This window comes from Bidens hawaiensis, unplaced genomic scaffold, assembly GCF_021521415.1.
Source record: "Bidens hawaiensis isolate Kalapana, Puna unplaced genomic scaffold, B.hawaiensis_p1.1 tig00021500_1, whole genome shotgun sequence".
Lineage (NCBI taxonomy): Eukaryota > Viridiplantae > Streptophyta > Magnoliopsida > Asterales > Asteraceae > Bidens > Bidens hawaiensis.
In genome coordinates this window covers 3,080-147,258 of record NW_027493337.1, presented here as the reverse complement: position 1 = coordinate 147,258, position 144,179 = coordinate 3,080, and the positions used below count along the sequence as shown (strand labels likewise).

Below are 144,179 nucleotides of genomic sequence, written 5' to 3'. Positions count from 1 at the left end.
ACATTTGATTGAACAAAACATATTTTTAATACTTATGCAACATAATTTGAAAACATAAAAACCTCAATGGGGACACTAAGGCTTAAATATTTCAATGCTTCTGCATATGGTCATAGCACTTTGAGTCAAAAGTTGACCTGATACATGCATTTCATGTTAAAGGCAAGTTGGTTAATTTGATTTCATATTATTCATTCTACAAATCAACCCATATTTTTATTTTAATCTTATGTAGATAATGTGGTGTAAGCAAGCAATGCATGATCATGAATTCATGATCATGCTGATGCTTGGCCTTTAATGGACTGTGTTGATGTTCATAATGTACCATATTATTGCAATATCATCAGAGATTCCACGGGTAATTAAATAAATATATACACACAGTAATGGAACAAACATGTATTAAATTCCTAATCTAAGTTTATATCAAACTAAGTATTAGATGTTTACATCAATGTAAACATTGTTCATATATTATTGTTTGGAATTTCATTTTTTTAATTCATTAGTGATGGAGCTCTAGATCAGCTAACAAACGGAGTTTTTATTTCATAAAGAATAGATGTGTGGTTGGCTACTTGGCTCTTTGAATCTTGGTCAGTTAGTAATGCCCTTAATGGCATAAACAATTGACACGACTATGCGTTTATTTCAGCACAAATTATGGTCTGCCAGCCTAGAAACGTAAACTGAAAAATGGGAACTTGGATTAGGCTGTTAGACCTGTTCATTTAATTTTTTCTGTTCAATCATTTGTTCGGTTAAAGTTAAACTAACAAACATGAACATGCTTTATTTGTGTTCATTCGTTTATTTATTTTTTTAAACAGCCATAACTAAAAGTATATCTTTTTTATGACATTTGCTCGCAAAAAAATATATTTTTTTTGGTTTTATTAATAGTTTCTTAAATAGCTAAATTTTTCCAAAGGCTCGATCAACTAATCATCAGCTAATTATTACAACTTTGAATATAAGAGCAGGTATAAAAGCTTTTATATTATTTTCTTTATTTAATTTCATGTAATCCAATTAAAAATATACATTCAGGTATGATTGATTTCTCTTGCTGGTATATGATGGTGGATGAAAATAACTTGAAGACAGGTGATAGCTGCAGGCTGTTGACTACCATCTTCTAAATTCCTGCTTCTCACCAACTTGATGATGATGATAACTGAAACTAGTTGTTTGTGTATTATATAAGACCGGACAAATAGCTTGCCATGCCTTTGCCTTTTTGATCTATACTTCCGGTTTTTTTTTTTTTTTTTATTTTATCACTCCATATAACTTGGTAAATAATAAAACAAATTATTTGCAACTTTGTAATATAACCCTTTTGATGAAACATTCCACGCATCTAGGTTTAAATGAAAATACAGTTTTGTTTAAAGTGTAAAGAAAAAAAAAATGCTTTTGTCAATATGACATTAAAATGTAAAGAAAAAGATACGATACTGATTTTAGTTTCATAAGGGCATATTCAAATTATTTAGTGTAGTTTCATTGTTTTTATGGGCTCTTTTGGAAAACGTATGATCTCTTTAAGTGCGTTTGTTTTGTAAGTTTCCTCATTCAGAGTTAATTCATTAATGAATTAATGTAGTCGTCACCTTCCTGCGTTGATGTTCCAGTCCACAGAACGGGTAAAGTACTGGTTATTATAGTACTTAGGATGGCCATAGATGAAAATGTAGGGGAGGCATGATAATGTTTTCAGATCCATACTAAACACCGAACTGACCGTCTTATTGGCTCACATATAGGACCGGATTAAAGACCCAAACGACGTTTTCATTATTTTGATCAGTTTAAATATAGAAATCAATTTATATTGTATGAAGGAAAAAAAAAACCACAAACTAACCAAGTATGACGAACAAAAACACAACTAAATAATAGAATGATAATAAACTTAAGTTGATTCCCGATGGACTGGTTTGACCGACAGCCCAGTTTTAAGAACATCGAGGCATGGAGATGTTTTGGTTGGGGGCAATTGCTTAATATGGGATGGGTGTCACACAAGGCCGAATAAGAATCCATATGTACACTATGATAATGCTAATCGTATCTATTGGTTGATAATAATAATCCATAATCACACTTTGACCGGTAAGACCATCTGCTATGGGGCGTGGTCAAGTTTAATGGCGGGCACCCTTGGGCGCGAAACACCACCAAGGGGCGCCCTTGGTGGTGGGGCGCAGATCCAAGGGTCGTCCAAACGATGGGCGCGCTCCAAGGTGAATGCCCCCCCCCCCACACCACGGTCCCCTAACAGAAACATTAAAAAAGATTAATTTATTTATTTTCTATATATATACAAACCATTTTTTCAATTTTTACTCAAACAAATATCAAATTTCACTCAAAGAAATATCAAATTTCACTCTAAAAATCTCTCAACTATCTACCATGGATCCACTCTCAAATTTCACAAGCTCGAGCTCAAACCCGAACCCAAACCCAAACACAAGCTCGAGCTCAAAGCCGAACCCAAACCCATGGGATCCGTCTCAAACTTGTGCGTTTTTTAGTTGAAAGCTTTGAACGTTTTCTATTTTTTATGTTCTTTTTATTTATATGTTTTTTAATTTAATTTAGTTTGATTTTTATTATTATTGTATTTTAAGTTTAATAAATTTGTTGGTTTGTTGGCTAAAAAAATAATAAATAAAATAAAGGGGCTTCGAAGCCCCCTCACCATAGAGGAGCATCTTTGGGTGGGGCTTTGAAGCCCCCAATGCCCACGTGGCACTGTGGAGGGGCTTCGAAGCCCTTCACCATAATGGATAGTTTAATAGTCCTAACTTTCATTTTGATTGGCAAGAGCAACATCCGTAGCATAATAATCATAGATTTATACTTTATTTTCACTCGATTTCTCTCACGATAACGATTATGAAAGAAATAGGAAAAGGTTTAGCGAAATCGAATATAAATCATATGTAAATTTAGTGAAAAGTCTATGATGATTAAGCTATTGGGATTGTGTTCTTGGCAATAAAAGTAAAAGTTATGATTATCATTGGTTAAAGTGTAAATATAGTTTATTATCGGTCAGTAAGTGATAGTTTAGATTATTAAAATCCAAATTTCTTAACTTGTTTACATAATAAATAAACTATTTGCTTCCAGTCGACGCATTTTCAAAAATAGGTAAAATAACACATTGTATCTTTAATGTTAGACTTAACTTGTAACTCTTTCTTTACTGCATGTCAAAGAATTTTTGAGGGAAACGTTAAAATATAGGGCGACAAAAGCGCGAGACGGATTAGTGTCCTAAAAAGACCTCTAAAAATCAAGAAAAGTATGTTGGTTATGAAGGCCTTTGGGCTGGTTTTATTAGGGCCCGGTTTTGGTTCTAATTGTGTTTAACCCTAATCTTATATATTATATATACCCATCATGTAATTGTAATATTTGTTTATGAGCTAATAAGAAAATCTAGTTGCAGCCCGTAGATAGACCGAACTACTTTAAATTCTTGTGTCGTTTATATTTTTGTTTCCGCGTGTTATATCGTTTGTGTGTTGTTTCGCTTCTGCGTGCCGCTTTGTTCCTAACAAGTGGTATCAAAGCTTTGGCTCGTTGAACATACAATTGCACTGAGAGGATTTAGATGTGGATTTTACTAACATCAAGGGGCGACTAAAGTTCTAGATTTGTCGTCTGGTTATGCCAAGTAGTTTTCTTTTTAAATCGCCGGGTAATCTTTGAACGAAAAGAAATTTGTAGCTGTTGCTGTTTGGATTTGCGCTGAAAGTTTATTTTGAGGTTTAGGGGGTGTTTGGGATTCCTTATTTACACCAACTTATAACTTATAAACTTTTTGAAAAGTTAATAATGTTTAAAAGGTGTTTGGCAAACCATAAGGACTTATGGTTTTTAACTTATGGTCAAGGCAAAATAAGAGGGTTTTGAAAAGTTATGATTCTCTAACTTATTAACTTAAAGGGTATAATATTCCCACACATTCCTTAAAATACAACTTATTAACATAAGTTAATCCAAACACTTTTATACAAACTCCTTCTCAAAAATTATAAGTTTATAATTCATTTTCATATAAAGTCCTTGGACTTAAATAAGGAATCCCAAATACACCCTTATTCTTTTTTACCTCGCCCTCCCAACAAGAAATATAGGTAATTTGATGTTCCTTGAAGTTCATGCATTCAAATTAATCATTTCTTGTGGTTTTGTGGATTGAAGAAAACGAGAAGTTAAAAGATGTTAGTTTTTTTACTCTTTCTTTGTAGCCACATGAAACCATGGAAGATATAATTACTTTTTTGTTTTGTTTGTTTCGTTGATCGAGGAACACTCGAGTTTAAATTTTTTGGTTTTGATATGTGGGACTAAGTGATCGAGGTAGATCTAGTGGTGATTTAGAGTCTATGGATGTCGTTTGTTTTAGTCGGCTGAATTCGGGTGAACTCTTGAAAATCACGGGGTTTGATCGAAGGTCGTGAAGTCAGTTTGAATTGCCAAGATCAACGGGTTCGTTTTTCGATTATGATTAGTTATCTCATCGGTTGTCAAGTTCGACTGTGGCCGTGAAACTTCTTTGGAGTCGCGAATAATCGAATATGTGGTCGGGTAAGGTGGGTGGTTATGTGACTGGGGAGCGTAATTTGATTGAGAGTTTGGATTTGTGAAATTTCAAGTTCGGTTTTGGCTATTTATTATCAGCCGTAAATTAGGGAATCGTGTTATGTGAAAATTCAACACTTCGGGATAGATTTGGCTGCAGAAGATAGTCTGAGGTGACTACTTATAGTTTAGTTACAGTGTTCACTAGAACAGCCGTCAAGTTAAATCATGTGTCATTGTTGTGTTTGTTCATTGTTTTCGATTTGTTCTCGTTTGTTACTGTCATAACTGAAGACACATTTGTTGTGATCGGAATGTTTAACGATTTGGATATTTTGGGTTGATTGGTTTGTCAAATGGACCTTGGATGGGTACTATTGATGGATAAACCTGGTGAAAATGGAACTAGCGGGTGTGCTGGTGACGACATAAGTGAAAAAAAAGGTTAGTGGCAAGTCATGTAAACTATTGCTCATTTAGATGATCTTTTGGTTAAGGTTTGCTTAGCTGGTCGTGTGTACGATCATAGAACCCTTGGTACCACTTGATTTCATAAAAGCTCTACTGTTGTTATAATTGTGTGTCTGCTAGCTAGTTCAGAATTGTGATTATTACTTCTTGTTCGTATAGAATTATAAAGTTATTTATGTTTGGTAGTGATATAGTGGTACAACATATGAGAGGATCAGGATCTTGTGACGGGAAAATGTATTTGCCAGGAAAGTACGAGTGGGGTTCATCTCATGGAGTATTTATGTGGCATGGGTTAGGATAACAGAGAAAGTGGGATCTGGGCATAGTCAACTTGGTAGGCTGCGTAGAGGTGAGACATTTTAAGAGTCTATGTAGAAAGGTTTGGAATTCTGCTTTTGAGAATGTATATGGGGTTGATGCATTGGGTCTCAATGAAGGCGGTGAAGACTCTTCGGTATCAAAATTCTAGTATGCTTTATTTCTTGTTACTCACTTCAATAAAGCATTGGTGATTTTTTTTTATTAAAGACTATTGGAAGATACGAGTTTTCTTTTGTATTGTCGTAAGAATTGAACTGATGGTCGGTTAATTTGTATATATTTTAGTTCGTTTATTATTTAGTTTTAATCGTTTATTCTAGAACATTCGATACTTCATACATGTATTATTGGTTTTCAGGTCACAGATGCTAAAGTACTCGATTTGGACCTGTTGTGACATAGTATGAAGACCCGGGATGTACAGCACGCGAAACAAGGAAGTTTAATGAAGTTTGTCGGTGACAAGACCCATCGCGATACGCGATGGACTTGCTTGAGGACCCATCGCGTATCACGATGGGGTTTAAAAAAGAGTTGACTTTCTGGTCCATCGGATACGCGATGGACCATTGAAGACCCCATCGCGTATCGCGATGGGGGGTGCAGACGGGAATTTTAGGTTTATATCTCATTCTTCATAAACAAGAACCCTAACTCCGTTTTGACGACCAAGAGGCGATTCCAGCAGCTACAAGAGGCTATTTTCACCACCATAGCTTGTGCCAAGACCCTACATATGATTCATATCATCCGTATTGAAGATCCAATGATGTCAAGGCTCGGCTAATCTCCTAGAATCGCACCCGGATGTATAGTTTGTAATCTTTACAGTTTTTCTCATGTGACTAAGAATATTATTTTATTATTATTGATGATTGATATATGATTATTGATGTTTGGTATTTCTGAGTGTTCGGTCGGTTTAGGTTTACGTTAGTCTGAACGATTTGTTACCACTTGCTAGATAATTGATCATATGACTGTTTGGTTAGATTGAATACAATAAAACATACAATTACCCTTAACTGAGTCACACTGGCAATGACTGTTTGATAACCAGTGCCGTGTGTAAAGTGATTGTTGATGTCTAAGGTTTTGTCTGATTGATCAGTCTTTAGTTAATCGTTAATAATTAATCTGTTAGGTTGCATGAGATAACTGTAGGTTGCTTACTTGAATTCCCGGGTGTGATTCGTTTGTTAATTGCTTGAACTCGTTTACTTGCGTGTTACTTAGTTCTCTGAATTCACTTTAATTGCTTCTGTGATCAGCACTAAAAACCAGTTACTTCATAATAGTAAATCTGTACACGAATTGCATTGACCACACACTCCTCGTGGATACGATACCTTACTTATCCTATCTATGTAGTTTAATTAGGTTTTTTATTGACTTGAACGACGGTCATCAAAATGGCGCCGCTGCCGGGGAGTTAGTGCGCTTAGTGTTTTTCGTGTTATTTGATTTTTGTGTTTAACTTTAATTTTAGTCTTAATTTTTGTTTTCAATTTTTAGTTTAAATTTTATTTTTCTTTATTTTGCGCGGGTTGTGTTAGTTGTGCAGATAACAAGTTTATGTGCACCCGCCACTCGGGTCGACAATCACCGTTAATTTTTGAACCAGAACCAAAACCACGACCCACTCCCATAAAATAATGTGTTTCACCCCGATAACATACCTCCACCACCAAATTTCAATAACCAAAACGAACAAAATAACCAAAACGCCCAAATTAACTCAGCTCGTGCTTCCAGAACCCGACATCGAAACCGAAACCGAAACCTAAACTTAAACTTTGACCAAGTCGGAACATCAGCTCCAAATAATAACCCCAATCGCAGAGTTCAGATAAATATTGATAATGTTCAACCGAGTATTCCGACAGAAGATGAAGAATAGGGTGAAAATAATAATGATGGGAACAAGGGTTTTGAAGTTGAGGATGAGGTTGATCAGTGGGTTATAAGGAATCGGGATGTTGAGCCCGAGAATGAGGGGTACGAGAGGGAAAATGAAAGGAGTGAGAATTTGGAGGCAGAGGTAGAAGAACCAGTAGTTCGAAGACGGGCTGAAGCAGTTAACAAAAACGGAAGGGATCGAGACAGGGTGAATCGGGCGGAACGACCCTAAAGAGTTCGTGATATTTAGGTTAACCAGGGCGGTTTGGCGAACCCTGGGGGGGCTCAGGAGGAATTATATGGCCCCGGTTCATGGTGTTAACAGTCGGTTCAGACCGGCTATCTCAGATGGAGCATCCCCGTTGGTCCCACAGGAACGAGTGCCGGGACAACAAACTTTTAAGTCCCGACCATCTTCATCAACATCGTTCCTCATTTTCACGGGATGGCTTCGGAGGACCCGTATTCTCACTTGACCGATTTTTCGGCTATTTGCGGGTCTATTGGTGATGGTATGTTTGATCAGGATGAGGTCCGATTGCGATTATTCCAGTTTTCCCTGAAAGACAAAGCTAAATTCTGGTTTAACTCGCTACCGATGCACAGTATCAGAAATTGGGTCGAGATGCAGCAAGTGTTTCTAAACGAGTTTTATTCACAGTCGAAGACTAGCGAGGCCCGTTCCGGAATTCGCAACTTTTCATAGTTTTCTGGCGAATTATTCCATGAAGCCTTTACCAGGTATAAAGATATGATCAGAAAATGCCCACATCACCAAATCGAACTGTGGGAACTAGTAAAGTGTTTTGTTGATGGTTTGACATACGAGGACCAAAAGCATCTTAAGGCCTCGTGTAATGGTCGCTGATGAATCAGCCTGAGGAGGATGATTGGGATTTTTTGGAGCTTATGTGCAAAGATTCCAAGGCAGAAGCAGCAGCTGAAATACAAAGACGTGGTAATTCCTCCAGGTCAGTAAAGCCAGTCACGAGTGAGTTTGAAAGAATTGTTGAGTTAGAACGTGAGCTGGCTGGGTACAGAAAGGGTAAGAAGAAAGAAGTCGGGAAAGTTGGAGCGAAATTCCCGTTTTGTGAAGATTGTGGTAAGCTCGGGCATAAGGCAGAAAATTGCCCCGAGTTTTATGATGACGAGGAGGATGAACCCGAGGAAGTTAATTATGCTTACGAGGATTCCAATGGTCAAGTGTTGAATTCAAACACCTATCACCCGGGCCTGAGGAATCACCTAAACTTTCTTTACGGGAATGCGTCTACACGATTGAACCCGAACTTTCAAGGATCGAGCCAGAACATGTCGTAGGGTAATTACCACCAGGGCGGTAATCAGCAACAGCAAGGTTCGTATGATCAGAATCGGGGGTATAACAGAGACGGTAACCGGGGTGGAAATTCATCGAGTAATCAGAATCAGCAGAGGGGGTCCTCGGGAGATGCGGATGAGTCGGTGCACTCAAATTTGGATGCATTGATGAAGTTTATGACAGATCATAAGGCTGAGACGAAGAAACAGTTTGGGTTACATGATAAGTCAGCAAAGGCAATGTCAAAGCAGATTGGTCAGCTCGCAGCAGACATGGCAAAGTTGCAAAAGAGTGAAGGTCAACTCCCGAGCGATACTACAGTCAACCCGAACCATTACTGCTCAAGCTCCAAGAAGGGAAACAATGTGCGCATCAATGTTGTAAGTCTTTTACCTCATTTTGAAATTTCTGTTGTTGAATTTGATTCACCACCACAGTTTGTTGAGGATGTGGTGGAAGATGTTAGTGGTAAGAGTGATTGTGTCGTTCAAAATGAATCAATTTTCCAAAATGAATCAGAACCAAAAACATATGAAATGTCTTTTTGTGAAAATTGCACAAGTGAAAAATTTTTAAATGGTAAATTGACCAACATGGAGATGAGGAGGTGGAGAATAATACCACCTCGAGTAAACTCCAAGACCTAGGAGTGCCGCTTTTATCAATTCAAATTGGGAAATTTAATACTGATCGGGCACTTCTAGATCTTGGAGCATGTGTGAGTATCATGCCGGGTAGTTTATATGATCAGTATGAAGAAAGGGTAAACTCCACCGTGGTGTTGGCGGACCAAACGCATACACTTCCCCGGGGCATGGTGACTAATGTAATGGTTCAGGTGGAGGAATTTTCTACCCAGTTGACTTTCTTGTACTTGACTATGCTAAACGTGTGAATAATACACAACCACAAGTCATATTGGGTAGGCCATTCCTTTCCACAGCACATGTGGTAATTGATTGTGCTAAGGGGATATTGGAAATTAAGTGTGGAGATCGTGATAAACGGTTACCATTGTTTGAAAATGCTACTAACCATGTTGTTGACAAGCGTGAATCCTTGAGAATGGATCACACAAAAGAGAAATGTTTTGTGACTGACAGGAATGAGCTAAGGAGTAGCATGAAGGAGAAAGGATGGAATGAGATGTTGCATGGAGTTAGAGATGGTGAGGAAGCAACTACAAAAAAAGGAAAGAAGACGAAAAAGAAAGAGGTAATGAAACCGCTAGAAGTAAATGAAAAATGGCAGGATCATGGCGTGCCAAAAGGTTGGGAGAAATCTCTTGAGGAGTGTGCTTATAACGAGAAGGCTGCACGGGAGCAGGCCAGACGCCCACCTTGAATGTCATAAAATTTTCAAATGGGTGGTATTTGTACATTTTTAGTTTGCATTTAATTTCAGTTTTTATATTACTAATTGTATTTTAAGCGTACCATCATAGCAAAAGCTAAGTGTGGGGATACTGCATGGGAAAAGCTGGGATTTTGATACGTTCGGTAAGTTTTTTTTTCAGAAAACGAAGTTTCAGTTAAGCTATCCATAGTGCCTTCATGTTTTTGCTATGGTTAATCCAGGTATGTGTTTATTATGTTGTAACCGAACTTTGTGGGTGTAGTTCGCTATAAACCCTCACGAGACCCCACTCGTCCTCCCGGGCTACCGGGAGGTTTACAGGGCTTGTTGCATATGTTAAATGCAATCGTGATTCCTACGAAAGTGAGTTAGGTCTTTTGACGTTTTAACTTGTTCAACAAAATTTATTATGAAACGACTTAATTTGGCTCGGTAATTATTTTAATAAAATTAACAGAAAATCATTTTTATAACTCTTAAAAGACCTATGTCTTACACTTGTGGGAAACTTGCTTCTACACGTCTCGAGATTTTGCAGGTTCGGTTGTTAGTTTGGTACTTGGAAGAGACGAGAGTATACGAGTGTTTATGAGAGTTCGTGAGCCGACGGGTCCTTTTCCAGTCTCATTGATATCTGTTGATTTCAGTTTCACAATATATTTGTTTTTATTAGTTTAAATGTTAAAAGTGTAATTGTATAATTGCTAGTAGAACCATCACATTTGAGCCCCGAGTTTTAAATTGCTTAACAGTCAAAAAGTCAATTTCAACCACGTCCCTCAAATGTTCGTTAATTGTTTAAATATTTTAACATTGAGGACAATGTAAACCTCAAGTATGGGGATGGGGAAAATTTGAAAATTTTAACCCGATAGTACCTCGAAGAGTGTTCAGAAACCAAAGTTGTTAACTGTTAATTAATGCCATTAATACCAAGTTATAGGTTTCTGGTCATGGTTGGTTTTTCAGCTTCTCAATAGTCTTACTCACAAATGTTTCATAACGAGAAGTTGAAAATGGGGTCCTTTAGGCGGGGATAACGAGTTATGGGGACAGGTACACATGTTTATATCGGCAACCTTATTCCTCCGGTACATGTGTGACTTAACCACATATATATAATACACATATAATATATAGTACACACATCTCATTTGAGTGCTTTCATCGATGTTCATGGATTACGGGATCTAGTTGGAAAAATGCAAAAGTGATAGAGGCAATTAGGTTAAGCCTCGTCTGGATGAGCGAGAGTTTGGGTACTATGGGGTTCGGCCTCATACATTATACATATGAGCGTGGGTAATGTGAGGAGCGGGGGGTTGGGTCCCTTAGAAAACCTTTCTTGGACTTATTTTTCATTTGTTTAACCCCGACATTATGTTACGAGACGATTGTCACACCCCAACCTCCGGCGGAAATGTCGGGACGTGGACTGATTGTCACAGCTCGCAAGGTTACTATCACGCACAATTATAAATTTAAATATCTATTTATTTAATTCAAATAACATAATTATTCATTACAAAAGAAATCCAAGTAAACAAAACATCAATAATTCAAATAAACATTCCTAGTCTCAAAATAAACTCTTTTATCATAAGTCCTTAAACAAATCTTCTAAGTCCACACTTCACATCAAACGGTGACCTGCATATGCGTGAAAATAATATAGTTAGTCAACACGAGGTTGAGTGAGTAACACACCAGTTCAGTTATACATATATACTAAAATACGTAGCTGCAACGTGTCAAATGAGATTAACAAATCAACCAATGAGCAAATAAAATGAGATGTCGAAAAGCACAAGGCTATAACGACTAGCGTATGATCATACTATTTTCTGAGATTATGCTGGACCTCTCCGAATTCGGTTCACATTGAGCACATAAACATATAGCAAATATGGCATGAGATTAGTTTACACATAAGACAACAATTGCAGTTTTGTGTATAGATAAAGTGTGAAAATAATAAGTTACGCATATGTCACCAAAACGTGATAAAACGAGTAAAAAGGGGGAATGTGGTACTCACCTCAAAGATGAACGAGGATGGTTAAGATGATGAGGACGAGGAAACGAATCACACGCGAACGTTAAAGCCTAAGAGAATAAAGAATAATCGGGCATGCTAAGTACGAGATCTAACTAGATAATTAATAACAAAGAAATATTATTTTAATATTTTATTTATAAAGATCTATTATTAAACTATATTTTTGATTAAAGAAAACATAATAAAATATTTTTTTTAGTTTTATAACGAAAATTAGTTGATTTATATATTTGTCAACACGTTGGTTGTTAAGTTATAATCTCCTTTATTTATATATAAATCTATATCTCTATACGAAAAACGTGCATTAGTAATAAGTATATTTGAACGAAAACGAATATTAAAATGTCGGTTTTTAGTTAAACAACTTTGTTTAATCATTAATATTAATAACATAATTAGTTTTCTTAAAAAAATAATAATAAAACCCTTAAAAAGAAAACGGGTCTAGCATGGTTCGAACCCGCGACCTGAGTCTAAAACACACATAACCCAACCATCTGATCTGTGAGTTCTGTTTGTTTAAAACTCAGACTTAAAACAATTTAACCAGTATGTAAAAACGCATCAAGAACCCTAGATTCACAATCGCGATATAGGGTCCATGTGCGATCGATTAAAGTTAGGGCTTTTATTCCCCACTGAAAACCGATCTCAAAGGTATATTTTAATTACCTTAAAGCTTCTGATTTGTTGTTGAACGAGACTCAAGAACTAGCGGCCTAACTTTGAATCAAAACACTGATGGGTTGTTTACGAAAATGAAATTGGTGATAGGGGTTTAGTAGGCGCTGGCTTAGTGAAGATGTGAACGAGTTGAATTGGAAAATAACAATCTTTTATATAGATCATTGAAATTAGGGTTTCATTAAGTTATTTTTGGGCGAATTGATTGATTGGCTATTAATTCCTAATTGAAATCGTCGGTGGTTAGCATAATATCCGAATATTCCACTCCCATAATCAATTTTCGTTTAAGATGATTCTAGAATTGTGAATTGGAACCGGGTTTTGGTTAGGTGCGTTCGGGTCGGGTTTAGAGGGTTGGTTGAACCATATTTATAATATAATTAACAATAATAATCAAATTAACCTCAATGAACGCGGATATTATTAAAGAACGAGCCTGAACCCGTAAATGGGTCGGGTAACGGTTACAAATGATAAAACGAAAAACCCGAATTGTTACAACGATCCGGCTTACTAGGTTTATTTTTAAGTGTATTTGTTTTTGTTTTTGTTTTTGTTTTTTTATTTGTATTTGTTCCATTATTAAGCATCACGTTATTATGCAAAAAAGTTGAGGAAAAAGCCAAAAAGATGTCTGTTTATATTCAGTTATGTATTCAGTAGTTCGTTTATGTAAAAAAAATAAGAAATCAGTATGTACGTTAGTTTGCTTAATTAGAGGTTTTATAATAAGTCAGTCAGTTTGTATAGTAGTTTCGTTTATTTAGACGTTTTGTAATAAGCCGGGTCGGGTCGTTTGAGCTACTTAAAAATTTTCCTTCCATACCCTTACACCTAGCCTCGTTACAACCCTTTTTAAGTCCTCTTGATTTGCATTTGTGTCAAAGCAGTTTTATGGATGGATACTTGTTTCTGAGTGATACTGAGAGCAGGGTGATACTAGCACATCTTTTGCTAGTCCATATATTAAACCGAGATGAGAGTTATTATATTATGAGGGGTATGAGCAAGTGTACCTTAACCGAAAACAAAGTACACTTGTCTGGGCGGCTCTATTGTTTTTATTATAGCACTTAACCTTAATTGTGGGATGTCAATCTAGAAAGTGGCAGTCTGGGAAACTGGGTATGACTTTAAACCTTACTAGTATTAATAGCGATAATTTACATACCGATGATGGAGGTCGATGTTTGCTTTAGAGTTTGCTTGAAGGTAAGCAAAGGATAAGTGTGGGGATGTAATGGTCGGTTAATTTGTATATGTTTTAGTTCGTTTATTATTTAGTTTTAATCGTTTATTCTAGAACTTTCGATACTTCATACATGTATTATTGGTTTTCAGGTCACAGATGCTAAAGTACTCGATTTGGACCTGTTGTGACATAGTATGAAAACCCGGGATGTCCAGCACGCGAAACAAGGAAGTTTAATGAAGTTTGCTGGTGACAAGACCCATTGCGATACGCGATGGGCTTGCTTGAGGACCCATCGCGTATCACGATGGGGTTTAAAAAAGAGTTGACTTTCTGGTCCATCGCGATACGCGATTGACCATTGAAGACCCCATCGCGTATTGCAATGGGGGGTGCAGACGGGAATTTTAGGTTTATATCTTATTCTTCATAAACAAGAACCCTAACTCTGTTTTGACGACCAAGAGGCGATTCCAGCAGCTACAAGAGGCGATTTTCACCACCATAGCTTGTGCCAATACCCTACATATGATTCATATCATCCGTAACTCCGTTTACGTTAGTCTGAACGATTTGTTACCACTTGCTAGATAATTGATCATATGACTGTTTGGTTAGATTGAATACAATAAAACATACAATTACCCTTAACTGAGTCACACTGGCAAGGACTGTTTGATAACCAGTGTCGTGTGTAAAGTGATTGTTGATGTCTAAGGTTTTGTCTGATTGATCAGTCTTTAGTTAATCGTTAATAATTAATCTGTTAGGTTGTATGAGATAACTGTAGGTTGCTTACTTGAATTCCCGGGTGTGATTTGTTTGTTAATTGCTTGAACTCGTTTACTTGCGTGTTACTTAGTTCTCTGAATTCACTTTAATTGCTTCTGTGATCAGCACTAAAAACCAGTTACTTCATAATAGTAAATCTGTACACGAATTGCATTGACCACATACTCCTGTTGGATACGATACCTTATTTATCCTATCTAGGTATTTTAATTAGGTTTTCGATTGACTTGAACGACAGTCATCATGAACCAACTTTCGAGTTATAAAGTCTTGGCTCACTGAATTGGGTAGATCTAAGGGGATTCAGTTTGTATACATGAAGCCTAGAGCCACAGATAAGTCAACTTGATCGTATTCGGAGGTCTGAACATGTTCGGGGTTTTGGTAACATTGGGAGCATGCATTGTGTTCTAGGTTCATTTCCAAAGGGACGTTGGGTTCGGAAGACCGGGAAATCCGAATGTGAAATTCTCTCCTAGTATGGTCTACTGATTTGGAGAGTAATCTCATATGGGTAAAAACACATGTGTAATCTTTGATGTGTGGGTAAAAACACGTGTTTATGGTGTGTAATCTCGTGTGTTTTAGTTGGTTATTTTGAATGTTTTTGTGTTTATAGGTTTGCAAAGCTTAATGGAGTTTATTTGGAACTAATTTGGAGTGTTTAAGGATGGATGAATCGAGGTTATACGAAAAGAGGTGATCAGGAGCTTAGTCAGGCGATCAAGAGTTAAAATAAATAAGAAAACGGAATTTTGGAGCAGGGCAAGTCGTAGGCTACGCCTCCCAGGCCGTAGCTTATGGCCTGATATGCGGCGTAGGGCATACAAGAGAAGTCGTAGCCTATGGCCCAGCCGTAGGCTACGACAGTTTGGCCGTAGGGTACAGCGACCCAGCCATAGGCTACGGCGGTCTGGCCGTAGCCTATGGTCAGGTTTGACGAAAATGCGACTTTTGGTGATTAAATTCCATATTTAAGATATAAAAACCCTAAGGTCAAACATTATTCATTATGCATCAGTTTTGGGGCATCTTGGAGGCTACTTTTTCATCACCATAACACATGCTAATCACAAGATTCATCCATGCTATCCTTCTCCAACATCATAATCAAAAGAAAGAAGATCGAGATGCAAGGCTAAAGGCTTCATAACCATCTCCGGGTGTAGGGCTAAGTTGTATGTTAGGTTTTTTGATTCTTTATACTAACTTTGGATTTGGATTTGATTAATCATTCGGTTGATCAATTCTTCATGCTTGTTTGTGTGCTTAAACGGTTTTATAGTAATTGATTGCTTAATCTTTTGTCAGTTAATCGATTTATGGTCATCAACAATTAGGATTGAGTTCTTTCGTCATTGACCGGTTTATCATTAACCATATTATTAATTTTGTGTTTCAAAACTTAAAGCCGATAATCAAATAGATTTTCATTAACTTGTGTCAATTGTTCGGATTTAATTCTGATGTTCAACATAGCCAATCGTTAAGTCTTTTGGTTACATATTTTAACAATAAATCGTCCAAATAAGTTTATCATTTTTCTAACGTGCTTCGAAACCCTAACCTTGGAGTTTGGTTATTTTCATATTACTGCTTTACAAACTACTTATTTAAACCGCTTGACACCGTCTGTCCACTTTAATTACTTCATAATAAAATTTGAGTTTCACTTGCACTTTCCACTAATACCATGTGGATTCGACACCTTACTTGCCCTTGCTAGTAAAGGTATTTTATAAATATTTTTGATTGACCTTTCGACTTCGATTAGTCTTTAGAATCGTTAGTGTGAGTAAGTGAAGGCCGGCTAAGATTGAGGACGAGTCATTGGCGGGTTTTGTCATGGTTGGGTCTGTAATGACCAGATTGGAGCTCTCGGGAGCTTCAAAGGGCCTTTCAGGTAACCGATGAGAAGGGCAGCTGCAACTAGGGTGTGGATTGGTGAAAATATTAGGTTGTTCCTGAGGAACTAGAGGCTTGAAGTATTTCTGTTGTTGAAGTATTAGCTTGTTCTTGAAACTAGATGCTTAGTAGATTTCTGAAACTGAAGACAACTTGAGTTACTAGATGACTGGCTTATTGTTATATGCTCGGATGGCGGGCTGAAGTTTATCGTAGGGCCTTTAAGTGGGAGATTGTTGGGTTATGAAGGCCTTTGGGCCGGTTTTATTAGGGCCCGGTTTTGGTTCTTAATTGTGTTTAACTGTAACATTTGTCATTTTTCGGTTTAACTTGCATTTGTGTTTGTATCAAAAACATGACCCGTTTTGATCTTTCGGGTTCGTCATTATTAATAAAATTTTGGATTTTATGTTTGTTTATGTTTCACAAATGTCGGGTCAAGAAAACATCCTTTTCGGTACGTTAAAACACCTCTTTATGATGAAGAATGACTTAAAGCAAACTTTAGGGACTGTTATTGTCAATTATCAAAAGCTTGTTTGGCCATTTTAACCGTCACATGCATTTTTACCCTATTTGAATGAACCATACTCTTACGATTATAAAAGAAACGTTCTATACACCACTTTGGTTGTTCATCTTCTCCAAACTCTCTCTCATATCCAAGTATTCATCTTCAACCTCTTGTTAGTTTGATTACATAAGGTCAAACAAATACTAATCTTGTTTCTAACTAAATCTTATTACTTAAAGATTGATGTTGCATCATATATATATATAATATACACCCCTTGTTTTCTTCGGCTTTCACTTCTCCGATCACGGTCGGTTGAAGTGTTGTGCTATAAGGCAAGGCTACATGAAAGACTATTATAGTCCTTGATATATACCTTAACTTATGCTTTAACTTATACTTTAATTTATGCAAGTTTACTAGTGTTGTTAGTTTCTAATTACTTTTAGTTTCCATATCATTTTTTAATAGTTCAATGGTATTGGGTATGTGGCCACGATTTTCGGTTTCATCCTGAGTCAAGAGCCGAACCAAAACGAACTTTTGTTTAATACTTTATTGTTAACATATTGTATGAAAGATTTGAGTATTATTATTTTTAAGTTTATTTTAATGAGTTCTATGGTATTGGATATGTGGCCACCAATTTCGGTTTCATTCCGAGTCAAGAGCCGAACCAAAACCGAACTTTTGTTTAATACTTTATTGTTAACATACTGTATGAAAGATTTATGTATTATTGTTTTTAAATTTATTTTAATGAGTTCTATGGTATTGGATATGTGGCCACCAGTTTCGGTTTCATTCCGAGTCAAGAGCCGAACCAAAACCGAACTCTTGTTTAAATACTTTGTATTTAAAATGATTTATATGTTACAAGTATGAATTGTGTATTATAATTTCTAAGTTCATTTTAATAGGTTCTATGGTATTGGGTATGTGGCAACCATCCTCGGTCTTATTCCGAGTCAAGGACTGAACCAAGATCGAACTAAACCGAGTTCACTCGCTTAAGACACACTAGTGTGTTTTGAGCCACCGAATCTCATATTTTCTCAAAAACTATTTTATAAACTAATTTTAAATTTTTTTTCTCAAAACACTTGGTATGTTGGATCTAAATTGATCTTATAACAAGTTTGGACCGACAAATACAAACACTCGCTTAACGGACGTCGAGGTTTTTCTTAATAGAACTACACACTTGGTTAAGCTTCTTTTGATTTCACTGAGTTATCTCATAACATTTTGGAACCTAGGATTCGAGCTTGACTAATTATCAAGACTCGAACCGACAAATCCGAACACTCGTAAATTCTCGTTTTGGTATCTATTTAACTTTGCAATAAATTGTACCCAAATATTTACTTAACAAAGGTTAAGTAAAAACTAATAAATAGAATACTGAGACCCGACTTCGAGTAAACTTACTTTTCAAAAATCAATACTTTAATTCCTCATGTGTTTATATTTTAGCCTTCAAACTTTAATTATTTATGTTACTTGTCAAGTTATTTTACTTTAAAGCTTTCAAAACCATTTACTAACTCAAGACTCTTTTTAATCTAGGTCTTGCCCGTTGAACTTACCCATTCCCCGTTTTATCGCAAACTATCCTTCAAGTTACTTATTTCATGTGAGTACATTTCATCTCCCGTTTTCACTTTTATACTTTGAGAGTAACATGCATACTTATCCAAAACAAGAACGATTTATAATACTCTATCTTCAAATCACAAATTTTAGGGTGTAAGATACTTAGAATACTTGCTCTATTGTGTGTTATATGTTTCATATGCTTTACGTGCACGGGTGTTTATTTTATGTTGTTGTGGAACGCAATAAGTATGATCATACGCACCCTTAACTACTTAGCCTTGTGCAAATAGCATTGGGCATCATTATCCGAGTATCTCGGTTGCTACCGATTAGAAAGGATCCTCATTTACATATGTTTTATATACCACGATTGATGCTTTTATTTATAGTCTCATATTCGTTTGTGGATTTTGCCTCATATTATATATACTCAAAACTATGAAATTGGTCACCAACATACGTGTTGACAAATATTATTTTATGCATTGTTACATGTTTGATTATTGGTTGATTGGAGTTCGAGGATGCTATTTTATTTTGAGACCGTTTAAGTTATTAGAAGAATGAACAATTTATTTCTTATGTTTTGATGTTATTTTGTATGAACAAGTTGTGTTATTTGGTTGATTGAATGAAATGAATGGGTTGTTTAAATATTGTCACTTTAATAGTGTCTTGGTTCTTGAGCAATCCGTTGCACTCCGTCATGTTCCGTCGCCTTTGGTCGGGGTGTGACATTAACCCTAATCTTATATATTATATATGCCCATCATGTAATTGTAATGTAATTGTAATCTTTGGTCTGAGCTAATAAGAAAATCTAGTTGCAGCTCGTGGATGTAGGTCCCCTTGCGGGGACCGGACCACACTATTCTTGTGTTGTTTATATTTTTGTTTATGTGTGATATCGTTTGTGCTCGTTTGTGTGTGTTGCTTCGCTTCCGCGTGCCGCATTGTTCCTAACAAAATAATTAATAAATCATAACTCAAAATATAATTAAAAAATGAAAAAAAGTACACGATATTGAGGAAAAAATACACAACGACGAAAATAGGCAAAAAAACACAATGATAAAAACACAATATATCGCAAAATATAACACAATGCCGAGCATAATATAACACAATGTTGAGTAATATAACACAATATTAAAGAAAAAAGACACAATGTCAAGTAGGGATGAGATCGGTTTTTGATACTGGTACCCGTATCAAAAATCCGATCCCGAAAATCATATTTTCTTAGTATCGGTATCGGTACCAGTACCGAAATTTTCGATCCGATATAGGTATTTCATGTAAAATTCAGGAAATACCAGTCTCGTACCGTAATGATACCTAAACTCAAAACGTTGGTACCGATTTGGTATCGACGGGTGCAAATCGGTACCGATACCGAATTTGCTCATCTCTAATGTCAAGGAAAAAAGACACAATCAATTACAAAAATAAACAAAAAACAAAAAGTTAAATAAAAAGACACAATGATCTTTTAGCCTTATCATTGTGTCTTTTTTTTAACAAGGAAGACTGGGGAACATTTTATTTATTTATTTTATTTATATTTTGAGCTATGATTTTTTTAATTAACTTTTTTATTACTTTTTAGGGGTTTTTTTGTGTGACCACAAATCATTCTTATTTTTGTAATTCTTTATTGAATAACTTGACTCATTATTATAAATTAGTTATGATGTAACTATTAAGAAGGGTGGTGCAGTCTGTACTAGTTTAATAGCGGGAAGGGTTAAGTGTATGCACTGGTGAATTTTGGATGAAAACGCAAAGGGAAGACTCAGTATGTATAAAACTTTCATAAACGGAAGAGGAGGGGGGATGGATGGCTCAAAATTTTCAGATAAAAGAGAATAAATTTATACTACGAATCAAAATTTTTGTATGAAAACGGTTAAATTACACTACTAAGCAAACAAAATGCTGACTTTGGTGGTGTGGGGTGTGTTTGTGAGGGGGGGGGGGCTTGTCCCCCATTGTATGTATGCTACTAACTGTTGCTCAATTAGGCTATCCAGTGTGGATCTCGGTTTGCCGCTCAACGGCTGACATGGCGAGCGGTGTCAGCGGCAAACACCGCCCCAGTGTTGTTGGTGCCGCCCAGTGGTGAACTTATTGTTGATATTTCACCGCTTATGTTTTAGATCTTGTTTCTTTCTCTTTTTTTTTAATAAATCATAGCAAACTTAAAGTTGGGGGGTTTGGTGAATTGTAAGATCCAAAGGAGTTTGAGAAGAAGAAAGAAGAAGAAGATGGGGGAAGAGAGTTATAGAGAAGATGATGAGTTAGGTATATTTATATATTTGTTATTGATCTGTATCTGTAGCTATATTAATATATTATGTTTTTATTTAATATTTAAATGTATATATTTTGTAATATAATTATTAAATTTGATGTTTTTTAATTTAATTTATTAAATGTAATTTAATATTTTTAAATATATCAAAATATTTTGTTTTTTAAAAATAAATTAAAATTAATTTTAGTTATATTAAACTAGTCTTATATATATATATATATATATATATATATATATATATTATTTTAATTATTTAAAAAGGTATGAAAGTGGTAAAATGGTGACCATTTCCATGATATTATGAAAGGGAGTTGAGTGAAGTGAGGTATGATGTGGGCTTGACGTGTCACTGTTAAGTGGGAGGTAAAATGTCATCCATACCATATAGTTATATGTTATTGATTGTACATAAAATTATACATCTTTTTAGCATCAAAAAATCTCTAAAAACTGCAATTTCTATCAAATAGCATAGCTCAGAAGGCTACTTATCGTAATAAAATGCAAATTCAGGTAAACCCAAGCCTCAAACGAAGAAACAAGCGAAAAGACAAAGAGAAATGGAAGAAAACACAAGAAAAACAAGAATCACGCCCCCATGCTTCTGAACACAATAAAAGACAAAAATCTACAAGAAAAGACAAACAATGAAGGCAAAAGCATGGGCCGTTGTCACCCTCAGATAAGACAAAAAGGATTTAGGCACATGTCAATAAAAAGCACAGGGGCGTGCCTCAGAAGCACACCCACGTGGTGAGTCATCATGTACGATCTGACAACATGCAACTAGGACACGGGGCCGTGCCTCATAAAGCACGGGGCCTGATCTTTCTTCCAGACAGCCTATAAATAGGGAGCAGTTGCACTCATTTGGTGTGCTTGAAGAAGGTTTCTAACCGGGTTTCTCTTATAAAAACCCCCCACATTACACACATATTGAATATCTTGTGAGGAGTTTGAAGGGTTGGAGGTTATCATCATCATCCATCATCATCAACATCATCATAATCCATCATCATCATTAAGGAGGGAGATTCAACCACATTTGGTTAGATTGTTTTAGTTTAATCATGTATTTTTTATTATTATCTCTTTTAATGTTTACAACAATGCTCATTATGAGCTAAACTTCATTCACCATCTAAAATCTATGAAGAAGCTTTGTTTTACTTGATGATTATGTGAAACATGTGGTTTAGTTTGATAAAGTACATGGTTATTTTGGAATTATCCATTGATGAAGAAATGTTTTATCACTTTAATCCAATACATCAAGGTTGATGATTTATAATCATTCATGGTAATTCATGTTCTTGGGAACTAGAAATGGTAAAAAGAATACTTTGATACTTTAATTAAGATAAAACATGGATCCTTATGTTGTACTTAGAAATGATGAGATATAAGTTATGATATATTTCTCTAGTTTTGATAATTCTGAAATAACATTGTTAACACGATTGCTCAGGTTATCATGCTAGTTAAAGAATGCATATGTTAATGGAATGTGCAATTATAATCTAATCTAATCAATCAAGGGGAGGTTGTGTGAGTTAACTACAACCACTCGAAATTGTTAGGATTGGTATTTGAGAAATCGAAGTCAATCCTAATCATTCTACTTTACCAACTGCTTGTCTATTTAAATTGACATTCTCGGGGTAGTATGCTATTAAGCATAGGATGGACTTGACAATATGCATGCTATTTACCATTATGTCATAGAATATGTTCACTTAAAAATTAGGAGCATAGTCTATCATATGTTATTAGGGCAAGTTTATCACATGTTTAACTAATAACCATCAAGGAGTAATGGAGTGAATTCTTGATCTTAGATGGTAACCTTCATATAATCGAACTACTCGTTAGAAATTCTCTTCTTGTCACCTATATATTATACATAAGTATTTATATTTTATAAAAAGTTCAAAAATTAACCCAAAGATGTTAAAACTCTCCTATTGCATTAAAACAAGGATCACTATTGGAAGCATTTGTGTCCACGGATCGATATTTGGTTCTTACCGATACTATTCTACATATACGATAGGTTATACTTGCCTATTTTGTGTGTGTTTAGTCTTAGTAGAAATCACTTTTATAAATTTAAAACATGATCTTGTGTAAAGCGAAAACCCCAATCAGTTATCAATTTTACCAACACCATCACTAGCATACCGCACGCACACATCAGTTATCAATTCAACAACGAAATGAGCTAACGGAATTGTTAACCCGTATATATTTTCTTCTATGTCCAAATCTTCTTCCCTATCAATCAGTAACTAACCGATATGAAGAGCACTAAACTACAAATACAAGTTGTTGAGTAGAGCCATGTTAAATCTATACTAGTTTAAAGAGTCACGTTAAATCTATACTATATATATATATAATAGAAGTATTGACAAATTAAGACGGTGGATTTTTAAAGGATTTATAATTGTTTAAGTACATGGTATAACTCTAAAGAGGGGCAAAGTGGTCATTCTTAAATATAATGTGTCTTACATGTTTCTCTATGATAATTATGTAATCCCTCTATTTTAATCAAGTTTTTGTGAATTTAGCGAATAGTTACAAATGTAACCTCTATCTTTTGCCTATTTACTCCTTTTAATTTCACTTTTAACTTAACTTTCCTCACGATTTTCAAACGGTCATAATGCTTTCGTACGATAAGTTTTTTTTAACTGTACTATAAAAACGAGCGTTTTATTCTCTTTAATTTGAGTATGATATTGCCATAGTTTGTTTAAGTTATAGAAACATTTTATATATAGCTTTTGTGATCCAGTTTTGATAGTTTTGAATAAAACCAAGAGCAAAATCATTAGTAATGGGTATTTTTTGGTTGAAAACTGAAACCGGAACTTTAAAAATTGAAACCAACCAAACTTAATCATTACCAACGATTTGGTTCCGATATGTAGTGTACTTTGATAATAAATTGAGTTATAAAATAAGAATGATTAATCTGAATATGCCAACAAACGGTTTCATGGTTTCAAATAAACAATAAGCACCCATAAATCTATACGTGATTACCAATGTCTGTACTTCCCGCTGCATCGTGTGGACACCTGGCTAGTTACACGTAAAAGACGTAGTGAGAGCCAAGCCATGAAGTCATTTTTATATATGGATTCTGACTATTAAGATACATTTCATACTAAGTTACTATGCCAAATACTATTCATGTCAAATAGTTACTTGATGCTTTTTAATTCAACATTCAATGCGCTTAAGCTGAAATTCACTCTAAAACATGTAAGCTTACGCTAATGAGCATTGACGAAGCTTATTGAGGGTCGGGGCCACCGCCTGTTTTTTTACACATTAGTGTAACTTAACCCCTTTTTGTCCGAAAATTTGTATACGTAGTGTAAATTCACACGTTTTCGGCTGAAAATTTGCCACCCCACCCCCGCGTTCTGTCACACCCCAACCTACGGCGGAACATGCCGGGGCGCGACATTGATTGTATCATAGCTCAGAAGACACTAAGTAAAATACACGTGTAAATATCTAAATTATTCATTCATATATCAAAGTTCAAAAGCACAAACATTGTCTCAAAAGAAATACCATTACAATTAAATATTCAAACATAAATAACTTAAAATACATGTTTTCTTCAATCATCAAAGCACCCTAAGGTATCATCTAACTTCCATACTTGATTCATCTAATAAAGCTACCTGCGTCATACATGAAAATATATATTTTTGTCAACATAAAGTTGAGCAAGTAAACCACAGTTTTTGAGCATATATAATAATAAAAGGACAATTCCATGTAATAATCGTACATTACTACAACCAGTAAACAATAAATAAAAGTTGTCTTTTCAACCATTTCGAATTGATAACGGTTTACTTCAACGGCGTATGATCATACTAATGAGAATGAGGATGAGGAGCTTTGTCACTACTAATGAGCTCTATATTAACAATTCTAAAAAACATTCGTAGTAGGTTTCGTAAATGTTTGCAAATCATCATGTCACTGAGTCCCTAGTTCAAACTTCAAACATAGTTTAGAACATGTAAGTACATGCCATGTCTTAAACACCGTCAAAAGGTCTCACTTGAAGTCCTTTTTTTTTCAAATAAACAGGCAAGAAGTATGAGGTTTAAGTTTCTAATCAAATTGTTCAGTAACAAATAATGGGAACTGAATAAAAGTCAAGCTACAGTTAAAGAATAATACAAAAAAAGTCCTGAAATTATAAAAACTGAATAATGGTTAATCATTATTTGATTCATCTTATAAAAATGAAATTGATATTGACAATTGAACCTTATCATCGCATGAGCAGGCATAATCGAACTAGTTATATATGAATCAACGCATGTTAGGCAACACAAGATCGACTAGGGCATCATCGAATTAGGTATGAATCAACATCTTTGATCATCGATTTAGGTATGAATCAAAATGTCTGATAATCAAAGGTGAATATTGAATCCAACTCTTCATCTTTGTTTCAATCTATATCTAAACGTAGGATGGAAAATTTTGTCAGAGCTATATGTTTTTTAATATAAATAATAATAAATCAAAATAAAAAAAAAACTATTTATATATTTACATTTTCGTCTTAATCTGTGCATATACTGTTGTACTCTGCGCTTCTACCATCACACATTTCTTTTGTCATCTGGATTGTTTGCTTTACTGCCAGGTGTCCTGCTGTGGCTACGTGTGTCCTTTCTGTTTAACCCTTGGTTGTGTGGTGTTTTGCTGATTGTATATCACAAGATTTGGTGTCTGTTGGCTTTCCCAACGCCTATCGCCCCGCCACCGTGATTTGCCTTTCCACCGTCTTCCTTGCTATCGCCATTGTTGCCGGGTTCTATTTCCGAACTCTTGGTGGCGGTGGCGGACGTTGACGATGGTTACGGCGCTTTATGGTAGACTGTGGGCATGGTGGTAGCCAGAGATGGCTACGACACCGTCTTCATGGTCCTGTTTCAATGATTTCGGTCGGATTTCCTTTTTTCTGCGTGTTCTCTTAAGGGTTTCTTTTAAAACCCCCAAATGGGGGGATGATAGTAGTGGTTTGATTATGGGCTTCTCTTGCTGTTCGAATCTTCATGTTTTCCACCGTCCATGGTCGTTAGCGGCCGTGTGTGACTGTTGCCACTTGCCGGGTTCCATTTAGAAACCCTTGGCGACAGTGGTCTTTGCTTGCTGTCCACTTCAAGGGTAACTCGATTTTCCGATGACTTTTGCTAGAATATGGCGGGGTCTATCTTGGGTGTCCAATGGCGATGTTCGTTGTGAATCTGTCATTGTTCTCTATGGTTTATGGTTGTGATTATGTTTCGGTTTCTGGCGCGACAACCTATGTTGCAGCTGTGTAGTGAATCCGAGCCTTGGTTAACACAACCCCGCTTCAAGTTTTTTAGTTATTGCAGGCAATGACTTGGACCAAACCGTAATCTGGTACGGCTTAAAAGGCACTTTGAATAATACAAGGTATATATATCATGGTTGTGCATCTCTGTGTGTGTGTGTGTGTGTTAAGAAAGAGTAATGGAGTAATTTAAGTTATTTGTTAGGTGCAGAACAAAAATCATGGCTAGAAAATGCTATTGCAAATGGACTATTTGGGTTGGAAGAAAGGTCATGTGCTCCGGCACTAATGGGTTAGTCTCATTTGCTATCTTATTGCACCCATATAATAATCTTATTTGGCCATTTTACTTCACGAATACACTAAGTCACTTTTTTGAGTTTACAATTCATTTTTGGCCTTTGTGCAGATTAGTGATTGGTAAAACCATATTTGGCTATGTCATGCGTGTGAGCTGTTTCGTGGCGGTTATCATTCGGCAATTGGAAAGTTATGGCTTTTAGATTTTCCAAAAGAGGGTTGTTGTATTTTGTCTTGATCAATACGATGTAGAAATGCAAAAAATGTATTTTTATTGACCTTTTAAAATAGAATAAATGGTTGTATTTTGTGACAAAGAAGTCCCTTACCTGCATTTTGAATTTTAAAATAGAATAAATTGTTGTGTATTTTGTGACAAAGAAGTCCCTTACCTGCATTTTGAATGCTATACCCTGGTGTAATATTTGACCAATACTTGGTCTACTTATCCAAGTACCTAACCTATCAAATAGAAGACAAGCCTATAAGAAAAGAAGAAAACGATGCAATTAGGAACTTGGATAAGCATTTTTTGGGAATGACATGACTACCCAAACTGAACATAAATGGTAAGTTGGGTATTAGCATGTAGAATAACTCTTTTGGGTATTGTCTAGCTCCTTCCATCATGTAAGACTCAAAACATGCAAGGTATATTAGCAACAAGAATGCGGACTAAACCTAATATATGTGCCTAACATCCGGTCGGCAGGCCACGTACGCCTCAACGCGCATAAAAAAAATTGGTCTATGGCAACCTTTATTTCACAAAAAAAGTTGCATTAGGTGAAGTTGCATTAAATCTAATGCAACCTTTTTCTTAGATAACGCAACTGTTTTCTTAAAATGCAACACTTTTAAAGGGTTGCATTTGAAAGAAACAGTTGCATTATCTAACAAAAAGGTTGCACCAGGTCTAATGCAACTTCACCTAATATAATTTTTTTTGTGAAATAAAGGTTGCCATAGACCAATTTTTTGATAGTGGCGACGGGTGAGCTAACTAGTTCTAATCTATTAGTATATAGCAGTATTAATCCAAAATAATATTAAATGCTTTTTATATTTGATTAACAAAGACATAAATTAATAAAATAGTAAAATTGTAACTTCCAAAAACGTAAATACTCACCAAAATATAAAAATTGCAAAATTTACTAAAACATCCCAACATTTGATTAAATAAAAAACAACAAAAATGTTTGATCGGTTGGAATGACTTCTCGCATTAACAAATGAACTTACACACACACATACATACATACACACACACACACACACACACACACACACACACACATATATATGAAGTACGGGTAAAATGACACAATTTAACGTTAAAAAATGGATGGAGTTAGCGAAGTGAATGAAAATAGCAAGAACCTATAAACCTCATGGGTCAAGAAAAAAAAATTTAGATGAAATAGCACATTTAGCAGTTTGCTCTTAAAACTACAAGCTTCATGAAAATGTAGGTAAGTGATAGAGTTTATTATATATATAGGGTTTGGATCAAATATAAATTAAATTAACATGCTAACTGTAAAAAATAAAGTAATGTAATTATATATACAACATAGTGTAATTATAATTACAACATAGTATAATTACACTACGATATAATTACATAATTAAACTACTTGTATAAATAATTACACTACTTGATTCTCATCGTTAGCACGTTAATCTTATTCTTACATTAATTTTCCCCTATATATATAATGGTGTTCTTTGTTTCAAACAACGGAAAAATAATCTATCTTAAATTGTTTCATTTAAGAAGCCACATGAAATGTTATTCTCCATGAATCTCTTAGCCTGACTTGTTCTTTCATCATTTCTCTCTATGTACAATAAGTTATCTTAAATGGTTTTCAATATCTTCCAAAACACAAAAACTTTCCACCATCTCCATGGAAGCTTCCGATAATCGGAAACCTTCATCAAGTTGGCAAGAATTACCATCGATCCTTCAGAAAATTAGCCATAAAACATGGCCCCCTCATGTGTAATAACCCGGTTTTTCTCGTTTTGATTTACGAACTAGAACCCGACCCGTTTTGTTATTCGGATTATTTTAATCAATAAAGTTAGTGCATGTTTATTACTTAATCGTTATTTATTAAATAAATGTTTGGTATATTATTATCTATTTTATTCATCTAACCCGTTTATATTTGGATCCAAACCCAACCCGAATCCGAATTGATTTAATTATCAACCCTAACTTGCTCTTGAGCCCAGATCCATCAACCAACGCCTAATTAGGTGAACACTAAACCCTAATTCGCATCTAGCCGGCCCTAATCCCTCATTCGATTACGTTTAGAAGGTTCTAAAACTTGGGTCATAGCTTATTATCCACGTTATAAACCCTAATCTCGTTTTCTATATAAACGATGATAATTTTACAATTAAACTCACACCTAGCTTCCTTAAGCCGTCGCCTTCATTAGCCCTACATATTAAAATTGCCGTTTTCCAGCCTGTTCGTAAGCATTTGTGGACGGAAACTGTGGGCTCTCGTTCACCTTCAATTATAACGCGTTAAAGTAACATTATTATATGGTTTTGGTCGGATTTAAATGGGGATTTAAAGCCTTAAACTTAATCAGTCGTACCTAAACCCGATTTCCCAATTTCAAAATTAGGGTTCATGTTCAACTTTGTTCAATCTGTTCTGTTTATTAAGTTTTGGTTCTGGTTTATATATGCAGATGCTGGTTAGCCCAGCTGGGTAGTTCACTTGAGTCATGGGGGGGGGGGGGGGGGGCAGGTCGCGGGTTTGATCCCCTGCCACCCCAAATCTTTATTGATTTTTGTTATTTTTCCTTTCTAAAACCTTAAATAAGTATATTATTAATATTAATAATCAAATAAAACTATTTTATTGAGAACCGACTTTATGATACTTGTTTTCTCTCGTTTACGTTCGTGTATATATGTATAAGTAAGCATATATGGTTATATATATAATAACATAAAAACTAATATTTTGATATATAAATATATGTAACAAGTAAATTATATATATAAATATATTTATATAATTTAAATTGACAAACTAATAATATTTTTTTAGATGTATTTTACTTTTATATTTTATATACTTTATATATTTATACTTTATAAAACTAACAATATCTTAAGATGTGTTTTACTTTTATTTAAACAAACTAATGATTTTGTATACAATATCTTTATATATATATATATATATATTATGATTAAAAAAGAATATATATTAACTTAATTATCGAGCTTTCGTATTTGATCTAGTTCGTTAACTTAGCATATTCGTATTCTATTTTACTTTATAGGCTTTATCGTCAACGCTTGATTTTCCGCACTCTTATTATCTCAATCACCGTTGTTTGCCTATCGAGGTGAGTACCACATTCCCCTATTTTACTTCTTTTAACTGTTTTGGGGACATATGCGTAAATATATTTCTCATTTATACTTATACACAAAACTGCAACTTTGTCTTATGTGTTAACAACTTATACCTTACTTGTTTATGTGCTTATTTGCTTTGTATGCTTTCGCATTCGGAGAGGTCTAACATAATCTCAGTCTAGTATGATCATACGCCAGTCGTTATAGCTTTATGCTTCTCGACATCTCAGTTATACTTGCTCATTTGGTTATTTTGTTATTCTCATATGACTTGTTGCAAATACATATTTTTATTTATACTTTGAACTGGCGTGTTGCTCACTCAAACTTGTGTTGACAAAACTATATTATTTTCAACGCATATGCAGGTATTCGTTCGATGTGAAGTACAAGATCACTTAAGGATTTATGCTAGGAGAAAAACTTAATGAGACATGTTGTAATTGATTGACATATGTACTTGTGTATTTGAATTTGTATGGATAATTGTTATTTGGAAATTTAATTAATAGATATCGACACTTTTAATAATGCATGATAGTAACCTTGAGAGCTGTGACAATCAATTCGCGCCCCGATATTTCTGCCGTAGGTTAGGGTGTGACGTCATGCTTATGCATCTAGGAAGCGTTCCAGTCGTCGTTGTCTCTAATGCTCATGTAGCCCAAGAAATTTTGAAAACCTACGAGTCAGCATTCTTAGACAGAGGGGAACCAGATATCATTTGGAAAATTACCGATGGGGGAAAGGATATTGTATTTTCTAATTATGGAGAATATTGGAGGCAACTTAGAAGTATTGTTGTCCTCCACCTTCTCAATAATAAAAGTGTCCAGTCATTTCAACAAGTAAGAGAAGAAGAGATGAGTATTATGATGGGAAAACTCGAAGAAACAAGCGGTTCGGTAGTTAATTTCAGAAACTTGATGGTTTCGCTCAATAAAGATGTATTGTGTCGGCTAGCTTTAGGCAGGAAATACAACGAAGAAAAGTTTAATATCATGGTTCAACAGTTTAAAGAACTGGTGGGTTTTTTTAGTCTTGGACAATATATACGCTATTTGTCGTGGGTGGATACATTAAGAGGCTTAAATGCCAGAACCCGGAAAATTGCCAAAGAATTTGATGAGTTTCTTGACGGTCTCATTGAAAAGAATTTGATGAGTTTCTTGACGGTCTCATTGAAGAACGCTCACGTAGAACCGCAGAAGAATCCTTTAATCATCAAGCTCGATCTTTAATTGATATACTGCTTGAACAACAAAATGAAGATGAAAGCGGCTTTCAGTTTAGAAGAGATGCTATTAAAGCTGTCATATTGGTAACTAATGCATGCGTCTTTTTTTATTATAAATTACTAGTGCATTTTATGGAGATTTTATCACTTGCTAGGCTTACTTTTTTTTATTTTATCACTTGTTAGGCTTACCTAAATAACTTCCATTTTTAGAAAATGTTTACAATAAAGTGGCAGACAAACGGGCAACAAGCTGCGCCGCTACCCCCTTTTGAATAGCAAAGCCAATTCTAATAAAAACGAAGCTTTGAGACCTAGGAGTTGAAGAGGTTCCGTGTACGACACGCTGAACCATACTCAAAAAAATTTACAGCTTCTGGGGCCAGGAAACCAAATGTATCAAAAGCAAATGGGAGAAAGACATGTTGATTCTCTAAACAAGTTTTCTCGTGTTTAACAACTTTGCCTGATTCAGCCTTCAACGCAGCCTGACCCACAACAAACCCACGGTCTCTGAGCCCAACAAGAGGAGACACTCCTGTAAGATCCACACAAGCGTGTTTCCCCCCTGCCCACCTGAACACAAGTATATCAACTGGTCGTAAAGTAGACCTCTCTTCAAGAGGGTCCGTGAGAAAGTTAACAGGGGCCTCATTTTTAGCAGAAATCCATGCCCGTTTAAGAACATCACACAAAACATCCATAACCAAATCATGTCTGTACTTAAAGCCAAACAATTCTTTGCAATGCACGCATGGTCTTCAAAAGAATCCAAACAGACCTTGCGACAAATTGGGCAAGACTCAATCAGTCGGGAACATAGGTATCATTAACCGGTACTTAAGGATAGCCCGATACTCCAAACCCGACATATGTCGTCCTAATCCTTTAATGGGAATGGCCGTTAGAAAATACTGAGCTCGAGGAGCCCGAAGGCATTCAAATATAGGGGGTGTAATTGTTTTTTTTAATCACCTTTAGCAGCGGCGATTAAGCTTGTAATTGATTGTATCAGATTTTGTGTATATAATTGTATCAGATTAAGTCCAAATTGGTAGTTATAAAAACCCCATTAAATGCGCTACTTATATAAAAAAGAATTCTTGTTTTCATCCTCTATCTTTCTAGCATTATAAAAACATGAACCGAATTACACTTTAAACCTTCATGTTGTTTCTTACAGGATATTTTTACTGCTGCAACTGATACAATTTTGTAGGTTCCCAGCCGGATCTACACGAGATATCACGTACTACGCAGGTGCGGAATCCCTACGTAAGACGTTACGAGTATAGAAAGCAATACGATTAACACACGATAATCAAACACGTTGTATACCAACCTTAAACACGTGATACGTAGATCACTTGATTACAGACTCTCTCTGACTCGAATACACGAAAACTGTAAAACTGAATCAATTTTAATAAGCCGTAACAGATGGCTTATATAATCACGACAACTTCGCCTGGCATGTTCAGGCGAAGTTGTCACTAACTTCGCTTGTCTAACAAGTTCGCCCATATCAGCGAACTTGTTAGCAACTTCGCTTATACAAAACATAAAACATTACAAACGCAATTACAGACACTAGACACTGAACTACTGACATTATGCACCAACAGACTCCCCCTTGGCAGTAGCTTCATCTCTTTAGCTTCAAACACGTGTCTTGTAATCTTCAATCTTGTATCTTCACGCATGCACTCCTTCTCTAACACAAACCGACACAACTCTTTGATATTTCCTCGCTTCGTCTTTCCAAGCAGGAATATAAAAGATTTTCTTCTCATTGAGCACCTGTAGATCAGCTTGCGATAAGTTTACCAAATGCATCAGATCGTAAACTCTTAGAAGCTCTTGTTCATCCTCGTCTTCCATCACTGCCTCAGCTGTCTCACAATCTACAAACCACCACTTTAGGTCTTTAAGCACATCCTTGGGCATAAGCTTCATCGGTACTTCTTTCAAACACCGGATCGGTTTATACTTCATGACCATCCAAGGCTTTCCATCAGCTCTCAAACCTCTATCCTTGTCTTCAACAAGTTTTCCCTTCTGTGGTTTTAACAGCTCAAATTTCTTCTCTTTTATACTTTCTTTCCATACAATTTTTCCAATAACTCTAGCCATATTATCGTCACTTCGATTGATTAACCCCAATCTGGCTAAGTCTTTCACTTCACATTCCGGCAGTGTATTCAACGATCTTAACAGTCTTTTAAAATACTGAACACCGTCATACCTTTTAATCACGAAGAGCCTCAACTGCTCATCATAGATCCAGCAAATAATCCATTTCTTCGCTTCAGCATAGCCTTTAATATTGTAACTCTTCTTAAACATTGTAGGGACCGCCGGTTTCTTCGTTTTGACGAACCACTGAGCATAGTCTTCCTTCCACCTAGGCTGCTCTTCCCATTCAGTCTCATCATTTGCCATCTCATTACCCATATCGGCTTTCTCAACATCTGGAATGTCATGCTCCACATTCTCTTCTACTATCTCTCCCTCTTCAATCTCATAATCAATCACAATATCTTCTCCAATCTTTTCTATCACATCACTTGGCAATACATCATCATCACCAACCAAGCTATCATCCATCTCTTCTACGTCCACCACCACCACATCATCACCACCAACTGCAGATGTCGACTCCCCCTGAGTTGTGGAAGTTCCAAGAGCTTGAGTAGTTCTTGGTAGCTCACCACCTGCATCTTTCGACGAATTGGGATCATCGTCTCTATCATTCCTTCTCTTCATCCTCAACTCATCGCCTTTACAGCTCGTCTCCCCCTGAGATGACAAGAACTCCTTCAGAGCATCTATGATCTTTCCATGTTCTACCAGCAGGGACGACTACATCTGATTCTCTGCAACTAGGCGTTGAATAGCCTGGGTCTGGATAAGATTCACCCTTGATTGTTCTACCACGACCCGTTCAAGTGCAGCTATTCGTTATGAGTCTGAGAGGGTTGCATCGAAATCGAACCTCATATGTGAAATGTCTTGAGTGTACTGAGGAGGGATTTCCGATGTCACCGGGACCTCAGAAGTAGAAATAGACGTAACCGCAGGTGGTATCGTCACCGATAGCCCTGCAGTGGCCACAACAGTCGACTTAATAAAGCGTGCCACGACCTCCGATGGAGTAACAGTCGGAGGCGGCAACGAAACGATCACGGGAGTCGAAAGTTGGAAAGTAGTGGGTGGGAGGCCAAATGTAGACGATGTAGCAACTACGGGAACACCCGTAGCGCTTGGCCTAGTAACCTGTAGAGATGAGGGAACCATTGTCATATCGGATAGTGCTGGTGGAGTGAAACGTACCACCCTAGAGCTCTCACCGGCTCCTGATCCTGCACCTATCCGTTCCCTTCTTGACCTTCTTATCAACTGTTGTACCTCTTCCTCAAAGTCTGACTCGTCATCATCATCTGTTCTCTTTCTTTTCCCATGTAGTCTTTCTCGAGTCACCATAATCCTTCTCGCCTCTGCCACTTCATCTTCAGAATCTGAGCCAGCCACCGTTGTAGCTGCCCTAGTAACATGCACAGTCGAGGCACGTTCAACTGGGACCTGAACGTTCTCCTCTGGATCCACCCGATCCATATCAAAGAATCCTTGACCACCAAATTCTGCATCAAGGTCCACTTCCTCCTCCGGTGACACAACAGGAGCAGCATGTATAGCTTGAGGTGCTCCTGCCTGTTGTGGTGCCGGGTCCCTAAACTCATCCCCACGAGCAGGCACATACTTCGGGTTGATTAAGTACCCAAAGAGTGGAGTATGGCGAGGACGAAGCTCAGGTTTGCTCCTCGCACTGGAGGATCGACACTGGGCGAAGATCCGTTTGTTCACACTCTCTAAATATCGGATCGGACGACGCTGAGGAAGTGTTGGAGCAACATGATTCAAGATCATTTGAAGGAATCTTGGATACATGATGAACCGCTCAAGCGCCATCGCTCTTCGTTGACGATCAATCTCGTAAAAGACCATCTGACTAAAGCTGAATCGCTTGTTGTATGTCAGAGCAGTCATCGCTTACTGCATGGTCGCGCCCATGCCATCAGTGCCCGCCTTTCTCCCTGACATGCATACTATCATAACATGCATGAGAAAGCGCCACTGGTCAAGCAGAAATCCCTTCCTTCTCTGCGAATCCCCCAAGGGACCAGAATAACCCATCTTCAAAAATGCCCCATCGCGGAAAGGAGCTACAAACTCCGTCGGGTCATCCCTTGTTTCGTTTCCAAACCGCAGAGCCGCCCGTATATGTTCAGAAGAGAACTGAACAATTTGATTGTTGACGGTTGCGCGCATCACCGGGGGCTCGACTCTACAGTCGTATTCCACGGTCTGCCAGAAATCCTCAATGTTGGGTAAGGATATCGGCAGAGTTGTTGTAATGGCATGGAATATCCTCGAGCGTAAAAGGAATGTGATGATTTCGCGGAAATCATCAACTCCGCTCGCTTCCGGGTCTAAGGTGATATACATGTTGTGACCCGGGAAGAACTGTCTTTGTTGATCACCTCCGTCATCACCGCCTGCACCACCTGCTCCAGCAATAGCAGCCATATCTGCAACAAACAGATTAAGTTAGATAAACGTCAAAGCGAATCACAAGTTCGCCTGTTACCATGAGCGAAGTTGTGATCAATTCTGTATAGGCGAAGTTAAAGGTGAGGCGAAGTTGGGAAACAACTTCGCTTCAACTTGAACTTCGTCTGAAAATAGTTAAGTAAAATGGTCCAGGCGAAGTTACGGATAACTTCGCCTAATCACAACATCGCCTCATAAACTGTTTCAAAATCAATAATCAGGCGAAGTTAAACCTCAGGCGAAGTTACGGATAACTTCGCCTAAACTGTAACTTCGCCGAATTCGAATCGGCAACAGTTAAGGTTGTTGAACGACGTGTAGATGATGATTTCGGAGATCGAGGACTCCGAAATACATGATTTTATGAAGGTTTATACGTTCAAGTGGTTTACTATCACGTAAAAACAAGTTTTAAAATCGGGTTTTTAGGTTTCAAATAATCGAGGTCACGAAACGGGTCATATCGACCTGTGATAATCATTAACGACAATGATTATACGAATATGGACCCCTACACACCTTTAATCGACAATGAAATCGAAAAAGAAACACAGAATGATTGATGACAAAAGAATCGATAAGTTCGCCGAGGTTTCTGTGAGTATAAGTTCGCTGGATTTTGAAATAAATGAACAGTTTGACCTTTAGAGTCCTTTATATAGGGTCACAGATGTATCGGCGAAGTTGTGGATGAAGTTATGCAGAACTTCGCTGAAATTAAAAATTTTTCAAAACAAACCCCATAATTTGAACAATTTGCAATTAAGTTTTAAAAACATCCTTTAAAGTGTTAAATGAAACGATCAAGACCAAGTAACCAGGTATAAAATCATACAACTCCAAAAATAGAAAAACTTTTAAAATAAAGGTACGCGGGATCAAATTTCAGTCTCGACAGGGACTACCATGTTTTAGAAAAGATCCGAACAGAAATCATACTAATTTCGTGACTGTCACACAGATCCGTGTTCAGCTGTATTATGACATAAAGAAACAGGTTGTAAGCAGGTAATCTACTTAGAATGGTTTTCATCGTTTCTGTGATACGAGTTAGGTTCAATTAAACTCAAAACTTAAGTGGGCAACAACTCAGAGATTATGATGCCTCCTATCTATTCTCAAAGCGTATTTGGCTTTCCCCAAGTCACCCCGAATTGACCTTGACCCGTAGTGTCTGATTAAGTAGGAATTACTCTTCGATCTTAGACTCTGCTTCCAGTTCACCTTCTTGTGTCTTGATTGATAATCATTATCATTATGAACTCTAAATTTTTTTTTTTTTAATCTAACATGTATATACACAACTTCAAGTAGAAAATAACTGCAAGTCCCGAATCTGGATCACTGCAGTGTCTTGACACGCTAACTTCACGGGAATCAGAGCACTCACGGGCTGGTGTATGACTGGGTAATCGCTTTTCTGCCTATCATTCGGAAAGATATGTATGAAGACAGGCACAACTCTTAAGGAGTTTCCACAAAAAATCGAGTAGATTTAGTTAGTATCACTTCTACTTTTACGCACCACAAAAAGCTACCATGACATACAATGACTGTTCTAAAGACTTTTAAGCCTAATAACTTCATAGTTAAGCACACAGAATCAGTATATCTATCACTTTCCAAGGTTGGATCAATTTTCTGTTAAACATAGTAAAGTGACTTCTTACGAAGTAGTAGACTTGAAAAATAATTTCATCTCCCGAAAAGAAAAATATAACTTCTATCGCCCCGACCAAATCAAAGTCTTCAGGTTAACGGCTATCCCGAAGATCCAATGGATCAGCTGGACCGACCACATACTAGTATGTGTCCTTCTAACTAAGTATGATCGACTAATTTTAAGCGAAAGAATGAAAACTCATCATAAACCGCCCCGGTCACTTTCAGTCATCTGGTTAATGGCTATCCTCATATTCTACAAGTGGAAATGAGGACCAAACATATCCTAAGACATGTCCTTCAAACTGAGGCAACCGACATAATTCTAAGCGATAGTGACGTTTTTTTTTTTTAATCAAACACAAAGCATGGTTACTCAGGATTGATCATCCCATTCAGCTCAACAAGGTTTTGAAATCTAGTTTTGTCAAACGCTTTCGTGAATAAGTCAGCGAAATTATCTAACGTATCAACCTTTTCGAGCTCAATCAGCTTCTTCTCATCACAATCCCGTATAAAATGATGACGTATGTCAATATTTTTAGTTTTACTGTGCTTCACGGGATTGTTAGTTACTGAGATAGCAGCAGTGTTATCAATGCAAATAGGAGTAAGTGAGAAATTCAGACCATAGTCGCGCAACTGTTGTTGAATCCAAAGAACCTGGGAGCAGCTAGTTGGATGCTGCCGTGTATTCTGCTTCACAGGTTGAAATTGCGACTGAAGTCTGCTTCTTGCATTGCCACGACACCAATCTGCCACCAAGAAACTGACATCCACCAGTTGTAGATTTCCGACTCTGATTGCACCCTCCATAATCAGAATCTGTGTAAGCGACTAGCTCCAAGTCTCCTCCTCTCGGGTACCACAACCCCAGCTTCGGCTTGCCCTTGAGATACCGCAGTATCCTCTTTGCACCCTTCAAATGAGATTCTTTTGGGTTTGCCTGAAAGCGTGCACAAAGATAAACAGCAAACATTATATCAGGCCTAGAAGCAGTTAAGTACATTAAAGAACCTATTATAGCCCGATATTGGGTTGGGTCCACGTCTGCATCGTTATCTGAATCAGCACCCAATTTGTGATTGACGCAGACTGGAGTATCATATGGAGTGCTATCCTCCATCTTGAAGCGTTTGAGAACATCATGGACATACTTTGTCTGATGAATGAACATCCCGTCTTTCTTCTGATCAACCTGCAATCCAAAAAAGAAAGTTAGTTCACCCATAGCGCTCATTTCAAATCTCTTCTTCATGACGGCCTCAAACTCCTGACACATGGTGACCTTTGATGCAGCAAAGATAATGTCATCCACGTAGACTTGCACCAGCAGAAAGTCGCTTCCCTTTCTCTTGAAGAACAACGTGCTATCAATCTTACCTCTTTCAAACTCATTCTCAAGCAAGTAATTGGATAACGTTAAGTACCAGGCAGAGGTGCCTGATGTAGTCCATACAGCGCTTTACTTAGCTTGTACACGTGATCGGGAAAGTCAGGGTCAGGAAAACCCGGAGGTTGCTCAACATACACAACCTCATCGACTTTACCGTTTAGGAACGCGCTCTTCACATCCAACTGAAAAACTTTCATCTCCTTATGAGCAGCAAATGCCAAAAACAGTCGAATGGCTTCCAATCTTGCCACAGGAGCAAACACCTCATTGTAATCAATCCCCTCTTGTTGATTAAAGCCTTTAACAACCAGCCTCGCCTTATTCCTGATAACAACCCCTTTCTCATCTCTCTTACATTTAAAGACCCATTTTGTGCCAATCGCATGCACATTTCTTGGTTTTGCGACCAAGTTCCATACTTCCATTTTCTTAAACTGAGCTAACTCTTCTTGCATGGCTTCGACCCACGAGCTGTCCTTAAGAGCCATTTGATAGTTCTTTGGTTAAATCTGGCTGATAAAGCAGGTGTACAAGCATTCGTTGATAATGCCCGTGTCTTTAATGCTTGTGTAAACACAGGTGGCTCATTCAAGCTTTGTCTTGTTTGTACACCGGCGGACAGATCACCTATCACATTCTTCAACGGGTGATTTTTGTGAATTCTCGTAGTCGGAACCGAACTGACATTTAGATTATCTTCCAAGTTCGAAGATAGCTCATCCATGGTTGATTGATGTTGAGAGTGAAACGGATTGATGAATTTCTCTTCAGTAGAGGCAGCAGGGGTATTGACAGCATTTGACGAGGAAGGCTGACATTCATCATACTGTGGTCTTTGCACCAAAGTGTCTTCCTCATCGCATATCATCTTCGTAGCAATTCGTTCCTCATCTTCTGCAAAATCCAAATAAGGCATGTTAAAAGATTTAAAAAGTCTATTATTGTCAAAAACCCCTGCGGGTCCCGTGCTTGGTTTTGGTGATTTGTAACTTGTGATATCAGTGTTACACACCACCTCAACCTTGCTGGTCGATGTATTAAAGACCCGTCTGTTGGAAGTCCCAACAACGTATCCGACTAAGATTCCTTCGTCGGCTACTTCACCAGATTTTGAATTGGTCTTTAATATCGAACATGGGGACCCGAATGGTTCAAGACCACTCAAGTTGGGCTTTATCCCATGCATTAGTTCATAGCAGGTTTTATTTAATCTTTTAACAGTTAACACTCTATTAAGGATATAACAGGCTGTAGCAACAGCTTCAGCCCAGAACACCACGGGAAGTTTCGAATCAGCCAGCATGGTCCTGGCTCCTTCAATCAAAGTCCTGTTCTTCCTCTCAGCCACTCCATTTTGTTGCGGAGTATACGGTGCGCTGTATTGGTGTTCAATCCCCTTCTGTAGGCAGAAGATCTCCATCTGATAGTTCTTGAACTTAGTCCCATTGTCACTCCTGATGTATTTAACTCTTTTTCCCATAATGTTCTCAACTTTGGTAATCAAATTTATTACCATCTGAACAGTTTCATCCTTCGACTTCAGGAAATATACCCACGAGTATCGAGAAAAATCATCAGTAATCACCAAGCAGTACGATGTTCCTCCTAGACTTTTTACATTCACGGGACCGAAGAGATCCATGTGAAGTAATTCTAGGGTACTGACAATTGAATTGACCTTCTTGGTGAGATGGGATTTCTTGTGTTGCTTTCCCTTCTTGCATGATAAGCATTTGTCTTCGAAGTTGAAATTCTTCAAGGGAACCCCCAACACAAGCCCATTTTTGACAAGGTAGTTCATCTTACGAAGATGAATGTGCCCCATTCTCCTATGCCATAATTCGGACTCTGATTCAGTCGCTTTCGACAAAAGACACGATTCTTCAGTGGCCATTTCAGTAGACCTCATATCCATGATATACGTATTCTTCACTCTCGGAGCCTTCATAACAATCCAGTCCTCTGGTATCTTAAAAGCAGGATACAACACTATCGCCTCATTCTTCGTGAAATGCACGGTATAATCCTTGTCACAGATCTGCGAAACACTCAGCAGATTGTGCTTCAGTTCTTCAACAAAGTTAACTTTCTCTAGCGTCATCTTCCCTTTAGTCACAGTCCCAATTCCTGTGATCTTTCCACCGCTCTCTCCTGCGAAACTCACTCTCCCACCTTGAACATGTTTCCAGTCTTGTAACAATTTCTTGTTACCCGTCATGTGCCGGGAACAGCCGCTATCCACAACCCATTGATTGTTGGCAGCCCTGTTCAACTGTTCCTGCACGATTAAAGCAAATTATTAGAATCTTGGGACCCAAGACCTCTTGGTCTTGGGTCGATACATCCCGTACCTTGGCTGTCCAAAGTTAGTATTATAATCATTTCTGTGAGTCCTAACAGGATACCTTCTTGTGGCTTGTCTATGAGGCCATCCCAACCGTCTTGAATTAAATGAATTATTAGTTATGGTTTGGGTGTTACCAGTGAAAAACTGAGATCTATTTCTTTGAAAACCTGGATTAGTCCATTTTCTGAAATTCGATGGGTTTTCAGTTTTATCATTAAATTGATTACTGTTAGCTCTTTTTTCAGATTTTAAAGGCCTCACACATCTGAATTTTTGCTTCAGAGGGCAATCAGCAACAAGATGTCCTTGTTGATTACATCTAAAACAACACCTGTTTTCAACTTTCTTATCAAAAGTTGTCTTAGATGTTGAGGCTGTATTACTGCCCGTTTGTCTCACATATGGTGGGACATACGGGTTTAGTGGAGACTTCTTTTCAGATGTTTTCTTTTTCTCTCCACTTTTTGGTAACACTTCCTCTTGATTTGTCTCACTCGACTCAGAAGACTTGTCCGAGTTAGATGAGACAGGACTCGGAGCAGAGATTTTAACACTTGCAACAGGCTTACTAACTTCTGGTTCTTTAGCAGTAACTGGAACTGTAACTGTCTGACCATAGTCAACATCGACAGATTTCTGATTACAAGGGTTAAAAGTGTAATTATGATTGAAAGGTGGTGGAACTTCATGATAACCAATTCCTCCCCTTTTTGGAGAACCTTGATCACTAACAAGGTGATCAAGTATAGCGGAGGAATTTCTGAATTGTTCCAGTTTCCTGTTAAGTTCCACCACTTTTACCTGGTGATCAGCTATCTGTTTTTCTCTTTCAGCTATTAGTTTGGTTTTTTCTTCTAGAACCTCATAGCTAAGAACAATCATATTAATTTTTTCAGCAAACTTTGCTTTAAGACTTTTAATATCTATTTCACTAGCTTTAATTTTTACTTTGTAACTATTTTCTCTAGCTTTAGTGAAGTGATGATATTCTTTTAAAGTTTTATATTGCGCATCCAAACTAACAAACTGATCAGTTAGAGTTGTCAGTTGTTCAGACAGAAGTTCACACTTAGCACAAGGGAGTTCGGTACTTACCTCGGAGAGCTGGTCTGCTACATCTGCCATGTACGCTTCATCTTCGCCAGTTCCCTTCTCACTATCTGCATTTTCGATGTTTGCCAAGTTGGCCTGTTCAAATACTTCTTCAACATGCAGATTCCAGTTGTAGTCTTCGTTCTGTCTGGAAATCATGGCTCTATAGTCATTACCACTACCACTTTGCTGTGTAGATCTGTTCTGACTGCGTTCTACACGTTCATTCTTGCATTCTTTTGCAAAGTGGCCATTCTGCTGACAGTTGTAGCAGCGAACCTTCGACTTATCAAACCCTGGCCTCTCACCGACAAACTTCCTGCCAGTCTTCTTCATGAACCTCTTTACCCTTCTCACTATCATGGCCATCTGCCACTGCAGATCCATCTCCTCCAGATCATCAGCATCGATCTGGTCATAGTCTTCATCCAAAACTGCAGGATCAACGATCTTACCCTGAATGTAGTTCTCATACGAAGCAATAAAAGATGCATAGAGAGCAAACTGCTGTTCAGCAGATTTGACACTCATGGGCATCTTCAAGTAGTTGTTGTTTGAAACACTCGGGGAATAACTACTCTTGTTCGCTTGAGGTTGAGAAGCATTTGACCCTCCAGCTACATAGCACACATCACCGTTCAAGTTGAGAGATACATGTCCCTCATGTGTTGAGCTCGCGCCTGACTCTCCCTTAGAGTAATAAGCAGATGATTCCGTTTTCGAACTTGATCCAGAGTTAACCTTTGCCCCATACATACCCGGATCTTGAACCTGATCGGTAGGTGTCTCCTTTCGTACCATGTTCAGTTCAAACGTTCTTAGCTTGTTAACTGCTGTCTCCAGGTCATAGTCAGCAAAGTCTTTATCTTCTCTCATCAACACTGTATACATCTCCCATTTTGGTGGGAGAGCATCAAGAAGCTTCTCAACAATCTCATCTTCTTTGTATGCGATTGAATAGTTGCTGAGTTCAGTCATCAGATGATAATATCTGGTGATGATATCATCAAGTGATTCGTTTTTCAGATACTTGAAGACCGAGAATTGGGTTTTTAGAAGTTTAATCTTCGAAGCACGAATTCCCACATTGCCCTCAAAACGGTTTTCAAGAGCTTCCCAAAGCTCTCTAGCAGTCTTGTACTTTCTGAAAGTGTGCAGAATCTCTTGTGGAAGAGCCATTGTAATTGCTGCATGAGCTTTACTTTCTGCCTCATACATCTTCTTCTCTTCATCTTCCATTTCTTTGTACTTCTTGATCTGATCACGACCTTCATACTCAGTAGTAGGTGGAATGTAACCATCTTGTATGCATACCCACATCTTCGCATCTTGATACTTGACATATTGTTCAAAACGGTCTTTCCACGCTACATAATCAGTTTTCTTAAGCATCTTGGGTGCTTTTGTAGCCGAACCTGCTTCTACTTCCATCTTTACTAATTCGGTAATGTTTATCGAAGACATCTTTCTCAAAACTCAAAGAAATCTGAAAATCAAAAATTTTATTTTCAAACAGCACAGTAGGCGAAGTTGTGGATAACTTCGCTTAAAGCTTAACTTCGCATGAATTTGTAACGTCGCTCACTTTCTTAAATTCGCCGGATTGGCGAAGTTGTGAATAACTTCGCTTAAGTTGAGCGAACTTGGGAGGTAGGCGAAGTTGTGGGTAACTTCGCTTGAGGTAAGTTCCCAGCCGGATCTACACGAGATATCACGTACTACGCAGGTGCGGAATCCCTACGTAAGACGTTACGAGTATAGAAAGCAATACGATTAACACACGATAATCAAACACGTTGTATACCAACCTTAAACACGTGATACGGAGATCACTTGATTACAGACTCTCTCTGACTCGAATACACGAAAACTGTAAAACTGAATCAATTTTAATAAGCCGTAACAGATGGCTTATATAATCACGACAACTTCGCCTGGCATGTTCAGGCGAAGTTGTCACTAACTTCGCTTGTCTAACAAGTTCGCCCATATCAGCGAACTTGTTAGCAACTTCGCTTATACAAAACATAAAACATTACAAACGCAATTACAGACACTAGACACTGAACTACTGACATTATGCACCAACAAATTTACACAGCTCTTGAGTGGACATTATGTGAGCTAGTTAGAAACCCGCTAGTGATGAGAACCCTACAAAAGGAGGTGAACTTAGTAGCCTGAGGCAAACCAAAAATCACCGAGGATGACATAGGAAAACTTGAGTATCTTAGTGTAGTGCTCAAAGAGACTATGCGACTGCATGTACCTACTCCTGTATTTCCAAGAGCATCATCACAAGATGTTAAAATAATGGGATATGATATTGAAGCAGGAACAAAAAAATACATCAATGCATTGGCAATAGGACGAGATATTGCAATATGGAAGAAACCTGAGGAGTTTAGGCTAGAGAGATTCTTAGATAGTTCTTATGATTACAAAGGGTCTTGTTTTGAGTTCATCCCATTTGGTGCCGGTAGGAGAGGGTGTCCTGGTATTCAATTTGCGGACACCCTTATGAAGCTTGCCCTTGCGAATGTGGTTTACAAGTTCGATCTTGCGCTTCCTGGAGGAATGATTGGGAGGAATATGGATATGAGTGAGAGCACCTCTCTTACAGCCCACAGGTTGAACCATTTACTTCTTGTGGCTACTCCTCGGTCCGAAAGCTAGTTTACTTGTCAGTTTGTTCTTTTTACCATTACGTAAACATGGTCAAATCATAGTGTGGTGCATTATGTTTGTATTGTGGAAGTGGATCTAAATAAACCCTCTATGGTGTGTATTATGATTTGTTATGTCCCCGTCATGTAGCTCAGTTGGTTAAGGGGGCGTAAGACTTGGAACAATATGATTTGTTATAGTTTTATTTTTGTAAAGATATAACCGATTAAGTTTAGGGATTGATCAAACAATATACTTGACTATAGTGATTGTCCTTTTCTTGTGTTGTTATTAATTAATCATCTTAATTGTATATTAGAAATCTAGTTAATGGCAATCCATAAAACACTTTGCAATTTCACATATAATATTTCCTACCCAAACTCGGGTATCACGTATAATAGATGTTTAAAGAGTTGGATGATTTTAGTAGTTTATATTGTTGTCCTTTATGTAGCTTTCTTAAGGTACAAAAACTATTGAATGTTTCACATGCTTTTGAAGGATGATTTAATCATAATTATCAAAGGCGCTATAGCATAGGCCTCGCTCGGGGCCTAGATGCAAAAATAATGAGGGCTTAAGTAAAAAAAAAACGCACTTAAATCGATTTTTTTTCATACGGTCCGTCGAATATCGAAGAAAGAAAACCAAACTTTTCCAAAATAAAGTTTTTGAAACCCGAAACCAATTTCTCATACAACGAAATGTTTTGAACTTAAGAAAATTATCCCATTTGGGATTTAGATGCCTTAAACTCGGAACTTGAATACATGTTCGAGATTGTAATTTTGGACGACCATGTTGCTGAACAACTGAGACCCATACTAGTGAATACACTTTAACTACTTTTTTAGAACCGTAAAGCATGTATGAAACTGAATCACTTAATGCATATAGTACAATCATGTAGTAAACATTTGAGCTAGTTGTACACGTAGGACATCACTGATATTGTACGCAAGTTGATGGCCATGCAAAAGCCTAGCACGCATAGAGATGACCATTCAAACCGGTTCCTGGAACCGAACCGGTAGACCCGAACCGGAACCGAACCGGTTCCTACCCGTTTTTTTAGGAACCGGACCCTATCTGATTCAACCCGATGATCCGTGACCGGTTCTTGCGTTTCTGAGTGGGGGCGGGTAGGAACCGGAACCGAAACGGTTCTAGCCGTTGGATCGAGTATAGCCGTTGGAAATCGTTTTTTTGGCCGTTTTTTGACCGTTGGGGTCAAAAATAGCCGTTTTTTTGGCTCCCCCAAGCACCCCACTACTAGTATAAATAGGTATTTGGTGTCATGGGTTCATCACAACACTCAAAACGCAAACCCGAACGCAAAAAAATACAAAAAACGCTATTACAACGTTTTGAGTTCTCTAATCTCTTGTTTTCTCTTCTTCTATATTCATATTTGTTGTTATAGCTGCCTCACAATCATCGGTTGGCCGAACAAAGTTTCGTTCGTATTGTACCTCATAATCGTAATTAAGAGATTTGGTGCAATTGGGATTTGGTTGAATTGAGTGACCATTCGTTGAAGGCTCGGTGCAAGTTTTGTGGGGTTTATTTAAACCCACTTTCGAATTCAAATTTGAAGAAACACATCGAAAAACCGTATTGCAAGACGTTGAAAAAGAACGTCGATTCGCAACAAACGCAAATGGATATTGAAGGCGGAATATTTACATACCAAATTGATCGAGTTCAAGATCGTATGGCGAAGTTTGTGATTCAAGAAGCTTTGCCGTTTAGCCACTTCGACAACCCTCGCTTAACCGCCATGATTCGAGATACGCTTCAACCACAATACACTCACGTAAGTCGTCATACTCTTAAACATTATTGTTTAAAATTGTGGAAGAAGGCCAAAGAGGTACTAATTGCATATTTTGAAAATATAAATACGGGAATAAACTTAACTAGTGATGTTTGGTCGGCTACACATGGTCTACCCGAATCTTATCTTTGTATCACCGCTCATTGGGTAGACCCGTCATCGTGGGAAATGATGAAACGCACCATTGCTTTCGAACTCTTTGAGTATCCACATATGGGAGATAATTTGTTTGAAATTTTAAATTATGTTATAAAAACTTATAAACTAGAAAATAAAATATTTTCAATGGCATTTGATAACGCGTCGAATAATACATCGGCGGTTGATAAATTAAAATTAAAATATACGCCGATTTGCAATGGTGTATTTTTTTCACTCAAGGTGTGTTGCACATATCATTAATTTAATCGTGCAAGACGGACTTGCTTCGGATGAGGTTACATCGGTTATAAACGATTTTAGACTAATGATACATGAAGTTTTTAAGAAAAGTAAAAAAAGACAAATGGATTATAGAAAATTTTGTAAAGATACGGGAAGAAAAGCTTTGGGAGCTAATTGGGATGTACCTCATCGATGGAATTCCACTTGCATAATGTTTCAAAGTGCTTTGGAACAAAGAGAAACTTTACAAATGTTTCATTCTAGTCTTGCCGAGAATGATTTGGCAATCCCCTTTTCAAATGAGAAATGGGAAATTATCAATGACTTATCGACTTTTCTTGAAGTTTTTAAAACATCAACTACGAAACTATCGGGAACGTATTATCCGACAAGTCCCTTGGTTCTTTCGGAGTTATTTTTAATGGTTAACAATCTTAAAGAATTTGAATATAAAAGTCCAATGTTTTCAAACATCATATTACAAATGAAGTTTAAATTAAAAAATACTTTCTTGAATTGCCACCGGTTTTTACTTGCGCCGCCGCTTTAAACCCAATGTTAAATGTTACGGGGGTTGAATGTGTGATAGACGAAATTTTTTCAGCCTTAGATATGCATGAAGTTGACCCAAACTTTTCAACAGAGGCAAAAAATTATTTTAACTTGAATTTTAAATTTATGTATGACTTTTATTTAAATAAATATGGGTCAAACATACACATGCCTATGCCGGGGGGGTCTTCATCAAGTTCAAGTGCTACTAGAGTACGAGATCCCATGATTACCCTAATGAACACCGTTCGCAACGTAACGGCTAAAAAACAAAGGGGTAACACCCCTTCAAGCGAACTAGGAAGGTATAGTGCAAATGATTACTATACCGGTTTATCCGAAGAGGAATATGGCACTTTTGATGTTTTGGCTTGGTGGAAGGTAAAGGAAACCGAGTTTCCGATTCTTGCCACCATGGCCCGTGATTTACTAACCGTCCAAGCTTCTACGGTAGCTTCGGAATCCGCTTTTTCTCTTAGTGGCAGGGTAATATCGGTGAGAAGAACAAGACTAAATTCGGAGTCGGTGGAGATGTGCATTTGCTTAAAGGATCACTTGGACTCAATCGATCGTATTCAACACGTAACCACTCTCGAAGATGAAACACCACTTGATGTTCGAGTGCACGACGAACAAGAAGGCATTTCTACAAGTAATTCCGAGGAAGAAGTCGCCGCTCAATAATTACGACGAACAAGAAGGCTTTTCTAGAAATAATATGTCACAACTTTATATTTATAAGTTTAATGTTTTGTTAGTTTGTTTTTGAAGATTTTAAAACATGTAATCTTTTTTTTTGAACTTCTTAAAGTAAATAAAATGAATTTTATATTAATTGTTTTTTTTTATTTTTCATGTTATACAAATACGAATCGTAGTTTAGAATCCAAATCGCAAACGAAAAACGAAAAAAAAAAATTTTTTTTACACTGTAACCGGTTGGAACCGGTTACAGTACAGGAACCGGTTTAAGAACCGGTAAGAACCGGTTAGATAGGTTAGGGGTCCGAGGGTGGGAGAACCGGTTCGGTTCCCTAACCGGTTCGAGCCTGGAACCGGTTTATAATGGAGTTTTGAATATAGGAACCGGTTAGGAACCGGTTCCGGTTCCTAGTCCCAAACCGTTTTGAACATCTCTAACTGCACACATAATAGTTTGGGCAACTGATTTGCGCAATCTAATAGAAACACAACATTTGTTGGTTGATTAGATGATTAAACGACTGATTTGATATGTTCAAGTTGATTTATTTAGAAAACGTGTCTGTAAATTGTACTTCTATTCAGCAACTTTGTTGATGTATTTGTTTTAAGCATATCTCTCATGTGGCCGTAAAGAAATCAAATGACCTAGAGCTATGAATTTTGGAAATTGGAAGTATAAGGATAATTAAGATTTTTGTTCTAACAATATATGATGTTTAGCCCAGATGGTTAGTATATGTTTTAGACAAGTCTTATTTTGGAAACCCAATGTTATGGTTTGATAATTTTACTTAATATGTAATGACTTGGTAGAACCTATGTTTGTTTGTGTTACTTCCCTTGTGTTAAATATTCGTAATGACTTGAATAGTTAAATGGTAGACACCTTAGAACATCATAAGGTTGTGACATACAACTTGTGATATAAAAACATTGTTGTTGTAAGGAAAACTGATTTTTATTGGTCTCAACTATCATCTTTTGGTCATTGCCGGTCCCAACTAACGAATTGGCTATTGGCAGTCCTAACTTTTAACGTATTTGTTCATAACGGTCCGCGACTAACAGAATTCTAACGTCGTTAGTTTTAGGTCACCGGAAAAATGTTTTTGGCCGGAAAACACACATTTTTTTCCCGGAAACTCAATAATTTTGTCCCAAACATCATGATAACATTGTATCGTACCTTTAGGAACCTTTTTCTAGTAAAAACCCCAATTATTGAGGTCGCCGGAACCCTAGAACCATCGTCGGAATCAGTTGATGGTGCTTAAGTGATGGTGGTTGGTTGGCGGTGAGTCAATTGGTAGTGGTGGCGGTGTTCAGGTGGTGTGTTTCAGGCAAACAAAGTTGACTTTCCCGGCCAAAAATGTTTTCCCGGCGACCTGAAACTAACGGCGTTAGGATTCTGTTAGCCACGGACCGTTAGGAACAAATACATTAAAAGTTGAGACCATCAGTGACCAATTCGTTAGTTGGGACCGGCAATGATCAAAAGACAATGGTTGTATTCAATAAAAACCAATTTTTCTTGTTGTAAATAGCATGAAAACCTTGGAAGTCCATAACTATTCTTACACTATGAGACCCATAAATTTATATCTCCATAACTAGTCATAAGAAAAAAAAGAAAGGGTGTAATCTCATGTAGAGGTATCATTAGACGTTCTACTATCAAAGTTTTTTTTTATTTGAATTTGTCTTGTCATCTAAAACTTTTAAGAAAATTATTTTTAGACATTATAATATTTTATATTTAAAGCAGAATACCCGAGGCAGACAACCAAACCGTTTTCTTGTACCCAAACCCGGTAAGTTATCGGGTTATAATTATACCCGACAAATTCACCCCCAATTCTGTTTTGCATTTGCAAAGTCGTATTTGGTTTCTTGATGCGTTTCCAATTACTCACCCACCTCCACTTCTGATAACAAATTAAGGTATGTTAATTCTATCTATCCTCATAACATCTCTAATTCTATATTAATTTCAATCTGTTTCCGTCTCTATCATTCCAATTTGCATAGCAGTTGGTTTAATTAGGGTTTCATGTGATTGAAATTGGGTTTTACAAAGATGGTTGCTTTATCCTGATTTTTGAGGATGTAATTGATTCCCGTAGCTTATTTGACCTTATATTAGGAAACTCAGATTCAGGTTTGCTAAATTAGGAGGTTTTGGTGATTAATAGTCAAGATTTATTATGTTTTCAATCTAGAAATGAATAAATGTTGTTTTTTTACTACTTTAGTTGCAAATCTAATCAAATCAATCATACCCATTATAAAATCCGTCAATAGCAAAGCTATAAGCAGGGTCTTGGGAGGATGAGATGGGGAGGGTGAGATGTGGGCAAACCGTACCTCATCTATTATGTCAAATATAAATAATTTGAACTGTAAAACAGATGGTGTTTTGGCTTCTTGAAAGAGAATGCAGTTGAAGAGCTCATGTGTGTATACATGTTCATGTATATATGTGTGTTTAATATTTGATATTACTGCTACCAGAAAACATTCATGTGGTTTTGACTTGTAAGAGTTGAATCATGGTACAATTGACTAATTGAGTGATATTACATCCCTTTGATATTCTAGGGAAATGTTTAAAACTTTTAGAAGCTTCCTTAGTTCATGGTTTGGGTGTTCTAGTTGGAGTAGGTTTGATATATGATGCATTTAGTAGCGATGAGAAGGTAAGTGTTTTGCTCATTGGTTGTAGAGACAGCTACTGCAGATCATTTATACAAGTCCTGAATATTATAGAACTTGAAATAGATTTGTGCATTATGACGAGTAGAAAAAAGTGCGAAGTATTGGTTTCAAATGTCCAGTGGAAGGTTAGTAGTTGTTTAAAGAGTTAGATGATTATATTACTTTGATGATAAAATGCATCTAGTGTTGGGATATATCTAGGATTTAAGGAGCATAAAACTTTAGTTATTACTAGAAGGCATGCTGGGCTTAAGGGCTTTCATAAGGTATGGATTTTGAAGGAGGATTTAATATATAATCCTTAACAGTTCTCTAGGTAAGTCTTTTAGGTACCTATTATACATATGCTTTAAATCAATGAACATCATAACTAATCATCTTAACCTAACCTAGTCTATCAACTTGCAAATGACTTAATATTGTCCATACGTGCCATGACATTATTGCTGCCCTTCTCTTGCTCAAGTTGGTTTATGTATATCCTGGTTCTGATACTATAGCCAAGTACATATTTTCTTTCAATCTGTTTTCATCAGCGGTGCATAACCATTACTTAATAGTGTTAGGGTAAGTATCACTGCTTGACCCTACTGGTTCAGGGCCGGCTTCTTGATCACCTGATCTAGGTCAAAGTCTCCTTCTGATCTACAACTGATCCTGATGATCTTGGTTAGATTCTGGATGATCAATAGAAAAATAGCAGCAGCGATTTGGCTGCTGATCTTGATCCTGTTTGACTGCTACTGATCGGTTGATGTATACAAACAGCTAACTGCTGCTGCTGACCTGCTGTTAATGGCACAAACAGGAACATGCACACACACACACACAATCACAGAAACCACGAAACAGAAAGACAGAGCATGAAAGATTTAGTGTGGTTGCACGCGCCTAACTTGCGCTTCAGGCTGTTTTTCAGAGTGCCTTAAGCGCCTCAACTATGCTTTTTGGACAATGTGCGCCTTAGGTAGACAAAAGCGAAGCACCTCAGGCACGTTTTTGAAAACCAACTGACCTACAACTACGGTCTGTACTAGACGAGCCAATATTATCTCTGAGGTGGTAAAAATTACAATTACAAGAGACCTAAATTTATGGACTTACTAAACAATATCAGGGCTGCCCTTAACCGACCTAGGTTAGGGCCGGCTGCCACTAAACTTAATCAGCGGCCATACTTAACAAATAGCTCAGTACCTTAAAACTATCTTCCCCGAGGCATATTTGTTTCATGTAATTTGACATTCTGCCACCTTTCACTTCTATATCATAAACTCTACTTGCGTCACATGTTTTGTTCTACCATCAAGAGCATGTTTGGGATTGAGTTTGAAAAGTGCTTATGGCTTTTCAAAAAGCCATTTTGAAAAGCCAGGATTTGGGGCTTTTGAAAAACTGCTTTTTAACCCTTTCAAAAAGCTAAAATAAAAGGTTTTTTTGTGATTGCCAAACACCATTTAACTTATTGGCTTTTTGAAAAAGCCAATAAGCCAATAAGGTGGTTTCAAACTCAATCCCAAACACGCCCCAAATGTTGTGGGTGTTAATGATTTTGTAAATTATTGAGATTGACATACTATCTCTGGCACATAGACAGTACATGGCAACGATATTGGTAACGCCATTGTCTGTAATCACCTTTCCAAAGGTGATAGTTTTAAACATAAATGGAAGGCCTACTGAAGTTTTATTATTGCTGTGGGCATGTGATTTTCTTCAGGAAACTGAAGCAGCTTGACAATATTTGGTGTTGATTGAATGTCTTAAGAGTGGTGTTTTGTGCTACCCGGGTATCATATCTACTAGTTGACACGATAAGATGAATTTGCCGACACATATGTCTGGACAGTTTTCTGGGCAGGTACCAAATCAATCCGGGACTTCAATGTCTACAGTGCCACATCAGCAAAACATAATGCAAGGCTCTGGAGGTCAGCGTAGTACACTCAACATGGAGCCTGGTTTAGTGAGTGCTCGGCGGTATATACAAGAGAAAATGTAAGTTGGTCCTTTTCTGCATTTCATTGCATGTTCAAGATATTTGACAGCCAAATCCTGATGATATATTATCTTCTTCTGCAGCTATGATTTCTTAATGAGGCGACAACAAGCTCAGGAGCTAAAACCAAAGAAGGTGATCGACATTGTTAGACGTTTAGAAGAAGGCCTGTTTAAAACTGCAACCACCAAGGTTTTGTTTTTTCTTCTTTGATTCACTCTATTTAATATAAAACTATAAATTCATTTCTCCTTTTTTGTTTTAGGAGGAATACATGAATATAGAAACACTGGAAAACCGTTTACATGTTTTGATCAAACGCCTCCCCTTCAGTAACCACAATCAACAATATCCACATGGAAGTACTTCTGTTCCCCCGGGTACTATGATTCCAAATCCCGGTATGCCTCAAAGTGGGAACTCAAGTATTATGGTTCCATCATCTATGGATACCATGGCGTCACCAGCTGTTAACACGGGGAACTTTATGCCAATTAACACTCGGATTCCTACTGGGATGCACAATGGTTCAATAAGTTCATCTGATGGTAAATTGCTAAATTTTTTCTTGATTTTGTTTTAATTTCTGTGTAGGCTTGTAAACGAACCGAACAAACACAAACGGAGCATGTTTGTGTTTGTTCGTTTAACATTAACGAACAAACAATTGAACGAACAAGGTTTTGTTGTTCGTTCGTCACGAAAGTGAAAACGTTTGTGCTTGTTTTTGTTCTCTCGTTAACAATATAAATGCACTGTTCACAAACGTATACGGACGGACATAACTGACCTAAAAGGCTAAAACTAGTTAAAAGTAATATAAAGAACAATGTGTTGGGTCCAAAAAGTTATTATAGTTATACTAAGTTGTAATGGGCCAAACCGTTTTAAATGATTATCTTAACGAATGTAAAAGAATGAACTTAAAAAAAACGTAAACTAACGAACATAAATGAACGTTAACGAAGGAACATAAACGTATGTTCACGAACATAAATGAACTAACAAGACATGTGCTCATGTCTGTTCGTTAACTAAATGTACAGTATATCTTGTGTGAACATAAATGAACTTCCCACCGAACTGTTCACTGATATTTGTTTACAGGCCTAGTTCTGTGTGTTACCAGGTGTTCTTCTACTCTGCATTACAACTGTATCCTTTTATGCAGGTTTGATTAACGGTTATCAACAGCCAATATAATAACCCGGAATGCTTCTAAGATAGTAATAGTCTAATAACTCTAAAATTTTAGAAATTGTATACGAATACTTATATTTGAGTTTTGATATTTTTTCTTATGTTTCAGTTAGAATCTATTACGAGGAAACAATTAATAATTTAAATAAAGTACGTCACATAGAAACATGAATATAATCAAATATTCGATCGGCACGTGTTTTATTCCACACCAAGATAATTTGAATGCCTTGACTTAATCTTTTCCTATTAATAAGTCTAAATTGTGTCAACAAACTAGTCTAAAAATCTGGATGACGAAACCTTTAATTCAAATTTCTAATCGGCAATATATATTCCTATAAAAACTCTCCTTGCTCATAATAACCGCACAACCTCCATCCATTGATGCGCTAGCAAGAAACCATCGCCTGATCACTACCACCAACGCCCGCTGCAAGTCAGACATCAACGCCGTTTTCGTTAGTTTGCATTTAGTTTCAGCGGCATAAGCCGTGCACTGCCACTCGTTTCTGGTTCCCTCAAGCACCGACCACCGTTCTCCCTCCACGAGTAAGTCACCACCCGCACCACGTACCACCACTGTTTAAGTTCCGCCTTCGATTTGTTCTGTTGAGAGAAACCGATTTAGTCACTGTCACTTTTACGTACATCACCGACTTGTTTCGACAACTAAGGTAACCGTCCGCACCTTTTCTTCTATTTCATACCCCTAGTTAAGTTCTTCGGATGTAGGCCTATGATCGTTGATTTGTTCCGGCGATAGAAAACATTGTTTGATCGGAAACTTGGTATTGAAAACACATGCATGAGGAAAATAGTTTATGTGTGTTCGTTACTTGTTGTTGCTTGCTAAATGACTAGTTCCAGATTAACAATTAAATAGGTTGTAGTGTTCATGTGCATGTTAGTGTACATTGGCTAAAGTCAACTGAAGCACCTCTACGTAGAACTTTAAATCAAGTTTTGAAAATTGGATATTTTTAATAATAAATTAAACTTGAAAGTCTTTGTGATTATAAGTAAATAAATAAATAATATTTCAAGTCTAGTACTTTATTCTCTTATAATGAAGTGGAGATTTAAAATTCAACATTTACTTATTGATATTTATTTTTGGAAGCTTTAATAATCTTAAATAACTACTTAGATCGATAAGCATACGACCAAACATGTTTTATGGATTCTTAAAAGAGTCCACCCAGGAAAAATCAACGAATCATGAGTCGTAATGTATGTTCGTATATCTAAATTAAAATGTAAATAAACCATAGGTCCTTATAATTTTTGGAGTCGAGCCAATTTGGTTATTTTTGCTTAACAACTAAGGTACGGATTCTGTTTTTGTTTGCTCTTAGTATTATTTATATTCCGTTATTTTGTAGTACGGTTTCCGTTTACTTTTAGTCATAGTATATTAACTCTATTTCGTTACTTCATAGTACGGATTCTGTTTTTGTTTCCTTTTAGTATTATTTATACTCCGTTACTTTGTTGTACGGATTCTGTTTTTGTTTCCTTTTAGTATTATTTATACTCCGTTACTTTGTTGTACGGATTCTGTTTCCTGTTACTTCGTAGTACGGATTCTGTTTTTGTTTCCTTTTAGTATTATTTATACTCCGTTACTTTGTTGTACGGATTCTGTTTTTGTTTCCTTTTAGTATTATTTATACTCCGTTACTTTGTTGTACGGATTCTGTTTTTGTTTCCTTTTAGTATTATTTATACTCCGTTACTTTGTTGTACGGATTCTGTTTCCTGTTACTTCGTAGTACGGATTCTGGTTTCTGTCACTCATAGTATAAATTTTATTTTGTTACTTTGTTGTACGGTATCTGTTTTTGTTCACTTTTAGTATTGACTCTATTCCGTTACTTTGTAGTACGGATTTTCGTTACACGTCGGTTATATTTTGAGTTCAGTTATTTTATATAATATATTTTAGTTATACGACTTTAGTTCAGTACTCTGTTACCCGAGCATTTCTGACTTGTCGTTGGGGCGTCAACGACATGGCACTTATCGTGACAGTGCGTAATCAAAGTTCACGGCGTCTCTGAAAGTACTCATGTAGTACCTTGGCCACTTAGAGGCGTATAGATCGATCTTAGCTCCGACTCCTGACTCCTGACTCCTGACATGGCACTTATCGTGACAGTGCGTAATCAAAGTTCACGGCGTCTCTGAAAGTACTCATGTAGTACCTTGGCCACTTAGAGGCGTATAGATCGATCTTAGCTCCGACTTCTGACTCCTGACTCCTGACTCCTGACTTCTGTTTGAGATGGAACAATGTGTGCACGCCACCCACACCGTCTCCTTGGTGCATGGACTAGCTAGCTGTGTACCCCTCTGTTTAGGCTCTGGGTGCTTCCGTATTACACGACCTATTTATTTTAACATCATCGTCGTGTATTTTAGTAATTATATTTTGTTTCGCTGTATTTCTGGTCTGTTTTGATATGTGTATATGCACTTGATTAAATTTGAGTATATTCAGATTACGTCCCGATCGTGTATCGGATTATGTTTCGCATTTAATTATAGTTCGGTCTAAAACGTGGTTTTATATCCGCAATAGTTTCAGTTTTATTTCAGTATGTGTTTTGTCTTATGTATGCCTTTACCTGCACTATTGTTCTCTCCGTTACTGGGCAATTTTTGGCTCAGCCGTATTTTCTTGTTTGTGTCTGTCTTATTTGCTAACAGGTAATTCGAGAAATCGGGGAGATCAGTGATGAGAGAGAATAATGAAGTTCAAGTTTTTAAAAGTTAATTCATTTTGGTTTAATAATGTGACTTAGGTTGATTTGATATCTGTAATAGTGACACGTCAGCCTGTTCCGGGTTGGGGTGTTACAGTTATGGTATCAGAGCTAAGGCTCTTTCCTGTAGAAAACTTAAACCTTAAAATCAGACTTGTGAGATAATGGGTAGACGCTGGGTTAGGATTACTTTCTTTTCAATTTTCTTGCTCATGATTTTGTGATTTTAAATTTAAGGGTACAAGATCGCTCTAATATTGACCGTACGTTGACATTTATTTCACTTAATGACTTTCTCGTTTATAATAAGTTAAGTGCTTCTACCGCTGTTTTCGCTTACTCTCTACCAAAGAAAACAATAACTTCCGAAGACAATGTTCAACACAGTTGATGAGATCATGATTTGAGTTACTCCTCTATGCCCCATTCAGACTTTGCTATTACATATGACATCAGACGTTTCCGAAACACTTATACTTTTGAATAGATGCGACACTCAGTATTAGTAAGCACGCATAAGATTTTGGACATCGTTTCTTAATTAGTTTTTCATCACGTCTATTTTTATAAAAAAAGGTTAACCATGTTTTAAGATGCATAATGGAAGGACAGTTAGGACGCGGTCGTAAGGTAAATTGACGATTATGGTCGCGAACGTAATCGTGAATTTACAGGTACGTATGTGTGCTACTAAAATCCCATTGTGCCGATAAATGTTTCTCTAATACTCTAATATGACGTCCTAAGTTTTTCATTATTATGTGCTAGTGTTATGTGTTATTTATTTATTAATTATTATATTGATTTATTTAACTAATTGCATATGAGTTAAGAGAAATATATTAACAAACAACATGTGTTCTTTGAATTTTTTTTTGTTACGTTCAAACCTGGATTTTTTTATGCTTATAAGCCACATGGCTCGGCTATTTTTTTTTTATTTATTTTACTTTTTTTTTAAACTATATACTTAATATTTTAAGTATCACTTAGTTAAATTCCAGTAATTTATTTCAGTTATCATATTATATAATTTTTGTATCATGCTCGTTAATGAATATATGCTTTTACCTATCAATTATTAGCCATATGTTTCAGCTACCAGTAATTCGTCTCGAGTTAAACACCCGATATTTGGAATATTAGTTTTAATTTATTTTCTTATATATGAAGCCTAGTATTTTGGTTACACATACAAGATAACAAAGATGTAAATTATGTTACGTATATATTTCTTCTAAAGTTATTTGGGTTAATTCTTGTTTATCAAATTTCGAAGACGAAATATTTTTCTAGGGTGGAAGAGTTGTAATACCCGTAAATTTAGTTTTACAAAATATGATATATTAATGTTTATATAATAATAATAATAATAATAATAATAATAGTTTAAAATTGAAACCTGGATGAGTTCAAACTATTTATCACATGTTTATTATCTTAAATTCCAATCATAATCTTGTTGGCTTCTTCAAATTCAAACCTCCGAATAGATAGGCAGGGAGATGATCAATTCGTTTCTTTTTAAGCATCCTCAAACTCTCTCAAATCCAATCTCAGGAAACCATACTAGTTCCTATTTGAACACGACCTTTGTTTTCGCTACCATCACCGCATCACACCGCCACCATTAAATTAGCCTGGTCCGCCGCTGCACCATCTTGTGACACCGCCACCTCCACCTCAGTTGGAGCTATCGCCGCCCTCCGTCACCTTTCGAATGCCACTCAAATCCATCGCCACCAATCATAGCCACCATGACGCCGCGTACCGCCGCCTCATACTGTCACTGTTGCGTACCATCTGACATCATGCTCCGCTTTTTAACGACTGTTACGCATCCGTGTTCGATTTAGATATGTTCGGTCTCACGGCTATTGAGGTAACAGTCAGATCTCTGTTAATCGTTCTTTTGCATGAGTAATTAGTTGAGTTAATTCCGATTCGTTTCCGACGACCAATATGTTAAATCTGATTTGTTAAAGACCATAAAATACATCATGATTTTGTCACTCAGTAGTGTCGTTATTTGTTTCCTTCTTATAATATATTACATATGAAACCTCAAACAAATTTGTGATAATATGGTACTGTGTGTATATATAAATATATATATATAAATATATATATATATATATATATATATATATATATGATTTTATAAGGTCATCATCACATTAAGCTTTATATATCATAATTTACGTTAAAATTAGTAAATTAAATATGAAGAAAGTTTTAGTCCAACTTGGGAAATTGAAGACATGAACCGTTTTGATTATCCGTACTTGTTTCCATTTTAGTACTCCGTATTTCAGTTTACTTGGGTTTGATTTCGTACGAATTTTGAATTTTTATGTTCTCGTATCCGTTTATGACTCCGTATTCGTTGTGTTTCATTTTATGAAAGTTTAAGATTACCCGTCTCCGTTATATACGAATTTTCTTATTGGAGTTTACAATTTCGAGGACGAAATTATTTTTTAGGGGGGAATAATTATAATAACCCGGAATGCTTCTAAGATAGTAATAGTCTAATAACTCTAAAATTTTAGAAATTGTATACGAATACTTATATTTGAGTTTTGATATTTTTTCTTATGTTTCAATTAGAATCTATTACGAGGAAACAATTAATAATTTAAATAAAGTACGTCACATAGAAACATGAATATAATCAAATATTCGATCGGCACGTGTTTTATTCCACACCAAGATAATTTGAATGCCTTGACTTAATCTTTTCCTATTAATAAGTCTAAATTGTGTCAACAAACTAGTCTAAAAATCTGGATGACGAAACCTTTAATTCAAATTTCTAATCGGCAATATATATTCCTATAAAAACTCTCCTTGCTCATAATAACCGCACAACCTCCATCCATTGATGCGCTAGCAAGAAACCATCGCCTGATCACTACCACCAACGCCCGCTGCAAGTCAGACATCAACGCCGTTTTCGTTAGTTTGCATTTAGTTTCAGCGGCATAAGCCGTGCACTGCCACTCGTTTCTGGTTCCCTCAAGCACCGACCACCGTTCTCCCTCCACGAGTAAGTCACCACCCGCACCACGTACCACCACTGTTTAAGTTCCGCCTTCGATTTGTTCTGTTGAGAGAAACCGATTTAGTCACTGTCACTTTTACGTACATCACCGACTTGTTTCGACAACTAAGGTAACCGTCCGCACCTTTTCTTCTATTTCATACCCCTAGTTAAGTTCTTCGGATGTAGGCCTATGATCGTTGATTTGTTCCGGCGATAGAAAACATTGTTTGATCGGAAACTTGGTATTGAAAACACATGCATGAGGAAAATAGTTTATGTGTGTTCGTTACTTGTTGTTGCTTGCTAAATGACTAGTTCCAGATTAACAATTAAATAGGTTGTAGTGTTCATGTGCATGTTAGTGTACATTGGCTAAAGTCAACTGAAGCACCTCTACGTAGAACTTTAAATCAAGTTTTGAAAATTGGATATTTTTAATAATAAATTAAACTTGAAAGTCTTTGTGATTATAAGTAAATAAATAAATAATATTTCAAGTCTAGTACTTTATTCTCTTATAATGAAGTGGAGATTTAAAATTCAACATTTACTTATTGATATTTATTTTTGGAAGCTTTAATAATCTTAAATAACTACTTAGATCGATAAGCATACGACCAAACATGTTTTATGGATTCTTAAAAGAGTCCACCCAGGAAAAATCAACGAATCATGAGTCGTAATGTATGTTCGTATATCTAAATTAAAATGTAAATAAACCATAGGTCCTTATAATTTTTGGAGTCGAGCCAATTTGGTTATTTTTGCTTAACAACTAAGGTACGGATTCTGTTTTTGTTTGCTCTTAGTATTATTTATATTCCGTTATTTTGTAGTACGGTTTCCGTTTACTTTTAGTCATAGTATATTAACTCTATTTCGTTACTTCATAGTACGGATTCTGTTTTTGTTTCCTTTTAGTATTATTTATACTCCGTTACTTTGTTGTACGGATTCTGTTTTTGTTTCCTTTTAGTATTATTTATACTCCGTTACTTTGTTGTACGGATTCTGTTTCCTGTTACTTCGTAGTACGGATTCTGTTTTTGTTTCCTTTTAGTATTATTTATACTCCGTTACTTTGTTGTACGGATTCTCCTTTTGTTTCCTTTTAGTATTATTTATACTCCGTTACTTTGTTGTACGGATTCTGTTTCCTGTTACTTCGTAGTACGGATTCTGTTTTTGTTTCCTTTTAGTATTATTTATACTCCGTTACTTTGTTGTACGGATTCTGTTTCCTGTTACTTCGTAGTACGGATTCTGGTTTCTGTCACTCATAGTATAAATTTTATTTTGTTACTTTGTAGTACGGTATCTGTTTTTGTTCACTTTTAGTATTGACTCTATTCCGTTACTTTGTAGTACGGATTTTTGTTACGCGTCGGTTATATTTTGAGTTCAGTTATTTTATATAATATATTTTAGTTATACGACTTTAGTTCAGTACTCTGTTACCCGAGCATTTCTGACTTGTCGTTGGGGCGTCAACGACATGGCACTTATCGTGACAGTGCGTAATCAAAGTTCACGGCGTCTCTGAAAGTACTCATGTAGTACCTTGGCCACTTAGAGGCGTATAGATCGATCTTAGCTCCGACTCCTGACTCCTGACTCCTGACATGGCACTTATCGTGACAGTGCGTAATCAAAGTTCACGGCGTCTCTGAAAGTACTCATGTAGTACCTTGGCCACTTAGAGGCGTATAGATCGATCTTAGCTCCGACTTCTGACTCCTGACTCCTGACTCCTGACTCCTGACTTCTGTTTGAGATGGAACAATGTGTGCACGCCACCCACACCGTCTCCTTGGTGCATGGACTAGCTAGCTGTGTACCCCTCTGTTTAGGCTCTGGGTGCTTCCGTATTACACGACCTATTTATTTTAACATCATCGTCGTGTATTTTAGTAATTATATTTTGTTTCGCTGTATTTCTGGTCTGTTTTGATATGTGTATATGCATTTGATTAAATTTGAGTATATTCAGATTACGTCCCGATCGTGTATCGGATTATGTTTCGCATTTAATTATAGTTCGGTCTAAAACGTGGTTTTATATCCGGAATAGTTTCAGTTTTATTTCAGTATGTGTGTTGTCTTATGTATGCCTTTACCTGCACTATTGTTCTCTCCGTTACTGGGCAATTTTTGGCTCAGCCGTATTTTCTTGTTTGTGTCTGTCTTATTTGCTAACAGGTAATTCGAGAAATCGGGGAGATCAGTGATGAGAGAGAATAATGAAGTTCAAGTTTTTAAAAGTTAATTCATTTTGGTTTAATAATGTGACTTAGGTTGATTTGATATCTGTAATAGTGACACGTCAGCCTGTTCCGGGTTGGGGTGTTACAGCCAACATCAAATTTCTCCAATAATACAGTTGGAAACAGTTTGATTTCATCGATGGGTGCTCAAAGAATGGCCAGTCAAATGATACCTACTCCTGGATTTAGTAATAATGACAGCACAAACAACCAGTCTTACATGAATATGGATTCTTCAAACAATGTTGTTGGGCTATCAACCATTGACTCTACAACTGTATCTCAACCGTTGCAACAAAAGCAGCACGTTGGTGGTCAAAATAGCCGGATATTACATAACCTAGGAACCCATATGGGTGGGGGAATCAGGTCTGGTTTACATAAGAAACCGTACGAGTTTCCAAACGGGTCAATGAACAGTGGTTTAGGAACGATGGGAAGCTATTTACCTGTCATGAATGGTTCAGGAACCTCAGAAAGCTATGCAACAGCTTCCAACTATGTTCCAGGGTATGAACTCGGTAAACTTGCACGCTTTACATAAGACAAGCTCTCCCATGATGGTCAATCAGTCAACTTTTGTCAACACTCAACAAGGGTCAAACATGAAGCCTTTAATCGATCAATCAGAAAAGATGGATTTCCGGTCTCAGCATGCGTTACAGCAGCCTCGTCATTTTCAGCAGCAACTTGTTCATAATCAAAGTCAAGGTCAAAGTCACCAAAAGCAGCAGTATCAGCATTTACCATATGGTCAGTCCCAGTTGATACCTGATCCTGGTGGCCAACCGCATATGTCTGATCATTTTCAGTCTTCCCAGATGACGAATCACTTTCAAGAGAACATTGGGGATGGTCAATTTGTTGTTGACTCTCAAAACGGTCTTGCTAGCTCAATAGGAGTTCAACCGGGGTCTCTAATGCAGGGTCAATGGCAATCAAGGTCTCAAGATGTGCCACATGTACAAGGTAACATGTTAGACCAAAATGTCAAAGAAGAATTTAGTCAAAGAAACAATCTTTCTTCAGAAGGATCTATAACCCATCAAACTGCTGCCAGTAAACCAACAGACCCACCTAACTCTGGTGCGATTTCTAAATCTGAACCATGAATTACAGTACAAGAATCAACAAAGATGGTTATTATTCTTGCTACATGCTCGTAAATGTGTTCATCCACCAGGAAAATGTCCAGAAACTACTTGCATCAGGGCTCAACAATTGTTAAACCATATGAAGTCATGTAATGATGTGGCTCAATGTCAATATCCTCGTTGTAGAAACACAAAGCTGTTAGTTCATCATCATAGGCACTGTAGGGATCCTAGTTGTCCTGTTTGTGTTCCAGTAAAGCGGTTTGTGTCTGTGCAACTTAAAGGGGCCCCACGTGAAGAGTCTGGTGAACATAGCATAAAAACAAGTCCACCTGTCGTTCCATCTGTTGTTGAAACCTCACAAGATTTAAATCCGACTCTTAAACGAATGAAAATAGAGCCGTCGTCACAATCACTACCTACCGAAAGTCAAACTCCTATAATAGTACCTGTCACCAATGCATCTCAACAAATTCAGGATCAAATTGGTGACACAAATATAACTTCCACGAAAACCGAAGTTACAGGGGTAAAATCGGAAATTTTTGCAAGTTTTGTACATGAAAATCCCAAAAGGACCACGTTGAAGATTCTGGAAACCAAAAGTTTAAAGTTGATCCAGTTGTGCCTACTAGAGCCACTAGTTTACCTAAACAGGAGTTTGTTAAGCCTGAGATAGAGGTAGGACAGGGCCAGTCCCAAGCCCAAACCCAGGCCCAAGCTCAGACCCAGGCCCTGCCCAAGTCAGAAAATGCAGCACTTCCGGTTGAATCTTCTTCTGGAACCAAATCCGGTAAAGCAAATATAAAGGGAGTATCAATGATAGAGTTATTTACACCAAAGCAGGTTCAGGAGCATATCTCTGGTCTCAGGAAGTGGATCGGCCAGGTTAGATTACTAAAATACCCTGGCCTAACTTTGTCTTAAATTAAAAAGAAATTAGTTCTTCCCATTTAATATCTTTTATATATCTGTTGTATAGAGCAAGGCGAAAGTAGAAAAGAATCAAGCTTTAGAACACTCGATGAGTGAGAATTCTTGTCAGTTATGTGCTGTTGAAAAGCTCACTTTTGAACCACCACCTACATATTGCACACCCTGTGGGGGCCGTATTAAAAGAAATGCAATGTTCTACACTGTCGGGGCAGGTGACACCCGTCACTACTTTTGTATCCCGTGCTACAATGACGCTCGTGGAGACACGATTAACGTTGACGGAAGTAATATTCCGAAAGCCAGATTAGAGAAAAAGAAAAACGACGAGGAAACTGAAGAATGGGTATGCTGTATTATTATTATTATTATTATTATTATTATTATATGATTGCTCAGATGAATATTTTATTAAAAGTTGTGGTTTGTCTTTTTTGCAGTGGGTTCAATGTGACAAGTGCGAAGCATGGCAACATCAAATATGTGCATTATTTAATGGTAGAAGAAATGATGGTGGACAAGCGGAGTACACGTGTCCAAATTGTTATGTGGAAGAAGTTGAAAGAGGAGAGAGAAGCCCTTTACCGCAGAGTGCTGTACTTGGTGCAAAAGATTTACCGAGAACCATACTTAGTGATCATATCGAGAGCCGGTTGTTTGGAAGATTGAAACAAGAGAGACTAGAGCGCGCGAGGGTGCATGGTAAAAGTTATGATGAGGTAATAACCATAAAAGTTAATCTTCTCACTTTAATCTGACCAAGATGAAGTATGTAAAATTAGGGCTGTTAACTAACCGAACTTAACAAGATCTTGTTCGTACATAGTACATAACCAGCCAAAACATAAACCAGGTCAAGTACATAGAAATAATTATCCGAACGAACGTTCATGAACAAGTTACCGAACGTTCACGAACAAATGGACCTCTGTGTGTGCTCGTTCGTTTAGTTAATCGAGCAGAATTTCTTGTTCATGTCTGTTTATTTGTTAAATGAATGAACACAAACGAACTTCCTGCTGAATGGTTCACCAACGGTTTGCTGAACGTTTGGTTCGGTTACATTCCTATGTATATTGTGTTTAAATTGTGATTATATCAGGTTCCAGGAGCGGAATCACTCGTTGTCAGAGATGTATCATCCGTTGACAAGAAATTAGAAGTCAAACCGCGGTTTCTTGAAATCTTTCAAGATGAAAACTACCCTGTTGAATTTGGGTACAAGTCAAAGGTATTTATTATAATAATAATAATAATATTAAAAATAATAGTAATAATAATAATAATAATACTTTTGATGTCATCATTATTAAGCCAATTTCTAAACAATGGTTTGCTTGTTTTAGGTCGTTTTGTTGTTTCAGAAAATTGAAGGGGTTGAAGTATGTCTTTTTGGGATGTATGTTCAAGAATTTGGAGCAGAGTGTGAGCAACTGAATCATCGTCGTGTGTATCTTTCTTATTTGGATTCGGTCAAATACTTTAGGCCTGAAATTAGGACTATCACGGGGGAGGCTCTTCGCACATTTGTATATCATGAAATTCTGGTAAGGTGTTTTTTTTAAATCTATTTTATTTTTTTGTTTTATTAAGTTGACCAAGTTTACTGATTTATTTTCATCCTTACAGATAGGTTACCTAGAATATTGCAAATTACGCGGTTTCACAAGTTGCTATATTTGGGCTTGCCCTCCGTTAAAGGGTGAAGATTATATCTTGTATTGTCATCCTGAAATTCAGAAGACACCAAAATCTGATAAACTAAGAGAATGGTACTCGTTTTTGTATTGTTATTGTTATTGTTATTATTATAGTTGACTACACAAATGGTCCATTTGATTTGGGCAAAGTAACACCTTTGGGGTCTACTGTTTGAAAGTGGCAACTTTGGAGTTGTGGTTTCAATTTTGTAACATGTTTGGCCCCCCCCTGTAAAAAGTCAAAGGGTATTTTGTTCATTTTTCTTATAGTTAGCCTTAGAATCCAAACATGTTACAAAATTGAAACCTCAAACTTGCAAACGTTAGACCCGAAAGGTGTTACTTTGCCCAAACCATAGGGGCCGTCTGTGTAACTAACTCTTTATAATGTTATTACTGTTACTAATTGTTTATGTGAATGAATACATTAGGTACCTATCAATGTTGAAGAAAGCTTCAAAGGAGAATATTGTAGTTGGCTTAACTAATCTATATGATCATTTTTTTGTATCTACTGGTGAATGTAAAGCTAAGGTAACCGCAGCTCGGTTACCCTATTTTGATGGAGACTATTGGCCAGGTGCTGCTGAAGATATGATTTATCAGATCCGTCAAGAAGAGGAAGGTAGAAAGCAAAATAAGAAAGGATTTATTAAAAAGTCAATAACAAAAAGAGCTTTGAAAGCTTCTGGTCAAACTGATCTTTCTAGTAATGCATCCAAAGATCTGCTACTGATGCATAAGGTAATTAAAATTTAAGTCTCTTTGCTATTTTACTTTTTGGTTAGTTTGTGTGTTAATGCTTATTTTAATAAAGCCCGTTTGCTCTAGTTTTTGGGATCTATTTGGTGCAGCTCGGTGAATCGATTTCCCCAATGAAGGAAGATTTCATTATGGTTCATTTGCAGCATGTGTGCACTCATTGTTGTATTCTTATGGTGTCGGGAAATCGTTGGGTTTGTCATCAGTGCAAAAAGTTTCAGATCTGTGATAGGTAATAATATCTTAACTTGTTTTCTGGTTTTGGGTTTTCAACTTTTATCAAGAATAGGTCTGTTTAAAAAGCTCGTAGTTTGTGGATCACTCAAACAAAGCTTGCTCGTAATCGGCTTGTTTTGTAAACGAGTTGAGCCAAGCCTACTCGGTCTGTAAACGAGCCAGATTGGTCTGTAAACGAGCTGAGTCTGAGCCAAGGTTGGTGTGACTTGTGGCTCTTTTACAGACCGTGCTATATGTGCCATGTGGTTCTTGCAGTTTTAAACATAAAACTGGTTCTGAAAAGAATGTGTGACTTGAAGCCGTATGACCTTTTTAATGAAAACTAAAAAAATTATCAAAAATGCTTTAAATATTGAAAGTTATTCATTTGGCTTGTTTAAAAGTAAAGCCCAAATTTTAATATGTATAAACTATAAACCAAATTTTGACATTTTTAAAATTATGGCTTTTGTAGTTACTAAATTCTGCACTATCTGTATGTTACGAAAATTATTTTTTATTTGTTTCTATATATATATTAGTAAGTGTAAAATATATAAAAACAACCATGAGCTGGCTTGATATGAGCTCAACATTTCAGCTCGTTAAGATAAACAAACCGAGTAGACTAGGTTCATTTACAACCCTCGTTCAAGAATGGTATTTTTTTCACAATTCTTGACAGAAAAGCTCATTTTCATATTGTCATTATTATTATTACCGCAGCAAAAACATAAGATTAATATAATTACTGTTCAAACTTAACGCTTGCAATTACAGTTGCTATGAAGTTGAACAGAAGCTTGAGGATAGAGAGAGACATCCCGTCAATCATAGGGAGAAACATCCACTTTATCCTGTAAGTTCTTCAATATCAGGATCTCCATCCTATCGATCTTGATTATGATTACAATTATAGTTAAAATTAATAATAATTATGCAGATTGAAATCAATGATGTTCTGGAAGACACCAAAGACAAAGACGAGATTCTCGAGAGTGAATTTTTTGACACCCGGCAAGCTTTTCTTAGTCTTTGTCAAGGAAACCATTATCAATACGATACTCTTCGTCGAGCAAAACATTCATCAATGATGGTGCTGTACCATCTTCATAATCCAACGGCACCTGCATTCGTGACAACATGCAACCGGTGTCATAATGATATAGAAACAGGACAAGGCTGGCGGTGCGATGTTTGTCCTGACTATGATGTCTGCAATTCATGCTACCACAAAGACGGAGGCATTGACCATCCTCATAAGTTGACTCCTCATACCTCCATTGCTGAACGTGATGCACAAAATAAAGAAGCCCGCCAACGTGTTGTACAGGTATGTACTGTGCGCGCACACACACAAACACGTACATATAGGATAAGTATCAGAACTTACAAATATTTTGAATTTTAAGAACTATTAACAATAAAACTAATCATTTTATGTATTTATTTTTATATATAGTATTATTTTGAGGGTATTTCTGTCATTTATTATATGTGATTTTTTGATTACGTATATGTAAATCGGTTATATATATATCATATATATAAATTACATATATGTTATAGTAAATGACAGAACTACCCTCAAATAATATTAAATATATTAACTAAGTGACTAAAATGATTGGTTATTATGAGTTTTTAAAGTTCTTAAATTATTTGTAAGTTCTGAAATGATTCTGATCCTATATATATACACACACACACACACACACACACACACACATATATGGCTTTTTATCCACTTTGTGCTTTGGTTATAAAGTTTCAAGATTGTAACACTTACCTTATTTTGTTTTTGGTATTGTAGTTGAGGAAAATGCTTGATCTTCTGGTACACGCTTCTCAGTGTCGGTCCCCGGTTTGCCAGTATCCAAATTGTAGAAAGGTGAAGGGACTTTTTAGACATGGGATTATTTGTAAAGTACGCGCTTCTGGTGGTTGTGTTCTTTGCAAGAAAATGTGGTATCTTCTTCAACTTCATGCCCGGGCTTGTAAAGAATCCCAATGTCATGTACCACGTTGCAGGTTTGCTCCTTTTGTTTCAATATTATGGAAATGTTGTCATGTTTAGAGTAAAGTACATAGGCATGTAAACGAATACATGCGGGATGTGTTTGTCTGTTCATTTAACCTTAACTGAACAGACGATCGAAACGAGCAATTAAATGGACGGGGTTTCTTGTTCACGTTTGTTAAGAAAAAAACGTGTTCATGCTCGTTTATGTTTATTAGTATACGATATAAATGACGGTTCATGAACGTAAACAAACACAAATTAACGAACATGACTGGACGTAGATGGATGAACATTAACGACATGTAAATGAGCGAATATTAATTAAAATTAAGCGTGGACATCAATCTGATGGGCATAAAAAATTAATAAAATCAGACTAAACTGTAATGGGTAATATTTTAATTTCATAAAACTAGGTTGAAAAAAATTAAAATGAATATACAAACGAGCGAACTGAAAAAGCGTAAGTTAACTAACATAAATGAATGCAAACAAACAAAAGCAAATGAACCAAATATATTCGTCAATCTGTTTTTTTGGATTATGTATACAGGGATCTAAAGGAACATTTAAGAAGGCTGCAACAACAGTCAGATAGTAGGCGACGAGCGGCTGTGATGGAGATGATGAGGCAGCGTGCAGCGGAGGTTGCTGGCGGCAGTGGATGACAAAGTTGTAAATATATCGAAAAGATGTACCATAGCGTGATTCAAAGAAATCTCAAGTGTATTTATAGGCACAGGAACATGACGATGACGATAAAAGAAATGGTAACGAATGAAGGCTCGGCTGTACAAAGGGAGTTGGTTAGTGTTGACATTATTGCATCATCTTCTTCCCTGCGGGTCTGGTTGAGTTGGTTACCAGTGATTCTTTAATTCTTAGATTATGTAATGTTATTATTTATGGTGTGGTAAACTACACCATAAATTACGGAATTCCCGTGTACTTTTAATGTAGCATGATGAAAACACAGCTGTTGTAGATGTTTGAAGGTGAAAAGGAACCAAACAGGAAATATAGTGTTGTAGCATATGATATCTTCTGTAATTTTTTATGAACAGACAGTGGTGAACCTTATTTCTTTCTTTTTAATAGTCTCAAAAAGTCATGGTGTCCTTACAAATATTTTAACCATGATTTTAAAAATGCCAAGTTATATTTCCTTTTTTGTTTAATAAATGTTAAAAGTCAATAGTGTTGATTCTAAAATAGCCAACTTAAAATAGATTCACTGGAATTGTGTTTCTTTTAAGTGACTCATTGGTTATTAAAATATTTAAGATCATTACTTACATTTGAAGTATAAAAAATCAACTAACATTAATGTTAGTAAACTTTCATGTGTTATTAATGTTACTCAACCTTTACACTTTGAAGTTACTTCACCAAAACAATGAGAGGCGAGGGCTCGGCTTGTGGTCCAACTCCAACCAAATCCTTTCCACTTATCAAAATGATAATAGTCTATAACTTTAGTGAAACACTAAAAGAATAGATATTTGAGATGCCCAACATATTTTAGGGATAACACTAAATTTCATAAATAAAAATCCATAGAGATTTTGAAAAACCACATTGAATATTGATATTTTGCTCAAACAATAAAACATAAAACAACACGAAAGATGAAGCAGATTTAATTTTGATGCTAATTCATTTTTCATGCTAGATTTCGTTATCATTTTCCCCAAATAAATTATTATGGCAGAAGATACTTTACCTAAAATCACATCCAAGTTTTTATTTGATTACAATATCCAAAGATTAGCATCAAATTTGAGGATTCCTAGCCTTGTCAATGATAAGACTTGAACTGCGACTGCTTAGAGTGATCAATTTGATTGTTATATTTTTCCCATCAATAATCGTTAGCAAAGGCTAAGGCCAAGACGTCATTGCTATGGTGACTTTCAACCAGCTCGGTTTTAGTATGATTTTTGGTTGTCGATTGGGTGGGCTTATTTTAAATTTTAGTTATTTATTTATTCAAATTCTGAAGTCAGTGTAAGCCTGTTTAAGACAATATAGTATGACCAGAGTTGAACAACATGCCTCTCTAAATTTAAAAGATTATAACACATAGCACACAAATAAAACCGTCATTACAAAAAAAAAAAAAAAAAAAAAACAAATTTCCCGAAACCACATGGAAGTATTATATGGAAATAAATGATAACTCATAACTAGTATGACATACCGAATAAAATAAGATGCCCCCAAATCTGAAAAACTGTATAGAAATGGCAAACAAGAAAGAAACAGAGTAATGGAAACCCAAGAGCGATTTACGGTCAGTTTTAATCCCAATTCATCCCGCAAAATCATGCCTGCATCAAACAAACTTATGTATGTAAATCCCAATTCCCATAGATTTCTGGATTAATTAGATAAAATCACTAAACACCCAAAACACTTTAATCGATCCAATCGCAAAATCGCATGCCAATTTCAATCGTTTAGTTTCTGGGTATCATGTCTGGGTTATGGAGATGCAAAAAGATTCAAGATTTTGTATTTACAACAAAATCTAAACGTGGGTTTGTTAATTCGATCTTATACGCCGGCGCCGGTGCCAGTGCCGGCGATTCGTGTATTTTCCGGCCGTTGAGTGGTGCGCAAGCACGGTGTAAATCCGATCACGGCGGCGGCGGCGGCGGCGGCGGCGGCGGCGGTGGGTCCGATGAATTTGGCGGTAAAGTTACAAGGAGGATAAGGGCTGAAGCTAATTGTCCTCGTTGTTCTAAGCAGATGAATTTGGTGTTTTCGAATAATAATCAGCTTATTCCGCCGTCGTCTTACGCCGGAAACGAATCGGAGTCGGTGCCGGATAGTTTTTCGGATGGTGGGTTGAAGAATTCTTATCAGTCGGTTAATGTGTGTCCTAATTGTAAAACTGCTTATTATTTCCGGCCGTACAAGATGGCGCCTTTGCAGGGTCGGTTTGTCGAAATTGGTCGGGTTAAGAATAATAATGGGAAGGATAAGAGAGGAACGAACAATGAGGATGATTATATTTATAAGAACAAAATCAGGGCTTCATTTTGGGACACATTGAAGGCTTATGGTGGTGAACCGCCTGAGAATTGGTCAAGTAATGGACTTGTGGGCCCTACTATCTCCGGACCTCTGTTTCCGACCGGGGTTAATGTTGTTCGTGCTTCTGCAGGCGGTGGTGATGGTGGTGGTGATGGTAATGGGTGGGGTGGTTCGAATCTTGGAAAGAATTTGCCTACACCTAAGGAAATTTGTCAAGGATTGGATAAGTTTGTTATCGGTCAACATGGTGCTAAAAAGGTTTAAACTTTATTTAATGCAATCTGCATTTGAGCATAATTGATAGTGATCTTGATATGGCTATGCATTTGATCACATAAACAGGTTCTTTCGGTGGCTGTTTATAACCATTACAAGAGGATATATCACGCCTCCCTGAAAAAAGAGTTAGTTATTACTTATTAGTCATTATTTTGTGTTCTTTGTATTATATGTATCACTATTAACTTAACTTCTTTATTAACTGTTATGAATTATGAACTAGGTCAGGGGCAGATCCGGAAAAATCCAAGACCGAAGATGACGACGACAATGTTGATTTAGAAAAAAGCAATGTACTTCTAATGGGCCCAACAGGCTCAGGTATGATCGTCATATTGCCTTTGTTTTTTTTATTCACATTTGAGCCTTTGAGTTGACCAATGGTTTTTTGTGAAACAGGGAAGACTTTGCTTGCAAAAACCCTAGCTCGGTTTGTTAATGTTCCCTTTGTTATTGCTGATGCAACAACATTGACTCAGGTTTGCAAGTTATATAAACTTTTGATTCTGTTATTGTTATTGTGTTCGTGTGACTGAAGGTCGGTTATTTTTAATATTATGCAGGCTGGTTATGTTGGTGATGATGTTGAGTCTATATTGCATAAGCTACTTACGGTACCACAATACATATGACTATAATTAATTATTTATCTTTGATATCTTTACACTTTTATAATATAAGGTTTATATACGTTTTGAAGGTTGCTGAATTTAATGTGCAAGCAGCACAACAGGGGATGGTTTACATTGATGAAGTTGATAAGATAACCAAAAAGGTTTATATTTCGCATCATTTGAAGTGATCTTTTGTGAATTATATTTTCTGTTAAAAAATGTTTTTTTCTTATTTTACAGGCTGAGAGTGTAAACATTAGCAGAGATGTTTCTGGTGAGGGTGTTCAACAAGCTCTACTTAAGATGCTGGAAGGAACTGTAAGCAATTAATTTCTTAATTAATTTTCAAAATTAATAAAGTATGATTTTTTTTCTTAAATGAAAAATATTATGATCTTTGTAGATTGTAAATGTGCCTGAAAAGGGGGCCAGGAAGCATCCTAGAGGCGATAACATTCAGGTTCATTCATATGATTATTATATTATCCGTAATCTTTGCTAAAAATATGTGATGTTTTTAAAAGAAAAAAAAACTATTAACTTAATTAAGTTTTGCAGATAGATACAAAAGACATACTTTTTATATGCGGAGGAGCGTTTGTCGATTTGGAAAAAACCATATCCGAGAGGTAAATCCGTATTTTTGTGTTGTATTTATTTTATTTTATTGTACTTTATTTGATAATTAGTAGCTTTAATAATATCGTATTTGATGGTATATCAGACGACAGGCTTCGTCAATAGGTTTTGGAGCACCGGTTCGTGCTAACATGAGAAACGGGGCACCCACAAATGCTGCAGTGACATCATCTTTACTTGAATCGGTAAGCACCAGTTGGAGATATCGTTATTATCTTACAATTATATTATTATTTATGAATATCATGAGCCAAAATTACTTACTGTTTTTTTACTCTCTATTTTCAGGTGGAGAGTAGTGATCTTATAGCTTATGGACTCATACCTGAATTCATAGGAAGGTTTCCAATTTTAGTTAGTTTGTTGGCTCTAACCGAGGATCAACTCGTTCAGGTTCTAATGGAACCAAAAAACGCTCTCGGGAAACAATACAAGAAATTATTAAAGATGAATGACGTAAGTACTTTATTTATAATTAGTTTGAAATGCAGAAGTTGCTAACTATCGTGCACGTGTTTGGTCAACTGTAGGTCAAACTACATTTTACAGAAAAGGCACAAAGATTAATTGCTCATAAAGCAATGGTGAAAAACACGGGTGCTAGAGGATTAAGAGCTATACTTGAAACGCTTCTAACCGACTCTATGTATGAGGTACGTGTGTGTTTTTAGTTATGTACACGTTTTTAATTTGAAGAAGGTTGAATGACATCCTTGTTTTTTTCTTTCCTTATCAAATTTAGATTCCAGATGCTAAGTCGGGGAATGATCGAGTGGATGCCGTTGTGATCGATGAGGAATCGGTTGGCTCAGTGGATTCAGTTGGTTGTGGTGGAAAGATACTTCGAGGTGACGGTGCATTAGAAAAGTATCTTGCAGATACAAGGTCTAGAGAACAAACGGTATGAAATTTACACATTTTTATCCGCTTAGCATATAGGCGGTTAGATGTAACATGTTTTCTTAATTCCTTTGTTACACTTTATGAGAACTTTTGTGATTAATGCAGGAAGTTGAAGGGGAAGGGGAAGGGGAAGGGGAAGAAGAGAGCTCTTCAAAAGCTATGAGCATGTAACATTACAAGACATACAACTAATTTAACCTTTTCTTTTTCTCATTCGTTACAAAATACCCGAATATAAAACTGTATCTCCATGTACAACAGAAAATAGTATTCTAGTCGGGCTTTAGTTGATAGAGAAAAAAAAACACAGGAAAGTGTAGGCATTCTTGTTTAATCTGTACATTGTACAAAATAAGCTTTCTAATTGAGAGAGGGATTGTATTTGTCCCATTTTATATATGCCTTAACTGGTGTATGTAAATTTCACTGTTCTATTTTATTCTTCTTATAATTTTCTCAATTTGATATTTTATCAATTACAAACACAAATGCCAAAATTAAGAATTTATATCTTAAATCAGTGTTTTTGACACTCAATAAGAACATAATACCTTAAAATTTATCTTAATCCTCAATTTTCCATTTTTCTATGATAACTTTCATTTGTTTGTCCCGCTTCCGAACCTACAACACAGATGCAGTCATGTAAAACGAGAACACGCATGTCAAACCATAAGTTTAAAATATCATTTACCTCAACCCGAGGCTTTTCCCCACGAAGCAGTGCATCCACACTTCTTTCTGTCTGAAGAAAAGAAAAATTTAAGATCTGGAAAATAATTATATATCGCTCGCACACACATACACACAATGACACACTAGTATACCTTATGTACAACCCAGTAGTGTCTCTCTCTCATCTCAATCATGAACGGGAAGGTAGGCGGGCCACTCCTTTGACTAATACTTTTCCTGCTATTTCTCTTACGAGCTTCCTCATCCCCTAAAGTAACCGTCTCTACTCCACCAGCCTGTACCACATGGTCCCATTGGTTAGCAGGGTATTTATAGCCCAGTAAGTTATCAAATTTCAGGACAAAACATACCAAGCGGGACAAAACAGGATTCTTTATAATGTTTTCCAGTCGATCACCATGAGCACTACCTATGACCATGACTCCTCTCTCACTAATCGATTTACAAGCGTTAACTTCATCCCGGGTGCTAATTTCATCAACAATAATCACTTCCGGCATGTGATTCTCCACCGCCTCGATCATGACTTTGTGTTGCAAAAATGGTTTTGAAACCTGCATTCTTCTCGTGCTGCCTATGGCCGGGTGCGGTATATCCCCACCCCCTCCTATTTCATTACTAGTATCCACCACCACCTATCTTTATCATCAATACTGTTATATTTATAAATATGCATTTTTTGGCATTTATAAATGTTCACAAAACGTACCACTCGTTTTTGTAAGTCGTCTGAAAGAACTCGAGATATTTCTCGCATAACTGTAGTCTTCCCTACACCAGGCCTATTATCAATGTTAATAAGAATTTCAGCTGTTTTGGCTCACGGGCCTATTATAGGCTCGTCGAGGGTTTCTAGTTTATTTACCTTCCAATAAAGAGGATACTTTCTCCAAACTGAAGAAGATCCCAGACCATGTCAATGTGACCCCTAATCGCCCTGCCAACTCTGCAAGTTAACCCGACGACAACACCTTTTCTATTTCTAACAGCTGATATGCGATGCAGGGTGCCAGTTATTCCAGCTCTATTATCTCCTCCTATTTCTCCAATCGCGTTTTCAGCGTATTCTAGCTCTTCCATTGAAACCTGTTTATTAATTTTTTTTAGAAACTAACTTATGAAATAATACATAGCTGATCCCAGAATTGTGGACTCGTATTTGGGTCAACTTAGAACAGGCATAACTTTTATTAGCTTAAAAGAAAAGAAGCATTCATTTACCTCGGTGTCTCTTAGATATTTTCTGCCGGAATCACCGAGATAGCGAGCCTCTGGCAAACGACCCAAATCCAATACTACCTACCAGTATATACAGAGAATAAATGAATAATATTACACTTGCAAACAGGTACAATTGCAAAAGCTAAAGTATTTGCATATTACCTCCAACAGTTGATCTTTTTTAGATTCCATGACAAGATTGTGACGCAAATCATGTGGAAGAATCTGGAAAAGAAAACGAATGATTATAATATGCATTTAGCTACGGAAATTGGAAAGAGAAGCAATACCTTACCTTTAATAATTGATTAATATCATCAGAAGGTGTGCACTTAGTGGTGATAATGGATTTGATGGTTGAAATTGAAATTGAAATGGAATTGGGTTTGAAATAAGTTGGAATCTGGTGCTTGTAGAAGAAAGATGGGTAGCATGCGGACATGGTGGTTATTGCTGCTGCTGCTGCTGCTGCTGCTGCTGCTGCATGTGCCTTGCCGGGTCGGACCTCCGAAAAGAGTGAAAGAAAGGATGACAATCGCCGGCCACTTCCCCCTTTTCTGTTTTATATTTTTTAACCGGATTCAAAGTTTGGTTGACGTTTTTTTTTTTTCGGAAACCATACTCGGCTGCCATTTAACATTCGTTGTGTCACAACACACGGCGGGACTTCAACCCAAGTAAGCTTGGGATTCGAACGGACAACATTACAAGGCGTAGCTCAAATCCTTCATTGTCAATATATAATCAACGTGACACAAGTGAAGATCATTGAAAAACCCAAGCCTACTACCACTTTTTTCTTGAGAATATATTATTAAAATATTTATTTGTTTAAAAAGTAGTGATTACATGAAAACAAAATGCAAATAGGCAATAAGCTGCGTTATTATCTCTTTTGAATTACAAAACTCAATCTTTTAAAAACTACATTGATTGATTTTGGAGTCATAATATTACTATGCATGACCTGTTAAACTTGGCTAACTAACTCTACAACTTCAGGCGCGAGAAACCAAAAGTGTCTGTAAACGGGTTTCTAATTAATGTAAAAATGTATATCTTACAAGAGATGATCCACTCCTTGCATAGAAAAGGAGAGAGACTTTTAAACAAATATAAATTACAATGGTAGAGGCCTAGATACATGCAAGGACCTACATGTATATACATACAACAGGGCCTAAGTACATGCAAGGACCGCTAAATAATTAAATTGATGACACTATTCATCCAGTTGGAGCATAGATGCTAATCATGCCCAACTTGTTGCAAATAAAATCAATTTGAGCTTTTCGGAGAGGTTTCGTGGGAATATCTGCAAGTTGAAAATCGGTCTTCACGTGAATTGGCTGAATGGATAGTGGATCTTTTTGAGTGACCACTATCTGATATCTTATTAGATGACAATCAACATCGATGTGTGTTGTCATTTCTTGAAATACTTGATTTTTAGCTACATGTATAGTTGATTGACTATCACAGTATAATCGCATCAAGTCATTAGAAATAGCCCCGAGTTCTCTGAGAAGTCGACGAACTCATGCCATCTCTGATGTCATGTAACATCGAGAAAATTTCGAGTTTAAAATGTAAACTTTCTAAAAGTTAAGGGACTAAATATGCCAAATTCCAAACCTTAGGGTTTAAAGTGAAAATTCTGCTTTCTTGTCCTTTCGCGATACGCGACGGGACAAAAGACAAACCCATCGCGTACCGCGACGCGTTTGGTCAAAAAGATTCTAGAAGAGTCAACAGCGATACGCAATCGCTGTTGAGTCTACGTCATCGCGTACCGCGATGACGTGGCCCTGACACCTCTGGCACAAGCCTGCCACTTGTCCACACGTGGCACACCTCTTGCCACGTGTCCCAACACATGGCCACACGTGGCACGACGTCCGCCACGTGTTAACATGTGGCACACCGTCTGCCACGTGGCGACACGTGGCAGACCTATGTTGTGACTGCGCAAGGCTACGTCGCGCTACGCGGCGGGTGCCCAGGACGCCGTCGCGTACCGCGATGGGATCCAAATTTTGGCTATAAATTTAAGGCCACGGGATTCATTCCAACTCACACCAAAACCTGATATCTCTCATCTCTCTAGCATCTCTCTAAACTCTGAAATTCCGATCCTCGATCCACCTCGATAAACGTGCCATAATACCTCGATTTCTGTGTCCCGATCCTCGATTTCCGTGTCGACGTTACCTCAAAGTTTGTACCACCGTCCACCCACATACGACCAAGGAAGGTGTTTGTTCTCGAAAGGCGTGTCATCAATTTTCGAAGATTGGTGTTATCATTGACGTACCAAAGTTGATCGAGGAAGTGAAGCGGCGTTGGAGTGCTGCTCAAGTCCCTAGAGTTTCTAAACGCCAAAAAGGTTAGGCGTAACGACAAATGAATATAATATAATATTATATTAAAGGCTTAAGCCTTAAGTCGAGGTTATACTCGATGCCTCGATAAAAGAGAAATAAACATAACAAAGAAAAGAAAATAAGATTGAATTGTAAATATTTATATATGAGTGTAAGTATATATGTATATTCTTTGTTATGAAATTATTATTTAAGCAATAATGAGTATTCTTAAATAATTAAAAGAAAAGAATACGTTTCTTTGAGAAGAAGAAACGTCGGGTTTTTATAAATAAACTAAAGGTTTATAATTACTTTTTAAACTAAAGGTTTTCAAGTAAAGGAGATTTGTGAACTAAAGGTTCATCGAAGTAGAGTTATAAAATAAGACTAAAGGTCTTAAGCCGGATTGTATATCCGACTAACAAATGTTTATACTCGTACTATAGGTGCGAGAAAAAAAGGGAAAGACCCTCGGACGGTGAGTGAAGCCGAACTCAAAGAGAAAAGGTGAATACGCCCCCAAACTTTTAAACTTGTTTTCAAATGAGTCAAACTTGCTATATGAAAATGATTACAAGGGACTACGTGTCCCTAAAACCATTATAAAGGAAAGTATAAACCTAGCCCTCAGGCTGTGGTATACGTGTGTCTGGATCCTTACATATGTGGTAGTATGCGATCGGCACATCGCACCACCCTGATCGTAGGACGCTTTCCCGCGGGAAGTACGATCATTGTGTATACTTACGGGTACTTAACTAAGTCGAACGCTGCGGTGTTTGCTGAGGTGACCTAGAGTAGAGACTTGAATTTATAAATGTGATTTGACTTTGTTATTCCTAAGCCACGATGGGCCGAGGCAGGCGTAGTCTCGAGGGGTAATAAAGTAAAAGAAAATATTTTAGCGTCAGCGTGTTCACCAGCATCCGTTGCTGACGTATTTTATTTACATTTTGCAGGTGAACAAGATTAGCGCTTGGAATATCGAAGTGCTATTTATACATCCGATGGCTCGGATTTTGTTTTGTATAAACTTGAATATATAATGGTGGATTTTGTAATATAAACAAGTAATACTTTTATAACTTAAATGGGTATTTTATAATCCCGTCTTTTGTAATCTTTACAACTTTAATCCACAAGTTTTACAAGTCTTTCGCTAATATAACGTAACTCTGATTTATTTACACTTGTGGTACCAACTGTTGGGTCGCACTTCTAGGCCGTGTTTTGGGGTGTGACAAGTGTTGGTATCAGAGCCATCGATCTTAGTGAATTGGGTATCATAAAACAATACCCAAGCTTCGATCCAAGTATAGGAAATAATTGAATATTTTCTTAGGGATAAGATAGGCTGGTAACCTTTTCTTTCCCTCTACATTCTAAACCACCTATAAATATTAGATGTCATTCAAAAGTTGGATGGAAAACTATGTATGAAAGGCAAAGGAAGCTAGAATTGCCGAACCTTTCCCCGAGGATAACATGAGTGATGGATATTATGAATCCTACTTTGACCAAGATGTAGAACATGACTTGACCAAACCAGTATAGTATCCCGGAAGTAGACACTACCCAATAGACGTTCCCGAAAGTCCACCAAAACAAAGAGTCAAACCGCCAAGGCACTCAAGTTACCATCCACCAACAATACCCATGTACCTTCCCGCTGAAGTACCAACGTACCACCCCTAGGAGACCCCCACATACCAATCATCACAAGTGCCGCAGTACTACCCAACCGGATACTTACCAAATCCACACCCGTCCTATGCCTTCCTTTCAAACCGACCAATAAAAGAAGAACCAAGATCTCCATCCTCCGACTGGATGCAGTGCCACTCTGATCAACGAAGGTGGCACACAGGAAGTTCCACTCTTAATGAAGTCAACTCTCAACCCAACAATGGCGAAGGGCCGTCCTGCAAGCCCAATATGAGGGTAATGATGCCCTACGAAAGTTTCAAAATGCCCCCGATGATCAGCGAGACTACCCAACACATAGAGGAGGAGGAACCTGAAGAAAATGAAGAACCTATGGAAGAAGAGGAACCAGAAGAGGAGGAAGACCCCGAAGAAGAGGATGATCCTGAGGAAGAGTCTGAACCGGAAGAAGAGCATCCTGACAATCCCAATGAGATGTCAACATCAATGGATGGATCACTCACTTCCCAAAACCTGAGCTACGGTTCTATGGATCCATATGTACAATATCTCGAAGCTCTCAGGAACCAAGCTTCATCAAGCTTCCCACCATTCCAAGGAGAAATTCCATCAATTTAAGAGCAAGCTGATGAGATCCGAGAATAGGACCAAGCTACTAAAGCTTTCTTCCGACATGACCGACGTTCCGTATCCAAAACTGAGGAATCACTATGAGATGGTGACATTGGGTTATCGCGACCCACCTCCAAAATACGAATACCCCAACGAGGTCACGCAGTCGTATGAAGAACACTTGGACCGTGCTCTGCACGAAACTGATGATTGTAGGAAAAAGGTGGCTGAGGAAGGAAAGAAAAAGAAGAAGGGGAGAAAAGCTTCTTTATAAGTGCAACAAGCTGACAAAAGTGGTGAAAATTTTTTTAATGGATTAAAGCAGTGGTGATGATGGATGCGATAAGAAGACTTTGTGTGTGTGTTAATGTCATGTATGTGTTATATGAATAATCGTGTAATAAAAGACGTGTAGATGTCTTTGTGTAATGATAGGTCTATCAATATATATATATATATATATATATATATATATCATGTGATATATATATATGTAAGTTGTATAATAAAGTATATATATATATATATATATATATATATATATATATATATATATATATATATATATATATATATATATATATATCCTTTCACGATATATATATAAGCGTGGAATAAAAATGTATGTGTTTAATAAGGGAAACGTTGTTAAAATTTCAGATATAAAAGAAATATTGAAAAAGAAACATGTCTGAACAAAACAACAACAACAATAATGCTAGAAAAGAAAAGGAAAAAGAAATAAGAAAAGAAAAGGGGAAAGACCCCGTGGGTAATCAAGAAGAAGAAATCCCCGAAAAATATAAAAATTTAATACAAAAGATGGTAAAAGACGCTGTTAGGGAAGAATCTGAAGCTAGATCCCAATCTAGGCAATCCAAACATTCCCGATCCGTTAATCCGTCACAGAAATCTGTTAATCCTTCCCGAAAATCCGTGAAATCCCGTTCAAAACCGATTCATGACGAAGAAAGTGTTCATGAATCGAATGTTGATGGAAGTGTTAGGCAAGAGTTCAAGAAGCTCAAAATTGGGGGATGTTCGTTTAAAGATTTCAAATACTATGGACCGAAGAAATTCCACGGTGATAAAGGAGCCATCACAACCGTGAGATGGCTTGAGGAGATGGAAACAATTGATATCACGAGCAAGTGTTCGAACGAGGAGAAGATTCAATACTCTGCCCTTATGTTTAAGGGAGAAGCGCTCGAGTGGTGGAATACAATGTTGATGAGCAAGGGGAGAGAGATGATGTATAATCTAAGTTGGGATGAGTTCAAGGCTTTATTGATGGAAAAGTTTTGTCCCATGCATGAAACCGACCAGATCCAAACTAAATTTCTCAATCATAAGGTCGTGGGGACGAACCTTCGTGAATACAACACTAAGTTTCACGAATATTGTCGTCTGGTTCCCCAGCTGGTAAATCCGGAATCCATCAAGGTTACCCGATACATTTGGGGACTGCCTCGGGAAATCCACGATATGGTGAGGTCTCACTTACCTCAAACTGCTGACTCTGCGATGGAGTTAGCTGGTTACCTGATGGGGCGGTTTGATCCGCAATAAGGAAGAAGATAAGAAGGTTACAACAACAACCCAAGGGAGATCTGGAGGAAGCGCCAACTTCAAAGGCAAAGGCGTAAACCAACACCAAAGTCGATTCAATCCCAACGCCACGCCATGCAAGACATGCAGGAGGTATCACAAAGGTCGATGCAACTTCACTCCACCTCCTAAGGTTTGTGAATCATGCAATCATACAGGTCATGCTGCAGCTGACTGTTGGAAGAAAAAGATGACATAATACAATTACAAGGAGATGGGTCATCTTAGTTTCGAATGCCCAAAGAACAAACCCGCGACTGGTGGTGCGGGTGGAAGTGGCAAAGACAAGAAGGGAAACGCGCGAGTCTTTGTACTCGACACAAAGAAAGCCGCTGACATGCCGGAAACCATCACCGGTACGTTCCTAGTCAACGACACCTATGCTAGAGTTTTATTTGATTCGGGTGCCAATTTAAGTTTCATAGATTATAGTTTTTGTGGTCTATTAAACGAACCTTTAACAAAGTTAGATAAAACTCTAAGAGTCGAGACTGCTAGTGGCGAAATGGTTAAGATCTCCGAAGCCCTTGAAAACGGAAAAATTCATTTAGCCGGTTATATCTTACCTATCCAGCTCTTACCTATGGCACTTGCTGGTTTTGATATTGTACTTGGTATGGATTGGTTATCCAATAACCATGCTCGTATCATCTGCAATAGCAAAACCATTGAACTTCAAGCCCCTGATAAACGAACGATTCGAATTGAAGGGGACAAAGACGCGGGCCAAGTTAGCATAATTTACATGATTAGGGCTAACAAATTTTTAAATCAAGGATGCTTAGCATTCATGGCCTACGTCACTGAAGAGTCAAAGCCAAAGGAGATAAAGGACGTACCTATAGTCTCCAACTTTTCTGATGTCTTTCCTGATGAACTTCCCGGAATCCCTCCCGACCGCGAAGTAGAGTTTAGGATTGATCTTATTCCCAGTACCTCTCCAATCGCCAAAGCTCCGTATCACTTGGCGCCGACTGAAATGAAGGAGTTGAAGAAACAACTCGATGAACTGCTTGAGAAAGGTTTCATTCGACCGAGTTCGTCACCATGGGGAGCGCCAATCCTATTTGTCAAACAGAAGGATGGATCCATGCGGATGTGTATCGATTATCGTGCGTTGAACAAAGTCACATTCAAAAACCGATATCCACTCCCTCGAATCGATGATCTTTTCGACCAACTTCAAGGTGCTAGCTTCTTTTCCAAAATCGATCTTCGTTCCGGCTATCACCAACTCAAAGTCCAATCCGAGGATATTCCTAAAACCGCCTTTCGAACAAGGTATGGTCATTATGAGTTCACTATTATGCCATTCGGACTCACTAATGCGCCAGCCGCATTCATGGACATGATGAACCGATTTTGTAATCCTTACTTAGATAAATTTGTTATCGTATTCATCGACTATATACTTGTTTATTCTAAGTCTAAGGATGATCATGAAATCTATCTCCGAACTCTGCTTGAAATTCTTAGAACCGAGAAGTTGTATGCTAAATTTTCAAAATGCGAATTCTGGTTACAAGAAGTACAATTTCTTGGTCACATCATCAACGTCAACGGTATTCAAGTCGATCCTGCTAAGATTGAAGCTATCTCTAAGTGGGAGATCCCAAAATCGCCAACCGAGATCAGAAGTTTCTTAGGTTTGGCCGGCTATTACCGTAGGTTCATTGAAAACTTTTCCCGAATCGCTGTTCCCTTAACCTCCTTAACTCGCAAGAACATCAAATATGAGTGGGGAACAAAGCAACAAGAGGCGTTCGATATACTCAAACAAAAACTCAACCAAGCACCTATACTGGCCTTGCTAGAAGGTACTGAGGATTTTGTGGTATTTAGTGACGCGTCTCATTCCGGCTTGGGATGCGTACTAATACAACGCAAGAAAGTAATCGCTTACGCCTCTCGTTAACTTAAGGTACACGAGAAGAATTACACGACTCACGATCTAGAGTTAGGCGCCATAATCTTTGCACTTAAGATATGGAGGCACTATCTCTATGGAGTAAGATTTACCGTGTACACTGATCACAAAAGTCTAAAGCACATCTTCGATCAAAAAGAGCTTAACATGCGCCAACGGGGATGGATGGAAACACTCAATGACTATGATTGTGAGATTGTTTACCATGAAGGAAAAGTCAACGTCGTGGCTGGCGCCTTAAGTTGTAAGGAACATGAAAAGCCAAAAAGAGTCCGAGCCTTAAGGCTAGAACTCCAAGTTGATCTTCTCGAACAAATCAAAACTGCCCAAACTCAAGCGATCAATGAAAACCAAATCTCTGACGAAAAGCGTAACGACACCATTGACTCGCTAGTCAAGGGTGACGATGGTATCCTTAGACTCGGCAATAGAATTTGGGTACCAATCGTTGGGGACTTGCGTGAGAAAATTCTGAACGAGGCTCACAAATCCAAGTATATGATGCATCCCTGGAGCGACAAAATGTACCATATCCGCAAATCAAACTATTGGTGGAATGGGATGAAAAGGGATGTCGCTTCACATGTGGCGAAATGTTTACATGTTTGAAAGTCAAGGCTGAACATCAAAAGCCTTCGGGATTGCTTCAACAACCCGAACTTCCCGTATGGAAGTGGGAGCTAATGACCATGGATTTTATTACCAAACTCCCTAAAACGACTCGTCAACATAATGCTATTTGGGTAATTGTGGACCGCCTAACAAAGTCCGCGCACTTTATACCCATCAATGAATCATACTCTATGGATAGATTAGCGCGTATCTATGTAAACACCATCGTTGCTTTGCATGGAGTACCGCTGTCTATAATCTCTGATCGAGACAGTTGTTTTACGTCTCATTTCTGGAAAAGCTTCCAACAAGCACTCGGTACAAAGCTAAACCTTAGCACCGCCTATCATCCACAAACCGATGGGCAAAGCGAAAGGACGATTCAAACGTTGGAAGACATGCTTCGAGCTTGTGTGATTGATTTAGGTGGAAGTTGGGATGACCACTTACCCCTAATGGAATTCTCGTATAATAATAGTTATCACACAAGTATTCAAGCCGCACCATTCGAGGCGTTATATGGACGAAAATGTAGAACGCCCGTGTGTTGGTCTGAAATCGGAGACAATCAATTGTCTGGACCCGAAATAGTCCAAGAAACCACCGACAAAATCCTTCAAATCCGAGAGCGACTTAAGACGGCACGTGATCGCCAAAAGAGTTATGCCGATGTCCGTCGTAAGCCGTTGGAATTCAATGTTGGTGACAAAGTATTATTGAAAGTTTCTCCTTGGAGAGGAGTCGTGCGCTTCGGAAAGAAAGGAAAACTAAGTCCTCGATTTGTTGGACCCTTCAAGGTACTTGAACGAATCGGCACTGTTGCATATCGGTTGCGACTGCCCGAGGAAATGCAAGGGATACATGATGTATTCCATGTTTCAAATCAGCATAAATGTTTGACCGACGGATCGTTAGCCATGCCATTAAAAGATGTTGAAATAAATGAAAATTTAAAATCCGTAGAACGTCCAATTCAAATTGAAGATTCGAAAACAAAGAAATTAAAAAGAAGGAGGTTGAAAAATTGTGAAAGTTAACTGGGACTCGCGTAGAGGGCCCGAATATGCATGGGAACTTGAATCGAAAATGAGGAAGAAATACACCCACTTGTTCTTGTAAAACAATCTCGAGGACGAGATTTATTTCAAGGTGGGGAGGATGTAACATCGAGAAAATTTCGAGTTCAAAATGTAAACTTTCTAAAAGTTAAGGGACTAAATATGCCAAATTCCAAACCTTAGGGTTTAAAGTGAAAATTCTGCTTTCTTGTCCTATCGCGATACGCGACGGGACAAAAGACAAACCCATCGCGTACCGTGACGGGTTTGGTGAAAAAGATTCTAGAAGAGTCAACATCGATACGCGATCGCTGTTAAGTCTACGTCATCGCGGTACGGTCATCGCGTACCGCGATGACGTGGCCTGACACCTCTGGCACAAGCCTGCCACGTGTCCACACGTGGCACACCTCTTGCCACGTGTCCCGACACGTTGCCAGACGTGGCACGCCGTCCACCACGTGTTAACACGTGGCACACCGTCTGCCACGTGGCGACCCGTGGCAGACCTATGTTGTGAGTGCGTAAGGCTACGTCGCGCTACGCGGCGGGTGCCCAGGACGCCGTCGCGTACCGCGATGGGATCCAAATTTTGGCTATAAATTTAAGGCCACGGGATTCATTCCAACTCACACCAAAACCTGATATCTCTCATCTCTCTAGCATCTCTCTAAACTCTGAAATTCCGATCCTCGATCCACCTCGATAAACGTGCCATAATACCTCGATTTCCGTGTCCCGATCCTCGATTTTCGTGTCGACGTTACCTCGAAGTTTGTACCACCTTCCACCCACATACGACTAAGGAAGGTGTTTGTTTTCGAAAGGCGTGTCATCAATTTTTGAAGATTGGTGTTATCATTGACGTGCCAAAGTTGATCGAGGAAGTGAAGCGGCGTTGGAGTGCCGCTCAAGTCCCTAGAGTTTCTAAATGCCAAAAAGGTTAGGCGTAATGACAAATCTATACATACTATTAAAGCAAGATGCATTTTCCACTTGTCAACATTCTAGCCCCTCCAACTCAATGCCACCTCAATGCCATGTCATCATTGCCTTTCATACTAATGCCAACTCATCCACTAACCTATATTTAAACCATAACATTTCTTAATTTTTTACCCTAATCATATTTTTCTCTCTTTCTCTAATAGTCGGATCTTCTTTCATCATCTCCCATATTCCGGCCAATCCAAACCTATATTTTTATTAATCATTTTCCGGTAAGTTTCTATTATATATTAAACTTCCGATTTCGATTGTTTATATATGTATTTCCGACAATATTATATTTTCTTCCGGTTATTGTTTCCTCTAATCTTTTTATGTTTCTTTTCATTATTATCTGATTTTATTAAAATCAGTTTAGGTTGTAAATAAAGAACGGCGATGTCTATGATATTTGGACGTCTTTACATTTTTCCGGTAAGTATTGCCGGTAATTTTTTCCGCTTATGTGTTATACTTATAACAATGATTGTTTTATATTTGTTTGTATTTTCTTTATTTTTCGTGTTATTTTGTTTAACATGTTGTTAATCTATGTTGTAGGTTAAAAAAATCAGAGATTTCATGGTTAAAAACGATATTTGTTATTTTCTGGTAAGACAATCAATTTTCCGGTTACAAATTAAAAATCAAATGTTCCATAATATCAACATTAATATTCTACTTTATAATTTCAGGTCAATGACAAGACTAATAGATCCTCATTTCTCTTGAAATTCTACAAAAAAATCCGACATTCCGTGGTCATTCTCACAATATCATTTTTCCAGTAATACCCTTTAAATTTTCCGGTTATTAATTATAATTCAAAAATCCATAAAATCAATATTAATATTCGATTTTATTATTTCAGGTTATTGTCCCACTCATACTATCTAATTTCAAGGATTGATGATGACTTTATAAGATTTATTTTTTATATCGATGTATATTTATTTTCTGAATAGTCATGTATATTCGTTTTCATTAATTTGTTCATGTATATCGGAGATGTATTTTTTCCGGCGTGTGTTAATAAAATACATATTTAATTATCCCATTATTACAAATTATTTAGTTTGACTTTCCTTAATTTTTTAAATAACCGAATTAACATCATAATCATCCCATAATTTGACTTTCCGTAATTGTTTAAATAACTTTCCTTATTGTAATTTATATAATTTAATACTTTAATTATCCCATAATAATTATCCCATAATTTATATACTTTAATTATACATAATTTACATAATAATAGGTTCCCATAAATTTGAATTTCTAATTAATGTCCAAAATAATGGTTTGACCAACATTTACATGGAATATATATCAACATGTTTCCGATTTACAAGTTAGCGTTCATACTATTACAAATTCAAAATTCGTTCTAAATGTTAAAACAACTCATAACTTAAATTCTTTATTTTTGTTTACCGTAATAGCATATAGTTTTGGTATATCATAAAAAATTAATATGAAATTACTTATCCGTAATTTACATAATAATAAGTTCTCTAAAATTAATGGTCCATAATCGATAGATAATAATAAGTTTACTAATTTACATAAATAAATAAATGAAAGTCTCGAATTTCTCTATGGTATTACTCTACATTTTTAGTACATTATTTAAAGTTGAATTTCTATTTATTCTTGATAATAATTGTTTGTCAAACATAATTGTTTCTATATATGTATAACTAACATAAGTAACTAATTTATACCAAATTCAATACTTTGAATTTGGTAATTCTAAACATTTTTGGTATATGATTAACCATTAATTTATAATTATGGTCCATATTAATAATAATGATTTGACTAAAATACATTATTTTATATACATTTAAATTTTGACTATATTGTTACACTTAAACAACTTAATCTAATTGTGTTTATAAAGGTTAATAAGTTAAAGACCGTATACAATATATACAATATACAATATATATTAAAATTTTTATTATGGTGTTAAGGACCATATTTTCATAAATTACAAAAATATTTCATTCACATTATGTTTAATTTAGACATTATTAAAATTATACTTTACAAGTTCGTTATTATTTATATTTTTTTCTTATAGAATTATATTATAATATTATATTCTAACAAGTTTGTTATTATTTACAATAATTTACAATAGTTGCCAAATGTTAGAGATGGGTTTATAATTTACAATATTTACAATAAGTAATTTCAATTTATTTCCCCCAATTCAAATTCAAATTAACTTTCCGGTAATTGTATACATCTTTGGTATATGATTTAGACTTAATTTTATAATAATGATAATTAATAATGATTTGACTATAATTTTCAACCTTTATATGAACTTTACAAAAATAAGTTATAGACTTTAAATTAACAAATCGAAATTCAAAATAATCTTCCAATCTATTTCAATTTTAAATCCAATATTATAATCTCTACAACAACTACGAATTATTTTGTACTTTCATTTAAATATTACCCGGGTCTGAATTATATTGTTAGTTCAAATACTATCATTTGGATCCATATTGAACTATGACCCGTGTTTGAAAAAATTTAGTATATATTTTGCAAGTTCTTATGTTATTGTTTTTATATTTTCAACCGTGTGTAACACGGGCTCTAATCTAGATATCAATAATAACGATTATTTATTCCCATACGGAAAAATTAAGTATATATTTTACAAGTTCTTATGTTATTGTTTTTTTATATTTTTTTTCGTAAAATAACTATTTGTGAACATGGAATGTTTTCAAAATTTATTCATATTATTCCCATAAGGAAAAAGAGTTTTCTAAATAATTCAGTCAGAAATTCACAACTTCTCAAAATGTGGGATTTAAAGGACAAAATATCACCAAATGTAATGAGAATTGACATTAACTTTTGTAATTATCTCTATATTATTTAGTAAAAGAAATTATCTCTATTTTAATTTTTTTCAAATTAAACAATTTGATTTTAATTTTTGTAATTATTTATAAATTAGTTGTATTAATCAGTAAAATTAGAACTGATTTGATATTAATTTTTGTGATATGTCATTAACCTTTGTAATTATCTCTATATTATTTAGTAAAAATAACAAAACACAAGTTTATTGTTTTGATATTTTTTTATTATTCATAAAATTCAGCCATAACCTTCAATTTAATATATGTAACTTCAAAGTTTAATTAGAAAAAATTTAATAAGAAAATGTACATATTTCCATTATTAAATAATATCCTTAATTTATGCTTAATATATATAAGATATTTTAACCTATTTTAAATTCGAAATTTGACCAATCTTTCAACAAAGTTTTAATGGTTTTAATACTTTCCATAATTTTAAACCAATTTCAAAATCTTTCCATAATTTTTTGAAGTTTTCAAATTAACCGATTTGATTTTCATTTTTGTATTTTTTTAAATTAACATATTAGTAGAATTAATTAGTATATTTATTCAAATTCGGTTTTTGAGCAATACCGAAAGTTAAACTGTATAACATATTTTTTAAATTTCATATAAATGGTGAGAATTGAAATTTGATATTCAGTTAGATATATATATATATATATATATTATTTTCGACATTTAGAAATAAATATATTAATAGATTTAGTTGAATGTGACATTAAAATCATAATAACTTTAAATATTTAGTAATGCTTATTAAAAATATTATTTTTATTTAAGAAATGAATATTGAAAAATTATGATATCTTATAATTCATGTAAAATTATCATTTATTTATAAGTACAACATTTGCATATCATTAAATTTATATGATTTTACATATATCTTATGTTTTTAAATATGTTCCACCGTGTGTAACACGGGTACTATCCTAACTTATGTTTAATATGTGTGTTTGTTTAATATGATAGTGAAAAAATGTTATGATTTTGTTGATCAATTTGTTGCATTTTTTTTTAAAAGCATCTGAATTTTTAAGATTGTGGTTATAATAAAGTTATGTTAAATTTTATGATTTTCTAAAATGTTTTCTTATGAAATTTTATAATTGTATATATTTATATGGTAATTGTTACATTCACATATTTTGTTTTTAGTTTACATAATCCTCTAGATACAAATGTTAACATAAACTCATTATGACATACATTAAAATTTTCGTTTCATACTTAATCAGATTGCATGGTTTGCTTTGTTTTTCAGGTTCTAAAGTAAAATGCTTTTGTTTTTGGACAGAAATTTTTGAAGTTCATGCTGGGATAATACGATTTAAACATTTTCATGACTTTTGCTAATATAGACAAGTTTGTGTAACTATTAACTTTTTATGTAGACAATCCTACTCTTTAATATTTTGGTTAGGCCAACCTAATGTTAAATATTTGTTTTCTCCAATATGTTATTTATTATTATATGTATTCAACAATTATTTAACATAATTTATCCACAAAAGAGTTATAAAAAATGGATGAGAAAGCTTTAGCTAATTCCTGAATGATATATATGAGGAATCAACTATATGCCAAACAAACTTGAATGAAAATTAACATGTTATTGAATACTGATTAAGACTTTATTTTAAAGATCAATTAATTATAGTATTATGAAAGACTAAATATAGGTTTTTGATTGTCATAATAGTTATTTTATAACATAATTCTATAATATACTTATAAAAAGAAATGTCTTATATATTGTTTATCTTTTAACATTGATGTGTAATAAATGTTAAAATTGATGCGTAAATAAACACGGGTATTATCTTAGAGTATAAACATTACAGTTATTGATGTGTAATAAATGTCTTAGATATAATTTATCTTTTGAATCAACATTGAGATAGAAATTTTGTTGAGTCAACATTGTAGAATTGTTTTATTGATTTGGAGACTAATTTTCTTTGTTTGCTTATTACTGTACTGATGGTATAAGTTATAAAATATTTTAACTTTTCATTTATCTTTGTTACTCTTTGTATGTATTTGTATTTGATTTAAATAATTTATGATGTCTTATAATTCATGTAAAAATATCATTTCTTTATAAGTACAACATTTGCATTCCATTAAATTTTATATGATGTTACATATATATTACGTTTTAAATATGTTCCACCGTGTGTAACACGGGTACTATCCAAAATCAATATTAGAATCTAATGATATGTTTCTTTTAAAACATTTTGAGAGTGAAGAATAGCTTCGGAGTTGTGTGTGTGTGCATGACAATAAAATAAACAATTAGCTAAGCTGTTAAATAAGTATTTAATCTAGCAAGTAATTACATAAGCTGTAAACAATCAAATAGAACGCATCAGGTAAACAAATAAGCACGTATGTGGTTCCTAAGCATGTTACTAAGTCACCACTAACGACCTATCTTAAACCTTCAGCTCTGATACCAATCTGTCACACCCCAACCTACGGCGGAAATTCCGGGGCGAACTGATTGCTCACAGCTTTTCAAAGGTTACTATCAAGCAAGATTAATAAATGACAATATCTATTTAATTTATTTAAATAGAACAATTACAGTTAAGTACATCATATATAAAGAAACTACAACAATGATTAATTATTTGTATCCTAAAAGGCATCTCTACGTGATCTCCATCTTTCTAACCAAACAAGCTGATAACCTGCAAATGCGTATAAAATATATTTTTGTCAACAACACATGGTTGAGTGAGTAAAACACCAGTTTCAGACACAACAGTAATAGTATATATAATATATAAAGAAAGATGCAAACTGTTCCTGTGAGATAAACAGTTAAACCATAGCACATACACAAACAATCAAACATAAAGAAAGGGCTAAACCGTTGCCATGCGAATGGGAATTGGTTACCAAAAATGAGGTGTCGGTGAAACCATTGTCAATGCATCGAACGCCGGCCACTACGACGGTCGTATGATCATACTAGACTGAGAATATGTTGGACCTCTCCGAACGCGGTTCAAATAAAGCAAGCAAGCAAATAGCAAGTTAGGCATAAACTGATATACACACAAGGATTAAACAGTTGCGGTTTTGAATACTAGATAATAGATAAATATGATACGATACGCATATGTCCCCAAAAAGATTTAAAAATAAGTAAAAAGGGGAGTGATTACTCACCTGATCGGATGAATGAAATACAAATGAAGATGGTGTGAGAGATGAACCATTTGGGATATACCGTCAAGGATTCCTAGTTAAATATAATATTAATATGAATTAATTAATAAAAGATATACACAATTTAATGAATTAAGATTTTAATGTGATTGAAGTTAAGTATTGTGATTAGAATGTTTATTAATCGAACGATTGATTTCTATAATTAATATTATTGCAAACCATTATTATTGTTATAAATTTAAAGAATTAATACTTTTATTATTTTATAGAATCACCATTACGTATACTTGATAAAATCATATAATTAGTCTTATAGATACATAATTTAAATAAATAATTTAATATAAAATATACATATAATTATTTGAGTAAATAAAATACTAATGTATAAATAAATATATGATCATAATAATAATGCGTTATTAATTAAATATAATATGTAGTAGAATATAAATAAATATTTCGTTTATATTTTTTTTATAGAAAATCTATTTAATACATTTAGTATAAATATAAGTAAGTTTATAAAGACGTTCAATGATTACGAAACGTGAGTTAAAAGTGTCGGGTTTTAACAAAGTAACGATGATTTATTATAAAAGAATTATGTATATATACTTATAGTGCATCAATATACATACATACATACATATATATTTATATATGTGTGTGTGTGTGTGTGTATGTAAACGAAAGTTAGAAACATTACTTCAAGATGTCGGTTTTAAAATAATAATGTTTATCTAATAGTTATTATAATTTCTCATTTATTAATAATCAAAAACTCATAAAAAGAAAATAAAATCTAAAAATTCGGGAGGCCGGGTTCGAACCCGCGACCCCCAAATCCAAACAAACATACACAAACCATATGTTTTACCCAAACCAGTTGCTTATACACAGAAACCAAAATATATAAACCTATATATGATTTACCCCCAAATCACCATAAACCCTAATTTCCTAAATCGATTAATCCGTCGTTATTTGCTTAATTAACATTGGGGTTAATGATTAGAGGTTAAATATGAATTTGCTACACAATTTAGTTACATTAAATGAACTGGATTGGATGATGAACGGCAATATAGACTGACGGCCGGAAAACATGAACACGATGATAGTAGCAGTCCACCATAACCCAATTAATTACAGGGGTTAGATTAGAGAAGTGTCCAGGAGAGTGTATGAAAGATTAATTGAATTATTATCATCGTTTCAATGTATAATCATAAATTGGTAAAAGACGGTGCAATATAATTGGCAATACGATCAAATTGATTGTTGATTCCTAATTCACGTTGTCGGTGAGGCCGTTTAAGCAACATAGACGATCTTAAAAGATAATTTCCAATTATGTGACGAGCATTAATTAGCAAGAAATCAAAACGGGTCTACTGTTGACGGGTTACGGGTCCAGACATGGGATATGAGTTTGGGTTGATAATATAATATTATAATACTTAATAAATATTACAGATAGGCCCCCGAAGTTATTACTTGGATACAAAAAGAGTTTAAGTTATAGTTGTGGGTGAAAATTGTATATACATCAAAGTTAAAAGGATACAAATATATTTAAGTAATATAATATTTTATTGTTTAATTTATGAAAACGAAAATGGTCGAATATAGGTATAGATAAATTAAATGAAAACCCGAGTTGTTACAAAACTTCCATAATCGTTTTTTTTGTCAGGTTGTGAATGTAATTTGCTTTTTTTGGTGAAATTTTGAAGAAGTTGATGGTTGGTAAATTTAACTCCGGCATGTTTAGATCTTCTTTTGGTCCATCCTTTTTATGTGTATATTTAGTTTGTTTTAGTATTAAGCTTGTATTAAGACAATCTGTATAATCAATAGTTTGGTTACTAAGTTATGTTTATTATGTGTGTTTGTTTAATATGACAGTGAAAAAATATTATGATTTTGATGACCAGTTTGTTGCATTTTTTTAAAAGGCATATGAATTATTAAGATTGCGGTTATAAAGTTATGTTAAATTTTATGATTTCCTAAATGTTTTCTTGTGAAATTTTATGATTGTCTATATTTTTATGGTAATAATTACATTCACATATTTTGTTTTTAGTTTTACATAATCTTCTAGATATTAATGTTAACGTAAACTCATTATGACATACATTAACATTTTAGTTTAATACTTAATCAGGTTGGTATGTTAAACACTGGTTGAAATTAGATAATACAGTTTAAAAACTAATCGGGGACTCGATTAGACAGAAAATTTTGAAGTTCCTACTAGGATAATACCGTTTAAATATTTTCATGACTTTACTAATATAGACAAGTTTGCATAACTATTAATTTTTTATGTAAACAATGTTAGTCTTTAATATTTCGTTTAGGCCATCTTAATGTTAATATATGGTTATCTATTTATGAAAATTTATGATAGTCTATATTGATTTCGTTATTTATCTATTTTTAACCCGTGTGTAACACGGGTACTATCCTAGTGAATATAATATAATATTATATTAAAGGCTTAAGCCTTAAGTCAAGGTTATACTCGATGCCTCGATAAAAGAGAAATAAACATAACAAAGAAAAGAAAATAAGATTGAATTGTAAATATGTATATATGAGTGTAAGTATATATGTATATTCTTTGTTATGAAATTATTATTTAAGCAATAATGAGTACTCTTAAATAATTAAAAGAAAAGAATATGTTTCTTTGAGAAGAAGAAACGTCGGGTTTTTATAAATAAACTAAAGGTTTATAATTACTTTTTAAACTAAAGGTTTTCAAGTAAAGGAGATTTGTGAACTAAAGGTTCATCGAGGTAGAGTTATAAAATAAGACTAAAGGTCTTAAGCCGGATTGTATATCCGACTAACAAATGTTTATACTCGTACTATAGGTGCGAGATAAAAAGGGAAAGACCCTCGGACGGTGAGTGAAGCCGATCCCAAAGCGAAAAGGTGAATACGCCCCCCAAACTTTTAAACTTGTTTTCAAATGAGTCAAACTTGTTATATGAAAATGATTACAAGGGACTATGTGTCCCTAAAACCATTATAAAGGAAAGTACAAACCTAGCCCTCAGGCTGTGGTATACGTGTGTCTGGATCCTTACATATGTGGTAGTATGCGATCGGCACATCGCACCACCCTGATCGTTGGACGCTTTCCCGCGGGAAGTACGATCATTGTGTATACTTACGGGTACATAACTAAGTCGAACGCTGCGGTGTTTGCTAAGGTGACCTAGAGTAGAGACTTGAATTTTTAAATGTGATTTGACTTTGTTATTCTTAAGCCGTGATGGGCCGAGGCAGGCATAGTCTCGAGGGGTAATAAAGTAAAAGAAAATATTTTAGCGTCAGCGTGTTCACCAGCATTCGTTGCTGACATATTTTATTTACATTTTGCAGGTGAACAAGATTAGCGCTTGGAATGTCGAAGTGCTATTTATATATCCGATGGCTCGGATTTCGTTTTGTATAAACTTGAATATATAATGGTGGTTTTTGTAATATAAACAAGTAATACTTTTATAACTTAAACGGGTATTTTATAATCCCGTCTTTTGTAATCTTTACAACTTTAATCCACAAGTTTTACAAGTCTTCCGCTAATATAACGTAACTCTGATTTATTTACACTTGTGGTACCAACTATTAGGTCGCACTCCTAGGCCGTGTTTTGGGGTGTGACATGTCACATCTGTCATGGCTCTATACTCTGACTTAGTACTTCATCTGGATATCGTGTTTTTCTTCTTAATTTTCCAAGATACAAGATTTTGTCCAACAAACACACAATCCAATGGTAGATTGTCATGGGATCGGATAACCTGCCCAATCTGCATAAGAAAATCCAGATATCCATCCATCACATCTTCTGTAAAAGCACCCACACGACAATGACCTTGATCAGAATCCAAGATTCCTAGACCTAGTGTGGTTTTGAGATACCTCAATACATGAAGAGCAGGAAACCAGTGTCCGGTGTATGGTGTGGCCATGACCAGACTTAGGACACTGACAACAAAGGAAATATCTAGTCGTTTGACTGTTAAATAATTAAACTTCCCAAGAAACTGTTTGTATCGCTCAGAATCCTTTATCGAACTTTCGTCCTCTGGAAGGAGCTTCCCAGTTGGAAGCATTGGGGTATCAACGGGCTTGCAACCCAGTAATCCACACTTAGTCAACATATCAAGAACATACTTCCGTTGTGAGTGAAGTATTCCTTGCGGAGAATGAGATACTTCTATTCCAAGGAAGTATCAAAGTTGACCTAAGTTCCTAATCTGAAACTGGGAATGAAAGAATTGTTTGAGTTCGGTAATCCCGACCTCATCATCTCATGTATTGATAATGTCATCCACATAAATCACAACAATAATCCTTCGGCCGTCTTGGTGCCTAAAGAATATAGAGTGATCATATGCGCTATGAACTATCCCAAACTCTCCCATAGCAATTGAAAAACGGCCAAACCATGCTCTACAAGATTGTTTAAGACCATATAAGTAAAGACGTAGACTGCAAACTTTCGAGGCCTCCTCATCGACAGTGAATTCAAGTGGCTGCTCCATATACACCTCCTCCTCATAAGCACCATTGAGAAAGGCGTTCTTGACATCAAGCTGATGGAGCAGCCAATGATTAATGGCGGTGAGGGCAATACAAATGCGCACAAACGACATTTTGGCAAACGGGGAGAAAGTTTCATCATGTTCAGTGTCATAGGCTTGAGAATAACCCTTAGAAACCAATCGGGCTTTCAGGTGATGTATCAAACCATTCGGGGTAATTTAACAGTGAACACCCAACGACAACCAACAATACGTTTCCATGAGGAAGTGTCGCAGGATCCCATGTATGATTATGTAACATCGCGTCTTTAACCCTATAAAAATTTAGTCAAATATACTAACTTAAGAAAGTATAGGGACCAAACTTGTAAAATCTGAAAAATCCATCCATCGCGATACGCGATGGGATAGGCATTAAGCCATCGCGTAGCGCAACTGACTTGCACAACAACCCAGAAATGGGCGGCGCAGCGATACACTACGGCCCAATCACAACAGTCATTGTGTATCGCGATGACCATGCTGAGTCACTGGACACGTGTCCAACCACGTGTCAACACGTGGCACGATATGACAGGCCACATGTCATGGACAGATAAGGCGGTGTCAAAATTGCGGCGTCGCAATACGCGACGGGTGTGAGAAAACCCATCACGTATCGCGATGGGTCCAGAAATTCGCTTATAAATGGGGTGAACGGGTTGGAAGCCAAATTCATCCGAAAACACCTCCACATTCACATACTAAACCTAGAAAGGCGTACCCTATTGTCGTGTCAAGCCGACGTGCCATTTTCTCGAAGTTCGTGCAAGTAACGAAGTCATAATCAAGTAGTAAACATATAAGCGAGTAGATCAAGATCCTGCCTTTTTCTTATTATCATTCTAAGTATCCGATCTAAGGTAGGAGTTATGTTTAAGTTATTTGAATTATAGCTTAGACAATCAATCGAGGCTATGGGCTTTAACCTTGAAAGTATTTTGTAAACATTCACATTCATAAATGAGTTTTCATAAATGTTACTTCATAGCAAAGTAATGTTAACCAAAGATATATTTTGACGGGCATGTAGTAACTGTAAGGGTGATATCACTAATTGTAAGTTTCTTGACTTAAGGAAAAGTAATTCGTACAAATCCCAATCAACTGAGGGACCCGTTTACTTACCTGGAGAAAGTTACCAACGTGTTATAACCTATTAAGCCAAAGCATGCTACATCAAACGTCACATAAAACCTAAGTGTTTTCATTCACAATCAAAGATTAAGGATTTCAAGGTTAAGCTTAGAAATCATAGCTTAATCAAAACACCATTCAGGTATTTATACAAACCTATTTTATGTATAGGTTAAATATCAATCATTCACAATCAAGGTTTTCCAACACCGATGGTACATGTGAATACGTTAACCTTTTACAATCAATAAAAATATATTTATACTCGACAAGATGAACGGGTGTTTGTCTTAACGAGTCATTCAATGATTTCATGAGATTACATAATCTCTAAAAACGTTATAATAAAAAGTAGAGAATAAAATCAACTCAGACCGAATATGTATGTGTCTGGATCCAAACATAATTGTTAAGCCTAATCAGTCAAAGTCTAGGTAGCCGCAGGCTAAACAGTCATGACTAGTTCTCTGTTCAGGGCCTTGTGGCTCGGAGAATACCGTTATGTGTGTAGGGCAGTGGTACATATACCGGAAGTAAAAAAGCTTCCGCTGAGATTGTCAAGAAAACTATATTTGTATTGTAATGTCATTCAAATGTTTAATAGAGTCATATGTGTTCACCAACATATAGTTGACGTATTTTTCCAACCCATTGCAGGTAATTAAGCATAAGTAGAATTAGTAAGGATTGGAGTCTTAATGAAGATAGAAGCGCGTATGAGATGACTCCGTTTTTTATAACTAAAATCCTTGTAATATGAAACATATATTTTGTAACCTAATACTTGGGTATTTAATTCTCAAGTAAATTTTCAATGTAAATTAATATTATTCAAACCTAAAGTCTTCCGCTAAAATTAACCCATAACTCTGATATATTTACAAAACAGGTACCAACTTATGGTCACACACCTAGGCCCTAAGTTGGGGTGTGACAGATTAGCTCTGAGAGCCCTGATCTTGTCTTCCATAACTTGTCTCCATCCTTGGTGAGCTAGGGCTTTCGTTACATTCTTGGGAATTGGGTAGGAATCCTAAATAGGGTGGTGTTATAGGCACATGAATCGGAGGAAAGGTGAGAGTATGCAACGTAATCCTGAACAGGGTAATGAGTTTGGTGTCTAGGTTACTTAAGGAAAGAAATAAGCGCATCAGGAAGTGGTGCACCAGGATGCCGGATCATAAACATGTGAATCTATTGTGGCAGGGATGGTATCCGTTAAGGGTGTATGTGGCTCAGTCTCACGTGGAGAACCTGAGGATGGACAAGAGTTATGATCTGATTGTGAATCAAGTGTCTATATCGTTTGACCCTTACCTCGTTGAGTATATGTGAAAAGTAATGGCGGGGGGTTTTGTTGGTGGGTTAGAAGCAGCATAGACTGGAACTGTGCCGTCAAAGATCGGATGGGTAGAGGGAATTGATACAGGAAATGCAGGATTGAAGCAGTGTCGCCTGAGAACTAATCAGTAGATGGACAATAGACATAGGAAAGGTGGGGATAATGTGTGACTCGAATATATCATAATCATGAAACAAATCATGAACTAAAGTGGAGGACTCGAGAAAGTAAGGACATGACTCATGAAAAGGTGACATTAGCACTGGTAGAGTATGTAAGGCCCCGTTACCGGTGCCTCACTTTAACGCTGGATTTACTCATAAATGCAGTTCATAATATCAGAATTAATAAAAACATTCGCGGAATATTGAAACATTCAAACCATTAAATTACATAACCATCCTTTCTTGTCTTAATGGGCATTCAAATTATTTAAACATAAAACATTGTCTTTTAAAACATCATAACATAACACTTCATTGAGATGCCAGTGTCTTCAAATCCATGCCATGTGCTTCCCCTCAATCAAGTTGCCTCATTCTACTCACATGCGTGCATACTAAAAGTCAGCTACACTGAGTGAGTTCTAGTTAATCAAACGGCATACAATACATTCATATACTGACATATGCACCCGAAGGTACATACTTCATATTTACTTACATACTTACATACATACGTACTTTCATTCTTTCCTTCATACTTGCATACATACTTTCATTCATACACATACGTTTTAAAGAGCATTCTGCCCTAATACCTTCGCCGATATTATTAGGGTCGGTTCCCTACATTCGTCGATATTATTAGGGTCGGTTCCCTACATTCACCGATACTATTAGGGTCGGTTCCCTTCATTCGCCGATACTATTAGGGTCGGTTCCCTACATTCGTGCTACTATAACATACCTGTCATTTACATACTTTCCTTGACAATATGTGCAATCTCCGAAGAGCGTTCACATACCATCAATATTTCATACATACATTGTTCATACATCATACATATTCATACATACGTCATTCATACATCATACATAGCAATCACGTCTTTAGCTACCACTTGACGGCACATGCAATATCCGAAGATCGTTCACGCACCGTCAAGCAATCATCATACATAAACCATACAAGGCATACACTTACCACCTAAGGTAAGTGTATTGACTATCACATTGAGTATTCACACAGCCCCGAAAACATAACAAGGAAGTGGGGCTAGAAACTCACCTCAATGCGGTTGCATTCACCGTTTACGGTTATTCCCTTCTTGAGCTATGCACGACTAACTGTATAATAATTATACGTATCAATAAACTATCACTACACATATCGTCTTTCTAGTTTAATTATTACCCTCAACGAACGGGGATCTGGGGGCAGCGCCCCTGGCAGCAGGGTTCTAGGGGCGGCAGCCCCTAGCGGGGTCCAAGGGGCAGAGCCCCTGGCTGGGGTTAAATAATTTGCTACTTAAAAGTTCAAGGGCTTATTTGTAATTAAATCATTCTTTTCTAAGTCCAGGGACTGTTCTTGTCATTTTGCCAAACTCCTAGTTCGTTACCTATCCTTAACGAACTGACTTGTCATGACGAACTTGTTATTTTAACGAATTGAACCCTTCTAACGAACTGGACCCTTAACGAATCAATCCATAGCGAACCAGTCTATGTAATGAATTGGACCTTTCAATTCGTTATCTTTTAACTATAGCGAATCAAGGGTAATTCGCTATCCTTTCCCCATAACGAACTGAAGTTAATTCGTTACATTCCCACAGACGAATCAGCTTAGCGAATTACTTCTAATTCGCTAGTTACCCTTAGCGAACTAGGGTTAGGTCAGGGAATGTCAGAACATTCCTTGACAACCTCGTATTAACTTTTCCGGCGCCGCTGCCGGAATGTAAGGCCCCGTTACCGGTAACCCTACTTTAACGTTGGATTTACTCATAAACACAGTTCTAAATATCATAGTTAACAAAAACTTTCGCAGAATAATAAAACTTCACCCATAACATTTTACATAACCATCAAATCATGTCTTATAAAACATTCGTAGTCAATTAAAACAAAACATAGTCTTTAAAACATCACAACATTTCTTCGAGATGCCAGTATCTTTGATTTCCATGCCGTGTGTCTTCAGTCACTCGAGCTGCCTCAACCTATTTGCCTGCGTGCATACTAAAAGTCAGCTACGCTGAGTGAGTTCTAGTTAATCACATAACTTACTTTTCATACACATATACGTGCCCGAAGGTACGCATTACATACATATCAAGATCAGCATTCGTCCATACATATTCATATCTAACCATACATTATAAAGGGCGTTTCACCCTACATACCTCGGATATTATTAGGGTCCGGTACCCTCCATCCTCGGATATTATTAGGGTTCGGTCACCCTTCATCCTCGGATATTATTAGGGTCCGGTACCCTTCATCCTCGGATATTATTAGGGTCCGGTACCCTTTCTTCCATAGCTTCACACTATACCTGTCCTTAAATACTTTTCCTGACAATACGTGCAATCTCCGAAGAGCGTTCACGTACCATTAACTTATCATACGTAAATTATGCATACATCATAAATATTCATACATGCATCTTATCTTACATAATACATAGCAATCACGTCTTTAGCTACCACCTGACGGTACATGCAATATCCGAAGATCGTTCACGCACCGTCAAGCAATCATTATACATACATCATACAAGGCATACACTTACCACTTAAGGTAAGTGTATTAACTATCACATCAAGTATGCACACAGCCCCGAAAACATAACAAGGAAGTGGGGCTAGAAACTCACCTCAATGCGGTTGCGTTCACCGTTTACGGGTATTCTCTTCTTGAGTTGTGCACGACTAACTGTATAATAATTATACGTTTCAGTAGACTATCACTAAGTTCTAGTTTAATTATTACAATCAACGAACGGGGGTCCGGGGGCAGCGCCCCTGGCAGCGGGATTCTAGGGGCGGCAGCCCCTAGCGGGGTCCAAGGGGCAGAGCCCCTGGCTGGGGTTAATGAAAAATTTTATTTTCATTAACTGTCTTAACACGTTTTCCATTAGCATTTTGAATCATTGAATAATATGCTACTTAAAAGTTCAAGGGCTTATTTGTAATTAAATCATTCTTTTCTAAGTCCAGGGACCATTCTGTCATTCTGTTAAACTTCTAATTCGTTACTTATCCTTAACGAACTGACTTGCCATGACGAACTGGTTCTTGTAACGAATTGGAACCTTTAACGAACTGGTTACTTACACGAATTGGACTTTTAACGAACTGGACTCTTAACGAATCAGTCCATGTAGCGAACCAGTCCAAGTAGCGAATTGGACCTTCTAATTCGTTATCTCCTTTAACGAACTGGTCATAACGAATCAAGGGTAATTCGTTACCCTTTTCCCTTAACGAATTGGATACGAACTACAGCTAGTTCGTTAATCTTTCCTTAGCGAATCAGCTGGCGAATTACCTCTAATTCGCTAGTTATTCCTTAGCGAACTAGGGTTAGGTCAGATTTGTCAGAACATTCCCTGACAACCTCGTACACGTTTTTCCGGCGCCGCCATTGCCGGAAAACTCACCGGAAAAACGTATCTTCACCATTTTACACAGTTTTTCATCGTTTTTCATCCCGTTCGATCCAGATCTGAGCTAGGGTGACCCCTAAGCTCATATTAGGTTTGGTTTATACCCGATTCCACCCGGATCTCATGACTTAAACGGTTTAACGGTGTCGGCTCGTCGTTTCATGATTACATCTAACGGATTTAAGCTCATACGACAAAATACTATCATACCTTGGGTCGGGATCCGTTTCCTCCTCGATATTTCGGCTAGAGAGAGACTAGAGAGAGAGAGAGAGAGAGAGCTTAAGTGTGTGTTTTGGTGGTGTATGGAATATGTGTGAAATGAGTAATAAATGGGTAATTAAGGTTTCTATAATTATGGATCATGGGCTTAAGCCCATGGTCCTTTCCTCTTTCTTTCATAATCCAAGTCCATAATCCATATCCATTTAACCCAACACTATCCCAACTCCTAATAACCCATACATTCATTTATTAACCGAAACCCGAAAAACGGGATGTTACACGGAAAACCGCGGATTCGCCGGAAAAAACGAGTTTTAACTCATTTTTCACTGTTTTTCGTCCCGTTCGATCCAGATCTGAGCTAGGGTGACCCTTAAGCTCATCTTAGGTTCGGTTTATACCCTATTCCACTCGGATCTCGTGACTTAAACGGTTTAACGATGTCGGCTCGTCGTTTCGTGACCATATCTAACGGGTTTTAGCTCATACAACATAATACTATCATATATTGGGTCAGGATCGGTTTTCTCTTCTACTTTTTCGGCTAGAGAGAGGATTAGAGAGAGAGAGAGAGCTTAAGTGTGTGTTTTGGTGGTGTATGGAATATGTGTGAAATGAGTAATAAATGGGTAATTAAGGTTTATATAATTATGGATCATGGGCTTAAGCCCATGGTCCTTTCCTCTTTGTTTGATAACCCAAGTCCATAACCCAACACTAGCCCAACTCCAAATAACCCAAACTTTCATTTATTAACCGAAACCCGAAAAACGGGATGTTACAGAGTATCGCTGAAGAGAATGGCTATAACACTGATACCCTTTCTAGACATATTAATAACCAAGGAAGACACAACGAATGGCTCGAGGTGCAAGTTTACTAATTTCTGAATGATGATCATGCAAATATGCTACAATGTGACATTCGTGACAAAACGAGGTATACCTTACTCACTACGTAGCGAGTAAACGATAAATCGGTTAATTCGTAGCCATTAAACGAGTAACCGACCGATACTGATTATGAACCGTATATATACATAGGGGTCATATACGAGTATATATATATATATATATATATATATATTAATTATAGTGGCTAACATATTGATAATTAGGCCCCGGTACGTTTAAAACCAATTAAACGAAAAAGGTTTCGTTTAACAATACGCTATGACTTTAAACACAATCGTTAACATCAAAACGAGCATTGTAGCATCCGTCAACCCTAAAAAGACTAATGGAACACTTATATAAGATGTTCTAAGCAACCGTGAAAATATTTTGGATTTTTACAACGAGTCAGTAAGTTTTTCTTATTTTACAAAAATAGGCTGAAAAATACTCGTTTTCGCGCTGTTTTTCACACCCGAACTAGTTTTCTTGCGAAAAACCAAACCCGAACTAAACTTAGGACCGACATTTACACGTGACACAGAAACCGATGCATTAATGGGCCAAAAGAGAGGCCCAATGGGCCGGCTGAAAAATTAAGGGGTGGGACCCCTTTTTGTTTAGCTTGTTAAAGAAGCCTCCCATAGATATTTTGGCACATATTTTCTCAAATCAACTCAATTCCATGCTGTTCTTCATCCTTTCACCCAAAACCCTAGATGTAACATCAATTTTTCCATGGATTTCTTACTTGTTTAACATGATTTAAACATAGAAAATTAAGTTTTGATTAGTTTTAAACATGTTTAGCCATCCAAAAACCATAAAAATCAACTAAAATCATGTTTTGATGTTAAAAATGTTTACAAAACAGAAACATATAGACTTTTGACAAAAAAAAACACAGATTAGAACATGAATATGACGTTTTTACGGTCCGAAAGTTCTGTTTGAAACCCAAACCGAAACCCTAATTAACAAGGATTGAATATGGATGATTTATGCTTGGTTTTGTGTTATATGATATGTAGATACACTGACTTTGTGATAAAAGACCCGGAGAGTCGATAAAACAACCAAAAACACTAAAAAACCAACACGGTATTACCGGTTTACTCGTTTAGGGGCTGTTTGTGCTTTGATTGTGATGTGCTTGTTGTTAGTTTATGAAAATTTTCAGGGACATTAGGGATCACATAAGGGAGTCCCTTTCAAATTTGGTAATTTTTTTGATAAACGGAGAATATTTGGCGAATTTATTACCGTTTATTAGCGTTTATTTGGGAAAATAGTTAAACTTCATGAAAAATTATGTAATTTTGTTTGAGACTCGGAAATGTTATGTTAAGATAACTACAAAAATTTGGGAGCTTTTACAGATGTCTAAGCGCAGTTTGTATATTTTCGTTTTAATTGAGTTTTAACAGCCGAAAAATGCACACAAGGATATTTTGTTCTAAGTTAGGTTCTGGGAATGGTACAGGGGTTGTGTTATGGTATTACGACCACTTAAAAAAATTATTGGAGTTTTCTGGTATCGTTTGGTATAAACGGGTTATTTATCGGTTAATTAGAACACACAAAATGAATTTTTATAAATAAATAGTTAAGTATAAAAATTTTGAAAAAATATTTTTATAAAATTATACAGATTTTAATTTATTTTTACAAATTTCCCATAATTTACATGTAATTACATAATTAATATGATTATTTGAAAATTTAAATTATATATGTTTTAACGAAACCGGCAGTTTTGTGTTTAACGAACTGACTGGTATGTCAAAACATCAAAAGTGGTCAAATATCATAGTTTTGGATAAATTTGATAAAAACGAACTTTTTACGAGATTTCGGACAATTCGGGTGTATTGTACGCGTTTTGTACAATCAAACTCGTATGAAAACGGAAACGAACCTTGCGATCAATCTAGATACCGAAACCTTAAAATTCTTTCATAAATCAAATCATTTTTATCAATCAGCATGTTTACTTAAGTTTGTGTGATCTTACCTATTTCCGAAACGCGTAAACGATCAACTTTAGCTAGGCTCGGAAAACGGTGAAACTGAGCCAAGTCTGGTTTTAAACATTTCATAACGTACAACGTCACAATCTAAGACTACTAGTATGTTCTGGGCGTAATAGCTATACCCAGACTAGTTATACAGCCCGATTTAGTTTAAACATTGTACTGGTGTTAATTGTACTATACGATTATAGAATACGAGTTAATACTCAGAAGCATTATATATACTACTCGTATAACCGATCAAGACTACTCTAAGGTGAGTTTCATGACCCCACTTTCTAAACTGTTCTACGAACTTTTGGAGTGAAAAGCGTGTTTACATATACGTATATACTTGAAAACTTGTGATGATGTGAATTATCTACGTACTAACACTTGAAAGTCCACACAAACACAAGTGATTAATTTCGCGCCGGTGACGCGTGGATAGTACTATCGGTTTATCAAACCCAACTGACAGGGTCGGAGGGGTATACCGGAACATGTTAACCCAGTTGCACATTGTCATTTAAACTTATTACATTATGCTATGTGGTGTTAGACGTAGTACATACTTGGGGTAAAGTGGTTGTTAAATGCCAACGGGAGTACATGGGCAAGGGTGGCCATGCGTTTAGCTCATTTCGGTTTCACTTGTGGCTTAGTATAAAAACATCATACACATACATACATACATACATACATACATACATACATACATACATACATACTGTGAACTTTACGAACTCGTACACTGATTTTGTTCGTACTCGTTAAACTTGAAACTCACAAACTAGACGTAGTTGACATGTTTTAACATGCTTTTCAGGTGAGCCAAAGATGGAATAATTGCTTACGTGCTTGGTGTTAAGAACTGAAGTTTAATCGCTGTGAATAGATACAAGTATATATTAAAGAATAAGCATCCACGAGAACTAGTTATGTGTTTTCTCCTAGTTTGTAAACTTAGTACCAACCAATGTAATATGATGCAAATTAGTTTGTTGAATTTCTTTATAAACAATGTGGTTTATACCAGAGTTATCTGTTACATTCCCGTATTACGCTTCCGCGACTACCTAGTCGGGGTGTGACAACTACACACCCAAAAATCTTGAGTGTGAGTGAAAAAGGGGTTCCTTTAGGGAACAAAACAGAAAACAAAGTTTGATCGAGTATAGATGAGGGCATGTGATTTATTAGATAACGAAATGTAAGAACAGTGTCACCCCAAAATCTATCAGGAACATGAGACTGAAACATGAGTGAGCGTGTGATATCCAACAAATGGCAATTCTTGCGTTTGGAAAGGCCATTTTGTTGTGATGTGTACAGGCAAGAAGCCTCGTGAACAATGTCATGTGTTTTCAAATAGGTAGAAAGTTCATTGGAGAAATATTCAGGTGCATTATCAGTGCGTAGGGTTTTAATAGATGTGTTGAATTGATTTTTGACATAAGAATGAAACTCACGAAAAACTGAATTAATTTCACTATGGGTTTTCAAAAGATAAACCCAAGTAGCACGAGAATATTCATCAATGAAGTGATGAAGTACTGAAAACCCAATGTCGATTTAACATGACAAGGACCCCATACGTTAGAATGTAAAAGTTCAAATATAATATCGTTTTGTTTCGACACTTTTGGGAGATAAGAACGTCGTTTATGTTTACCAAGCACACATGACTGGCAATGAAAATCATAAGAAATAAAAACATCAAGTCTCATTTGCCTAAGAATCGTTGCGGAAGGATGGCCTAATTGATAGTGGGCCTCCCTAACAGTGGAATCACATAAACTTGTAGGGTGTGACAATGGATATATGATTAAAACAAATGATATGATTAAAACGAATCAAAAAGTCATAATCAATGTTTTCATAACCGGAATGGACATCGAACCATGCGTCTTACTAGGTCACTGATTGGACGGGTTGGACCGGATTTAATAACCGGAAGATATGATACACGGTCCAACTTATTAGAAAAAGAAAAGGCAAGAGTCAAGTTATAAATAGTTTATTTATATTAATATTAAATAAAATGAAATTAAACACTAAGTGTTATAAGTTGTAAAGTTTTGTTTAAGAAAATTTATTAGTCCGCATTAGATTTATGAGCTATTGTGTCCATAACATAAAAAAGGTATATAATTTAGTAAGGTAAACAAATTGATTGGTGGTGCTCGATTCTCTTTGCTAGCTTTAAGCTTTTAATTAAAATTTAATATTATTTAAAAATTAAGCTCCAATGGTTAAAAGTTACATATTTTATTCTTTTGCTTTTCTTCCTTCAATTACAAAACCACACCCCCACCGTCTATCATTTTCTTCTTCCAATCACAAAACCACACAACCACCCTAAGAGTATTCTTTTAACAACCGATGCTTAACCCTACTACGTCTATGTGCATCTGTCGAGCCAATCTCTTCTCTGTATATAAACTACACCCTACCTCTATCTTCCAAGTCGTCGAAGGAACATATATAGCTAGCGTTGTTTTCAAATGAGGTTTATAAGCATCTATCGAGCCAATCTACAATAGCGTCTTATTCAATGCCATCATCTAAGATGAAGCTATATATCAACATACGTATGTATGCCATGTTTTTGAGCTTTAGAAGGTGAGTTACGTTGTTAAGGCGATCATTCACCTCACTTTACTTCACAGTCACACTCATCACTTCACTTACACAATAACATTAATATTATAACCTGCATGAAATTTTCGGCTAATATCAATTCGTGTTCTTGATTCCATATTAGTTTAAAATTTCATGCAAGTTATTAAATTAATATTATTGTGTAAGTGAAGTGAAATGATTAATATTTATATTAACACCGCTACATTAGTCTCAAAGACGTGTTGAAGAACAATCGAGCGGTTATTCCAAACACTAAGGTTTAGAAACTACTCGATCCACATAGGAAACCCGAAGCTTCAAGAGCTCTACACCAACATTCCGCTTGACAAAAGAACTTACACTGATTAATGACTCGGGTGACGGCGTCAAAAGGTTGTTTATGTCGTGTCTTAAAAGGGTATTGTACTTTTTGTGTGGTGTTGTTTGTTAGGAGAAAAATGGGTGGGTGTTTGACTTAAGTGATGAGTTAGAATAAATAAAAGAAGAGTTGTGAAGACCAAATTGTGTGATGTATGCCTATAAATCATGATTTTAATAAGTTTGTTTATATTTTAATCAAATGGAGTGCCTTCTCTGCTGTTGCATTGTGTTAATTTCGACCAATGGTGTTGCTGTCAAATATTCCCTTCGAGGATTCTGCCTAAAGAAACCTCATTCAACAATTTATGAAGAGATAAATGTAACAAATTATGAAAACATTGTAATGGAACGTTTATGTTAGATATTAATATATGATTAAAACAAATAATAAGTGAGTACATAATGAAAACATATTTGTCCATTAACTACCGATAAAGAGACGAGTTTTGAACCTACATGAATTATGAAAGATTGAGACACGAGGTATGCTCGCATAGATGATGTATTTACTTTTGTATTAATACAAGGGTTACACTACATGTATTTACTGTGAAATTGTTTTTTTTAAGTTTTGAAAGTAATTTTCGTGGTCGTGATCAGACATGAAGCTATCCAACTTCACCAATTCTCTTCCACACCTTCCACTTGAACCAACTCCATGTGGTACCCACACATACATTACACGTCAGACTATCATAATCCGCCACGTCAGCCCTGCAATCCAATCCCATAGACCCATCAGATTCCATTTCCCTCTTCCCACCAATCACATCCATCCTACGTGGCAAGTCTACATCCACCAAAACTCCCATTTAGCAACACCTCTTCCTTCTCATTCTCACTTCACAAACAAAACAAAACAAAACAAAACAAAACAAACCAACCTAATCAAACCGGAAAACAATGGCTTCGTTGGCGGCTTCAACTGCTGCAGCCTCTCTGGAAATACGTGGAAACCCTCTTAACTTCTCTGGCGCCTCCAGAGCGGCTCCGTCGGCTTCCGGTCCAGCTGTAAACTTTAAGACAGTGGCTCTTTTTCAAAAGAAGAAGGCTGCACCTGCACCCAAGGCTAAGCCAGCCGCCGTCACTCCGGCATCCGATGAGCTAGCCAAGTGGTACGGTGAGTAACAGTTTAACCACAACTTAATGCATGCTTTCTTTGAGCTAATTAATTTGAACTTATTTATAAAATATGCAACGAATTTACAGGCCCTGAGAGAAGAGTTTTCTTGCCGGAAGGTCTTTTGGACCGGTCAGAGATCCCGGAGTACCTCAACGGAGAAGTTGCCGGAGAGTAAGTCTAAGCCAGGCATATGAACAATCTTTTATATACAATTAAATTAATTTATATATATTATTTTATATGCAGTTACGGTTATGATCCTTTTGGACTTGGCAAGAAACCCGAAGACTTCGCCAAGTAAGTTTACTTTTAAATATGCAAGGCCATAAGCGAGTAGATTGGCTTGCTATCGAGCTAACGCTAGCTAGCTCGCTGCATATACGAGCCTATTATTTATATTACTTTTATTTGATATATTAAATATATATTTATATAATAATGATTAGCATTTGTAAAACTACAATGTAACTAAATAATATATATTATGTTATATATAAAACTAAAATTAAAATAATTATAAATGTATATTACTTAATAGATTAATTAGTAACTAATAAAGGAGTCCAACCCGAGTCAAACTCTAGCCGGGCTCATTTACACCCATGGCCCATAATGATTGTATAATTCACTGTACACAAAACTAGTCAATTATAAATTAATGATGAGTTAACTTAGCTGTGATGAATTGGTTTTGTATGGTGTGCAGATACCAAGCCTACGAGCTGATCCATGCACGATGGGCCATGTTGGGTGCAGCTGGTTGCATTATTCCTGAGGCGTTTAACAAATACGGTGCTAACTGTGGCCCTGAAGCCGTCTGGTTCAAGGTTCGGCCTGTCACATGAATCTGTTAGATATTGTATATTAGTGTAATTAAGCCAGTTATTCGTGTTGAAACAAACTAGATTATAAAACTTTATGATTCAAACATTTATAAATTCATTTGGGTACATGCAGACCGGTGCTCTACTACTAGAAGGAAACACATTGAACTACTTTGGAAAGAACATTCCTATTAATCTGGTCCTAGCAGTCATTGCCGAGGTTGTTCTTGTTGGCGGTGCAGAATACTACAGAATCATCAATGGCTTGGTATGTACACGAATTAAATCTGATGTCTATAATACTACATTGGATACAGGACCCTGTTTGACGAGTTTTGTATGTACGTGCAGGATTTGGAGGACAAGCTGCACCCTGGTGGCCCATTTGACCCATTGGGTTTGGCTAACGATCCAGACCAGTTTGCATTGTTGAAGGTTAAGGAGATCAAGAATGGTAGACTTGCAATGTTCTCCATGTTTGCATTCTTCATCCAAGCATATGTGACCGGACAGGGTCCTGTGGAAAACCTTGCATCTCACTTGAGCGATCCCTTTGGAAATAACTTGTTAACCGTGATTTCTGGAAACATTGAACGAGCCCCAACTCTGTAAACCAGATTATGTAATCTACAGCAATGAAACTCGGATCATCGTGTATTTTATATATTTTGTTATTATGAGAAACATTTCAACCATTGCAAGAGTTGTATTTAAATTTAATAATTAAAACAGGATTAAATCCTACCAATTATTCATATTAAAATTAAATACAAAACATAAATCTAGCTATTTGTTAATTCTTGGATCAACTTCGTATCATTCTCCTTCGCTTGAGACGAATTGATCTCGAGTTCTCAAGATAAACATTGATATGATGCTGGATGAGTGGTGTTTGTAGATATCCACCAAGTTGAACATCTTGAAAATAGAGATCAATATTGTCAGGGAAATCAAGGAAGATCAATGGCACAGGCATTGTTGTTTATCTTATATAGGATTCATACGCGCATACTTCTTTTGACTCAACTTAATATAATTGCTCCCTACGTAGGTAGACCATGACTTCATCTCCCACTTTTAAACGTCTTCGAACACCCATGTTTTTCAAAGGTTGCCTTACAACTGGAGTTGGCCTCTTCAGTGCTCTTTTTCACTGTCTCGTGTGACATATATGCCTTTTGTCAAGTTACTGGCTTTGGTGTCTACTTTTCTGGTAAGTTGACTAATTCCACCATAATGTTGTAGACAAACTCTACTTGGGCAAGTGCTACATCCTACATCTTGGGTTTCCACCCACATAGAAAACGGATCACTGTATCATATCTTGTATACCAATATATCGGATATCACTATAAATATGTAACATCAGTTTTGAATTTTGATTTAATATTATGAACTTGTTTGAATACACTATTTAATTGTAGGAATCAAATTCAACTTATATAGTCAGAGAACTAAAACTTAATTATTCAAACACTACAAGCCATTGATTAATTACCAGATAAAGATATGCTTGTACACTACACCGGACAACAAATATAGAGATATACATTTAATAAGAAATAAATCACTACAATATCCCATTATTCATGACAAAATTATGTCAAATAAAATGGAGTTACACATAATCAATTAATATGCTAACAGTTAATAAACTGCTAGGTACTTAGTTTGAATTTTCACGAGTCATCTTCTCTATATATAGACCATGGTTTGATAGGTGTAATCGTTTAGAAGAAAATCACCATAGCGTATCAATTACCAGTATTGAGCTATTTTCATAACCCTAAAATTCCACCCCTCCTCGCAAGGAGAGTTGATTGATCGGTTGCATCGAAGAAGATGATGTAGCATCATCTCTATACCTCAACAACCCTTTTGTCGAATTCACATCCCCATTATGTTGAACCATATGCGAAGTTACAAGCCTATCGATCATTCCCCACTCGTTTGATCCATCTTCTCTTACATTTGTGTTCATCATGTTTTGAGTCGGTTCAGAGATGTCAACCTCTAAACCAGGCTCGCAAGCATGATAACCTACATCAAGTTGGTTTTCGCAGCTTCCACTGTCACATTCTCTATGGTTAGACATGAGTTGTCTAACCATAATCGGTGAATCTTCAGAAGGAAGATTCAAGAAACCACTTCCTAGAGGTTTGTGGATTGTTGTGAGAAGATGATCAGGATATTGATGAGTGTAGTTAAGTCCTAAGTCGAAATTTTGTTGTTGGTGCTGCTGTTGTTGATACGTTAAATATTGATGATTGTGATCTAGACCGTATGAGAAAGGGCGCAATTGATACATATTGTTGGTGCGTTCTTCGGATTCTATGTTACCACTTGACGCTTCATTTCCGCTTACTTTAAACAAATTTCTCTTCTTGAACACACGGCAAATCACCCATCCTTCTTCCTATATAATCCAAAAAACACACATGTAATCAACATAAGTCTTGTAGTCATGATAACAAAACTAACAAGAGGGAAATAGTTTTAACTTACCGAAGAAGTTATAACATGATTGAGAGGATCACTATGATCGCTAACATCTTCAAGACGATACTCGTGCATGATCCAATCAGTCTTCTGACCACGTGGAGCTCGCCCGCGATAGAAAACTAGGGTTTTCCTCATACCAATCTTCTTGAAGGTGTCTCGAATGCATTTGTCTCGTCCCGTTGCCTTCCAGAAACCAGCGTGTGTTGCTCGATTTGTTCTTGATCCCGTCGGATACTTCTTATCCTTATGGCTAAAGAAGTACCACTCATTTTCAGGTGTTGACCCTATCTTGCATTTCTCTGTAACATTTTACCAAATTCATATAAACAATCATAACAAAATGTAAAAAATAAAATTAGAAAATACTATACACCTTGAAGGTCCCATGGCTCAGTCTTGTTCAAGTCAATTTCTCTAATGACATCCATATCAAATTTCTCAAAAGCAATCTTCTTCTTCAAGTAGAAATGAAGAAGCTCTTCGTCGGTCGGGTGAAACCGGAACCCCGGAGGAACACCGCCGTTTGATGACGTCATGAACCACCAACTTAGAGGCGTTAGTTAGTTACTGCTTTGTTTGTGTGTGTGTGTGTGTGTTAAGTTAATGTTGAGTAGCTAACTAGATAGGTAGGGTGATATATATCATGATCAATCATTTAAGATGGAGTGTTAAGTGTTTATACAGGGTTAGAAAGTTGACGGCCGGTGAAGACGGCGGCGGTGAAGCCTAAAGCTGACGTAGATTGGAAGTAACACTTATCTGGACGGAATACTAATGACAGTGAGAGGTACTTTGAATATTCCTACACATACGCGTCTGGAAAGTGGAAACTCGTCTGCTTAAATAAATAGAATATTTAGATGATACATTTCGGATTTGATGAAAAGATTAATACTTAAACATCTACGTAAAACATATGTTTTGTAGGTTTCATACCGTGTATTTGGGTTCTCGATATAGTGAATTTTTGGTGTGTCATTAGCTAGGTCTATTGATCATCAAAAACTGAGTTTGAGCCGGATACAGAATATCAACCGTCTATTATTAATTTGGCGTTACAGATATTCGAACCCAAGATCTCTCATAGAGAATAACCATAAGAAAAAATCCATGACCATCAGGCCCTCTGGCGGCCTGATGTGATGGCACTATCATATGAATTATTTTCAAATTAAACTAACTTGTTTGGTAACTATGGAACACATTCACAAGTTGGTCAATATGGAATGACCTAAGTTGACAAATCGGTCAAGTCAGTTTAGTTTTCTATTTGTAATAAGATTATTATGGTAATGTCCTGGTTATCAAGTTAGGGTTAGATATGTAAATAAAGGGCTTTGTTAGTGGATTTAATATAGGGAAAAATCTCATAATGGCCCATTTATAGGGAAAAATTCTCATAATAGCCCATTTATAAAATGTGTTTTCAAGATTATCCTCACTAATTCAAGTTTCCAACTTTGTCTATTTGGTATATCGTCACCGACGACATGATAGCGAACACCGACGATGCGTTACTGAAACAAATAGGATAACGACACGTGGCCGGAATCTGACCTGAATAGGTCGTCGACGATGTGTTCTTCGGCCCATTTAATCACAGACGATGTCTTCTTGTTAACGACGTCAACGACGGGATGCCATACATGACACCCGTGTTTACATCACCGGCGACTTGTTGGGTATAACATAGGGTTGACGATGCGTTATGTTGCTAACGTAGGGTAGCAGCGATGCGTTATGTTGCTAACGTAGGGTTACAGCGATGCGTTATCCACTAACGCATCGTGGAACCCCTGCTTATTCCGGCCACGTGTCGTTATCATATTTGTTTCTGTAACGCATCGTCGGTGTTCGCTATCATGTCGTCGGCGACGAGATAACAAAGAGACAAAGTTGGAAACTTGAATTAGTGGGATAATCTTGGAAACACATTCTATAAATGGGCTAATTATGAGAATTTTCCCCCATTTATAGAATGTAGCCCATTTATAGAATGTGTTTCCAAGATTATCCCCACTAATTTAAGTTTACTCATGGTAATTAGTTATTGTCGGAAACCATAATAGTTTTGAATGGGTACACACTTCATATCTCTCTCGTATCGATAATGTTTATTCTAAATCTTCTTTAGTAATTACTAATCCTGATAACCTTAAACAGTTTAATAAAACTAAAACTAAAAACAATATTAAGAAAAACGATATTTACTTGTTGTGAAAGCAAGTTATACATTCATGGAAACACAAGGTGCTTAGAGCTAGCTCTTATTGGGATTAGTGTTGATTGGACGGTTTAATGTGCACATGCGGCTACGACCTTTTGAGTGTTAATCCTAATATTATTTACACCATTGACTTTGTTTGTTTGAAAGCTACGTTATCCATGCATTCTTGGTCCTCGTTTTCAAAGGCTAGCTCAAAATACTAAGTTAATTTGTTCTACGTTTACTGCAGGCGTTATTTTTTTAGTAACGCCTAACAATGTTTTAGACTGGTCCTTAATTGGTTCACATTAAGACCGTAGTATATTACAAGACCAGGTTTCACACACTACCGCTGCCTGCGTTAGGGGCAGAAAATCAGGTTGCAAAATTAACGACCGATTATGACAGACTGAAATCTGTCACTCATGTTGTGACGAAGGATATTCGTTGCAATTGAATACCGGCTTATTTTTGTTACAAATATGGCAACAGCTTAATTCAACTACCTCCCGTTGCTAGTTTTATTATTGATCTAAGGTTTTTTTTTTTTTTATTTGTGTCAAAAATTGGGTTCCAATATGTAGAAACATAGATATTACATCAATATAGTAGGTAGGCGGGCAACAAGCTGCGCCGCCACCCCTTTCTGAATTGCAAACCCTAACCTGCTAAAGACATACCCCTGCCCCTTTGAAGTCGACACATTGCTATGCACAACCTGTTGGACCCTGGTTAGAAAACGGATAGCTTCCGGTACCAAGGAGCCAAATGTATCAAAAGCCAGAGGGACAAAAACATGTTGGTTCTCTTCGCAGGCTTTAGCATGTTTCTCCACCTTCTTCGTTTAAGCCCTTTTCATTGCTTGCCCAGCTACAAACCCATTATCCCTCAAACCAGCTAAGGGAGATACCCCTGTGAGGTCAACACAAGCGTGTTTTCCCCCAGCCCAACCAAAGACGAGCAAATCTGCCGGTCGTAGAGTGGATCTCCCTTCCGTGGGATCTGTAAGGAAGTTTACGGGGGCTTCCTTTTTAGCTGATATCCCAGCTCGCCTTAAGATGTCCCAAAGAACGTCCCGCACCCAATCATGTCGGTATTTGAACCCAGGCATCTCCTTGCAATGAACCGCATGCTCTCCGAATTTATCCAGGCAAGCCTTATGGCAGATCGGACATGTTTCGTCTTCTGGGTACATTGGGACCATCAAACGGTACTTAAGAATGGCCCTATACTCGACCACAGACATGCTTTGGCCCAAGCCATCAATCGGGATAACGGTCATCACATATTTGCCAATAATTTTGAAACTGATCAAACTTCCTTAACAATAAGTTTCGCTGCAAAATGACGCGACCAATTCAATATCCATAGTTAGTCTTGCACCGGTTTTCCGACAAGAAAAGTTCCCAATAAATTTTCACTTCAATATTATTTTTGTGTGTAAGTGTCGGAAATACATAGGCTACTTATATATGAACTAAATTTGTAAAATCTGAAATACGAGAAAAAGAGCACCAACTAGAAGCACATATTCAATGAGCATTTTTATGAATTTATAAGCACGCTAGCAACTTATTGGTTATTTAAGATCCACGATAAGTTTGAGGATAAGATCTCATCGACATAAACGGTCAAGTGGTTGTCATAGTGATCAAGATCTTTTAACTTAGCATTTGGTGAATTGCATGAGTATCGAGTCATATATAATACAAACAGAATTAAAACTAGTTTGGAATAATCTAGACTAAGGTTTGTAAAATATGATATTGAAGTTTTCCTTAAAAACGTTTTCAAAAGCATACCCAATGTTACAAGTAAACTAATCATTAGGGCTGTAAACGAATCAAACATTCTGCAAACAGTTCGTGAATTGTTCAACGAGAAGTTCATTTATGTTTGTTTGTTTAATATATAAATGAACATGAACAAGAAATTTCGTTCGATTAGTTAAACAAACGAACATGAACAAAGCACCCATTCATTCAGTTGTGTTGTGTTCGTGAACGTTCGATAATGTGTTCACGAACATTCATTCATGTTCGTGTATATATATTGTTCATGAAAGTTTTTTGTACATGTATTTATTTTATCTATACATTTTATATTTTGTAATTTATTACCCCGAACATAAAGTATGAAACAATATTCTCTCTCACATTGTTTTTTCATTGTTGTCGTTTCATTTCTCATTATTCACATTGATTGATACATCGAACTCAATCTCTAGCCCTGCCGATTTTATATGTGTTCATTTGTGTTCGTGAACACATTCAATTCCTTAATGAACGAACACGAACATAAAATCTCGTTCATAAGTGTCTGTGAACTGTTTGTGAACACATTATTTTCTTAGCAAACAAAAACATAAACAAGACCTTATTCGTGTTTGTTCGGTTCGTTTACAACCCTACCAATCATGCATCTTAACCTTTTCTAATAACTAAATGAGAAAGACAACTATAATAACTACATTAAGTGCATGACCGTTTCTGAGAATCGTTAAAGAATTTTGGGCCGAAGTCGAAAAATATTTTGGGTCTTAAGTAAAAGAATTTTTTGTTGGGTTTAAACAACTAAATTTTTAAATAAGCTTACTTTGTTATGATTTAGGTTGTGCAATAAACAAATTTGTTTATAAACTTAGGCATAAATGAGTTGAATAATTAGATTTAAACATTAAAAATACATAGTTTCTCATTAGAAATATATTAAAATTTTTTTAAAAGATATCGAGCTTAGCTGGGTGATTCAGCCGGGGGTCGTTGACCACCCTGCCCCCCTATCCAAGCCGGTCATATCAAGGAGGTGAGTCGCTAGTTCTAATCTTCTTTTCTCGTTGTGGTTTTTATTTGTTTGTTTGGCCTTTCATTTGTTTGTTTGAAAAACGTCGCTTCTATTTTTACTAAACTACGCTAGCAACGTCTGATGGGCGTTTGTTTTAACTGAACGAGGATATCAGAGCCCAATTGGATGATCAAAGAGGCGCGTCCCTCATTCTAGTCTTCTTTTGCTCGTTGTGGTTTTCATTTGTTTGTTTGAGCTTCCATATGTTCGTTTGAAAAATGACGTTTTTTTTTTCACTGAACGGAGAAAGAAATGACTGGTGGGCTACTGTTTTCACTGAACGGTGCTATCTAGGTCTCGTGGGATGATTAAAGAGGTGAGTCCCTCATTCTATTTTTCTTTACTCATTGTGGTTTCTATTTGTTCGTTTAAAAAGTGCCACTTCAATTTCACTGAATGGGTAGACAGTCTAGCAGCGACTAGTGGACGTTTGTTTTCACTAAACAGGGATATCGTGGAATCATGGGTTGATTAAGGAGGTGAGTCCCACATTCTAGTCTTCTTTTACTCATCGTGGTTTCCATTTGTTCGTTTGGACCTACATTTGTTTATTAGAAAAGCGTCGCTTCTTTTTTCACTGAACAGAGCAAGCAACGACGGGTGGACTTTTTTCTTTCACTTAACGGGGCTATGATGTGCTTGAAGTAGTCAAATAATTATTAACTAAAATTATACTAATCTAGACACTAAGTAATACTCTAGACCCTTAAACTTAACTTAAACTACTAACCGGCAAGTGAACCGATCGACTCTAGTACATCTAAGTAAGTCCGGATATCGAACCCATGAGACTCTTTAAATTACGATACTAGAAAATTAGACTCAACTACAAGACACGACTATTTATTAATAATATTTGAAGGGGATTTTAAAACTAATTAATTAAAACTCTAATAATTAACTAATGATTACTTTACTTAAACTATTAATAAAATAATTAATATAATAATAAACCCTAAACCTAATTATTATAATAATAATAAAACATAATCTTTACTTAAACTTAATTAATTAATTAAACTTAACCTAATTTAATTTATCTAAAAAACAATTTAGAAAACTTGGATTAATTCAGATGATTAGATTAACTACCCAGGCCGGAATCCCCAAAGTTACAATTATTAATTTAAATGAAAAGACGCAAGTTATGGAACCGGGATCATAAGATAGACCCTTGACAGAAAACCCGAACATGACCCTTGAACTTCCAGAAGACGCCTATGGGTTTCTAACAAGTTTTAAGACTTACCAGTTTTATATTAAACTTCCTTACGGTCATTTAATCGCTTATGTCTAAGTATCTTTTATGACGAAAACCTACCTTACAGCGCGGAATTCAAAAGATAGCAAAGCAAACCCAATTGATTTAATAGACTAAGCTGACAATCAAACCTAGACGGACTCCTTACGAAGAACTAAATCTAGCAATCCCGACAAGCAAAGATTTATTAATAGTCTATCACTTTACAGCTTTTTAGACTAGCAGCTCACTTTTATTTGTTTAATTGATTTTATTGTTTCTATGATCTTAATCGATATCAATCATAAACTAGTCAAGAACACACAGTAAATGACCTTACAAAATCCTATCCTATGAAACAATCAACAAGGGCAATGTGAAACAAAAATTCAAGTAAACAAAACCAAGCAATCATACGCATCAACTAAATAAAACTCAACCGTTTACTTAGAACATAATATCCATAACGAAGCGAAAATCCAAATAAAATCAAACCGAACTAAGGTTCATCACGACCTAGGCAGTCTATGGAATTTAGCCTAGCATATTAAAATCTAAATCAAACAAAACAAATAATAACGAAAACATGGTGAAAGTATAAGAAACGGAGAATCGAAGATGATAAAACCCGTAAACTCGAACGTGAACGTGTAGCTCTTCACCGGATGTTCTCTCGCCTTCAAAATCACCAACAAACGCGTAAAATAGCTCCAAGAACTCTCCAAAATCGGCTGGTGGCTTTCAGGTTTAAGTTAAAGGTGTTTAAATAGCGAAAATAAGGCCCGACATTAAGCAAAAACGAATTAAAACCCATCAGCAGCCCCTAGGCGCCGCGCTAAGGGCATTTGGCCTTCCCCCTTCGCGCGGCTCGGTGTGCTTTTCCATGACCGGCCCGGTCTGACCGGTTCTTTGTTCTGGTTCTTCCTGACGCGTTCCGGATCTCCGTTTCGGCTCGTTTTAGCTCGTTTTTCGCCCTTTTTAATCACGATCAAATCCCAGAACCTACAAAACATAGAAATGTTAGTAGTATACAAATCTCGACTAGAAACGAACAAAAACTATTAAAATATTAATTAAAATGAACAAGGGAAACATATATATTTAGCATTATATCAGGCTATATGGGACTTGTGGGATGATTAAGATGGTGAGTCCCTCATTCTAGTATTCTTTTAGTCATTTTGGTTTCATTTGTTCGTTTGGCATTCCATTTGTTCATTTGAAAAATGACGTTTCTGTTTCATTAAACGAGTGCATGGGTCTAGCAGCGACCGGTGGCTGGTAGACTTTTTTTTTTACTAAACGGGGCTATCAGGGACTCATGGGATGATTAAGGAGGTGAGTCTTGCATTCTAGTATTCTTTTACTCTTCGTGGTTTCCATTTGTTCGTTTGGGATTGTGTTTGGTAGTTTTAAAAGTATAGCTGCTTTTTTCACTGAACGAACGCTAGCAACGACTGGTGGACTTTTGTTTTCATTGAAGGAGGCTATAATTTAGTCGTGGGATGATCAATTATTGGGGTCCATCGTTCTAGTCTTCTTTTCTTCGTTGTTGTTTCCATTTGTTCATTTATGCTTCCATTTATTTGTTTAAAAAGTGTCGATTCTATTTCACATAACGGGGATAGCATCGACTAGTGGACTTTTGTATTCATTGTATGGGGATATCAGGGATTCGTTGGATGATTAAGGAGGTGAGTCTCTCGTACTAGTATTTCTTTTGCTCGTTGTAGTTTTCATTTGTTCGTTTGGGCTTCCATTTGTTCCTTGAAAAGTGTCATTTATGTTTTCACTTAACCAGTCTAGTAGTGACTCATGAGCTTTTGTTTTCTCTAAATGGAACTATAAGGGACTCGTCGGATGATTAAAGAGGTTATTCCCTTTTTCTAGTCTTTTTTTACTGGTTGTGGTTTCATTTGTTCGTTTGGGCTTCCCTTTGTCTGTTTGATAAATGTAGCTTCTGTTTTCACTAAACAGAGCTATCAACGACCACTAGGCTTTTTTTTACTCAGCGGGCTATATGGGTCTTGTGGGGTGATTAAGGAGGTGAGTACCTCATTATATTTTTCTTTTACTCGTTGTGGTTTCCATTTGTTCGGTTGAAAAGTGTTAATTATGTTTTCATTGAACTGACTAGCTGCGACTGGTGGGCTTTTGTTTTAACTGAGCGGGGATACCAGGGATTTGTGGGATGATCAAGGAGGGGAGTCCCTTGTTCTAGTCTTCTTTTACTCGTTGTGGTTTGCATTTGTTCGTTTGAAAACTATCGTTTCAGTTTTCACTAAACGGGTTAGCAGCGACTGGTGAACTTTTGTTTTTATGGAATAGGGATATCAAGGATTTGTGAGATAATCAAGGACTGTTGTCTCTGAGAATCTTTAAAATTATTTGGGCTAAAGGTGAAATAAATTTTGGGTCTTAAGTAAAAGTGTTTTTATTTTGTTGAGCTTAAACAATTAAATTTTTAAATGGATTTATTTGGTTATGTAAAATATTTTTTATATAAAACTAACTTAAATTAGTTGAGTAATTGGATTTAAATACAATTTTTTTTTTCATAAAATGATATAAAAAAAATTCAGGCTTAGCAGGGTGATCGGGCTGGGGGCCTTTGACCACCTTCTCGTCCTATCCAAGCCAACCATGATTAAGGGTCTATTTAGTATGACATAATAACAAGAATGACAAATTAAATTGAATGAAAAAGGAACAAAATTGATCATTACCATTCAATTTGCTAATTTGATTACCCACTGGGAATGGAATAAATCTTTATGTTGTGTGGTTTGGTAGCCATGAAAAGACGAAGGGATATAATGCAAATATAGTGGTAGTGAGCAGTGGTGGTGGTGCCGGAGACACGGGCGGAGGACGGTGGTGGTGGTGGCACACGGTGGTGACTATTGGTGGCAGTGGCGACTGGTGCTGGCGACGAGTGATGGTGGTGGCATTGGTGATTGGAGATGGTGGTGGGGGCAAGCGGTGGGGATTTTGGCCGATGGTGGTGGTGCGGTAGATGGCGATGGTGGCCAAAGGTGGTGGCTAGTGACTGTGTTAATGGTGTGGTGATGGTATTTATGGTCGTGGTGATGGCAATTAGACGCGGGCGTGCCAATAACGGCGATGAAGGAGAGAATAGAATGAAAAAAAAAACAGGGAGAAGCGAATGAATGATTTTTGAGTGTTTAGAGAGAATGATGTTCATTGGGAATAAATTGATTACATTCTACTGACCAACAAAACACATTATTTATCATTAAATCACAATAGTTAATTATATTCCGCCTATAACTTCTACATACCAAACATTATCTAATAGTATGATGGTTGATATTCCTGGACATGGGCTCTCAAACTAAGCGCCAGTTTTGATTATGTGTTAATCTTGAAAGCAATATTTAAAAAAAGAAAACAACTATGATAGCGTAGACCATGATCTGAATGATCTTGTTGTTGCAATTTTATTTTTGCATTTTGTGTTTTCGGATTTTAAAGATTAAATTGATGCATGATTCTAAAATGCAAACTGAAATAATTTGGTTACCAAGAGCATTTTAAGTCTGATGCCACAATAAAATAAAGTAGACAAGAAGATTTTCTCTAACTTATAATAATCTAAGTTGGGAAAAATATTCAAACCTGGATGAAAGATTTGTGAAATATCCATCAAATTGATGTCTTAATTTTTTTGAATTTAGAAATATAAACATCTTTAATTGAGATGTTAAAAGTGAACTGATACGATCCTATTATATCAATAAATTTATTATTATTATTATTTAAGTTTAACTTTTATTCAGTTTTCTTATTATAGTCAAATTATGTTTCCTTATTATTTATTTTTTTCTATATTTATGTCTTTGTTTTTCTATATATTGTAATCTCTTTTAAGAAAAAGAATAAGAAAGAATTATTATTTTGGATCTATTTTCTCTTCTTTTCTTGTGTTTTTGGGAGATTAACGGTTGTCTCGAATAAACCGTATAATGAACCAACTATTTTAAATAGGCATTTTCATACCCTTACAAATATTGAAAATATCATATATATAACAATGAAAAACTAAAAATATCATATATGCACTTACAAAGTTATTAATATATCATATATACCCATTTCATTAAAAAATTGAAAAAATGACCATATTACTCTAGTTTGATTAGATGTGATAAAAAGGTTTACAATGTAGCCCATTCACTACAATAAGCCTTCGAATGGTTTACAATTTTGAAGAAGTGACGAGAGCCGATTTGGTTATCGTTATAGGTGAGAAACGTCGATTAAAATTAAAATAACAGCATATGGTATAAACACGTTATGTAATGGAAAGGGGTATTCGTTAAAAAATGAGCATACATGAAAGTTAATTTTTCTAAAAAATAACGGTAAAATGGTAATTTATTAGATTCTTATTAATGGATAGGGGTGGATATGATAATTTAATTGTTTTGTAAAGACGTATATGATATTTTAGTTATATTGTATGGACATGTATGATATTTGAAGTTTTGTTTGGGTATATATGATAATTATAATATTTGTAAGGGAATATATGAATTAATCCACTTTAAATTGTTCTAACATGAGCACTTTCAGGCTTCGTGACTTGCGTTTGTCCAAGCGGATGCCTAGAAACATGTGGTTATGTGGAGTGGTGTTTGACAGGTTAGGTCTGCAAATCCGAACGTGGAAACGGACGTAGTGGTGGGACCAGTTAAGAAAAATAATTTATTTTCTAAAGAAGTGTATATATTATATCTATAATATATATAAACGAAAGCTTAGAAATCCTATGTGTCGCGATTTGGTCGCTCCTCCTTTTATGGAAGCCACCAGATTGCTTGATTTTTAAATGGAGCTTTCTCAGGCATTTGACCCGAATTCACAAGTATGGGTCTTACCAAACCCAAACAGTCCTTAAACGGGTTATAACATCTTATTTAATTAAAAAGAGTCAAGTGCAATTTTAGTACCTGTGGTTTAACCAACTACGCAACTTTGATATATATTCTTTATTTTTTGCAAATGGCTATCTCAGTTTCAAAAAACTTGCATTTTTAGTACTTTTTTCTAACTCCGTCTATATTTTCCGTTAAGTCAAGGATAATTTGGTAACTTCATTATTTCTTTGTTGATTTTCTTTTCTTTTAAACACTTATATCGTCTAAACCCTAAATCCGCAAATCATAACATCAAAATCTAAATCTTAAATCCCCAAATATTGTAAAAATTCAAACCCTATGGTGATATGGAGAAAAGGTTTGGGGATTTAGAATTTGGATTTTTATGTTATGATTTAGAGATTTAGGGTTGAGAAGATATAAACATTTAAAAGAAAAGAAAAAACGAAGAAAATAATGAAGTTACCAAATTATCCCTTACTTAACGGAAAAAATAGACAGAGTTAGAAATAAAAATACTAAAAATGCAAGTTTTCTGAAAATAAGGTAGTCATTTGTACAAAATAAAGAATAGGTATTAAAGTTGCGTAGTTGACCAAACCACATGTACTAAAATGACACTTAATTCAATTAAAAATTAATCTCACCAATTATTTAATATGAAAATATTTTAAATAAGTAATTACTAAAAATTAATATTTATTTTTTTTAAAAGATATGATTTATAATTAATAAACAATTTTATATTACAAAAAGAAGCGGGTCATGGGTTTTACCAAACCCATATAACTTTTAAACCGGGTTATAACATCTAATTTATTTGTGAAACAATTATTCATCATCAAATCCTAAGTGCATAATTATTAGCTTCCTTACAATACATAAAATTTAAATCATATATATATATATATATATATATATATATATATATAAATCATATATATATGATTTATAATTAAGAAACAATTTTATATTAAAAAAAAGAAGGTTATGGGTTTTACAAACCCATATAACTTTTAAACCAGGTTTTAACATCTAATTTATTTGTGAAACAATTTTCATCATCAAATCCTAAGTATATAATTATTAACTGCCTTACAATACATAAAATTAAAATCATATATATATATATATATATATATTAGAAACGAGTATTATAAAATAACCCCGTAATACGAACAAAACCTTTAATATCCTACGAGTCGCGCTCTGGTCACTCCCCGCCCCCTCTCAAGCCACAAGATTGCTTCATTTGTGAATGAAGTCTTTTTATACGTTTGAACCGCTTTAACATGTATGGGGCTTCTAATGAAACCGGATATCCCACGGGTCATAACAACTCATCTTAACATTTTCCTCTTTCCTCTACATGCGAGACCTTGCTCACACCCACCTTATCGCTGGTGTGGAATGAAACAGGGAGAAGACTAAGCGAAGGTCATGGTGGATTGAAAGTCTCTCTCTATCTTCACAATTTCAAAACCTTAACTTTCAATCAACGATTCTATGGTGCGATTTCATCCCTTCAGCAACACATTAACTGCGCACTAATTTTGAATCCTTTCAATAAGTAAGTTATATCATTGCCCCTAATTTATATGTATACCTAAAATTGAGTGAGTTTTGTTCTATATTTAAGATCGGCTTTTGTTAACTATTAAAGATTCATAGTTCTTTATTAATTAGGTTTTTTCGCTAATTTTTTAAGGTTTTATGATATATATATATATATATATATATATATATATATTATTGTATTCAATTTCAAAAGGTTATTTCCGTTAGTGTTATGTTTAGTGTTATTTTTTCGTTATGCCTTTGTTAGTTATTGAAGATCATTTGAGGTTTGCGATCCCGATAACAAAATCATGACTTGATAAGTTGCTGGAACTTTACACCCTTCTAAATCATGTACATTTATTATTATTATTATTATTATTATTATTATTATTATTATTATTATTATTATTATTGTTATTTTGTATATGATTGGAGCGGTTTGTTACAATGTAACTCTAATTAATCTAGAAGAAAGCCATCGCTGCTATTCATCGATGTTAAAAGATCTGATTGCTACAAGTACTGTGTTTTACAACTATTAATCTTTGTTTCTATAGGTTTGACCGCATCCATATTCGTCTTGATTTTATTTTAAATGTTTTATTGATATACTCAAAAATTGTGATCTACAAATTTATGTTTAACTTTAATTAGAAGCTTCAAGTTAAAGTGAATTAGATTTTGTTTACTTTCAAAGTTAAAGCATTACTGAATATGGTAGCTTTAATGTTTTGGGCTAAACACCTTAGTAGGGTATTCTGGTGGAGGTTGACTTTAATGATCAAACAATTATTTTAAAATTTAATTTTATGCTGATTGGTTTTAATTTACTTAAATACTTCAGTGGGGGTATTCCAGTAAACTTTGGGTTTCATTGTCAAATAATTTCTTTTATGCAGATTGGATATAACTTATTTTAAGGATTTGTAAATTGTTTTATCTCATGATTTATTTGCATATCAGAACTCACATTAATTTAGATGCTTATTTAATTTGCAACATTTTTTTTCACATCTGTTTGTTTGACATTTAGATTTATATGGCTTTGTTTAATAATATATTTTTTAGATAACGAAATTGTTGGTGTTTGAAACTTCACATTCAACTCAATATTACCGCATGTTTTACTTATTTGTTAGTTTAAGTATCTAAATTGAAATAAGGTGTTATCTGCAGCTATGCACATAAATGAATAAATAATATAATTTCGCATATTACAAATGGAGAATTGTTCTTGCAACTTGAGTTGCGTGCTATTTCTTTGAAGTAACAATCTTATGAGAGTGTCTTGGTACTACACCCAATGTCAGTTGTTTCTACTCTATATGTAATATATTTGTATGATGTGCTCTTGGGTATGTTTGTGCCTTTGTATGTTGGTAATATGTAATTTAAAACCTTTTTTCACATTAATCTTTTAATAATTGTAGTGTCAAACATGTGTTTTATCTTCGGCGAAGTTCGTAAAAAATGAGAAAAGAATACATTTTTGTGAGACAAGACATGTTTTATGAGACGGGAATGAAGTCTTTATAATTAGGTAAAAAGAAAAGGTATGCAACTTTGTTTTACCTTTGATAATTATTTTTGTTACAACAATAGTATGATCACTACCATAATCTGTTTATTAAAATAATAAAAAGAAAATAATCACTTGTAGGTAATACAAACTTTCTATTGCAAAAAAAATCCCAAATGTTGAAGCATTTGACATGGTTAAAAAATCTTATTTCAAGAAGATTGTTGATGTTGTTTTGGGTAGCGAGTAGCAACTTACAAGTATTTTATCATCAGATATCAAGCACGTTGAAAACAAGGTCAATTCTGGAATAAATATATTCATGCATCAATATAACAAGTTCAGAAAGTTAAAGTTTAAGGTGTTGGTTTCTTTCTCAATTGTAACATCTCGTTTCCTGTTTCGGTTAATAAAATAATAATATTAAATATTATGAGTTGGGCTTGTGTTGGGTTTAATAATGTGGGTAATGGACTTGGATTAGTAGGGAAGAAAGAAAGACCATGGGCTTAAGCCCATGACCCATGATATATAAACCATAATTAACCATTAATCCATCCATTTCCACTCATTCCATACACCATCTAAAACACACACTTAAGCTCTCTCTCTCTCTCTCTCTCTCTCTCTCTCTCTCTATTTCTCTATTTCTCTAGCCGAACCCAAGAGGAAACCGAGCATCGATCCAAGGTAATGATGTTATGGATCCAAACCCGCTAGATCTACTCACGAAACGATGAACCGACACCCTCAACCGTTAAAGTCACGAGATCCTGATGGAATCGGGTATAAACCGATCGAAAGACGAGCTTAGGGGTCACCCTAGCTCGGATCCGGATCGAACGGGACGAAAAATGGTGAAAAACGGTGGAAAAACGACTGAGATCTCGCTTTTTCGGCAAGATCCCGGTTTTCCGGTGATGACGGCGCCGGAAAGGCGGCGCCGATGATATGGGAATGTATTTTGAATGTCTGAGAATGTTCTGATATTCTATGACCTAACCCTAGGCGCGTGTAACGAATGAACTGTCATTCGTTACGCCCATTCGTTAGTGAAGGAGTAACGAATGAGCTACATTCGTTAGCCCATTCGTTATGGAGAGATGACGAATGAACCCTCATTCCTAAAAAGGTCCATTCGCTATGAAAGTCCATTTGCTATGAAAGTTCATTCGTTATAAAAGTTCATTCGTTATACAAGTTCATTCGTTATAAAGGTCCATTCATCAAGAAGTAACGAATGAGTCCATTCATTATGAAAGAACACACGCGTTAGAAGGTAACAAATGAGCCCCATTCGTTAAAGAACTGGATAACGAATTAGAGTTTGAAAGAATGACAGAAAGTTCCCTGGACTTAGGATAAAATGGATTAATTACAAAGAAGCCCTCTAACTTTATGAGTTAGCAAATAAAATAATAAATTAAGAATTCTAATGAAAATTGTGTTAAGGCAGTTAATGGAAGCTCGACCCCAGCCAGGGGCTCTTCCCCTTGGACCCTGCTAGGGGTTGCCGCCCCTAGGACCCCGCTGCCTGGGGCGTTGCCCCCGGACCCCCGTTTGTTGAGGGTTATGATTAAACTAAAAACACAATGTGGGTAGTGATAGTTCATTGATATGTGTAATTGTTATAAAGTTAGTCGCGCACAGCTAAAGAAAGGACTAACCATTAACGGTGAACGTAACAGGACGCAGGTGAGTTTCTAGCCCCATTTCCTTGTTATGTTTTTGGGGCTGTGTGCATACTCGATGTGATTAGTTAATACACTTACCTTAAGTGATAAGTGTATGCCTTATATGATTTATGTGATAATGATTGAGGTTATGAATGAATGCTCGTCGGTACGTGAACGATCTTCAGATATTGCACGTATCGCCAGGAAAAGTGAGTTTTACATAAGATACACGAATGATATATGAATGATTAAGAATATGTATGAATGTATATAATAGAATGTACGTGTAAAGAAGCGTGTGTGTGTGGTTGCATGGAAAGAAGGGACCATACCCTGGTAATATCTGAGATAGAAGGGACCAGACCCTAATAATATCTGAGATAGAGAAGAAAGGGACGAGGCCTTAATAATATCTGAGATAGAGAAGAAAGGAACCAGACCCTAATAATATATGAGATAGAGAAGAAAGGAACCAGAACCTACAAATATCTGAGATGGTAAAGATATTTATGTATATATTATGAAAGTATGAAAGTGTGATGGTATGAAAGAATGTATGAATGAACGTATGAAAGTATGAAAGAAATAAAGTATATATGTATGAATGAAAAAAAGGTAACAGGCTAAGTATGTAATATGTATATTTGGATACGTATATATGTAAGTATGTGAATGTGTTGTATGTTGCATGTTAACTAGAACTCACTCAGCGTAGCTGAATTTTAGTATGCACGCAGGTGAGTAGGATGAGACAGCTGGCTTGAAGGGAGACGCATGGTAGATGAATAAAGAAGCTGACATCTGAAGACTCAGTTGTTAATGTTCGAACTAAAAAGACATGTTTTATATAATTTTAAATTGAGACTTATGTAATGAATGGTTGACTTTTAATATTATTCCGTGAAAGTTTAATTCACTATGATATTTAGAACTGTGTTTATGAGTAAATCCAACGGCAAAGTAGGGCATCGGGACCGGGGCCTTACATTAATTGATGCGGGTCATAATCATAAACGGTCCAGTGTTAACAAGAAGAGTATTTTGATTGAGATTTGGTCACAATGGAGGTTACATATTTTGTTTACATTTAGACCAAAATGTTTAGCTTCGTTTTTCAGAAAATGGGAAACACTAGGCCGTTGGCATAATGGAATCCTTGGTATTCCAAGTTACCTTATCATTACTTTGTTCTTGTTCATTATAAAAAATAAGGGCATGTCCGTATGCATTCATGTTCGTTCATTTAAAATCTAAATGAATAGTTTGCAATAGAAATGAACAAGTCTAATACGTAACAATTTATCCATAAAACATATATAAATTAGTGGCTTAAATTTACCTCATAAATTTTATCGAGCCCTTTTTATTTTCATACACACATAGACACACACACACATATCTATTTAGATGTTTATAAAAGATAAACAAACAAAAATACATCAACGTAAATAAAAGAACATAACCGGATGCTCACCAACATAAATGAACAAACAAAATGCATGTTCATGTTTGTTCGTTTTTAAATAAACGAAGATGAACTTTCAGTCGAATAGTTCGTTAATGTTCGGTTCTTTTATAGGCTTAAATTAGCATGTAAGCTGATTGGAAATACATCTAGATGTTATAATAAATAGCATATATTTTTAGAGTAGTAATAGTAATTAATAAAAATATTTATATAAACAATGTTAGAAAATTTTTACATTTACAAGCTCTAATTAACAATACTAGAAGAAATAATAAAACATAATCCTAAAAGGGTTATATATATCACACGGGTTAAAAGTTGTCTGAAATTTATTGCATTTTGTTTTTGTAATCATGATAATGGGTTCGCACGGTCCGACCTAACCTTGACAGAATTTTATGAATACCTTGACAGAAGATGAATGCTATTTTAGCTCCATTGTGTCATCAAAATATAATTCTTCTGATAAAGAAGACACAACAGGTATACACAATTTCTTTGTGATCATGCTTTGTAATGGACTATTTATAAATGAGTCATAATACCAACTTCATATTTGGCAGGATGAGCCATCAAGGTTAAAACTTGTATTATCATTTGCTTAATTGAAGTACCATGTGAACTTTAGAAGTTAAGTGACAAGATTTATATTAATAGTTTATCTTCTTTTTAAACTTGTTGGCTTAACTTCAAAAGACAAAATTCACCCAATAAAACATATATAAAATATTTTAATATTTTTAGAAAACTGGAGGTGGTGGCGGTCGTGGTGATGGTGACTGCCATGGTGGTGGTGGTGTTGGTGACAGTGCAATATGTCACATAAGCATGCCGCATATATGCCAAATAAGAATGTCACGTCATGAAAACTAACGACGTTAGGATTTTGTTAGTCAGGGTTCATTGGTAGGGAAAAAATGATAAAAGGTGGGACTGTCATTAGTCATTTCGTTAGTTATGATCGGCAGTGGCCAAAAGGTGATGGTTGAGATTATTTAAAACCAATATATTATTTTAAAAGTGGTTGTAAATTGTGATTGACACAATGTTTGATTAAATAAACTAAGAACAAACACAAATCCCTCAACAACCACAAAACTTCCACTTAACAATAAAATTCGTCCTAATTAAAGGGAAAATAGTTTCTCAGTACGGTTTATTATTATTATAGCGTCACTTTCAAATGACGCCTTCCAATTATTACCCATTTTAAAAGATAAAAAGGAAATAAATCTAAAAAACTTCATAATACAAAAAATTATGTATAAAATATTAAAAACATATACATTATTAATAAAAAATAAATTTTTACACACTTAGTTTTTACATATGATTATAAAATTTTTGTTAATATAATTAATAAACTAATATAACTTCTATTATATTTGATAAGAGTAAAAACTAATTAACAAATTGAATGTTCTTTTAATACACAACAATAACTAAACTACAAAATCTATAAATACAACAAATACATACAAAATAATAAGAAAATCAAAAACTAAATATCATACTAGAAAAAATATAATAAATTAATAATTCACCCAAAAATAAAATGATAACACATGACGTACTAATTTCAGATAGACGTAGAACCAGAATTGGCCTATAGAAATTCAAATACATCAATTTATTAAAAGCTAAATTCACAATCAAGCACAAAATACATATTTTAAACAACAAAAAACAAGATGTTGGGCTACATTAATTGACAGACACATGAGAGCCCATTTTTGGTGATGCATTATACAGCATATACGTTCAACATCACCAGCGAACCATAACAACTCAATACAAACGAAAATAACACAAACCATATAAATTTCTTTATGCATTAATGTATATTAAGACGAAAATTCGCATCTTAAATAACAAATTATGTGGTCACGTTAACTACTAGACCAATGAGACCCATTTAAGATATAAACAAAAAACAAATCAAACTATACTTTAACTATAACTAATAAATATAACATGTTTTATAAGTTCATGTAAGCTTTAAATTTAATACCTAAACAGATCTTACATGAAAAATGTGCAAAAAAATAAGTATTAAAAAAAACTAAAAGTAACTCGCGGGCTAAAAGCTAGTATATAATAAATTTCAAGAAAATTACCTTTTTTAAACCATTGAAACCAGAAAAAAATCATTTTACCCAAAAAAAAATACCATATTTTATAAACGAAATCCAACATCTCAGCTCTTTCAACAAAAAAAAATGGCCACAAACAACCCATCTAATCAATCTGGTAACATTTTTTGATTTCGTTACCGACTCCACAAGATGTACCTAAAAACTCTACAGTTGTCGTTGGCGAACTAGACAACCTCTGCCTTGTAGAACACGATAACCCTCTGGTTGTTGAACCTGACAACGCTCTGCTTCTAAAGATGGTCAAGCGGATGATGAATCGGATTACGAACCATTTTTTAACCTATATGAAGATGAGGAGGATTTAGGGCGGTCAAATGATGATTTATTAATGCTGGAAGTAATTAATCGCTTTGGTTTTGGATTTTTTTAAAGGTTTTATTTTTTATTTATGTTACGATTTATTTATATTTCATATATGTAATGTTTTAATTTTAATATTCTTTTATTTTTAAATTATATTCTATTATTCTTTTATACCAACTATTTTCAGTATAACTTAGTGGCCGCATAACGTTTTTTTTAATATATAATATATATTGTATTATTTTTTAATATTATATTATATAAGTATATAAGAAATAAAAAAGGATTAATATATTATGAAGTTATTTGACTTACAGAAATTAATTGAAAAAAAAGGCGTGATGATGTATTGTTTGTGAAAGCTTTGTTATGTAAAAGATACTAAGCTTAGTTATGTATTGAAGAAAACTTGTAATCTAATGTGAAGATGATATGTTAGTTTGTAGACGTCATGTGTTGTGGGTGTTAAGTGCGATACACCATTATACATGATCACAACTACATATAAATATTATGATGGCGGAGATGTTGGCGGACCATAGTGGGGGCGGGGAGGGGTTGTGTTCCTCCCCGGTTGGGCTCGGAAGTAAGGCATGTAACTCATATCTTTGTTATTATGCCATGTTTTATGTTTGACTCCTCTTATCCAAAAGCTTGTATTCATTTATGTGTAAAAACATGTTATATTTTTGGGATTTATGATCTTTATTTTATGAAAAAGTTTTGGTTCTTTTATATGTATGAACTTATAATTAATCTGAATTATCGCCCCCTCCAATGTAGTTGTTCAAGTTCCGCCACTTGGCGGAGACTAAATGTTTGGTGACGGTCCGACCAATACGAAAACAATAGCCGGAAGAACACTTCTCTTTTTACAACTCTTAACAAAATTAACTCCACAATTTCATGTCATCACAAAAGTGGCGTCATTTTCGGGAGAGATACTTGTAGGCATCATCCTCTTATTCATAAAAATGCAAATAAATCACTTAACCAAGTACGTTTAAATGTAAATGACATAATAGAATAGAAAAAAACGTGTGGAAGGCTTACACAATAATGATAAATATTATAAAACATGATCAGACCACTAGTATTGCTTGTGGCGGGTGTGGTTAGGACTATAAACAAAGACATTGTAAGTGGTTGCGTCATGTACAATGATAATGAGAGTGGTCTAGTTTGAATTTGAAAGGTTGGGTGAACCATGAAACCCACATGAGTAATCAGCCACACACCCCTTGCCTCCCACATAATTCTTGTATCTCTATTTGTACCAATTACAAGAATGTGGCACCACGCTCACTCTCTGGCTAGCCTGCTGCATTTAAACCATAGCTTTTCTTTGTACAAAAATATGCTTAAAATGAGAGGAAAATCTGTACCAGGAAAGATCATTTTTGATGCTATGCACCGCTAGTTTTCTTGCGGGATCACTCTTCACCCGACACACATGGCCTTACTCCAACGATTTTCGCTTCAACAATCGTGAACAGAAGTTGAGGTTAACAGCATCTTGAGATGGTGATCGCAAGCGTGTAAGTACTCACATCTTCTTTTTCTCTCATATTTAATATTCACTAAATAGTAACCAAGATTCGGATATAGACCATTTAGGTTACTACCTTTTTCTTAAACATATGTAAGAAAATTTCACTAGATTAATTTGAACATGTAATAAAGTTTGAGTGACTTTAGACGGAATTGTTTTTTAGTACATTAATGAAACTTTAGATGCTTGGTAATTATATTGTATGAATTAATTATCAGTTATTTCTAACACTAACATGTTTCTTATTTTCTACAAGAAATTGGTGGAAGAGAATTCAAGAGACATTATGGCAGAAGTCACGAAAACTCATCAAGCCATCCGGTAAGCCTCTATATACATATCATAGTAAATTCTACAGGCTTAGAAAGTCATTCGGGTCGGGCTTAATTTTTGTATAGTAAATCATTAGACAAAACGATATCAACATTAGAGATGGAGCTAGAAGCAGCTCGTACAACTCATAATGGAGCCAAATTTCTCCCAGAGAGGGTGGCAGTAAACAAGACATCTCTACAGAAAGCGTTTGTTGTCATCGGTATTAATACCGCTTTCAGCAGCAAGAAGCGTAGAGACTCGGTTCGAGAAACATGGATGCCCACTGGTTAGCCTTCTATTCACATCGATCCCTGAAGTTTTCTTCTAATATTTGCTATATTTTTGTTACATGATTATTATTACACTATTGTGGCTTCAAGGGCCTTGCCATTTGTGAGCGGGTTGTTTTGACTACACAAACACACATTAGTTCGTAACAAGTCATTCTAAAATCATTATATATGTGTATGCTATGACTAGTATTAGTATAAAAACACCAAAATGGCCATCTTGCCCAATGTGTTTGACAAGTGTATTAAATCGATCTTGGCGCAACAAATTTCAATATTGGCTCGACAGATTGGCACAGCAGATCCATTCTCATGCATCAGACGGAAATCTGTTGCGCCATGTCAAAATATGTCATGCAAGTGTAGTCTGGTGTATGTGGTGGCTGAAACAATTTCTTTACTAAAAACAAGAAAGGTTAAATGATATATCTGTAAAATAAAAAAATCCAACTATTTTGTTAAACTTATTGGTCAAAATGACCGTTTTGATGATTTTCCCTTATTATTAATATCTAATGATGTTCTTAGTCCATCCTATATATTGACACTGAGCAGGATCCAAGCTAAACAAACTGGCAAAAGAAAAGGGGATCATAATAAAGTTTGTTATAGGACATAGTGCAACACCTGGTGGTGTTCTTGATCGAGCCATTGACATCGAGGAGGAAAAGTATCACGATTTCTTAAGGTTAGATCATGTCGAGGGGTATCACGAGCTTTCCATGAAGACAAGGTTGTATTTCTCAACCGCAGTAACCACATGGGATGCTGAGTTCTATGTCAAGGTGGACGATGATGTTCATGTCAACTTGGGCATGCTTGTAACTTCTCTTGGACGTTACAGATCTAAACCAAGAACATACATCGGTTGCATGAAATCTGGCCCTGTGCTATCACAAAAGTGTGTCACTCTCTTCTAATAACACATACAAAATTTTGATTCTTTTATAGATGAATAATGAATACTTATCTAGTTAATTGTTATTGGAAATACATTGGGCAGAGGTGTGAGATATCACGAGCCCGAATATTGGAAATTTGGGGAAGAAGGGAACAAGTATTTCAGGCACGCGAAGGGTCAAATTTACGCCATTTCAAAGGACTTGGCAGCATATATTTCTATGAACTCGTACGTTGTAATTAATGATTCTATTTATTGCTCGATCTCATTGAAGGTTTAACGATTTGAAGGTCTTTTGTGCAGGGGTATATTGCATAGGTATGCTAATGAGGACGTTTCTTTAGGGTCTTGGTTAATTGGTTTGGATGTTCAACACATAGATGATCGTTCCATGTGTTGTGGAACTCCTCCAGGTTACTATATAATATTTTCTAAAAAATCGCATGCACACGTGTACAAACATGTGTGCAGATGACTGACTGTTGACCGTTGGTCATGGGTGTGTTATACAGATTGTGAGTGGAAGGCGCAAGCAGGGAACGCTTGTGTGGCTTCATTTGATTGGTCGTGCAGCGGGATATGCAAGTCGGCAGAGAGGATGAAATTTGTTCATAATTCTTGTGGAGAAGGAGAGGGGGCTGTTTGGAGTGTTGACCTTTAAAAAGAACCCAATGTTGACACATGAAACAATAAGCAAGTCTTAGGACAAGAATGATGCTGGCATTTAGATACATAATTAATGTTTTTTATGCATCTCTTTCCTATGCTTTCCACTTTTTCTTAATCTCTTGTATCAGAATATTTTTATGGGCTGTGATCAATAGAAAGATAAAAATTGAACGTCTGTTAGAAACCGTTGAGAAGTAGAGTTTAAATGGATTAAGGGTGTAATCAACTTTCGAGAAGAGCGTTTTGTACACTATGCATTTTCTCTTCTTTTTTTAATAGGAAAATGTCATAAAAAATCAATGTACTTTTCATTTTTGCATATAAAAGTCCCCCAACAAAATTTTGCATATTAAAATCCCTCTACATACAATTTTTGAACAAAATTGTAAAATTGTTTAAAATTAATTATATGAACGGTTCTTATAGTTTAACCATATTACAAATTTACTCCCTCAAGTTTAAAAGGTTATAATTTTAGAGTCATAGGCTGCATAAAGCCATAACATAACAGCTTGCATAACGTAAATTTAATATATAAAATATGATCAGTTAATTAGAAACAATTTACATAAAATCATTTTGAAATACAATTAAACTTAAGTGTCTCCATCTTGTTCATCAACTAGCAGTGGTCATTGTGCTCATGTTCAGGCAAGATGGGAGGATGATAACCACTAGCCGGCAACTCGTCGCTATCGAGCTTTCAGGTGGGTCTCAAAAACCCCCCAATAGACTGCAAATCTCGTGATTGCGAGTTTAACACCGCTCGATGGAGAAGACAAGTTGATGTGTGCGTGCGTGTGGTATAAAATATAAAATGATGACTGGGATGATTTGCTTTTGCACAAGATCGTGTTTAAAATTTATAAAAGTGATTTCTACAAAGACTAAACACACACAAAATAGGGAGGTGTACCTATCGTATATGTAGAATAGTATTGATAAGAACCAAGTATCGATCCGTGGACACAAATGTTTCTAATAATGAATCGTTTTACTTTAATCGGAGGTTTTAATCATTTTGGGGTAAATTTTCTTCAAACTTCTTATAAAATATAAATACTTATATATATAATATATAGGTGACCAAGAAAAGAGATTCTAAACGAGTTGTTCAATTATGCGAAGGTTACCATCTAAGATCAAGAATCCACTTCATTTTAGCATTGATAAATAATATTTGAACATGTGGTAAACTTGCCATAATAATATATGATAGATAGCTCCTTAAACCTTAAGTGAGCATCTTTGGCACTAAGGAGATAGCATGCGCATTTTAAAGTCCACCCTTTCCTAATGTCATGTCATCTCATTGATGTCAATTTAAGTTGACAAGTAGTTTCGTAAAGTAGAAAGATTAGGATTGACTTCGATTTCTCAAATACCAATTCTAACAACTTCGGGTGGTTGTAGTGTAGTCACACAACCTCCCCTTGGTCGATTTATGTAGGTTATAATTACACATTCCATTAACATATGATTTCTTTAACTAATTTGATATCCTAAGCAAAGCCATTTTCGGATTACCAAGGTTTAGAAAAATACATCATAACTTATATCTCATCATTTCTAAGTACAATATAAGGATCTATGTTTCGATAATGTATCAAAGTATTTCTATCTTTCAAGAACATGAATCGATCATGAACGATTGCCAATGGAATTGACAACCACCAACTTTGAATTAGTGATTTAAGATTGTGAAACATTTCTCATCAAAAGATAATTGTAATATAACCATGTACATTACTAGACTACACCGCATGTTTTATATAATTATCAAGTAAAACAAAGCTTCTTCATAGATTTTAGATGGTAAAAGGATTTTAGCTCATAATGAGCATGATGATAAACATTAAGATGAATGATAATAACAAATACATGATTAAACTTGGAACAGTCTAACCAAATGTAGATGAATCTTCCTTCTTAATGATGATGATGATGGATGATGATGATGGTTGATGATGATGACCTCCAAGCCTTCAAACTCTTCACTAGATCTTCAAAGTGAGTGTTAGTGTGTGTTTTTATAAGAGAGAACCGAATAGATTTCTTTTCAAGACACACTCTTCAAATGGCACAAGAGCCTCTATTTATAGGCAATCTGGAGTGTGAAGCACGGCCCCGTGCTTGATGAGCACGGCCCCGTGCATTTTTATGACATGTGCCAGATTTGTTTTGTCTTTTCTGTGACGTGGCCACGGCCCCGTGGTTGATAGGCACGGCCCCGTGCTTTTTAGTGACATGTGCTAATTCTTTTTTGTCGTTTCTGAAAGGTGAGCAAGGCCCCGTGCTTCCAAATGAACGGCCCCGTGTCAAGCTGTTCACTATTTTGTCTTTTCTTGTAGATTTTTTTTGTCTTTTCTGAAAAGTGGCCAGAAGCACGGCCCCGTGCTTCCAAAAGCACAGCCCCGTGTTTCCAGAAGCACAGCCCCATGTTTCCTGAAGCACATCCCCATGTTTCCTGAAGCACAGCCCCATGTTTTGCTGTTTTCTTTGTTTTTTCATTCGTTACTTCGTTTGAGGCTTGGATTCACCTGAAAATACATTTTATCATGATAAGTAGTTATTTTAACTATATTATACGATAGAAGTTTCAGTTTTTAGAGATTATTTGATGCTAAAAAGATGTGTATTTTTATATACATCAAACATCCCCACACTTGAACCTTGCTTGTCCTCAAGCAAGCTACTTATAAATATTCTCTAAAAATAGCAAGTTAGGACCATAGCTTAAACATCCCCAAAAGAGTTATAAGAAAATGGAAACAAAATAACCAACCTTAAATCATAAGAATGTATTGTAGTGATATATAAAAAGGTGATTTTGTTTTTATGAGCTTCCGTTTATGCAAAACGTCACGTTCTCACAATGTTCACTCACACTCGGTTTTATATCTGATCATACCTGTGATGTATGTATGTGAACACTCTTAGTCAAAATGCAACCTGTGAAAAATAAGCTTGTAGCAACTTCAAATCTCTACCTTTGTGAAGGGTTGCATAGATTAGAAGGTAATATGGGTTGGTTTTGTGTGAGTAGGGATTTGGTATTTTATGGTGGTTCAAGGGTTTAGGTTAATGAGGATGGTAAATACAACTTCTGCTGATTGTCGGGAGTCTTAAGATGTTCCAACGATTAGCTCCTTTCTCCCGATTGCTAATATTTTTTTAGTGACTCTTTTAAGATCAGATCGTCAAGACCAGTTTTGTTGAGGATGTGGATCAGTTCTTCCTCAATCCTACTCTGAACATAACTCCCAACTCTAATGGATCGTTCGGCTTTGAGCCTAATAGCCCCCACCCTCATTAGTTCGGTATATTTATGTGAGACTGAGTTTGACTTTTTCTACATCTTCCTTCGTGGGATCAGTTTCCGTATCCTAAGTATCGTTCATATATTTTTTCTCTTCTTTTCATTGCGCTTTTGGAAACTCCACAAAATGGTGGCTCTTGTTCGTCTTGGCGCCACTCTTTTCTTCACCTCATTGCTAAAGAGAAAAATTATCTCCCTAAGTTCTGGAGGCAACCTAGGTTTTGCTAAATGTATGCAGCAAAGGAAATTGAAATCGAAAGAATGCATTTCCAGTTCTTTAGGGTCTGCCGGTAAAAGACCAGTGTTGTATTTTACCGGTGAGAGGGATAAAGTGGTGTGATATGGTTTTTGGGTTTTGTGATTTGGAGAATGGTTTGATGGGATTGTGATCATATTACCTTCTTCCTTATACAACGCTTCGTGCGGTCTTGAAATGAATAATTGCGACAAGTTCTAAATCACACGAAACATATGACTCACTCAATGCTTCCGAAAAAAATATTTATATGGCATGAGGTTTATCTCACAGTAACGGAGGGATTAGGTATAAACGTCATATTTTGCAAAAATTTGTTCTCATTATTACAAAACTTCTTTTTTACTTTTTTCACTTTTTTGGTTATAGTAGATTTGTAGTTAGTTATTTGCAAAAAAAATTCTCTTGGATTTTCTTTTGGTTTTGTCAAAAAAAAAAATAGTCTTTATTTGCTACAAAAATTTTGTTATTAGAGAATCTTATAATTAGTTGAGCAAGCAATTGGTCAAGTAATTCCCCTCCCCACACTTGAATCTCACATTGTCCTCAATGTGAAAAGATTCATAAAAAATTCATAATAAGATTCATATGAAGTATGGAGGGTAAAATAGAAAGGAACTTCCCTACGGGCCAACGAAATTTCGATAGAGCGTCCCCTGTTTTTCGTCTGTTTTCCTATAGTGTACCTATATAAAAACTGCATACGACCAACAAGCATAATAATACTTAAAATTATTATTATTATTATTATTATTATTATTATTATTATTATTATTATTATATATTCTTAACCTTATTTCAATGCCTAGTTTAATCAGGGTCTTCGCCAGACCCTACTTCCAAAACGTTCATTGATCTGGGTGGAGGATTAGTACCTCCGAGACGGTCTGGAATGGTCCATCAATGTATGGTTTCAATCGATGTCCATTAACTTTGAACTTCTGGCCTTCAGAATTTGAAATCTCAACTGCCCCATAGTCAAAAACTGATTCAACTATGTGTGGACCTGTCCAACGAGATTTCAATTTTCCTGGGAAAAGACGCAAACGTGTGTTATATAACAGTACACGATCGCCAACTTGAAATTTATTGTTTACTTTTAAATGGGCGTCGTGTAAACGTTTAGTATTTTCTTTGTAAGACCAGGAATTTTCATATGCCAGTGCTCTTAGTTCTTCGAGCTCGTGAATTTGATCTTCTCTGTTTTTACTGGCGGACATTAGATCAAAATTCACTGTTCTCAGAGCCCAATACGCTTTGTGTTTTAGTTCTACGGGTAGATAACATGCCTTCCCATAAACAAGTTTGAATGGTGTTGTTCCTATGGGGGTTTTGTAAGCTGTCCTAAGGGCCCACAAAGCGTCATCTAACTTTTCTGCCCAATTTTTGTGATTCATTCCTATAGTTCTTTCTAAAATCCTTTTAATTCCTCGATTCGAGACCTCTACTCGCCCACTAGTCTGAGGGTGATATGGTGTTGCCAGTCGGTTGTGAACTCCATATCGTGCTAAGACTTTGTCCATTAAGGTATTACAGAAGTGGGTACCTCTGTCGCTGATTAGGGCTTTTGGAGTACCGAATCGTGAAAATAACTTTTTCAGAAATCGTACAACTACTCGAGCATCGTTAGTGGGAAGAGCTTGTGCTTCTACCCATTTAGACACGTAGTCGACTGCTACAAGTATGTATTTATTTCCGAATGAGTTAGGAAATTGGCCCATGAAATCTATTCCCCATACATCAAAGACCTCACAAAATTAAATGCCTTTTTGAGCCATCTCATTTTGGCTGAGATATTTCCGGCTCTTTGTCAAGCATCGCATGCTTGGATCAAAGCATGTGTGTCTTTATATATGGTGGGCCAGAAAAATCCTGCATCAAACACTTTTATAACCGTGGTGGCGGTACTGTGGTGTCCCTCAGTAGGTCCTTCATGACAGTGTTTGAGAATATCTAAGGCCTCCTTTCCCGCTACACACCTACGAACAACCTGATCGGCCCCTATCCTAAAAAAGTATGGATCTTCCCAGAAGTAGAACTTAAGGTCGGAGAAGAATTTTTTCCGTTGTTGATGAGTTAGCC

General features: G+C 36.0%; 4 protein-coding genes and 3 pseudogenes across 6 annotated transcripts; 5 read left to right on the top strand and 2 right to left on the bottom strand.

The window, feature by feature from the left end:
• Positions 1-30,719: 30,719 nt before the first annotated feature.
• On the top strand, positions 30,720-31,352 carry LOC143563589 (3-beta-hydroxylase pseudogene; annotated as a pseudogene).
• A 21,760-nt stretch (positions 31,353-53,112) lies between these two features.
• Positions 53,113-70,426, top strand: LOC143563587 (histone acetyltransferase HAC1-like; annotated as a pseudogene). The gene is made up of 16 exons (XR_013140693.1): positions 53,113-53,317; positions 53,402-53,510; positions 53,584-53,866; positions 54,490-54,517; positions 62,690-64,578; positions 64,673-64,969; positions 65,064-65,342; positions 65,726-65,854; positions 65,970-66,170; positions 66,253-66,395; positions 66,755-67,067; positions 67,178-67,317; positions 68,082-68,160; positions 68,245-68,634; positions 69,115-69,332; positions 69,878-70,426. The product of XR_013140693.1 is annotated as a histone acetyltransferase HAC1-like (transcript).
• A 1,340-nt stretch (positions 70,427-71,766) lies between these two features.
• LOC143563585 (CLP protease regulatory subunit CLPX3, mitochondrial-like) lies at positions 71,767-75,133 on the top strand. Its single transcript, XM_077051091.1, has 14 exons — positions 71,767-72,621; positions 72,706-72,767; positions 72,866-72,963; positions 73,042-73,121; positions 73,206-73,256; positions 73,343-73,417; positions 73,497-73,574; positions 73,660-73,716; positions 73,815-73,885; positions 73,981-74,080; positions 74,184-74,351; positions 74,426-74,548; positions 74,638-74,796; positions 74,904-75,133. The coding sequence occupies exons 1-14, from the start codon at positions 71,800-71,802 to the stop codon at positions 74,967-74,969; spliced, it is 2,010 nt and encodes a 669-aa protein (XP_076907206.1). The 5' UTR covers positions 71,767-71,799; the 3' UTR covers positions 74,970-75,133.
• A 52-nt stretch (positions 75,134-75,185) lies between these two features.
• On the bottom strand, positions 75,186-77,179 carry LOC143563586 (uncharacterized protein ycf45-like). Its single transcript, XM_077051092.1, has 9 exons — positions 77,011-77,179; positions 76,878-76,940; positions 76,716-76,793; positions 76,360-76,580; positions 76,204-76,276; positions 75,845-76,129; positions 75,626-75,769; positions 75,493-75,543; positions 75,186-75,422 (listed from the first exon to the last, which is right to left on the bottom strand). The coding sequence occupies exons 1-9, from the start codon at positions 77,155-77,157 to the stop codon at positions 75,363-75,365; spliced, it is 1,122 nt and encodes a 373-aa protein (XP_076907207.1). The 5' UTR covers positions 77,158-77,179; the 3' UTR covers positions 75,186-75,362.
• Positions 77,180-111,346: 34,167 nt separating this feature from the next.
• LOC143563583 (chlorophyll a-b binding protein CP26, chloroplastic-like) lies at positions 111,347-113,115 on the top strand. The gene is made up of 6 exons (XM_077051090.1): positions 111,347-111,593; positions 111,683-111,767; positions 111,843-111,893; positions 112,303-112,423; positions 112,554-112,688; positions 112,772-113,115. The coding sequence occupies exons 1-6, from the start codon at positions 111,377-111,379 to the stop codon at positions 113,030-113,032; spliced, it is 870 nt and encodes a 289-aa protein (XP_076907205.1). The 5' UTR covers positions 111,347-111,376; the 3' UTR covers positions 113,033-113,115.
• Positions 113,116-114,120: 1,005 nt separating this feature from the next.
• Positions 114,121-115,498, bottom strand: LOC143563575 (protein BEARSKIN1-like). Its single transcript, XM_077051083.1, has 3 exons — positions 115,296-115,498; positions 114,926-115,221; positions 114,121-114,836 (listed from the first exon to the last, which is right to left on the bottom strand). The coding sequence occupies exons 1-3, from the start codon at positions 115,456-115,458 to the stop codon at positions 114,207-114,209; spliced, it is 1,089 nt and encodes a 362-aa protein (XP_076907198.1). The 5' UTR covers positions 115,459-115,498; the 3' UTR covers positions 114,121-114,206.
• Positions 115,499-135,637: 20,139 nt separating this feature from the next.
• LOC143563572 (putative beta-1,3-galactosyltransferase 8) lies at positions 135,638-138,565 on the top strand (annotated as a pseudogene). Its single transcript, XR_013140690.1, has 7 exons — positions 135,638-136,333; positions 136,604-136,668; positions 136,746-136,948; positions 137,508-137,853; positions 137,956-138,081; positions 138,157-138,266; positions 138,366-138,565. The product of XR_013140690.1 is annotated as a putative beta-1,3-galactosyltransferase 8 (transcript).
• Positions 138,566-144,179: the final 5,614 nt, after the last annotated feature.

Excerpts from the sequence above, each read along its gene's own strand:
- LOC143563585 (XM_077051091.1), top strand. The coding sequence starts at position 71,800 with ATGTCTGGGTTATGGAGATGCAAAAAGATTCAAGATTTTGTATTTACA. Across the intron at positions 72,622-72,705 it reads GTCAACATGGTGCTAAAAAG|GTTCTTTCGGTGGCTGTTTA; the intron begins GTTTAAACTTTA and ends TCACATAAACAG. Across the intron at positions 73,575-73,659 it reads TTAAGATGCTGGAAGGAACT|ATTGTAAATGTGCCTGAAAA; the intron begins GTAAGCAATTAA and ends TGATCTTTGTAG.
- LOC143563586 (XM_077051092.1), bottom strand. The coding sequence starts at position 77,157 with ATGTCCGCATGCTACCCATCTTTCTTCTACAAGCACCAGATTCCAACT. Across the intron at positions 76,581-76,715 it reads AATATCTAAGAGACACCGAG|GTTTCAATGGAAGAGCTAGA; the intron begins GTAAATGAATGC and ends ATTAATAAACAG. Across the intron at positions 75,770-75,844 it reads ATCCTGTTTTGTCCCGCTTG|GCTGGTGGAGTAGAGACGGT; the intron begins GTATGTTTTGTC and ends CATGTGGTACAG.
- LOC143563583 (XM_077051090.1), top strand. The coding sequence starts at position 111,377 with ATGGCTTCGTTGGCGGCTTCAACTGCTGCAGCCTCTCTGGAAATACGT. Across the intron at positions 112,424-112,553 it reads CTGAAGCCGTCTGGTTCAAG|ACCGGTGCTCTACTACTAGA; the intron begins GTTCGGCCTGTC and ends GGGTACATGCAG. Across the intron at positions 112,689-112,771 it reads ACAGAATCATCAATGGCTTG|GATTTGGAGGACAAGCTGCA; the intron begins GTATGTACACGA and ends ATGTACGTGCAG.
- LOC143563575 (XM_077051083.1), bottom strand. The coding sequence starts at position 115,458 with ATGACGTCATCAAACGGCGGTGTTCCTCCGGGGTTCCGGTTTCACCCG. Across the intron at positions 115,222-115,295 it reads TGAGCCATGGGACCTTCAAG|AGAAATGCAAGATAGGGTCA; the intron begins GTGTATAGTATT and ends AAAATGTTACAG. Across the intron at positions 114,837-114,925 it reads ATCATGTTATAACTTCTTCG|GAAGAAGGATGGGTGATTTG; the intron begins GTAAGTTAAAAC and ends TGGATTATATAG.